The sequence below is a fragment of the Prionailurus viverrinus genome, unplaced genomic scaffold, assembly GCF_022837055.1.
Source record: "Prionailurus viverrinus isolate Anna unplaced genomic scaffold, UM_Priviv_1.0 scaffold_86, whole genome shotgun sequence".
Taxonomy (NCBI): domain Eukaryota; kingdom Metazoa; phylum Chordata; class Mammalia; order Carnivora; family Felidae; genus Prionailurus; species Prionailurus viverrinus.
Window position 1 is genome coordinate 19,833 of NW_025927648.1, and position 124,421 is coordinate 144,253.

The 124,421-nt window shown below is 55.7% G+C and overlaps 7 protein-coding genes across 17 annotated transcripts; 4 read left to right on the top strand and 3 right to left on the bottom strand.

Moving 5' to 3' along the window:
- The first annotated feature begins 21,148 nt into the window (after nucleotides 1-21,148).
- On the top strand, nucleotides 21,149-27,202 carry CCDC86 (coiled-coil domain containing 86). Its single transcript, XM_047848555.1, has 4 exons — nucleotides 21,149-21,960; nucleotides 24,745-24,874; nucleotides 26,537-26,611; nucleotides 26,806-27,202. Exons 1-4 carry the CDS (start codon nucleotides 21,200-21,202, stop codon nucleotides 26,923-26,925), a joined length of 1,086 nt encoding a protein of 361 aa, XP_047704511.1. The 5' UTR covers nucleotides 21,149-21,199; the 3' UTR covers nucleotides 26,926-27,202.
- Nucleotides 27,203-27,472: 270 nt separating this feature from the next.
- On the bottom strand, nucleotides 27,473-53,503 carry PTGDR2 (prostaglandin D2 receptor 2). 3 transcript variants are annotated; one of them, XM_047848552.1, is made up of 5 exons: nucleotides 53,452-53,503; nucleotides 51,844-52,165; nucleotides 32,189-32,297; nucleotides 31,389-31,619; nucleotides 27,473-30,109 (listed from the first exon to the last, which is right to left on the bottom strand). In XM_047848552.1, the coding sequence occupies exon 5, from the start codon at nucleotides 30,099-30,101 to the stop codon at nucleotides 28,908-28,910; it is 1,194 nt and encodes a 397-aa protein (XP_047704508.1). In that variant the 5' UTR covers nucleotides 30,102-30,109; nucleotides 31,389-31,619; nucleotides 32,189-32,297; nucleotides 51,844-52,165; nucleotides 53,452-53,503; the 3' UTR covers nucleotides 27,473-28,907. The 3 variants fall into 3 exon arrangements, with proteins under 3 accessions (XP_047704508.1, XP_047704510.1, XP_047704509.1); XM_047848554.1 differs by lacking the exon at nucleotides 31,389-31,619; XM_047848553.1 differs by lacking the exons at nucleotides 51,844-52,165; nucleotides 53,452-53,503 and having other exon boundaries at nucleotides 31,389-31,455; nucleotides 32,189-32,234.
- On the top strand, nucleotides 29,993-47,424 carry ZP1 (zona pellucida glycoprotein 1). 5 transcript variants are annotated; one of them, XM_047848545.1, is made up of 14 exons: nucleotides 32,540-32,560; nucleotides 33,210-33,325; nucleotides 36,351-39,583; nucleotides 40,847-40,968; nucleotides 41,191-41,503; nucleotides 41,669-41,812; nucleotides 42,652-42,839; nucleotides 42,919-43,016; nucleotides 44,283-44,410; nucleotides 44,493-44,682; nucleotides 44,776-44,920; nucleotides 46,000-46,081; nucleotides 46,180-46,299; nucleotides 46,522-47,424. In XM_047848545.1, exons 3-14 carry the CDS (start codon nucleotides 39,364-39,366, stop codon nucleotides 46,674-46,676), a joined length of 1,905 nt encoding a protein of 634 aa, XP_047704501.1. In that variant the 5' UTR covers nucleotides 32,540-32,560; nucleotides 33,210-33,325; nucleotides 36,351-39,363; the 3' UTR covers nucleotides 46,677-47,424. The 5 variants fall into 5 exon arrangements, with proteins under 5 accessions (XP_047704505.1, XP_047704503.1, XP_047704501.1 ...); XM_047848549.1 differs by lacking the exons at nucleotides 32,540-32,560; nucleotides 36,351-39,583 and adding an exon at nucleotides 29,993-30,136; XM_047848547.1 differs by lacking the exon at nucleotides 36,351-39,583 and having other exon boundaries at nucleotides 32,439-32,560.
- Nucleotides 53,504-56,318: 2,815 nt separating the features above from the next.
- On the bottom strand, nucleotides 56,319-66,843 carry PRPF19 (pre-mRNA processing factor 19). The gene is made up of 16 exons (XM_047848551.1): nucleotides 66,598-66,843; nucleotides 64,755-64,904; nucleotides 64,492-64,568; nucleotides 63,619-63,760; nucleotides 63,462-63,535; nucleotides 63,280-63,342; nucleotides 62,375-62,416; nucleotides 62,176-62,250; nucleotides 61,776-61,851; nucleotides 61,505-61,614; nucleotides 60,032-60,187; nucleotides 59,838-59,907; nucleotides 59,522-59,607; nucleotides 59,018-59,188; nucleotides 58,769-58,874; nucleotides 56,319-56,836 (listed from the first exon to the last, which is right to left on the bottom strand). The coding sequence occupies exons 1-16, from the start codon at nucleotides 66,614-66,616 to the stop codon at nucleotides 56,739-56,741; spliced, it is 1,515 nt and encodes a 504-aa protein (XP_047704507.1). The 5' UTR covers nucleotides 66,617-66,843; the 3' UTR covers nucleotides 56,319-56,738.
- Nucleotides 66,844-71,252: 4,409 nt separating this feature from the next.
- Nucleotides 71,253-79,493, top strand: TMEM109 (transmembrane protein 109). 2 transcript variants are annotated; one of them, XM_047848556.1, is made up of 4 exons: nucleotides 71,253-71,406; nucleotides 76,134-76,366; nucleotides 77,267-77,369; nucleotides 77,828-79,493. In XM_047848556.1, the coding sequence occupies exons 2-4, from the start codon at nucleotides 76,142-76,144 to the stop codon at nucleotides 78,217-78,219; spliced, it is 720 nt and encodes a 239-aa protein (XP_047704512.1). In that variant the 5' UTR covers nucleotides 71,253-71,406; nucleotides 76,134-76,141; the 3' UTR covers nucleotides 78,220-79,493. The 2 variants fall into 2 exon arrangements, with proteins under 2 accessions (XP_047704512.1, XP_047704514.1); XM_047848558.1 differs by having other exon boundaries at nucleotides 71,326-71,472.
- A 1,119-nt stretch (nucleotides 79,494-80,612) lies between these two features.
- On the top strand, nucleotides 80,613-92,654 carry TMEM132A (transmembrane protein 132A). 2 transcript variants are annotated; one of them, XM_047848559.1, is made up of 11 exons: nucleotides 80,613-80,841; nucleotides 83,247-83,461; nucleotides 83,685-83,903; nucleotides 84,673-85,004; nucleotides 86,290-86,439; nucleotides 87,703-87,901; nucleotides 87,987-88,130; nucleotides 89,225-89,427; nucleotides 90,131-90,410; nucleotides 90,771-90,962; nucleotides 91,374-92,654. In XM_047848559.1, the coding sequence occupies exons 1-11, from the start codon at nucleotides 80,742-80,744 to the stop codon at nucleotides 92,397-92,399; spliced, it is 3,060 nt and encodes a 1,019-aa protein (XP_047704515.1). In that variant the 5' UTR covers nucleotides 80,613-80,741; the 3' UTR covers nucleotides 92,400-92,654. The 2 variants fall into 2 exon arrangements, with proteins under 2 accessions (XP_047704515.1, XP_047704516.1); XM_047848560.1 differs by having other exon boundaries at nucleotides 80,614-80,841; nucleotides 87,706-87,901.
- On the bottom strand, nucleotides 92,576-106,153 carry SLC15A3 (solute carrier family 15 member 3). Of its 3 annotated transcripts, none has more exons than XM_047848563.1 (8): nucleotides 105,552-106,153; nucleotides 102,117-102,409; nucleotides 99,865-100,012; nucleotides 98,090-98,200; nucleotides 97,220-97,388; nucleotides 94,724-94,882; nucleotides 93,336-93,416; nucleotides 92,576-92,881 (listed from the first exon to the last, which is right to left on the bottom strand). In XM_047848563.1, exons 1-8 carry the CDS (start codon nucleotides 106,089-106,091, stop codon nucleotides 92,727-92,729), a joined length of 1,656 nt encoding a protein of 551 aa, XP_047704519.1. In that variant the 5' UTR covers nucleotides 106,092-106,153; the 3' UTR covers nucleotides 92,576-92,726. The 3 variants fall into 3 exon arrangements, with proteins under 3 accessions (XP_047704519.1, XP_047704517.1, XP_047704518.1); XM_047848561.1 differs by having other exon boundaries at nucleotides 93,336-93,491; nucleotides 105,552-106,151; XM_047848562.1 differs by having other exon boundaries at nucleotides 93,336-93,491; nucleotides 102,117-102,406; nucleotides 105,552-106,150.
- Nucleotides 106,154-124,421: the final 18,268 nt, after the last annotated feature.

Sequence of the window (124,421 nt, forward strand, 5' to 3'; positions counted from 1 at the left end):
CGCTGGCACCGCCCACAGCTCCTCCACGGTCATGGCCCCCAGAAGTGGCGAAGGAAGTCTAGGAAAATAATCGTCGCGAAAATAAAAGAGTGAAGGTGGCCATGAGCTTGGAGGAAGGAGAACCCAGGCCTGACCTTTGAGGGGCAACAGCGGTGCCCGCAGTAAGCTTGGGGAGGCAGTGAACGTGGGGCTCTGGATGCTTCCAGCAGGTGGAGGGGTGGGGATGCTGGCCTGACCAGCACCTGCCTAGGTCCAGACATGGCCCTGAGCTGATGTGAGACTGGCGAGCGATCGGCAGGCACCCATTTATATTTTTATTTTTATTATTATTTTTTTCAATATATGAAATTTATTGTCAGATTGGTTTCCATACAACACCCAGTGCTCATCCCAAAAGGAGGCACCCATCTATAAAAGGAGGCCCCCTGAGGCAGGTCTACAGGACCCAAGTGGGGACCACACTTTCAAGCCTCAGGAAGGCCCCCCTGGTCCATGCTTCCCACACATGGTTTGCGTCTAGCAGAAAAAAAGCAGCTAACACGAACGCAGCCAGACCTCATTGGTGCCGCAGAGACACGGCAGGGGCCGAGGGCCCGAGGGGTGGGTGCGTGGATGCGACCCGCAAGCTGGCCTGAGTGGAAGGATCACCCGAGGGGGTGCTCAAAGCCGGGGTTCCCGGGCGCCTCACCTGGAGATGCTGAGGCCCAAAGTGTTGGTTATTTTTAGCAGGCACCCAGCCGAGGGTGGCGGTCAAGCAAGACTGGGCCACAGGGGATGGGAGAAGGGAGAAGGTGGCAGGTTGTGGATGCGGTTGGAGCAGGGGCCCGGCAGCGGGACGGAGCGGGGCCCTTTTTGGAGCAGGGAGAGGCTGCAGGCTCGGTAAGAGAAGGAACCACGCGGCGGGAGGGGAGGAGGCGCCCAGGCTGCCGATGGAGGCCCCCACGGTCAGGGGAAGGCTCAAAGTCTCAGGCCTCCGACTCTGGGGGCCTCCCAGCTCTCCGTTCCTGAGCTCACTCGTAATTTGAGGTGTTTGGGGTTTCTGTTGTTTATTTTTAAGGTCCCCCATTTTTGCAAAGGGAGGCAGCGTGAGCCAGTGGACTGAACACAGGATGTGGGGGTCAGAAGGCATGGGTGCTAGCGTGGGCCCACCCATTTCCGTCCGTCTGACCTGTGATACAGCCCTTCACAACTGGGGGGGGGGGGGGGGGGGGATGGGTAGTAATTAAGCAGGGGCACCCACCTGAGGGAACTAGAGACGTGGTTAACTGGTTAATGAGCCGCAGAGACAGGCGTGAGCTGCGGAGTGGGTGGGGTTATTAACTAGCCTGGCAGAGCAGAAGGGGGAGGGGGAGAGGGAGGGGGAGGGGGAGGGGGAGAGGGAGGGGGAGGGGGAGAGGGAGGGGGAGAGGGAGGGGGAGGGGTGGGGGTGGGAGGGAAGCCCCGAAGCAGGAACAACTCGGGTTCCGTGGCCAGCTGTCCTGCCTCGGAGACCAGCTCCGGTCCCTATGAACGGTGTGACCCAGGCAAGCTAGTACTGTTTCCCGTGAGTGCGACGGAGATGGGGGTTACGGAATTGTGAATGCTCGTTGGTAAGCCTAAGCCTAAGGCAGGTGGTCCCAACCCGGCCCCCACCTGCTTCACCTGGTCCCTGTACCCGCCCTCCCGGCTCTCATCCTCCAGCCCCAGGCAGCACCCTCGGGATGTTTTGGCGCCCGCGTGTGTTTGTCCGGGGAATCGTCCGGTGTGCAAGGATTTAATTTACACAAACGGCATTGTGACGTCTCGCTCGGTTTCTGGCTTTAATTTCCTACTCAGCCCTGTTTAAGATGCATACGTATCGCTCTCTGCAGACAGCCAGACCTCTGCTTTTAACGGCTGCAAGTTGCACACGCGTAAACACCCATGTCTTACCAATGTCCTCTCCTGGCAATGCAGATGGAGAAACTGGGACCCGGGACATGGGGATCCGCTTGGGAATGTTTTGCCGCATCCTTGGATGACACAGGGGTGTGCCCAGGAGCTCCACGGAGAGGATGTCTGAGGCGGCAGGCTCCGAGACCCCAGCTCTAGCTCCCTCCCACGAGCTTGAGGCAGCCCGGCCCCCGGCCCAGCTGCCCTTGGAAGTCAGCGCATCAGGGGTGACAAGCCAGGAGCAACAGCCAGTGATGCCCCCTCCTCCCGAAACCCCAAGGGTGTCAAGGCAGAGCCCGGAGGAGCCTCCCCTGCAGCCTCAGACCCAGGAGACCCCCCCCCGCCGCCCTGGCAGGAAGGACCTCTTCTTCCGGGGACGGCCAGCCACCTCGGGGGTAAGTGGACCACTCAGTCCCCACAGACCCTCCTCTCTCCAAGGTAGACACGAAACAGCCACTGCCAGTCCCAGCAGCTACGGAGTGGGCAGGAATTGCAGGGCCAAGGGCATGTTCCAGCAGGAAAGTTAGAGCAGCTGGAGAACAAGACAAAACTGCAAGGCTTTCCCTGCATGGCCTCCAGCTTGGGAAAATAACAGGAAGCCTGGGGCTGCCACCGCATCCCGGAGGGTGGCTGCTTGAACCCAGAGCCAGCGGGGTGACCTGCTCCTGGGGCCACTCTGGGGTAAGCAGTCAGCTTCCCTCTGGTTCCCCTTGACTGTCCTTTGCTGATGTCCCACACCTGCAGGCCGTTCTCCCCACCAGGCCTGAGTGGGTCTTGGCCCGTGGTCAGCAAGTGTGGGCTGAGGATGTTTGTCCGGCACTGAGGTCACAGTAGCAGTTGAACCGCACGTTTGAATCCTACATCATCCGGTCACCAGCTGGGAGCTCTGAGCCTCTTTCCAGAATGGAGGCTCCCTCACCTTGTCCGTGGGCAGAGAAGGATAGAAAGAGCGGAGAGAGCCTGGGAGAAGCTACGTCTCTTGGGTGACACTCAGGGATGCAGCATGTCAAGGGCAAGGTCACGGTGCTGCTCCCGGGGTCAAAGAAGCCGAGAACAAGGTCACACCTTGGAACAAATGACCACAAATTTGGGGCAATCAGCCGAGGCAACCCAGCATTCTGGAAGGCGAGGTCGAAACCATCAGGATGCTTACACAGAATGCGGGACACAGCATGCAAGGAACACGGGCTTTGTGCTTGGGCACAGACAAGGGTGCCTGTCTCCCCGGGTTCTGACAGCTCAGTGAGTTGACGCACACAGAGTGCTTAGCACGCTCGGAGCCTGGTCCCTTGGAGGCAACCCACTTACTAACTGCTAATCTCCCGCGAAGGAGGACCGGGCTGAATCCCCAAAATGGACCTACCCCAAGGCTTCCAAGAGTTCTACAGACCAGTGGTGCCCAGCTGGGGGTGGGGGGCCCTGGGTCTGCCTCTAACTGGCTGTGTGACCCTTGGTCAGGCATTCCAGGCCTCTGTTTCCCTCACTGCCAAGTCAGGAGGTGGATGAAGAGGTTTGCCTAAGATCCCTTTTGGCAAGTGACATCCGGACAGACGTTTGCTCAGCTCCAGCCACTTAAGTGCTTGAAAGACGAAGCCCCCCCCAGAGACTACCGGGGTTTAGCTCACCCCCACCCCCACCCCACAGGCCCTGCAGATCCTTATTGGCTTTCTTCACGTCAGCTGCGGGGTTATCCTGGCTGCGGCCCCAAACCTCGTGGCGTCTCCCACCACTTACTGGCACCTGCTGGCCGGTGGACTGGTGGTAAGTACCCTGGAGATGCTGCCCGGTGGTGGCCAGAGGCAGGCTTTCTGCCGAGCCAGGGAGGGTTACGGGGACCTGGGAATCCTCCTCCCTCCTTGGGCCCTCGGGAGAGAGAGTTTGAGTCTGAAATGGGGGTAAGGATTCAGGATGCAGAGCCGTCCTGAGCTCCAGAGGAAGATCTCATTCACCCCACATCACACCCCCCCCCCCCTGCAGGGCTGGGTGCTCCCAGGTTGGGAGCTGGGCTTCTGGGTGGTCAGCCAGAGGCTGCCGTTCCCTTGCACGTGGGGTGGCGGGGGAGGGAGCAGGGGACAAGGGTCTCCTGGCCCAGTAGGTTCGGCCCAAGGAAGAAGGAAGGTGAGGTTCCTGAGGTGGGGTGGGGTGGGGGTCCCACATTTGGCACACAAGTCAAGAAATAACAGCCTCTGCGGTGGAAACCCTCCCCCTCCCCAGGATGTAGAGTCAGACACCTGATTTCTAGACCCAGATCTATCACTTGCCAGCCCTGTGACTTAGGCGGAGACAAGGGAACAATCCGCCCTGGTCTCTTCATCTTCCTATTAAGAGACTGGTCCTTCCTTAAAGTGTGATCTACAGACCAGCAGCGCTGGCCATCCCCTTGGGAGGGTGTTAGAGATGCAGAATTTCAGCCCCCCCCCCCCCCACGACCAACTGAATCAGTCTGCATTTTAACGAGTGCCTAGGCTACCTGTATGCTCATATAGTTGGAGAAGTAGTGGGCCAGGCACCTAGGAGTCTTTAGTGGTCACCTTCTAGAATTCTGTCCTACCAAGTTCTGCAGAGCCCGGTGGGAGACCTCCTGCCCTTCTCTGTAGCCATAGCCCTGTTCCTCCCTGTTAATTGGCCACATTGTGATGAGCCATAGACCTCCACCCCCAGGCTAAATCCTTCACAGATGGCAAAGTTTCCAGCGAACTTTCCAGAGCAGGGGTTTTACCGGGAGGCAGAGCCACTGGGATTCCCTGGGACCGTGAATCTTCCCGCCCCTCTCTGCAGGTCTTTATCACAGGAGCGGCCACCCTGATGGCCACGGCAAATTACACGACTCCTAGGATGAGTTTCTCAGCCACCGTCTCTACCTCCGGGTACAAGGCATCCTGGGAAAGCTCCTTGTGGGAACCTTTCCACAGGATGGCGGGGAGGGTGCAGAGGGGGCTTGGTTCTCAAAGCTGCCTGCCTGCCGTGGGACACCTGATTACCCTCCTCCCCTGTGGGGGCCTCCCGCATCTGTGCCTGTCAGTAAATGCCCCAGTCCTCCACGCCTTGCGTACAGCAGAGCCCTTCCCGCGACCGCCATGTTGCCCCTGCTGGGCCAGAACTTCAGAGGACACCACAACGATGATTTCGAATCGAGGGAAGCAAGATGATGTGTTCATCTCCGGCTGCCAGAATGTATTAGCACAGACCAGGGGTGCTTCAAACAACAGAAATTCATAGCCTCACCATTCTGGAGGCCAGAACCCCCAAATCAAGATGGCGGCAGGATCACGTTCTCTCTGAAGGCTCTGGGGGAGAATCCTTCCTTGCTTCTCCTGAGCTTCTGGGGGTTGTTGGCAGTCCCTGCCCTTCCCCCGCTTACGGCTGCAACCCTTCGCCCCCTGCCCCCTTCATCGCATGACGTACGTCTCTTTCTTTCTGATAAGGACATTAGTCATATTGGACTAAGGGTCCACCCCAATCTAGGAAGACCTCATTTTAACCTGATGATGGCTGCAAAGGCCCTATTTCCAAATGTGTCCCATTCACATCCATAGGAATTCAACCTATCTTTTTGGAGGACACAAACCCACAGCAGACGGCGGGTGGCTCTTATACTGACGCCTGCTCTGGTGGATTACCAGGGTTGATGCGTGCTGTCTGCCATGGCACAGGAAGGAGGGACCATACGTGCGTCACCTGTGCCATTGGCACCAGAGCAGTCAGGACCAGCAGCAGCTCTGGGGGTCTGTGGCCTGTGGGGTCCACGCTCAAAGCAGAAATGTCTTTCCTACCTCCGGTAATCAGCTCCTAGTTCCCCGGGGAAGGTCAACAATTCTCCCCCCGATCAAGAGCCCATGGAGGAAGCCTGTGACTCCCGAAGCGTGTGAGGCCAGCACACTCCCTTGCTGGCTGGGCCGTGACAGATGCTCTCTGATCTCCTGCGCGGGTGAAGGTCAGCACAGGGCTGAACCTGGTCAGCTTGCCGTGCGCCTGCCTCGGGATGTGTGCCTTGGTGGTGCAGCTGGCTGCCAGGAGCAGGAACCCCCGGGCGAGTGCCCCGGGCCCAAAAGGTGGAGCAAGTGGAGGGGCCAGGGAAGCAGCACCTGCCCTTTTGCACACCTTCGAACCCCGGAAACGACTCCCCGGAGCTGTCTTCTTATTCCGCACTTACCGAAGTGGGAGCCAGGGGATGCAACTGAATTGCTTTCTCAATGAGCTCGAGGTCACGTACCTACGGAGGGACTGCGGCGGAACCCGACCCCAGATCTGCCTGCTCCAGACTTACCGCTAGACCTGCTCTTTTGCTTCGAGTGGTATAAAGGATGCCTGCACGGAGCGAGAGGCTCCAGCCCGTCACCTCCTACGCAGGGCGCCCTCCAGAGAGCATACAGAGCTGGGAAGACGGTGAGGCTGAAGGTAACTGGGCTTCACCAGTGAGCGTCACCCTCTCCCGACTGGGGTCCAGGTCCGATCTGCAGGAGGACGCACAAACACATGGTGCGGTCACTACCGTGGCCCCGGATGTGACAAGAATAGGGAGCGAGGACACTGGTCGGAGTCCTTTCTGCTTACGTCCCGGGGGAAGGCCAGGAGGGGCCAGTGCCACTCTTCCCAATGGGGTCCAACACCCCACGTGGGCACGGGAGGGCGGACACACACCGTCCCGTCCACTGCCGCTCTGTCCTGACCACCTCAGCAGCCCTACTGCCCGTGACTCCAGACCTTCCCCCAAACCCCCAAGACTCCACTTCCTGCCCGTGACCTCACGTGCACCTGAATCTTCACATGGCCCCCCTCCGAGCTGTCCTTACCAGTAGAGCCCAAATTGTTCCTCCTACCTCCCACCCCGACCCTTGTTCACTGCTCCCGCCTCCCGTCTTCCTGAGTGCTGAGACCATGGTCCTCCCTCTCTCCCCTTTCACGGCCAGGCATCTCTTCCCATCTCTACCTCCTCACCTCCCACCCGCCCCCCAGCTCTCCTGTGCTCCAACGCCAAATAATCCTAGACGCTCTCCTGTGTATTTTCTTACTTGACCTCTCTATACTTTTTGCTGTGGGAAGTCTGTCTGAGTGGCTGATCTTGTGGAATTTGGAACTGGATGGCTTTAGCTCCCCCACTGTGTGGCTATGTTTTTCTGAACCTCAGTTTCACCCTCTGTGAAATGGGGCTAATAATATTACCGACCTGATAAAGGGATTAGCAGGTGCTCAACGGATGGCTGATGACTGCCACCTCCTTGGAAGCTTGTCTTCCTTTCCCCGTCCCCATACCAGTCTTCAGCCCAGTACCCAGTGCGTGCCCTCCCGGTCAGATCTGCTGGACTGACTCCCAGGACCCGAGCAGGGGTGCAGAAGGGAGGAGGGACAACAAGAACATTGGGGTGGTCGGAGGGGACAGAAGCCTCTCCCCTACACCCAATGTGCAGTGGCCAGGGTGAGCCCCACTGGTCTACACTGGGGGGCTCCTGTGCAGCGGCCAGGGTGAGCCCCTCTGGCTCCATGCTCGGGGATGCTGCTCTGGGGAGTCCCTGAGAACGGAGAAGAGGGTTGGGGAAGAAGATGTCTATAGGAGCTTAAAGGCCAGGGCCACTGTAAAACTGACAGGGGTAGGTAGAGGGGCGACAGCGTGTGGCAAGGCCAGACAGATTGGGGCAGCAGATGCGACGGGAAGAAAGGGCAGAGGGGTGACACCTCCGGGTCCTGGCTGGTGCCTGAAGCTGAGCCTGCCCTGTAGAGGCTGGTGATAAGCTCGTTGCCCTGGCCCCTCACGACCGGCCTTCCAGGGAGCAGGAAAGGGATTCTGTACCATGTCACAGAAGAAAGTGAGGCTCAGGGAGTTGACGTAACCTGGCTGAGGTCACAGCCAGCTCCGGAACCCAGATAGAACTTGTGGGCAACCTTCTTTCCAGGGGATACCGGGGCTATAAGAGGAACTCAGCCCCGAGCCCGTGGTCTGGGGGTCACGCAAGTGCTGCCTGGCCGGCAAGCGGGGAGGCCTGGGTCGCAGGGGAGCAGACACAAAAGGATCTTAAGGGATCATGGGATTGCGGGGGCTTCAGGGCGAGCTAAAGGCAACTAGCCTGGCTCTTCCTTCCTCTCCCGACTCTAGCACCTGGACCCAGGCCATGCCCATGGCTATAGCAGCACCTCCTGAAAGCCCACCTCACCAGGGGCAGGAGCCCCCAGCCACTGCGTGAGCACAAAGCACCTGCTGTTCCTGGGAGCTGAGCTCAATATGGCCTGTGAGGACTCTTCTCTGGCACCCGGCCTCTCTGAGGCTCTGTGGTCTCTCCATTCCTGTCTCTGGGGGTTTGGAACTCCCAGCTTCATAGATCAGTCCCCCAGTTGCACACACACACACACACACTCACACGCACCGTCATGGAGACAGAGCTGCTCATGGTGTCTTGGAAACATCCCCCCATGTGGCTTCTTTGTCATCAATAAAAGGTTGGCACTCAGCTGGGATCACATCCGTCTGGACGCAGTGCCTAAAGTTGCATAGCTTACCTGTGTGTGCAAGTCTGGGGACCCCGGGCATCTCATGTCCACACGGGTAGGTAGACAAGCAGGCAGGATTATCTGTCCGTTCCTCATGTGGCGACCCGATTTTGTTTCCCAAGACCCCGATGCTAAATGAGAAGCCATGAAAGGAAAATATTTTCATGAACATGAGTGGAGAAGTTACGATACTTCCATCCATTCCCACCCAAGGAAATCAGGCAACTCTCAGAAAAATGCTCAGTAAAGACAAGAATACAGGTAGCAAGCCCTGAATGTAAACACACTTATAAAAAAAAAAAAGTATAAATTGTTGCATTATCCCCACCCCCCACCCCAAGGAAGGAAAGCGTTGTAGATAGATGGCGGGTGGAGGAGGAGAAAGTCCCTCCCGAGATTTCTTCTTCAACATCTTTACCAATTTCATGTGATTATGGAAGTTTGGTGAGTCTAAAACTCTGATGGGGTAGACCAGCAGGCTGGAGATTCAGAAAGAGTTGCAGCTCCCATCTGTGCCTTCTAGCCAGAGGCAAATCAGTCTTTGTTCTGTTCAGGCCTGCAACCGATTGGACAAGGCCCACCACATCATGGAGGGCAATTTGCTTTACTCAAAGTCCACTGATTAAATGTTAATCTCTCCCCCCTCCCAAAAAAAACCACCTCCAAAGAAACATCCAGAAAAGTGTTTGACCAAATATCTGAGCACGGTGGCCCAGCCCAACTGACACACAAAATTAATCATCACAACCCCCACTTACCCCAGGCCAAGGCAACCCACCCTCTATGGTGAAACCCCAGTCGCCACGGAAGAAGCCGATAGAAGTCTCGGGAGGTATACTCTGTGCTCTCTGACAGATTTGCTGGGGAAGAATCCTTGTGGGGCAAATTCTCGTGGACAAAATGCATGTGCACCCGCTCTGGGCCAGACCCCAATGCAGGTGCTTAGGGAGGCAGGAAAGGGCCAGGCAGAGTGGTCTCCCCACCACACATCTCGACATCTAGCTCAGACCGCCAGGAAAGCCATTCCCGGCCCTCGGGGGACTCCAGAGTGGAACAGGAGTGCAGAGGAAACTATGCTAAAGCTGGCATCTGGGGAAGGAAGGGAAACTGGCCGGGCAAAGCGAAACGGGGGTCCTTCAGAAGGAGAGGAACACGTGCTGAGGACCCACAGGAGATCGCACAGTCAAATCAGAGGGTAACGTGGGAGAGGTGGAGGCTACCCCTTGCCCCAAATATTCACACCCCCGATCCTTCCAGAAAACAGACCCAGGTTTGTTCGGCTCACCTGGTTTACGTCTGAAAACAGTGCGAGGGAAAGAGCGTGTGTCTGATGTCAGGGACTCTGACAGGTCCAGTGATGCCAATGATGGCTTCCGTAAGGTTAGCGGGCGTCACTCACCAGCAACGACCGGGCGCCAGGGCCCTACCCCCGGTCTCTACACGCGTACCTCAGTCCCTCCTCCCACTATGGGACATGGGTGCCAACCTGCACCCCATTTCACACCAGAGGAAACGGAGGCTGGGTAAGGTAAAGTAACTGCTCCCCCCATCACACAGCCTGGTTGCCCACGGCTGAGACGGTCGGACTCAGCAGCCAGCTGCGCTAACGCTCCGTGTGTCGCTGATTCCAGAGGACCCGAGACCGGTGGCGAACCGGCGTGAACCAGAGGCCTCACCCTGGCAGAGAAGGTACTGTCGACCTGCTGATAGACATTCAGACGCGTGCCGCTTCCTGGTGCCCACCTCCATCAGAGGTGACAGCAGGTTGCAGAATGCACGTGCCAGTACCTGGGACGAGCAAGGTAGAGCGCCCATGTGTCCTTAGTACAGGTCTAGTTACACCTGTCTTCGTGATGTGCCACCCAGACCAAGGCTCCCATCTGGGTGATAAATTATCAGGGCACAGGAGCCCCTGAGAAAGTTGCTCTCAACCCTCAGCCCCAGAGACCTATGATGACAGGCCACCAGGAGGTGGTGTGGAATCAGGTACCGAACGTGGGCAGTCACTGAGGCAGCTGTCCCAGTGGATCGGCTCTGCTCAAGGCTGCACTCAGAAAGATATTTATTTGGGGTGCCTGGGTGGCTCAGTCGGTCGAGCATCCAACTCTTGATTTCGGCTCAGGTCGTGATCTCACAGTTTGTGGGTTCGAGCCCCACATCAGGCTCCACACTGTGCAGAGCCTGCTTGGGATTCTCTCTCTCTCTCTCTCTCTCTGCCCCTCCCCTGCTCTCTCTCAATAGTCCTGCCTGCCGTGCAGATCAGAAATACTTGGTACCCTTCAAATTAATAATCTTCCAATATTTGTGCAACGTTAACTTGGGGTGGGAAAAAATCGTTTTCCCATAGATAAAAATTGTAACGCTCTTTCTTCATGGTCCAAATGGAGTTGTATGCACCGACCAGAACTCCGGTTTATTTGGAATTGTCTTCCCTGGTTCTCCTCTCCCGCATGTAACACAAAGCTGGATGGAGCGCATCACTCAGTTGCCAACGGCAGAGTGACTTTCCGGGGGAGCAAACATGTCTCTTTCTACATAGAGTCTCCAGGGGTCGCCTGGGTGGCTCAGTGGGTTAAGCGTCCAGCTTCGGCTCAGGTCATGATCTTGCGGTTTGTGGGTTCGAGCCCTGCGTTGGGCTCTGTGCTGACAGCTCAGAGCCTGGAGCCTGCTGCAGATTCTGTGTCTCCTTCCCTCTCTGCCCCTCCCCTGCTTGCGCTCTCTCTCTCCATCTCTCTCTCTCTCTCTCTCAAAAATAAATAAACATTAAGAATTGTTTTTCAAATACAAAAATAGTCTCCACTTGTCTGCAGGTGTTCATGGTTTACTCTCTATAGTTATTCTTTTTTTTTTTAATGTTTTTTCAACGTTTATTTTTATTTTTGGGACAGAGAGAGACAGAGCATGAACGGGGGAGGGGCAGAGAGAGAGGGAGACACAGAATCGGAAACAGGCTCCAGGCTCTGAGCCATCAGCCCAGAGCCTGACGCGGGGCTCAAACTCACAGACCGCGAGATCGTGACCTGGCTGAAGTCAGACGCTTAACCGACTGCACCACCCAGGCGCCCCTAGTTATTCTGTCTGTAGTTTCTTTGCAACCAAAAACTTTTGTGGAGACATTTAAAGTCTCGCGGATGCGATCTTGGTAAACACCTCTTTGCTGTGCATTAATTGGTTTCGGAATCTGGGCTGCCTGGCAATGCCCGCCCCAACCCCCGGGGGCTGCCAGCGGGCTGGTCTCATGGCTGGACAGGCCAGTGGACACAGTAATTTGCGATGCACATCAAAAAATACCCCCCTACCCCCACTGACATGTGCCAGTGCTAGGGAGGAGAAAGCTTTCTATTTAAGGGGATTATCCACTTATGTACTTACTTATCTGTTTAAGACTATTTTGGCAAAAGGGACACGGATTTCCTTTCCACCAGCTCCATGAGGACCTACAGGTGGAAACCTGAGTCAACAGGCAGCAGATTTCTGGTAAATCCCTATGAGGTTTCAGTGTTCCTCTGAGTCAGTGCCTGGGGAAGCTGCCCGCCTGGACCTGCCTCCTCCAAGAAGTCCTCCCTGATAGCCCCTCATCCTCAGGAACCTCAGCTGGTGAAACCTGATCGGTTTTGCCCCTGGGCCTCACTTGCCTACTTGGGTTGGCTGCCTCACAGGCTTCAGCTGGTCTCAGCTAGAGGACAGCGTCCCCGTCTTTCACTGGTTTGTGCACCCGTGACATCCAGAACATGCCAGGCAGCAAAGACAGTTTGCTGGAATCGATCTCTTATGTGTTGACTGATTCTAAATCCCTCTAGAGAGTGTCCAGGAACAAAGTCCTTGAACAAACCCCTTTCGTATGCACCTAAAGACCCCCTACCACTCATCATACATTTAACAATTTTTTTTTTTTAATTTTGAGAAAAGGTTGGGACTCTTAACTATCCACTCTTAATTCTTTTATTTATTTATTTATTTTAGTTTTTTAAACGTTTATTTATTTTTGAAAGACAGAGAGAGAGCACGAGTGGGGAAAGGGCAGAGAGAGAGCAAGACAGAATCTGAAGCAGGCTCCAGGCTCCGAGCTGTCAGCACAGAGCCCGACACGGGACTCGAACCCACGAACTGGGAGATCATGACCTGAGCCAAAGTCTGGCGCTTAACTGACTGAGCCACCCAGGCGCTCCAACCCTTAATTATTTTAAATGTTCCCGATTCTCATCATTCTCTATTCTATTCTCCACTATGGTTCTCAAGAAATCCCCACCACAGTGTGAGCTGGCCGTTGTCCAGAAAATAATGGTACATTATCATAACAAGTATCCCAGGTAAAGTTAAGAAATCTCTCTTGAGAAACCATCATCCAAAATTGTGCCGGCTTGATGTGTCATCTTTATCGACTCATTCATTCAATAATTATTTATTGGGGAACTACTAAGTGCCAGGTATTAGTCTGGACTCTGGGAATACAGTAACAAACACGATAGGAAAAAAAATCCCATCCATAGGGCACCAACATGCTAGCCGGTGGGAAATAATAAACAAGTAAGCGTGTAATACATACTAATTTATTGTAACTAAAGAACAAGGAAAGCTTGCCCACCCAATCTGCTTCCAATAAAGTCATCAGGCTGATTAGGCACCATCCCTGCCAATCACATCTGCTCCAAGAGAGGGCGCAAGACGTTGCCCCTTGAGGTAGACACCTGATTGTAAGCAAATACTTTCTGTTGCAGTTACCATTGCTTCGTAACAAACAACCCCAAAACCCAGTGATGTAAAACATCCATTTGATTACGCTCATAGGTCCTGTGGTGCAGAACCTGGCATAGCGGGGAAAGTGGCCTCTGCTCCATGATTTCGGGGACCTCTGCTGGAAAGATGCAAAATCGGGAGTCACCGGACAGGTGGGGGCTAGGATGATCTGGAAGCATCTTGGTTCATGCCTGGCAGACGATGCGGTTGTCAGCTGGAACACCTTCACCGGCCTCTCCGTGCGGTTGGCGCATAGGACGATGGGGGCTTCCTCACAACATGGCAGCTGAGTTCCCAGAGTGAGCATGCCACGAGAGCCAGGCAGACGTGCATGACATTCTTACGATCTGGCCTCAGAAGTCACACACCAGGGGCGCCTGTGTGGCTCAGTCGGTTGAGCATCCGACTTCGGCTCACGTCATGATCTCACAGTCTGTGAGTTCGGGCCCCGCATCGGGGTCTGTGCTGATGGCTCAGAGCCTGGAGCCTGCTTCCGATTCTGTGTCTCCCTCTCTCTCTGCCCCTCCCCCATTCAAGCTCTGTCTCTCTCTGTCTCAAAAATTAAAAAAAATAAAAATAAAAAAAAAAGAAGTCACACACCATACTCTTTTGGCCAAAGCAATCACAAAGGTTTGGATGTAGGAGAGACGAAGGCCCCGCTACTCAAGGGAAGGGGTGTCGAAGTCACACTGGAAGAAGAGGACGTGGATAGCAGATACTGTCGCTGCCAACTTTAGAAAATGCGGTCTCCCACCCCTTCTGTCTCTAATCTCAAAAGGAAAAAAAAAAAAAAAAAAGCAGGGTATCCGAATCTGCCCAGAGCCATCTCGCAGGTAGAGGGCTAAAACCACTCGGGCAGAGAGTGATAATATCTGAGCATTGTGTGATATTTTATTTTGAACTGAAAGTAACAGAGCCTGCTCTCTATGCAAGGTGTGCAATTTCTTAATGACCTAAAATGTCTGCCTCTGGGCTTATTCTTTTTTTTTTTTTTTTTTTCAACGTTTATTTATTTTTGGGACAGAGAGAGACGGAGCATGAACGGGGGAGGGGCAGAGAGAGAGGGAGACACAGAATCGGAAACAGGCTCCAGGCTCTGAGCCATCAGCCCAGAGCCTGACGCGGGGCTCAAACTCCCGGACCGCGAGATCGTGACCTGGCTGAAGTTAGACGCTTAACCGACTGCGCCACCCAGGCGCCCCCCGGGCCTATTCTTGATGTAGGTCCAATGGCTAAAACACAAGGGCAGGGAGGTGCGGGTGAAGGCGCACACGCTTTGGGGGCAGAGCACTGTGTTCAAATCCTCTCTGTGCCTTTTGCCAGCTGCCTGTTCCTGGACAAGTTCCCTCTCTAAAAACCCGGGTGGTGGGAGCAACTTCCCGAGGGGGCTGTTGCCACACCCTCCATGCTTGGTAACCACTCTGACAGAATCTCGGTCATCTGAATTTCCAGGGGCGCCTGGGTGGCTCAGTCGGTTAAGCATCCAACTCTTGATTTCGGCTCACATCACAGTCTCAGTCGGTGGGGTCGAGCCCTACATCTGTCGGCACAGAGCCTGCTTGGAATTCTCTCCCTCTCTCTCTACCCCTCCCCCACCCATGCTTCCTCTCTCTCTCAAATAAAAACATAAAACGTTTAAAAAAAAAATAAACTTCCAGGGACATTGGTATGGTTTTGTGTATTTTCCATCCACTGCAATAAAATACCTTCTCGTAAACTGCTACAATCTTTATGTCGTGAAAATTCACCGTAAACGATACACTTTTAAAAGCTGTAAACGTCTGTAAACAAACAGACGTGTTTGTTTCTACAACGGCTGTTCCGCAGAACAAGCCTTGGGGTGGGAGATCCAGAACGAGCCTGGCGGATCCAGCGGGGGCGTCAGGACCATCTTGCACCTGGGGAGTCTGAGGTTCTGGAAGGCGCGTGAGAAGAACAAAGAAGCAAGACCGTTGGCTCGGGGGACACCTCATCTCACTAATCTGACACTGAGTGAGCCAGCTCAGTCTGATTCGGGGCTGGTCGCAGCGCACAGCTGGAGGGTGCAGAGGTGGGGAGAACTGAGATTTCCTGGCCACGGGGCCTGCAGACCCCACCTTCACACAGGGACCACCTCGCTGGTCTGTGCTTCAGGAAGGGAGCCTCATACTTTGCTCCTTGGTCACCAAGGCCAGGTGTCCAGGGGTTGCCATGGAGATGAGGACTGCCATCTTGGTTGGGGGAGGCATCCCTCCCTGGAGCAGATATCCCGCCAAGGAAAGGCCAGAGCCTAGAAAGACAAATAAAACGTTAGGGGAAATGAAAGGAGAAGAATTAGCGATCGGGAAGGAAGGGAGGGGAGGTGACTCACTGTGAAACTCTGCAGTCAGGCAGATCTCGGAACTGAGAGTCGTGGGTGGGGACATGGGAACATCTCTCCGCCAAGTTCTCCATCCCCACACAAGGATGAAGCCCCCAGCTGTCAACCCGCTGATGCGTGTCCAAGGCCTGTAGCCCTGCCTCCTAGACACAACCTTCAGGAGCAGAGATGGCTCCTGGCCAGGGCCGGGCAGCCAGATTTCGACTTAACACGTCCTGAGTTCAGGTTCTGCCACCTTCCATTTGCGCGTGGGCCGGCAGGTCACGTGACCTCTCCGCGATGCTATTTCCTCACCTGGACACTAGGGAAAATGATTCCCGCTCCGCCTTCCTCCGAGGAAAGTTTCAAGATTCGCGGGTTGAATATCTGCGCCCCCAAGACAATGCAGGCGCCCTCCCGGGAGAGGCCACAACTGCCCTGCTCGCTGCTATACACAGAGCTCCGGCCACAGAGCAAACACTCAATAAATATTTGGTGGATCACTAAATGACAAGGTGGTGGTGAGCCTGGCCCCACCCCGTCTGGGAAAGTGAAGCAGGAAAGCTCTTCCTGCACCACTGAGCTTAGAGAAATGCGGCCTCTCTGGCCTACTCCAGACCAACCGAATCACAATTTCTGGGGCCAGGGCCCAGACTGGATTTCAACACCTCCCTAGGGTTCCGACGCTCCCCGACATTTGTTTGCTGTTTGCAATGCTTTCCGGGGAGAGCTCAAGGTGGGGTACGAGCTGCCGTGGCCCCCTCCCCGGGGACTCTCCCTCCCACCTGGCACAGGTGTTCATTCCCCAGCCCACCCCCACCCCTTCTTGGACCTGCCTGGAGACAGGGGGACATGCTGTGGTGGCTGGCACAGGGAGGAGGTCTTGTCTTCTGGGGGGGCGGGGGGGGTAGGTCTGCCCCTTCCTGTTTTAGCAGAACCTGCAGCTGCCGTGGGGGATGAGGAGATAAGCTTTGAAGGTACCCAAGAACTTTGCAGAGTGGCCCCTTCCCCATCCAGTCAGCTTCTCTGTCCCCCAGCAATGCCCCGTGGGACAGCTGGGAGGCCTCACACCAAGGGCCCCAGGTGCTACTCCCCCCAACCCCCACCAACACCCTCTTCCCCGGCCCCTCTGCTGAGGTCTCTGCCCTGCTCCTCCTGAGGCCCTGAGAGTCAGTGCGAGCTTCTGGGAACACACAGGAGATGAGCGTCTGAGATAAGCACCCCTGATAAGAACTGACACCATAACCCTTGTCCTGTCGCACGTTCTCAGTAGGGTCTGATTCAAGGTTTCTAGAAGCAGCAGTTCACACACGCAAAGGGGGAAGGGAGCAGACACTGAAGGAGGGGGAGAGCTGGATCTCCAGCAGGTCAAAGCCAAATGCAGCCAGGCCAAGTGACAAAGCCCGCACCTGTCCAGGAGAGCCAATGCCTCACATCCAGGATCCAGGGGATGGCAGCTGGAATGAGACTGAGGGTCTCCGTTGATCGCTGGCCATCAGGAAGAGGATGGGGACCCAGCCACCCTGATGGGAGTCGTGGAGCAGGGAGGTGACAAATGCACTCAGCTCTCCATGGGGTAGTCAACCCTGGGGGCCTGCGGGAGCACTGGACACCACATTCTGGAAGGTTGTAGAGCACTGCTGTCTCTCCCGGAGGTTTACTGTGTTGTCTGAGGACAGCTGGAGGAGAGGGAGACATTTGGCCCGGAAGAAGACAACCCTGGGGAAACTACAGGAAAGCTGCCTTCAAATGCATGACAGACCTCTGAGTGGAAGGGCGGCCCAGCCCCGCAACACCTCCACCTGTCCTCACTCCAGCCACAGTGGGCCACGTCCCACGGCCAGCCGCCCACCCACCTCCCCCAACTAAGGAACCCCTTCCACGTCCTCAGCTCCCCCTGCCTCCACTCCTGGCTCAGCGATGGGACAGTAAGAGTGTGGGTGTGGCATCAGGAAGCCCCAAGCTCCAGTCCTATCCTTCCCTCCGTGTCACTCTCCCCAAGTGTCACCCTCTGCCAAATCACAACCCCTCCCAGCCTTGGATTTCCCTGTCAGGAAACCTGGGCGTTCACCTCCCACCTGGCTCAGGTGTCCGGTCCCAGCCCACCCCCCGCAGGGCGGCCGTGAGCTTCTCCCTTTGTTCCCTCATTTGGCAAGTGCTCGTCTGGTCCCAGCAGTCACCCGCTTGCACCGACATCCCACGGGACCGAGTAAGCACCCAGGAGAGGCCTGGCACTTGGGGACTGCCCGGTTAGTGCTGCTGGTGACCACAGGACCCGTTCCCTGGCCACCTCTGATCTCGATGCTGAGCAGAGGACCGTACAGATACGGGTCCTGACATCTGGAGATGGCCGAGTCCTCTCACTGCAGCACCTGTGGCTGGCTGGGGACCGATGGCTCAGAGGAGAACACCCGATCCATATCTCTGTGGGTGCACGGTTTTCTGCAGTCAGCAGATCTCGGGTTACATAAGTAAGGCGAATAGTGCTGATATAGCACGCTCTGCCCACTGTGCGAGGCGCACAGAGCCACAGCCGGCCCGCGGGGCAACCAGGCACCCAGCACCATGGTGCACGGACCAGGATCAGCGTGAAGAAGAGGCGAGCAAGGCAGCTAAGCATCCCAGCTCTGGAACTGTAATCCTAGCACCTCAGTGTGTAGCTGTGTGACTTCAGGCAAGCACCTTGGCCTTCCTGTGCCTCGATTTCCTTAGCCAGATAATGGGGAGATTCACTCCTTTAAAAAAAAATTTTTTTTTTAATGGTTTATTCATTTTTTGAGAGAGAGCACGAGCAGGGGAAGGTCAGAGGGAGAGAGGCAGGCACAGCATCCGAAGCAGGTTCCAGGCTCTGAGCTGTCGGCACACAGCCTAACACGGGGCTTGAACCCACAAACCACAAGATCATGACCTGAGCTGAAGTCAGACACTTAATCAACTGAGCCACCCAGGCACCCCACCCCCCCATGGAGATTTACTCTTAAGAGTTGTGGCTCTGTGGTCAGACAGCTGGTGTGGATCCCCCTCCACCACTTATTTGCTGTGTGACTTTTATAAGTGTCCCACCCTCTCTGTGCCTCAGTTTCTTTATCTCTGGGAAATGGAGTAATATCAACAGCACCTGCTTCACAGGGGTGAGGATTAAGTAGGTTTGTATAGAGCAAGCCCTTGAAAGAACGCCGGGCCCAATAATTGCTCACCCCAGTGTTTTAGGCTGGGTTCCTCCACAGCGACTCAGAGACAAGAACTTACATGCAAATAGTCTATTCAGAAAATGAGCCCAGCAGGGGCACCTGGGTGGCTCAGTCGGTTAAGCAGCTGACTGTGGGCTTCAGCTCACACATGGTCTCACGGTTTGTGGGTTTGAGCCCCACGTCGGGCTCTGCGCTGACAGTGCAGAGCCTGCTTGGGATTCTCATTCTCTCTCTCTCTCTCTCTCTCTCTCTCTCTCTCTCTCTCCACCCCCCCAAATAAATAAATAACCTTAAACAAGAACAGAAAATGACCCCAGCAACACCTATAAGGGAGTGGGAAAGCAGGGACCAGGAAAAAGCCAAAAGAGGGTGTCTCTGCAGACCACTGGGGCTCAGTCCTGCTGGGGGCCTCTGCGGAGGGTAGATGCAGGGGGTAGAACCCCTCAGCATCCTTTCCCCGCCCCCAAGGGCAAGGAGGCTGGGATGGTTGCAGTAGGAAGCAAGGGAGTCCCAGCAGTGACCACCGCATCAGGCTTCTCTGAAAACTTCAGGCCTCTCCCCTGGGCCCCTGAGCACCATTTATAATGACACTGACAAACTGAGCTCAGGAGGGAGTGGAGGGTTCTGGGCCAGAATTCACTTGATGCCTAGGTTGATGAAGGGTCTCCACGTGGATTCAAAACATGTCTGTAAAACATCTCCCTTTCTCACACCACCCTAGTAGGGATCTGACGCCACCCACTGAAGTATTTTAAGCAGGGCCTGTGGGGATCCGATCCAACTGGCATTTGTGAGTGACCCCTCCAGCTGAGGACAGGAGTTCAGGACGCAGGGAGCAGAAACTGGCCTGGAGCAGGCCTGGTCCAGTCTCCACCAGCCACCCTGGTCATGCACACTGGGCTCAATTCTGAATGGCGGGCCATTTGCCCTCCAGGCTGGAGCAAAGAATTTAAGGAACCAAGAGCCGGGGGCTAGGAGAGCTGGGTGAGGAGGGGTCCTAGCTGCTTCTGCAGTGAGAAGCTGAGCTGGGCAGGGCCACTGCAGGGCCTTCCATGGCCCGGGAACAGGAGGGTGCTGAGCCTACAGATGGAAGGGCCAGGAAGGTAAGAGGCTGACACGTGATTACCGCACGAGAGTGCAACTATTTCTGATGACATGAAGGGATGGTGGAGAAGCCTCCCTAACCTTTAGGGAGGGGGTTTCAACAGGGTGAACTCACCAGGATGCATCTTGGATGCCGTGGGGCACCAGCCAAGGGGCAACGGGTATTAAGGGATTCTCAGTCCACTTTTCCATCCTCCAGAAACCTTTGTCTGGGTTTTCCTCCTCCTCACCTCCTCCTTCATCAGCACTCAAGACACCCTGGGCCCAGTCTGACACTCACTCCCGCTCCAGTGTCAGCAGAGTGACTCAGCGGGTAGGGGCAGTGCTCAGGGCCTGGACTTCTGCTCTGCCTTCTGAGTCCCCTGAGCACCCCTGGACAGCTTCCCAGGCCCTCTCATAACCCCTCAGCTGGAGAAAGAGTGATCTGTAAAAGAAGCCAGTGGGACAGCCGGACAGGGTCCTGGGATCCCTGCGGGCCATCCCCAGGCAGTTCTAAGGAAACACTGAAGATCTGGGATACAGCTGGGCAGCTTCCAAGATGTTCGTCATCAGACTCACGCTGTGAGTGAATCAAAACTTCCTCTTGGGTCTCATGCAGCAGAAGGGAGAAGGCAGGCTCACACCCTGCAGCAAGGACCTCTGCCTTGGCTAAAAAGCAGCTCAGTGATGATCTGAGCACTGTTTCCAGAACTGGGGCTGAAGGTGCAATTGGGCCACAGGACAAAAGGTGGTGCATCTTACCAGCTCCTCAACTTCACGCATGAATGTTGAAAATGTTGAAAAGGGAGAGCCATAGATACTTAAGCACGGGATGGGAGAAGGGAAGAAAGGATTACCTTTAACATGCAACTCAAGACTTACATTTCCCGCTTCTGGGATTCGCTACAGAGCATTAACTCTGGTGGTTATGAGTACTCCGTCAGGATGATTCTCGATATACCTAAGCTCGTGCAAAATCACCCATATTACAAATGAGAAAATTGAGGCCCCGAGGGTGGGACCCCCGTCCAATTAATGGCACAGGAGTGAGTTCGCCGCAAAGTTTCCACCCAGCCTTGCCTACAGGCGCCCTGGACCTCTTCCCAATCCTCGTCTCCCCCGGGAATGGGTCACCCACCCCCTTCCCTTCTCTGCCTGCACACTCTTCTCCTCCACCCCGGGGGAGTAAGACTGCACGAAAGGCAAACGCAGCCCACGAACAAGCCATCCCCGGGGGGTAAATGCGCCAAAGCGCTTTGCGCACGCGCCTTGTAAGCCCAGCCCCCTCGGGCCGTCGATCCCGCCTCTCCGCCCAACACCGACCCGGTCTCCCCGGCAACAGCCCCTCCTGCCCCACGCTGATAGGGCGGCCCCTGACGTCATTGGACCGCGCCGGTAGCCGCAGAGACGGTCGCGGCTGCACGTGGGTGAAATTTGGAAACTTACAGGCGCCACCATGGATACACCGCTCAGGCGCAGCCGGCGGCTGGAAGGCCTAAACCCTGAGTCCCCCGACACCCCCAGCTCAGTTTTACAGGCGAGACGGGCCCTTGTGGAGTTCAGGTCGGACCCAGAAGAAACGAGGGAGCCTGGGTCACCTCGGAGTGCGCGGCAACCCGGCCTGGAGTCCCCCCGACGTCAGCCGGAGACAAGCCCGGGATCGCCTATTCTACCGCAGGGTGCAGGCTTGGGGTCCCCCCGAAGGGAGCCAGAGCCGGGCCCAGGGTCCCTCCAGCGCCAGCAAGATCCAGGCCCGGAGTCGCCCCCAATACTTCCGGAGTCGGGTCCAGAATCCCCCGGATTTCAGCCAAAGCTAAGTGGGGAGTCCGCAGAGTCCTCCCAGGCCCAAGAAGAACTGGACTCGGAGTTGGCCCTGAATAAGAAGGAGCTGGCCCCGGGGTCTCCCCGACATCAGCTGCAGCCGGGCCCAGCATCACCAGAGCCTTACCTGGGTCAGCAAGCGCCGGGTCCGGAGCCCTCGCGGCCACTACAGGAGCTGACAGCGCAGTCACCCGGCTCCCCCCGGGGTCAGCATGAGCCGAGCAAACCACCTCCGGCCGGCAAGACGGTGAGAAGCGGCCTCGGGGCAAAGAAGCGGACGAGCTCTTCAGCCCAGGCCCCAGCGTCCAAGAAGTTGAAGGAGGTGGAGGAGGTTCCTGTAATCCCTAAGGGAAAGCCCAAATCGGGGCGGGTGTGGAAGGACCGCTCCAAGAAAAGGTGAAGTTGGAGACCGCGGGGCAGGGGTGTGGTTCTCTGTGGTGTTGGGGTGCCAGTGCCGCCTGGAGACGGGCCCTGGGTTGGAGAGAGTTCACATTTTGGGGGTCTCACACAAACAGCTAATTATAATCAGAATGTGGTAAAATGCCCCGGGAACCCAGGGAGGGTGAGACCGTGCCCTGAAGGTTATGTGATGCTTTCCTCCTCAGACTACCTGTGGACCTCTCCTGTAACACCTTATTTGTGTTTTCCTTCAGCAAGCATTATCTTTGCCCTCTGCCTAGAGAGGGAAGCAGAAGCGAGTAAAGCAGCCATAACATGATAAAAAGCCGGGGGGCCTTCACCACCTTGTATCTGTTAACAGTTATTTGTCTCTGTTATAAGAAGTATTACCAAGCCCTGAGTGTATAGAATACTGCTAAGCATCTTGGTGAGGGTTGGCCAGGGCAAAGGCCTTGCAAAGAGAGGGACCGGCACGCGTCGTGGCATTTAGTCTGCACATCAGTACCGTGAAGCAGCTGGTGTTAAGATTCTGCTCGTTTTGCATATGAGGAAATCAAGGCTGTGGGGAGAAATGGGGGGGGGGAGGGGATATCCGACGCTAGGAGGTCAGGGGTGAAAGCCGAGAGACCAGTAAGGAGGCAGTTGTAGTAGAAATACAACAGGTTCAGAAGCTGCAGGCCGGGCTTGTGGATAAGAGCCAGAGGGCCGTTGAATTGATGTCTGGGGTCTTTGAGGAAGCAGCTTCGGCGGGTGGTGAGTGGGCCCAGAGACCGGCGAGGTAGCATCTGCAGCAGGAGGTATCCGAAAGGAGGCCTGCGGAGGGACGCAGTCAGCTGGGAAGGCCTGGCCGCAGCCCCACCTTCCAGACTGATGTCAAATGGCACCTGCACAGGACTCCTTGGGTGTGCCGTCTTCCTTCTCTGAAGGGTGGCGTTTATTGGGTACATACCATGCGCTAAATGCTTCTCCAGCCTTGTCTCCATTGATCATCCCACACCCTTCGGAACAGGAGCCATTCTCGTCTCCGTATAACGTGGGAAGTCGCCGAAACCCAGGCTACCTCGCCCAAGGTCACTCAAGTAGTAGGCAGTGGATTCAGGCCCTGAAACCCAGGCCGGCCTGCCTGCCTGCCTGCCTGCCTGCCTGCCTGCCTGCCTGCCTTCAACCTCCAGGTAAAGCCAGTGCTCTGGAACCGCACCGCCCCAGTAGCTAAGCCGCCGGGCACATGTGGCGATTTAAATTTAAGTGGATTAAAATTTAAGAACCCCCAAATTCCGATTCCTCCGTCACACCAACCACATTTCACGTGCTCATCTGACAGAGCGACTGGAGGCCACCTTACAGGACAACGTAAATACAGAGCATTTGCAGCATTACAGACAGTTCTGCCGGGCTGTGCTGCTCTAGAAACATGCAGCATTGTGTCCTGGAGCTCTGTGTGCATCCAAGTCCCCACTTTCCTGTCCCTTTGGGTTTCTCGCAACTGGGGTAGGGAGGAAGTCTGTGCTCAGCCCCGTCCTTTTGGCCTTAGGAAGCCAGGTCTTCAGCACCGGGTCCCTGGGGAGAGGGCGAAGGAGCAGTGTGTGTGTGTGTGTGTGTGTGTGTGTGTGTGTGTGTGTGTGTGTGTGGAGGGGCAGGGGGGTGTTCTCGGGTCAGAACTCGGCCGAAGGTGGACAGGCCTGGGGTCAAGGTCCAGGCTGTGCGTACCAGACTCCTGCGGAGCAAGAAGGTGGGGAGATGACCCAGGAGAGCAGAATTGATTGACCTTTCCCCACGGTGGGGAATGGGCTCTGCCCTGTGTGCACCACAGCCTTCAGAGGCTGGGGCGGGCCCGCTGACCTCCTGTGACCACTTGGGGTCCCATATAAGGGACCAAGAAGTGGATGAAAGTGGATGAAATTTCAGAAGTCAAGAAATGGGTAGGGGAGGCAAAAAGGCCACTAGGAGAGGATCTGCTAAGGAGAAAAGGCCCACGGGACACCCAGGAAGACTTTAGATAGTTCTAGGAGAAAGACCTATGGAAAAGGGGAGAGCATAGCTAAGTGAACCCCCATGGTCTCATCACCTGCTCAACTTTCTTTTTCTTCCTGCAGTATTTTCCAGCACATCCTAGATGGATCATTCCACGTGTACATCCTTGCAGTATGCATTCTAACAGAGACCATCCCGTTTGTCCTGTGACTGTAATGTCACTCTCACACTCAGGAACACCAGGACGTCCCCGATACCTTCTAATGCTACTGCCCCTTTTACATTCCCCCTACTGGGGAGAGAGATTCTGAAGAGTTCGTTACAGAGGCCCCTCACCACCCGCGCTGTTCTGAAACAGAACAGGCCGGCCCCGGAGGGAGGGAGCCCTATCTCCAGAAGCATTAGCACCCAAGCTGACTTTGCTTGGTGGAAGCAGCAGAACTTTACAGAAAGGCTGTGTGGTCTGGACTATGGTCATAGACAGCCTTCAGTCTTGACTGCCGTTCAGGTACAAGGTGACCTTGGGCGATGATTCAACCTCTTTGGCCTTGGTTTGCTCCTCTGTTGAATGGAGAGGACAAAAGTACCTGTCCCAGAGACCCATAATAGGGCTTAAGAAATGGCAGCCGGCATGAGTGGGGCCCATTCCTGCCCCAAGTTTCTGCAGACCCGGAGGGCTGACTGCCTGGCAAGCAGGCAGGTAGGGATGTCATTCTCCCTGGGTTCTGGGGTAGAAGGTCCAGAGCCGAGAAGAGAGTGGGCATTGGTGCCCCCCACGGACTACAAGAGTGCCCGTCATCTCCCGCACAGGTTCTCCCAGATGGTTCAGGACAAGCCCCTGCGCACATCCTGGCAGCGGAAGATGAAGGACCGGCAAGAGAGGAAGCTGGCCAAGGACTTTGCTCGGCACCTGGAGGAGGAGAAGGAGAGACGCCGGCAGGTGAGGGGCCAGCCAGCCGGGCTGAGGCTGGAGCTCAGGGGCCTGATCCGGTGACTGCTGTGATAGGCCTGGGTGGGGGAGAGGGGGACTCCCACCTGTGCCCAGAGGGAGGCAGGGCACCAGGCTAGAAGCAGAAGTGGGGTCTGGGACCCCAGGTAGGGAAGCCCAGTGGAACGTCCAGCTTTGCCCAGGGCTCCATATGACACTCGATGATGGGGAGGAGCCCGGGACAAGGCCCCCCCAGTGGCCCTCACTGATGATAGAAGCATTTGGTGAGATGGGCTTAGGGTCCTTGCTCAGGTAGAAAAGCTTCATCCCCGGAGTTGTTGCCATCGTTCTCCAAGAAGCAGCCACCATGCGTCAGCAAAGTGGATACCCCACACATTCCTCCGGCTGTCTCCCGGACGTTCTTCCCCAGGCCAGAAATGCCCTCTCAGAGGTTCCCGATCTCCGGGAAGCCCCAGGGTGGCACACACAATATGGGTCAGGGACCATCACACCAGGACTGGCATTACTGGAGGAATGTCACTTGCCTAGTGATCCCAGGGTCACGGGAGGAGTGAAGCACCTCACCCCGAGTCTGCTTACTGAGGGAAAGGGCTGAGCCAGTCATTCCGTCATCCGTCGCCTGCTTCGAGCCGCCCCAGCTTGGCCCGTGGCCGAGGCCCTGCAGATACCGAAGCGGCTGCCGTGTGCCAAGTCCTTGTCTCACTTCCTGTGTGGCCCTGACTCCCTCTTGGGCAACACAGGCCTTCTTGTCACCGCCCCTCAGGAACGCCCCTGCCCAGCCCCCAGCCCAGCCGGTCCCCTGATGGGAGCCCAAGTCTCACTTCTCCTTTCTCCCCGGGGGCCCAGGCCACCCCTGTTCCGCTGAGAGGCCAGGCGAGGCTCCTGACCATACAGCGGCCTCGGGGCCGACATCCCCTCGGGCCCCACCAGGGACAGCAGTCACCACAGCCAGAAGACACTGGACTCCCCATTCCCAATACAGACTCCAACTAGATTCATCTTTGAAGTGCTCCCAGGAGGCCGGGTACCATTCCAGGGCCGGTGCATGTACTCATTCATTTATTCCTCAGGACAATCCTATGTAACCTTCCTCACTTTGAAGATGGGGTGTTGAGGCACAGAGAGGTTAAACGAGTTGGCCAAGGTCACCCATCTGGAAGTAGCAGAGTTGAGATTTGAGCCGGGGCCAGATAGCTCGGGAGCCTCTTCTCCACAGCCTCCACCCTTCCCAGCCCCACGCCTGGACGAACCTTAGGGGAGACCCTGAGGAGGTGGGAGTGAGGGAGAGGGCCAGGCCACCCCTCTTCCCTGGCATTTGATGAGGGGCTGGTGCCAGGGGCCGTGGTGCACGTGCCCGAGTTTCCAAGTAGGGAACCACCTGTGTCTTCCCTCCCCCGACCATCCTCCTATCTAAGCCGCATAACCAGGCACCTGCCTTGTCCGCTGCAGTCAGGAACTTCCTGCCGTCGTGGGCCTCTCGTCCCACGGGCATACCTCTTCGCTGGCCCTCCCCCGGCCACACCACCAGCGACAGTCGGGCTGGGGTGAGAGGGCCTTTCCTCCTCCCTGGGAACTCAGCCAGCTCTCTGGGGCCTAAGAGACCGGGGCTGCCTCAGCTCCTTGACCCAAATCCCCATCCTCTGTGTGTTCCAGGAGAAGAAACAGCGCCGGGCCGAGAACCTGAAACGCCGCCTGGAGAATGAGCGGAGGGCAGAGGTCGTCCAAGTGGTGAGTGTTGTCTGGCTCGGGGGACCTGAACCACGGCCAGGCTGGGCGCTGTGTTCGAGAGACCTCGGCAGCCCTGCCTCACGGCCTCCACTCCTGCTGCGTATGACCCAGGCTCCCGTGGGGAGGCCTCCCTTCCCGGGGCACAGGGCAGAGACTACAACTGCACTGACGCCTTCTCCTCACCCCACCCCCAGATCCGAAACCCTGCCAAACTCAAGCGGGCAAAGAAGAAGCAGCTGCGCTCCATCGAGAAGCGGGACACGCTGCCGCTGCTGCAGAAGCAGCACCCCCAGCGGCCAGCGGCCAAGGTCTGAGTCCGGGACACGTAGAGGCCATCTGTGGCCCACCACTGTGTCAGACACCGCACTTCTCCGGCCGCTGTCACGTGCCTCTGCGGGTCTCGGCCCTGCAACTCTAGCCCCACTCCACCCCACCCCACCCCAGAGGGGCTCTGAGCCTTTGAGGACTCTGGGGCCCGGCAGAGACTAGAGGAGGGAAGAGGTTCAGCACCCCCTGCCTCCTTCCCCCTCCTTCAAGTGCCTTGCAACCAAGAAGAGTAAATTCTCTGGTTCCTCGGGGAGCTAACATCTGGAGGGTGATTCCCCAAATGTGTGTTTCTGTCTCAAGGTCATGGGTCCAACCCAGGCCAGGAGGCTGCAGTCAGGAACCAGTTCCCCTCACACCATCCCAATGGCTGCTCTGGGTCCCTCTGCAGCCCACTGACCCTGTCGCCCAGCAGACTGAGCCCAGCTCCCCTTCCTTTTCCACACTGAAAGATTAAGGCGGGGAGGTTGCAGGGAGCCAGGTTCCCCCAGCTCCCTCTCGCCTGTACCGGACGCTGCAGAAGCCCCAGAGATTGGATTCACGCCACGCAGTCTGCATCAAAGATATTTATTGAAACACTGCTGTATACTGGCTCAATTCTAGGTATTGGGGAATATAAAGGCCCCTGCCCACAAGGAGCTTTCATTCTGACGGAGAAAATCTAATAAACAAGAAAACGGCATTGTGCGTCAGGCGGCGACAAGTGAGGGGAGGCTGGCAGGGCGCATGGCGAGGTGTTAAGAGGGGTGTCTGTTCAGCCAGCTGTGCATCTACTACTACCCGTTTGCTGAGCACTTACTGTGGGCAAGGCCCAGCACCGTGGCAAACGGTAAGCTGGCCAGCCCAGTCTCCAGGACCCCAGCCAGGAGTGGCACAGGCAGCACTGGACCGAGAGCCCAAGAGGGTTTCTCTGCTCTCCCACAGACGTTTCACCCACCAGTTACTGGCAGCAACTCTGTGCCTGGCCTCGGGGCAGACCTAAGCACAGCGATCTTTGTCCTCCAGTCCATGGTGGCAGAGGAAGCACGCGGCACAGTGGATGTGCTACAAGGGAGGGACGAGCTACCCCTTATATCTGCACATTGGAAGGCACGGCTGCCCAGTGGCTGCTAGTCGGGAGGTGGGTTGCAAAGATTTGGGGATTACCAGCATTGCCCACAGGGCATCCCATGGAATACCAGGCCTATACAGGTGTCAGATTCGCAAGGAAATGTCCCGTGCTGGGGTCTCCGAGGCTGCCGTACACGTTGAAATACTAAACAATGAGAAGACCTTCAGCAAAGATGCCCGTTGCATTTGGGTTAGCCCCGGTTGACCACGACAGCCCTCGCTTTTGCTACTTTATAAGAAAAGCCTTATAGAAAAGGCCTTGCTTTTCTACCTGGGGCAGGGGAACGTGTGATGGTTCATGGTCAGCGTGCAGACCCTGCACTTGGGGCACGTGGATGAACCTCCACGTGCCTCAGTCTGATCATGGAACGTACCGTCCAGATTGTGAGATAAAGCGTCTAGCTCAGTACACGGTGGCTGAGGGACTAAAATGAAGAGGTTAGACCAGGCCAGTGCTTCCCAAACCTTTCCCCTCTGTCTTCTACCCCAACCCATCACTGGTTTCATGTGAAAACACTCCCCTCCCTCCCCCTCCCACCATCTGACAAAGTTGAGCTTCAGGGGGAGTGTGTCCTGCGTGCCTCGGGAGTCCACTGCCCAGTGGGAGAAATCTTGTGGTTTTCACTGTGTGTTGTCCCTGCGCCGACTTCGTCTCCAGGGAGCTTGCTAGAAATGCAGAATCTGGGCATCCCGCCCCGCCTGCCGCCTGCCTAGGATTCTGAGAAAGACCGAGGAGGCCCAGGAGGCCGGGCGCTGCAAAATGCAGATCCCTGGGTCGCTGCCTGACGTCGCCCTCGGGACGCTCTCGCTCGGCATCGCCGCCCTCCTTTGCCTCCCGGGCCGGCGAGCCTCGGCCGCCCTCTTACCCCGAGGTGGTGCTCAGCGCCCGGTTCAGGGGGCCGCTCTCGTCCTGGGACCGGGCCCGGGCCCTCTGCGCGGACGCCAGGCGGCCGCCGCACAGCCAGGCGAGCAGGCGCGGGGGCCCGGCGGCCGGGCGGCCGGGGGCGGGGCGGGGGCCGGAGGCGCGGCGGCGGCGGCGGCTGCTCCCCAAGCCGCCCAGCTCGCTGTCGTCCAGCAGCACGCTCTCCAGCACGCTCCGCAGCGAGCGCCGCAGCTTGCGCAGCACGTCGGGGCACGTGAGCACGTAGAGCAGCGGGTTGACCACGCTGTTGATGAAGGCCAGGCTGGTGACGAAGGGCAGGCCGCGCCACACGAGCGGCCGCAGCGTCGCGTCGGCGTGCGCGCGCGCCTCCAGCAGGCTGAACACGTGGTAGGGCCCCCAGCAGAGCGCGAAGGCCGCCACCACGGCCGCCACCAGGCGCACGAAGCGGCTGGGCCGCCGGCGGCCGCGGTGGCGCAGCTGCACGCTCACGACCGCGTGGCTGGAGGCGATGATGGCCAGCGGCACGACGAAGGCCAGCAGGAACTTGCTGACGGCCAGGGCCGCCTGGCGCGAGTTGCACGTGGCGTCGCGGTCGGGCCCCGGGTTCAGGAGCAGCACGTTGTAGTAGCACATGATGCGGCCGTCCAGCCGCGGGATGGTGTCCCGGAACAAGAAGTAGGGCACCGTGTTGAGGACGGCCAGGGCCCAGAGCACCAGGCAGACCCTGTGGGCCGCGGCCACCGTGCGGTGGTTCTGCGCCCACACGGGCCGCACCACCTGCAGGCAGCGGTCCAGGCTGATGGCGCTGAGCAGGAAGCCGCTGGCGAACATGTTGAGGAAGAAGACGGAGGAGTGCAGCTTGCAGAAGGTGGTGCCCAGCTCCCACGAGTGGCCCACGGCCAGGAAGTAAGTGAAGAAGGGCAGGGAGGCGGTGGCCAGCAGGTCGGACAGCGCCAGGTGCAGCACCCAGGTGGTGACCACGGTCTGGCGCATGCGGCAGCCCACCACGAAGAGGATGAGTCCGTTCTCCGCCAGGCCCAGCAGCGAGGCCAGCCCGTGCAGCAGCACCGACACGTGGTCCATGTAGCGGATGCTGGAGTTGCTGTGGCTTTGGATGCGGCTCATCTGCTCCAGGATGGGGCAGAGCGGCTTCAGCGTGACGTTGGCAGACATGGCCGGCTCTGCGGTGGAGAGGAGGGGGTGCTGAGGTAGGCAGAGCGAGGGCAGCAGGGGACCCCCCCTCCCCAGGGGATAGGAACCTGACCCGTGAATGGTATAGATGAGGCCACCGGGCACCAGTGACATTGAGCCAAGGCAGTCAGGTGGGGGAATAACATCCCAGCTGCACGCCCTTGGGCGAGCCATTTAACCTTCCTGGGCCTGCTTTCTCCTCTGGGACATGGGCATCTGTCATAACAAGACCTAGCTCATAGGGCTGTTGGGAGTGTTCAATGAGCTAATATACATAAACGTTTAGAGCGGAGCCTGGCACACAGGAAGCACTGCGTCAGTATTGTGACTGTTGTTAGCAGGTCCCCTAAGGTCACACGCGAGGCCAGGCCATGCAGGACTCCCAATCCCGCGGGGCCACTGGGGCACAAACAAGGCCCCACCTGAAGGACGGGGGTGAGTCAGCCGGCCTGGGGGATGGGAGTGGAAGGAAGAGGCTGTGCCTTTAAGACATGTGCCCTCCGTGTCCACAGCACCCCCAGATCTTGCCTCTCTGCAGCTTCTCTGTGCAGCCCTTTGCTCCCACAACCGTGGTGTGTGGGGTATGTTGACTTTGACCGGTGGAGCCAGCCCCTCCTCTCATAGTTGGAGAGGAAATAAGATAAGAGGAGGGAGAGAGCTAGGCATGAGAACTACCAGACTGGGGCTCTGGAGGCCCAATGGGGCTGAAAGACTGCCATCTGCCCAAGGGCGCCGGGCCACCCTCCTGCCCCAGGAAACCCATTCCTTTACTGACTCACGCATTCATTCAGCAGGTAGTGATTGAGAAACTACTCAGGTGAGCGCTGGGGAAGCCAGCCTCTGGCAGATGTGCGGACACCCCAGATGTGCACACCCACAGCTTCATCAAAACCCCAAGACTTCCTGATGTGAGGCTGGTTGAGATCCACAAGGGCAGGGGGGCAGGGGGGTGGTGGGGGAGGCTGCCGGCAGGAGGCATAGGATGGCTGGCAGGGATTGGGAATTCAGATTGTCCTGGGGCCCCACTATGCGCCAGAGATTCCAGTAGGTCCTTTACATAAGCGCTCTCTTGCTCAGGACTCTAGAAAAAGGCACTAGACCTTCACTCCATCCCATTTTACAGGCGTGGAAGCCGCGGCTCAAGCCACCCAAATAACAGACAAGCGGGGAAGCAACAGTTTAACGCTCACTGTGTTCTCTTTCCTCTACCTCTGCCGTAACCAGGAAGAGAAGGAAGCGGGGGGGGGGGGGGTGGTCTTCAGTACTCACATTTCCAGGGGTAACACTGTTGGCCGGGATGAGAAAACCCACAGTCTTCTCCAGGTAGCATGGGCCTCTGGAAGGCGAGGCCCCAAGAGATCAGACTAGACTCTTCCAAGCAGATGAGCCCCAGGATCGCAGGCAGGTCGGGGCGGGGGGAGCAGTTGGGCCCGTGCTCCCCAAGAATGCTTAGGCTTCTCAAGCTTTACAGTTTGCAGAACAATTACGCTCGCGGTGACCCTGTGAGACCCCATTTTTCGGAAGAGAAAACTGAGGTCCAGAGAAGCATAGCAACTTGCCCACCATTCCTCAGCTGCAGTGGTATAGCTGGGACTCCACCCTGCAGCCAGATGAATGCCATCCCCTCTCTGCACTGGAACATTCCCTTCAGCGCAGCAGCCTCTTGCCAGGTCTCATGGGGATGCTCAGAGAGCACAGTCCTGCTACACCCTGGGGACCCATCGGGATCAGTCTTTCTGGCTGCATGGAGTCGGCCCCCAGCCTCCCGGGAGTCTTGTGGAGCCCAGCAGCCAGGGTCCTGCTTTGGGCGGGGGTTAGGGGCAGGGAATGCAAGCTTTTAGAGTCAGTTACCCTAAGACTGCCCCTGTCATCCTCCCACCCAGACTGCTGTGAGTCTGGAAAGAGAGGCTTTTGTGCTTACCCCTGTGCCCTCTGCTTCTCTGAGCAGTGTGTCCCCTCCAGTCTTCGGGAAACCCAGCCTTCTGCCATCCTGACTTAAAACTGTGCCTTCGTGGATCCAGAGAGGGCACTAAGGCTGCCGAGCCCCTGGGCTATTATTGCTTCCTTACCTGGGCACAGAAGGAGCACAGGATTCCAGCCCCAGAGACAGCTTCTGGTGGCAGCCAGACAAGTCACCGAGTCACCGAGTCACCAGCAGGCAGAGGCAGGGGAGTGGGGCTGAGGGAGGAAATAGCTATCAGCTCCGGAGTGTGTGTGTGCGTGTGCGTGCGTGCATGCATGTGTGCGTGTGCGTGTGTGTGTGTGTGTGTGTGTGTGTGTGTGTTTAGGGGTGGGGTCTGGGGAGGCGGGGACAGCGGAGGCTGACTTGTCACACTGGTATTCCAGTAACATTTATCTCCATCAATGGGAAAGGGACGTAACTGCCGGCAGCCCGTGCTCAACCCCCTCCCTTTACACAGGAGATTTGGCAGAAGCCCCAGGTCGGTACGCGTGCCCGTGGGGGAATGGGAGTGTGCATCGGGGGCTGCATTTTCGAGCGACCGCTGTGTGGGAGAGAGGCATGAGGAAGAGGACATCTTGGGCACATGTCCACCGTCCTGGCTGCCCTCTCCTCACCCCAGAATCCTCAGGAAGGCAGGGCGCGGCAGTGGGCAGAGCGGGGCCGGGCCAGCCCTGCAGCCGCAGCTGGGAGGTGAGCCACTTCCGCTTGCCAGGCCGGGTTTGGCCATCCGTGAGCAGAGCGACAGCGTCTACCTCGAAGGCTTGGCAGCAAGGTGCCTCCGTTCACAGAGCGCCCTGCACACGGGAGGTGCTCTTAGAACTCAGTCCTTGTCCCTTCCGGGGAGGAAATGGGTAGAGGCTATAGGGCGAGGGCAATACAGCTTTTATTTAAAGTGGGCTGTGAGCTGACAGAGCTTTATAAATTTGCATTTAATTGCTCCCCAGGTCCTTGCTGACCAAGCTTCCTGGGGTGAGGAACCGTTCCTTCAAACCCAGCGTCCCAGCACGTCAGAGGGTCTCAGTAAAACATGTTTAAAACCCCAGTGTCCTCCGTATCAGGGCAAGGCACCCCCTCCCACGGGATTGAATGTACAGGAATCTTCCACTTAGACACGGGCTTAATTTCAGGGCCTGGAGCTTCACGAACTTGCTGAGAGCCTGCGATCCTGAGTGAAGAATGTATAAAATACCAGGACCGTGTGATGGGGATAATATTTCTCGCTGCAGCCCAAGGTGGCAGATCGGTAAGAGCCTTGATTATCCAAAATATGAGCGCTGGGAGGCGTCCTTTCCTGTAGGTCACAGGGGGCTTGGTCTTGGAGGCAAGTGCCTACAGCCCTCCCAAGAAAGTAGGCAGGTGCCTCCACTCTGCTTCGGGGAAAGGAGCACCCACCCCACCCCTGCCCTGCTGACCCATGAACATCCTCTAAGGTCATGCAGTGGAGGGTGGTGGGTAAGCTCAGGGACTCTGGGGCCCAACCGCCTGTGTTTGGATCCGGCACTGCCACTCCCTGGCGTGTGACTTGGGCAAGTAACTTCACGGCAGTAGAATTTTTACAAAGGACTCCTGCCCAGTCCCTTCCCCAAAGTGCAGAAGTCGATGCACAAATTGCTTTGGGGGCTAAAAAAGAATCCCCCCCTTCATCCCCCTCCCTCCCCACTGGATCTCTGCCCTCCCTTGCCCCCTTGTGCAGTGAACATCTTGCACAATCTCTCAGGGCAGCCCCGCTAAGGGGCTTCGTACCTGAAATCTTCATTCCTCAGACCTTTCCCCCAACCCTTGTTTCCAAGTGGCTCAGCTCATCTCCCAACCCTCCTCCTTGAGGACAACTTAAAAGCTGCTAAAACAAACAAAAAAGTACTCCAGATGAACAGGGCCCTAAGGCATTTTCTAAAGAAGGAGGCAGTGACGTTTGTCCCCGTGGGGCCCCTCGGCTGCACTCCCACAGTGGAGACAGACCTCTGGGAACGTATTCCCAGAGCCCGTGTGCCACCCACAGTCTCTACGTGTACGATGCTGGGGTGTGACGAGCCTCCGGCTGGTTGCAGGAACCAACAGCCTGTGTCTGCCCCTCTGAAAGCAAGCCTCGGGAGCAGAGGGGGCCTGGGGCGGGGCCTTGCTGGCTGGAAGCAGAGGACAGGAGCCTACAGCGACCAAGTGTCAAGAGCACAGGCTGGGGGCCTCAGTCAGTTAAGCGTCCAACTTCAGCTCAGGTCATGATCTTGCGATTCATAAGTTCGAGCCCCGAGTCCAGCTCTGTGCTGACGGCTCAGAGCCTGGAACCTGCTTCAGATTCTCTCTCTGCCTCTCCCCCACTCTCTCTCTCTCTCTTTCTCTCTCTGTCTCTCTCAAAAATAAACATTAAAGAAAAAATTTAAAAAAAGAAAGAGTGCCAAGGGCCCTCACGGAGAGCAGGGTCCGGAGGAGGGTGACCCAGGCCTTTGGCAAGGGCCTGAAATAAATAGCAGAGACCAGTAATGTGCAGCTGAGTGTACATCTCCCAGAGGGCTTGTTGAACCCAGGACGCTGGGCCTTACCCCAGAGCGTCCGGTCCAGCAGGTTGCATTTCCATCAGGTGCCCCGAGAGATGCCGGGGCTGCTGGTTCAGGGGGACCACAGAGATCGCTGACCCACTGGAAAGGAGAATCAGGGTCCTTGGGGTCTGGTATTAGCCGAGGGCCTTCCGTGACCTCCCTCCCTCCTGCTTCAAGGATCAGAGGAAATAATGAGCCAACTGCTCAGCTCACGGTCCCCACGGGGCAGGGATGCACAAACCAGCTGCCATTTAGTTATTTTCAGTGCCGTGTGCTTTTATCTCAGTCTCTTCCTGACTCCAGACAGATTGCATTTGCCTTTCCCACTCACATATTGGCTGAGAACCTCATTCTGGAAGCAACTGAAGGCCACACCGTAAGCGGTGAACCACAAGATCTCTGTGAAAGAAAAGTCAAGCCCTGTGTTCCAGCGACCGTCAAAGTCGGTATTGTTATTACCTGCTGTGGCTGCGTTCCCCGTTTCCAGGGCTTTCGCCGCAGACCTATTTTTTGAGGGGTCACCACCCAACCCACTACTGATAGCACTAGCTAACATTTATGGGGTACCCGCTACGTGTCAGGCACCCCGCTCGGCACTTCACATGTATCGGTCAGGAGAGGCCCCGTCCTCCCGTGGCACCCTCCTTCTGTCCCTGGCTTTCATGAGCAGGAGAGACAGGACGGAGAACTCAGTGAGCCCGTCTGGCTCACGGCACCCCAGCGAGGTTGATCTTTATCTTTTTCTTTTTTTTTTTAAGTTTATTTCTTTATTTTGAGAGAGAGAGAGAGAAAGAGAGCACAAGCAGGGAAGGGGCAGAGAGAGAAGGAGAAAGAATCCCAAGCCGGCTCCAGGCTCTGAGTGGTCAGTGCAGAACCCAACGCGGGGCTCGATCTCACAAACCGTGAGACCATGACCTGAGCCGAAACCGAGAGTTGGATGCTTAGCCGGCTGGGCCACCCAGGTGCCCCTAGGTGGATCTTATTCTTAATTCCATTTTACAGATTAAGTAAGTGAAGCCCCGTTTTAAAAAATGAAATGTAAAACGGTAAGAAGAAAATAGAATGGTAAGAAGAGATGAGCAAACTGAGGTTTAGAAAGAGGCCAAGTGGGAAGCCGAAATCCCAAGTCTGGTCACTCTGATCTGACCCTCTTTCCTCCGCAGTAAGAACAGTGGTGGCTTTTATTGCCACTGTGTTCAAGTGATGCAGGCTTTGCTCTCAACGCTGCACGTGGGTCTTTTCATTTCACCTTCACGGCCAGCCTACGAGTTAGGTAGTTATTGGCGCCATTACACAGATGAGGAAATCAAGGCAACACGGTCTCCAATGGGTGAGCAGAGGAGCTGACATCCTTCCCAGGCTGATGAGCTGTGGTGCCCGTGAGCCTTTGCAAGAATTGGAATCCTAACCAAGGGTTCAGGGCTCCCCCTCTCCAGGACAGCTTGGCACAACTTTTCTCAAAGGCATCCTTCCGCCCTTGGCCGTGAGGAAGTTCCCTTGCTCTTTTCCTGCCTTTCCAGGGCCTCGGGAGACACATTGCCTTTGTGTGCAGGGACCTTTCTGTATATCAGATTCCATCCCTACCGTAATCATTCCCGTTTCTACTTTACTGGTGGGAGCAGGTCCCTTTGCCCCTGAGCAGTGAGCACAGGACAGAATCCAGGTTCTCCGCTCCTCTGGCGGGGGTTGGGGGGGGTGGGGTTTCTCCACCACCTGAACCCTGTTTCCTCGCAGGGAGACCGCTCTGTTATGGCAGGAAAGCAGATACACGTGGAAGGAATGATGGAGCCAGGAAACCACTGCACCCGTGGGTGACTGTTTGCTAAGGAGCAAGGTGGTCACATACCCAGTCTCAAGGTGTCTCCTATGTTCAAAGAGAAACAGTAACTTGACCGCAGAGGCACCTGGCAGACCGCATCCCACCCAAGTGTTTGGATTTATATCAGCAGCGATAGGACAAACCAGTATGATGAGCCTCCTGACAGAATGCCCTGAGGACACAATGTCACTTCTAGGCTATTCCTGCTCGTTATGGGCTGAATTGTTCCCCCCGCCCCCCATTCGTATATGGAAGCCCAACCCCCCAGCACCTTGGAATGTGGCTGTATTTGGAGACAGGGCCTTTAGGGGGTGATTAAGTTAAAATAAGCCTGTGAGGGTGGGCTCTAATCCAGTCTGACTGGTGTCCTTATAAGAGGAGGAAATCTGGACCCACAGAGAGCCAAGAGAAGACCACATGAGGACACGGCGAGGAGGCAGCCATCGGCAAGCCAAGGAGAGCGGCTGCAGGAGAAACCAGACCTGCCGACACCTTGGCCTTGGACTTCCAACCTCCAGAACTGTGAGAGAATAAATTTCTATTGTTGAAGCCACCTACGTGGCTATATTTTGTTACAGCAGACCCAGCAAACTAATACACCGCCAAAAATGCAGAGCCTGAATCTAAGCAGGAGGAAACGCCAGACAAAGCCGAGGGAGGGCCATTCTGTAAAGAAACTGGCCTGTACTCCTCAAAACATCAAGGGTATGAAGAACAAAGAATCACGGACTGTGCCAGGTTGGAAAAGCCTAAAGAAGCACCATCTTGGTCTTGTATTGGATCCCAGTCGAGGAAAAACAAACTTTGCCCTTTGCTATAAAAGTCACGATTAGGACAGTTGGGGAGCTGAGTAAGGTTTGTACGTGAGACACTGGTGTTATGCCAGTGTTGATCTGGTTTGGATCATTTTCCTTGTGTTTTAGGAAGTACCGTCTGCAGTGTTTGGGGGTAAAGGAGGACCATCTGCAACCAGCTCTCAGATGAGAAGGGAGAAAGTGTGGATGTGGGTGTCTGTGTACATAACAGAAAGAGCTAAGAGGAAGAGCTAAAACAAACGTGAAGAGACACAGCGTTGAAAAATAAAGTGCAACTGAGTACGTTTTAAACGTCCCCTTGGCTTTCTGCGACCATTCATTCATGAATCCGGCAACATCCAGTCTAACAGGAAGGCGCCCTGAGGAGCATTCCAAAAAGACTTTTCTAGGCAGAAGGGAGCGAGGGCTCGTGTTCACCGGAAGCGGGGCTTGAGCTCACCTGATGTGGGACTCGAACTCACAAACCATGAGATCATGCCCTATACCGAAGTCAGATGCTTAACTGACTGAGCCACCCAGGCACCCCCTTTTGTCTTGTTTTTAACAACAGCTAACATTCAAGGAATCTACGTGAAGGGTATAGGGAGATTCTTTTCAGTAAGTCTGAAATGCTTTCAAACTAACTTTAAAGCCTTCCCTTGTCCTTCAGGAAAAACCCACCTCACCAGCCCCGCCCCCTCCAGGGGCCCAGACCAGCCTGAAGTCCACGTTTGCAGCCCTATGCCTTCATCTCCCCCAATTCCCTCTGCCTCAACACAGTACCCCCACCACCACCCCCTGTGCCCCCCACACTTCTGACCACCCCTACCCCGGCCTGGCCCATCCCTTAACCCGCTCTGTACCCTGGGTGACCCACCGAGCTTCCCCCACGGAAACTCTCGTCACGGCAGACCTCGTCACCGCCAAGCGCTAAGTCGTGACCACAGAGAACTTGTCCCGCCCGTTCTTCGTCGCCGTCCGTCTTTCTGTCCGCACTGCGAGGTTGGATTATCATCCCCAATTCACAAGCCGGAAAAGGAAGCAGAGAAAAGTGACGTGGCCCGGCTAGAAAGAAGCAGGGGCTGGGTTGGAGCCTGACTCTTAAGGACCGAGCCACCACGCGCCAGCTGCCGTGGCCCACGCTCAGCGGCATTGGCTAAGGCTGGTGGGGCCGGGCCGAGGCGCTCCCCTGACATGAGGACGGCGGTAATGAGGCTTTGGGACAGCCTGGCACGTGGGGAGCCCTGCCACCTGTGAGCCAGTCTGCTTGTGGTTAATAGACTTTACTTCTCTGAACTGCCCAGGATTTAGCACAGAGGTCCCAGGTTCCCCGCACCCAGGGCCCCGTACAGTTACCATCTCACATTGGGGCAGTACGTTTATTGGTTGATGAACCACTGTCGATCCACTGTTACGAACCTAAGTCCATTTCCTTGGCCTCTACCTAACGTCCTTGTTCTGCGCCAGGATCCCGTCCAGGAGGCCCCGTTATATTTATTGTCCGCCCTTGTTATTTTTCATTAGTAACAGCCACGGTCCCATTGATGTCCTGACCCTCAGGACAGCCCCGTGAGGGGCCACTAGTCTGTTTACCAACCTGTCTGCCCGCCATCCATCTGCACACTCTTAGGGCAGGGGCAGTGTCTCGGCCTCTGGGGCCTGCACAGCCATCCGAGGGCCCGGTTAGTAAATTAACCCAGCCTGCTGCCCGCCCCCACGGCCCCCGCAGCTCTCGGTGGCCTGGAGGTCCCAGTGCAGACAGGAGGCCCTGGAGAGCCAGACTGGGCAGGGAAGGGATGATGAGGGACTTGGAACCACCCCCTCCGCCTGCCTGCAGCCTCAACCGTACCAGAAGATTCCCTCCTCCCCACCTCCCAGCCAGGATCACTCTGCGGAGCCAGCATCAACCCCCAGCTGGAAGGCAGGAAGTCAGGGTGAGGGGCAATTTTCAGAGCACCTTCAGGGCCCAGGCCTGGGAGGGTGCCTTCTTTGACCTTCAGGGAGGGAATTTCACCAGAGCCCCTGGGGGCCAGGCTCCTCCAGGTGGGCCCCCTTTGCCCCTAGAAGTTTCCAGTCACCACCTCCCCCATATAAGGCCTGGGCGTCACCGGGCCATGAGTGGGTGGGGATCGTTATGGTGGCCGTGGTGTATTTGATGACAAGAGCCTCGGCCATGGTCTGGGATGGCTGTGTGGCATTGCTGCTGCTGCTGGTGGCCGCTCTGGGGCTGGGGCAGCGGCCGCACCCTGAGCCTGGTCTCCGGGGCCTGCGGCACAGCTCTGACTGTGGGATCAAGGGCATGCAGCTGCTGGTGTTCCCCCGGCCGGGCCAGACCATCCGCTTCAAGGTCGTAGGTGAGTGTGGCCGAACGCGGGTCCCCACCTCCCGTGCAGCAGGACGAGGAGAGGCCCCTCGGCCCCCCACTCTGTCACCACACTGGGGAGGGGGAGGAGGAGGGAGGAAGGTGAGTTGCCAGCCTCAGTTTCCCTGGTCACCCAGGGCCTCTTTTCCCACGGCGAGTGTTCACGACCATCTTGCTGAGAGGCAGGTGTTGGTTTCACTAGGGCCCAGGCTCTGCGTCGGTGACCACGGTCAGCTGATGCCCAGGCTGCTGGCCCACAGGCCCCTCTGAGGGGCAGGGCCCCAGTGGTTGTGGCCTGGTACGGAGAAAACGGGAGTGGGTTTGGAGGGGGGATTTGAATCTGCAGCTTCTCAACTTTGTGTTCTTGAACAAGTGACCTGACCTCTCTGAACCCCTGTTTCCTTAACTGTAAGACGGGAACGGTGACCCCAGCCTCGCCATGTGCCCTGAACAGGAGTTCAGGGGTCATACCCGCCCCCGAGGGGTGCCCTGGTGCTCTGGGCGGGCAAGGTGGGTGGACACCCAGCAGGTGTTCCCCCCCATGACTGCAACGGCCAGTGAACCTGGCAGACGGTTCACAAGATCCCAGTTCCAAATCCTTCTGCCCCTCATTGTGTGCAGCTGAGAAGACTCACACTGAGCGCCTCGGCCACAGAACGGGGATCCCTGACTTTACAAGAACAGGTCTAAAATCCCCAGCCCAGGGGCACCCGGGTGGCTCAGTCGGTAAAGCGACTGACTTCGGCTCAGGTCATGATCTCACGGTTCGTGGGTTCAAGCCCGGCATCGGGCTCTGTGCTGACAGCTCAGAGCCTGGAGCCTGCTTCCGATTCTGCCTCTCTCTCTCTCTCTCTCTCTCTCTCTGTGCCCCCACTCACATTCTATTTCTCTCAAGAATAAAGAAACATTAAAAAAAAACTTTTTTAAATAAATACCCAGCCTGCTGCCTGGGACTGTACTAACCTTTTCTCTTCCGAGTTTTCATTCCTGCTTGCCGTCCAGTACTGTTAATGGGGAACCACAGCGGGAAGGATCCTAAGACCAGCTGAAGCTATTCCCTTACAGATGGGCAAACTGAGACCAGAGGGGAGGGGTCTGGCCAAGAACACACCGGCAGCGAGTCGCCAAGCTAAGGCTGAAGCTGGGGTCTCCCGCTCCCGAGTGGGGTTTTCTCAGTGGTCACCAGCAGCCCCTGGCTTCACCCTTCAGCACCGCTGGCCCTCCCAAACTTCCATCCCTGTCTCCCCTGCCTCAGATGAATTTGGGAACCAATTCGAGGTCCACAACTGCTCTGTCTGCTACCACTGGGTCACCGTCAGGCCCCTGGGACCCGCTGTCTTCTCTGCTGACTACAGAGGTTGCCACGTGCTGGAGAAGGTAGGGATCGCTGCTGAGCTCGGGGCAGGCCCCACGGCTGGGAGCCAGCTTGACCTCACACAAGCCCGAGAGGGAGCTCGGGATCGCTGTGCTGGTCATGCCCGCCTGTGGGCTGGTGACCGGGGCTGGCCCACAAATCCAGCTCCCTGCCTGACGCCCTCCTCTGCCTGGGAGGCCCGGTGGCCTCACCTAGCTGCTCTCTGGTCACCTTCTCACCTGCAGGATGGGCGCTTCCACCTGAGGGTGTTCGTAGAAGCTGTGCTGCGCGACGGTCGAGTTGACGCGGCAGGAGAGGTCACCCTGATCTGTCCTAAACCTGGCCACACCTGGACTCCGGAGTCCCACCTGGCCTCACGCACAGGCTTCTCCCTGCCTACCCCTCATACCCGGCCCCTCCGCCCCACCCAGGAGCACAGCTTCACCCGTCCCACCCCTGCCCTGCTGCCCCTTAGACCTGGAGCCACCCGTCCCACCCTGACTCTGCCCCAGTGGGACATCTTAGAACACTGGGGGGTTGACGAGCCCCTTCACCCAGGTACGTAGGACTTCTCCATACGCGTACTGTGTCTGGGCCTTCTGGAGCAGCGAACTGCCTGATCGCCCTTGACTGGGCCCAGGAAGCCAGCTGCCTCTTTCCCTTGGAAGTCTCCTGCCCAGTGTGGCCCTTTCTTGTGTCCTCACCGCTCTGTCCCCTCCCCAGGGGCACCTCTGACCTGGGAGCAGTGCCAGGTGCCCTCTGGGCACATCCCCTGTGTGGTGAGAAGAGGTTCGAAGGAAGCCTGTCAGAAGGCTGGCTGCTGCTATGACAATAGCAGAGCGGTTCCCTGTTACTATGGCAACACAGGTAGGCCTTTCTACACCTGAAACCGGAAGCCATGAGGACGGGAGGGCTTCCTCCCCTGCCCCTCCCCCAACACTGCAACTGCTTCACACCTAGTCCCTAGGAGAGCCCGAGCCCCCGAATGGAGAATGGGCCACAGACGGTACCTTTAGATGAGGGGACCACAGGTCCCAGCTTGCCTGATAACCGTTGTCCCAAGGAACTAGTAGCAGTTCTAGCTTTTTTTTTTTTTTTTTTTTTTTGTAACATTTATTTATTTTTGAGAGACAGCACAAGCAGGGGAGGGGCAGAGCGAGAGGGAGACAGAATCCGAAGCAGGCTCCACGCTCCGAGCTGTCAGCACAGAGCCCGACACGGGGCTTAAACCCACGAACCATGAGATCACGACCTGAGCCGAAGTCAGACACTTAACCGACTGAGCCACCCAGGCGCCCCCCTAATAGATCTGTCTTTGCACGTACCCCTACCTTTTAGATCTAGAACATTCCAGTTTACTTTTTTAAGTTTATTTAAGTAATCGCCACAACCCAATGTGGGCCTTGAACTCCTGACTCTTAGAGTCCCATGTTCGTCCAGCTGAGCCAGACACCCCTAGGGCATCCCAGTTTAGATGACAAACTCAACAGTGCCCCTACTTTCGTAGTTTATTTCCATGCACGAGAAAATCTGGGTCTGTAAAGGGTTTGCTCAAGCTAACACAGGCACAGAGAGTAAGAGAAGCCAGGTCTCCCGACTCCCAGGGCGACACCTAAGTACCGTCTCCCAGTCCACCCCCCCACGTCTGCCGCACAGACACTAACTCTGAGGTCCTGGTCGGCCTCTTTGATCTGCCTTCGTCCTAGCAACTGTCCAGTGCTTCAGAAATGGCCATTTCGTCCTGGTGGTGTCCCAAGAAACAGCCTTGGCACATGGGATCACGCTGGCCAACATCCACGTGGCCTATGCCCCCACCAGCTGCTCCCCGACTCAGGACACGGGGTCCTTCGTGGTCTTCCAATTCCCTCTGACCCACTGTGGGACCACCGTCCAGGTAGGAGTGGGGCCATGGCCTGGTGCCCAGGACCGCCCCCCTGGGAGGGCCTCACCCAGCTGTCCTTCCTCTCCCACAGGTGGTGGGCAACCAGCTCCTCTATGAGAACCAGCTGGTGTCAGACATCGACGTCCGAATGGGGCCACAGGGCTCCATCACACGGGATGGCGCCTTCCGGTGAGGGCAGCCTTTCTTGCACAGGCTGGGCTGTGGGCTTGGGTGGGAGGGGAGCACGGGTGAGCTTAGGACGGGCTGCGGAGCCACCTGGGCTCCTGTCCATGCGGTTCCCTGCTGTGTGATCTCCGGAGAGCCCCTGGGCTCATCCCAGCCTCCCCCACCAGCCCCAGGGTCCTCAGCAGCACTTGCCTTTTTTCCTCCAAGAACTAAGCTCAGAAGCTAAGCTGCAGGCATCCTCATCGAGGCCCCTAGAAAAAGTGGAGGCCATGAGTGTGGCTGTTGCTACCTCCCCATTTCCGAGGTCACAAAGCCACAGATGAGACAGAAGATACCTGGGGGGGGGGGGGGGAACTCTTGGAGGGTGTGCTGGGGTGGAGGGAGGAGCAGAGGGTTACCTCTTGTTGAAATGGGCCCCTGCGACCTGCAGGCTCTGGTGGCAGAATGAGCCCGGGAGGCCAGGGTGGGCACCCCGAGGGAGCTGGGCTTGTCACACCTGCCCTTGAACTTATGGGGCCAATACATCTGTGCATAAAATCCTGTGCTTGGCACAGAGCGGAAGCCCAGGTGTCTTTCTCTCTACCCCACCAGCCCTGAGGGCCAGGGAAGGGTGCTGGTGTGAGGGTCCAAGTGTCTTTTGCTTTAAAATTCTAAGTGCCTCTACAGGCCAGGGGGTAGTTGGGGGTGGGGATAGATCGGCTGTGCTGTAGACCCTTGGGTTCACAAGTGGTGGGAGCTAGTCGGAACCCAGCAGGGCTCCAGGGATTCCCAGAGGAAGGGGGCCGTGAGGGGGAACAGCTGTAGCCGGTGGGAATAGGCAGGTGGTCAGACAGGGTCTGCAGCTCGAGCGCGGGCCTCGATCTCAGAAGTAAAGGGAGAGCGCCTAGGAGCTGGAGGTGAAGGTGGGTGGGGTAGGGTGGGGTCCACTTCCCTAGCAGAACACCAGGGGGCCGGACGTGGGCTCCCCACTGGGAGCGTGTGGTGTCACGTAGGCCAGAGAGAGACCCCAGTCCCCAGGGCCCACCATCTACCACTGCAAGCACAGTGGTGACACTGGGGCGCTGTGACCAGCTTGTGCTGTCCTGGGCAGGTGAGTGGGGCAGGGGGCAGAGGGCCCCCTAGCGGCTTGCTCGGTGGGGTCCGGCCACTCTGCTGGGCCGCGCGCCCTGGTTGTTGCATCCACGTAGCTGGCGGGTGGTTTACTAAGTGAGCAGGCCATGCTGACTCTGGATCTTCTCTCCACCCCGTGCTGTTGCACTTGGACTTCAGGCTTCACGTGCGCTGTACCGTCAACGCCAGTGACTTCCTGCCGCTCCGGGCATCTATCTTCCCACCCCCCTGGCCGGCCCCCGTGATCCAGTCCGGCCCCCTGCGGTTCCAGCTGCGGATCGCCACGGGTACAGTCCCCGGAGCCCTCCTCTTCCTGCCCCGCGTCCCCACGCACAGCCCTCCAAGGCTCACGAGTCCCTCGCCCTGCAGATGAGACTTTCCGCTCCTTCTACGAGGAGGGGGACTACCCCATCGTGAGGCTGCTCCGTGAGCCTGTGTCCGTGGAGGTCCGGCTCCTGGACAGGACAGACCCCGGTCTGGTCCTGCTGCTGCACCGGTGCTGGGCCACTCCCAGTGCCAGCCCCTTCCAGCAGCCTCAGTGGCCCATCCTGTCAGAGGGGTGAGTGGCAGTGGGGGCTGGGGCTGCCCTGGGGGCTCCCTCCATCCCCCTCCCTGGTCCCTCTGCAGCTTCCTTGGCCTCTTTCCTTCTCAGGTGTCCTTTCGACGGTGACAGCTACAGGACCCGAATGGTAGCCTCAGACGGGGCAGGGCTGTCCTTCCCATCACACCACCAGCGCTTCACCGTCACCACCTTCGCCCTCCTGGACCCTGGCTCCCAGAGGGCCCTCAGGGGACAGGTGAGAAGTGCCTTGGAATTCCTGCTCCCCGAATGTTCCATGGGATAAGCTGGTCCCCGAAGTCCTCTAGCACCCTGCAAGCTATGGGTCCCCGGAGGTCCCCAGACGGGGCTTCGTGGAGGGTGGTGAGCCAGGTCCTGGCCACCTCCAGACCACTCAAGAGGGAGGAAGGGAAACCCAGAGTATGGATGCCACCAACCCTAAATCTGCACCCTGTTCACGGTGTTCTAGAGTGACTTTGCTTCTGACTCTAGAAAGCGTGCGTTTCAATTCTGCTTGGAATGTTTATAATCTCTCAACTTCTCTGGGAGGTAAATGGGTCCACTTAGGGCATATTTAGGTTTTCTGCAGAATGCACAAGTGACCCCGTAGGCCCTAGGCTTCCATGGAACTTGTTCTACTGAAAGATGCTCTCACAAGACTACATACAGCCAACTCTGGATCTCGAAGCAGCCGCACGTTATTAGCCCAGGTGCAGACAGATGTCGCCGGTTAGCACTGTGAGGGTGGCTTCATTCTCCTCTTTACCTCCTGCCTCTCGGGAGCCAAGAGCCTCTCGCCTGCTGGATGAAGGCGCATCTGCTGGCTGGGCCTCCGGGGGCTGGCTCAGTTCCGCTCCGCTCCTCCGGCTTCTTCTCCTCCTCCTGGGAGCTGCCCCTGGCTTTGTTTCTGGAAGCGGCGATAGCCCGTCCCCCGGCTGCCTGGCGGAGCCCCACCTCCTCGGAGGCCAGCACTGCCGGGGGACTCTGCAGTCGGGGCCACACTGGAGAAGCTGAGGGCTGGGGCCAACTCCCGGGCCGAGCTGCCTGCCCGCAAGGAACCCGGCTGCAGACTTGGGCCACCGGGAAGGAGGGGAGGCACAGGTTCCAAATTAGGAAACAACGGTTCTGGCGCTGACCCTCAGCAGGCGAGGCCGTGGTTTTGGTCTTGGTCTACACAGCCAGACCTCAGCCCGCCTGGCGGCCGGACAGCTGGCAGCAGTGTGGACTCCGCCTAGGTCCTGGATTCTGGGTGCTTCCTAGGTCTGCCCGTGGCTCCAAGCCGGCCCCGTGCTCTTGACTGTATTCTCTTCCCACCAGGTTTACTTCTTCTGCCACTCCTCTGCCTGCTCCCCCTCGGGGCTGGAGACATGCTCGACCACATGCAGCTCTAGGCCCGCTAGTGAGTCCGGGGCGGGGCAGAGGGGTCTTCCGTCCGCAGGCCTGTTCCTGGCTTCTGGGCCAGAGACCGGCCAACGATGCCACCCCTCCCCCGCCCAGGACAGCGACGATCCTACACTCCACACGGCGAGGCCACCAGGCCGCAGAACCTCGTGAGCTCTCCAGGGCCAGTGGACTTTGAGGATTCCTCCGGGCAGGAGCCTCCGCTGGGGCCCACAGGTACCGGCAGGCGTCTTGCTGCCGGGGGACGCTCGGCCACAGTGCAGGCGGGAAAGGGTGTGACAGCACTGGGGGCAGGGAACTGAGCAAAGACAGTCCACCTGACCTGGGGGGAGGGCAGGCTCAGCTCTGCCGGGCGTCCTCACAAAGGTCTGGTGGGTGGAGACGGTCGGAGGCACCTCGCTCAGCCCTGCAAGCCTTCAAACCCCTTCTCTCCCGCAGGCTCCCCCAGGAACGCTAACCAGAGGCCTCTCCTCTGGGTGGTCCTTCTGCTGGTGGCTGTGGCCCTGGTCCTTGGGGTTGGGGTTTTCGTGGGCCTGAGCCAAGCCAAGCCCAGAAGCTCCAGGAGGGCGACAGAGGGCGACTGGGCTCAATAAAGCACCGTGTCCAGCCTGCCCAGCGGGTGTGGAAAGCTATTCGTGGCGACTAGAAAGATTTGGTCTCAGAAGCGTGTTCCTTCGTGTCAGGTCTGTCGTGTCAGAACCGTGACCTCTTCGACAAATACTTAATACGGGCCGCACCCTGGGCAGAGTCCGGCGTCTCCCAAGGCTGATTCGGGAGACTTTGCCTTTCAGCAAGGAGAGACGGCATTCCAGAGAGAACCAGATAAGCGAGGGTAGAGGAGGGTACAATCACAGCAGAGTCCGAGCCCCAGTAGGTAGGAATGGGGAGCCCCGAGGGTGAAATGGCCCGTGAAGGCCTGACCCCGTCGCCCAGACGTGGGAGTTCTGACTTTCTCACAGCATGCTGCTCAGCTCCCCGTGGGGAAGGGGCACCCAGAGCTCCTGGGGCCTTGAAGGAACTCTTCAGTCTTGCTCTGAGCCTCAGCTTCCCGCTAAAGGATGCTGGGGCCCACCAGCCTCCCTCTCCCCTCCTTCAGCACACGCCCCCCGCCAGACTAGTCCACTCCCGGGCTGATACAGCAGCCTCTTGGCCCTGATGCTGGCTGCCACAGCGAGCCTGCCCCCCCCCCCCCCAGCTCAGTACCAGCGCTGGTTGTGTGGCTGACTTTCATGTGCCCCTGTAGGACCTAGGCCTTCATCTCTGACTTGGCCACAAAGAACTTTCCAGACTGACCGGTAGATCTAGGCTGGGAAGGCGTAGCAGTTGGGAGGGATTGGGGGGTGGGGTAGGGATCAGCCTCTGGTGACAGGAGAGAATAATCTGATAGGTGGGTCCAAACTTGACTTTCGATCTTTTTTCTAAAGGCCTTGGTGGGGCATGAGCTGTGACAGGGAACCACACAAGTGAGGCCGAGGGCCTTGACACTAGGCAGGGGCTCCTCCTTTCTGGCCCACTCCACCTTCTCGGTCTGGGGATACTGGTCAAATAGAGGGGCTCCAAAATCAAGCTGCTTTGTTACAACCCCAGTTCTGTCTCTTACTAGCTGTAATACTGAGTTACTGAACTTTTGGGAGCCTGTTTCCGCCTCTGGAAAATGGGGGTGATCCCCATCCCCACAGGGGTGTTAGGTAAATTAACAGAAGAATCCCTCAAGGAGCACATGACAACATTTACTGAACGCCATAAACTACTAGAATTGTTCTTCTCTGCCCCAAGCTTCACGCTTTGCTTAAACTCTGAAGACCAGTTTATAGCCCAGAGGAGGAGGGGCTGGGGAAAAGGCTCGCTGGGGGTGGCAGCATGGATCTTCGGACCCGAGTGTTCTAGACACTTGCCGTGGGAGTTAGCCAAGGAACTTCCCTTGTCTGGGGCTGCCTTCCCGCTGTGACCAGGGATGGCCAGTGCTGTCCGACCTCCTGGCCTGTACTCGGGGCCAGGGTGAAATTATGAGGATTCGTAGCTTTGGTGTTGGGTGAAGGAGCCAGACTGACTTGGTCTGAAGGGGTCAAGGTTCTGGTTCTTCCATCCAGGACCGACTCTTCTTTCTTACCACGGCCTTCATCATCCAGGCTCACATAGGCATTTCAAATGACACAGAAGGGTGGTTCTATGAATTGCATCGATGCTGTGCTTAACCACGATTCTGTAGATCCCACATGGAATCACATTATGTAACTTTAAGGGTGTCGTGTGTGTTTTCTTACCACAAAGGTAGACCTCTTGAATTATTCCCTATTTTAATAGCTGCCGCCTCTTCCATATCGCCGTTAAACTGATACATTTGATCTCCTTTGGGTAGAATTCAAATCTATGAATGCGAACCCTTGTTATCTAAGCATGTGATTCTTTGTATACAGTTCTCTCAGAAGTTCTCAGAACTGCTGGATCAAAAGCTGTGCGCCTTCTGTCAGGCTCTGGGGGAACACACGGGGTGCCAGTAGCCTGCCCCCCCACCCGCACCCCACTCCCCCTTGCTACCCCAGATCAGTATCGTTCTAAAGCTTTGCCACCCGCGCTGCCTAAGGCAGATAGCGTTGCTGGCCTAAAATGTAACTCTTTGGGGGCGCCCGGGTGGCTCAGTCGGTTAAGAGTCCCACTCTCGATTTCAGCTCAGGTCATGATCTCCTGGGCATGAGATCGAGTCCATACTAGGTGTGGAGCCTGCTTGAGATTCTCTTCCTCTTCTGCCCCTTCTCTCTGATACATATTAAATTTTTTTAATAAAATGTACCTCTTTGATTAGAGGACAAGCATCTTTATAGCCTTGGGGTCTTATGAACTTTCTCTTTGTGTCTCTGCCCTCCTGAACTTCTCTCCCTGTCTGCAGAGAGCTTCCCCAAGTCAGGGGGCAGGCAGGGTCTCCATCTTCTTTCCCACCAAGTCTGCCCCTGCTCCCTTCCTCGGTGCAGTTCTTCTGTCTTGCTGTTCGAGAGGATTATGCAGCTGTCGTTTTTCCCTCCTATTTGTATCTTCGAATGTGGCCAGAACCTCATTACCCTATGTAATCACGAAAGGATCCATTTGCTCTCTGGATGTCCCAACGTGGCGCTTGAGGTGTTTCTCACCCACTGTCAAGTGTATGCAGGTGTGGGGATTTTGACAACTTTGGCAATCGGTACTTGTCCGCGGAGTTTGTCAACACTCCTGTGTCCAAGGGCTCCGTTGACAGGAGCGGACGTACGTGAGCAGTGAGGGTCGCTGCGGCACGAGGTTCCCTTGCTTTCCCCAGAGAGGGGCAATCTCGGCTTTGGCTTTCGCAGATCTCAAAACCCCGTCCAAATTCTGCCCAACGTAGAACTTCTTTCCTCCCCTAAACCACCTCTGAGCCGGAGCAGGAACTCGAGCCTTGACAACAGTTGGGTCAGACCTGATGGGGTTGATAACAAACCACTTGTGCTGACCTGTGGCAGGAAGCAGAGCGGCTCAGGGGCCTCTCAGGTTCTCTCTTCCTGCCCTTTTAGGGAGGGGGTAAGGGCTAGGGCTGGAGCTGGGTGATGATCCCCGGGCTCCCTCATGCTTCCACGTTGGCAGAGAGCAAAGCCACGTGCTCTACCTTAAAGGGGGACGACACCTCTCAGCCTGTCGCCTCGACTTCAGCAACCTCTGACTCCCTGAAGAGTGGCCGCGTGCCCAGGCATTTCTGTAAGAGCTTTTCCTAGAAAAGTGCCACTTCTGTCCCAGCAGCAGGAAGACTAGATGCCCGATCAACCTTCGGAAGGAAACCACTAAACTGTCAGATGATATGCACATCTGTTAAAAACCTGTTTACATCATCGCAAACAGGAGACGGGGGAAAACATGCACATAGGCCAAAAATAAAAGCAAAAACTCTGAGAAGTAAAACCAACTTCTATTCTGGGGTTTCTGCAGAACCCTGGAGACCTTGATGTTCTGTTTTAGCAAGTCCAGGGGAGCAGAGGTCAAGCCCAGAGCCTGCCAAATGTGGGACATCTCGAGCTGGGCCTCCTATGGAAGCTGGGACTGGAGAGGGCTTCATCCTCAATGCAAGACTGAAGGAGAAATGAACCCCTTGCACAGACGGGGGCAGCAAGGGGCCTTGCCTATTTTCAACTCCGTGCTGGATAGACACAAACAACAAAAAGCACTCCCCCGAGAGTGACAATTCCGTCTTCTCTAGGGTGTGCAGGCCAAGTTCTTAGACGAGGGTAGGGGTCTAGGGAATGCTCAAAGTTTCAGTTGAAAAAAAGCTCAATGGCTAAATTTAATTTGAAGTGATCCCCGGGCTTCAGGCAAGAGCAAATAAATGCAAATCCTGTCGGGGGGTGGGGGGCCCGCAGAATGTGGTTTCAGCCAGTCTCAAAGAATTCTCATAATAACTTCCAAACTCATGAGATACTATAGAGTGAAAAGATAAGGCACACACTGGGAAGATAGTTAACACCTTGACAAAATGATCAAACACAGAATGTGTGTGTGTGTGTGTGTGTGTGTGTGTGGGCCTGGACGTGGATGAAAAGAGGCTCCACCCCATCAGTAATCACGGATGTGAAAATTAAACTTCAAGGTACTATCACACACCCACGAGACTAGCAAAATTTAAAAATCAGAAAACACGAAGGGGTGGTGAAGGGTATGAAGGCTCGAACACTCCTCCACATGGTTAATGAGAGTGCAGACTGATAATGCTGTGTGGCTAAAGGGCTCGTGGTTACCTATGGTGCCATCTATACCCGTCCCCTCCTAGGTTCACTAATAGCCTAGGAAAGACCCTTGCGACAGAATGTTCACAGAAACATTGTTTGTGATAGGCAAATTGGAAACAACACGTGTCAGGCGTCAACAGGAGGCCGCAGCAACGCACTGTGGGTGTGAACCTATGACCGAGTCCCACAGTGAACGAGAGGGTTTATCTGTTCGGGTTTATCACTCGCAGGCTGGCCTCCCTGAAAAGGGAACTGTCCTCTTACAAGGCTCCGTAGTCCGGCCACTGCCAAGTGCCTAAGGCGCCGATCAATTACAAAGCTTGGACCCCAGCCCCCTGACGAGGCGCTTTTCTGAGGATGAAGGTGGCACTCATCAGGTAACTCCCGCCACGCAGGCTGGCCACCACGGCCAGCTGCAAGAACAGTGTGGACCCTAGATCCGCGACTGTATCGGGGCAGGGTCGGTGCAGCCCCCCAGACGGTGAGCTTGCAGGTTAGGGCTGGAACAGGTTAGGGTTCTGCTGCGTCATGGCTCCTATGTCCCCTCCCCTGGTGACCGTGGCAGAACTGAGCCTCGTGACCATGCAGCTGAAATGCACCACAGCCCCACGTGGGCACCTCCCGCGCACAGGGCACTGCCCCGCAAGGGGCAGCTGGGTGCTGGATACAAGGGTGTCTAGCTAGTATTCTTTAAACTGAAAAGGTATGTTTGAGGCCCTTTTGAGCCAATGTTTCACCATAAGCAATTTCAAAAATGTCAAAGGTCTGTTCCCATGGCTGCAAACCTCCCGGTGAGATCTTCGACTTCAGGCTGCTGGTTGAGACTCCAGTCTGCTGGGCATTTCTCCAGGATTCTCATCGCCCGGCTGTCCACACCGTCTGCTCTCCCCTCCCGGCTCCTCCGTGGGCCTGCTCCCCCGCCCCTCCTCACTTCAGCCAGGCGGTGGGCAGCCGAGTCCTCTCCTTCACCGGCCACCCCCACTCTGCTCCTCTGCTCTGTGTCCCAAACCTGCCTGTCACCTCTCCTCAGACCTACCTGACTTGTGGAACGGCCACGACCCCTCCTCCATGTCTGCGCCTCTCAGAACTCGTCTCGTGGCCGTGGTCATCCGCATGCTGCCACCTCCCCGACTGGCCTATGTCCCGGTCACTCTGTGTCTCCAGAGCCTTAATCTTTGTGACACAGCCGTCAAGCGTCAGGGGCCACCGCGACCCCGAGAGAGTCACTGGATGCCAGCGCAGACAGAAGCAGGGAAAACAGCAGCCAACAACGTGTGCTCTCCACATGCGTTCGCGCCATTAACCCTCGGCCACCCTCTGAAGCGGGCACCCGTTGGCCAGGTTTTCAGATGCGGAAACTGAGACACGGACATGGACACAGGCACAGAAACCTGATGAGCCAGGATCCGAACCGGGTTGGACCCCAGAGCCCACACTTAACCACGACTCTGCACTCCTAGAAAACCGGAGCGGGCTGTCAGCTCCCGGTGCCTGTCTTCACAGATGACAGGGTAGTCAGCTCGGTCTCTGCAGCCGGATGGCTTCAAGTCCCAGCTCCATGACTCGCTGGGCGGCCTGAGGCCCAGGCACCCCGAGAGCTTGTTTCCGTCTGTACAACGCGGGTAACAGCACCTGCCCGGCACAGTTGTCCTCTGGTGCCGAGCTGCCCCGGTGCCGCTGTTGCCGGAGAGACTAACGTAACCACAGTGCCCCCAGGTGGCCGCCCTGGCCAGCGCCCCAAGGCCAAGCAACCTCCAAGGGCGGAGGAACATGGGGTGTGGACACACTTGGTCCCCAGGCACGAGCCCAGGCGTGGCTTGCCGAGGGGCCAAAGTTCATGCTGGCTGCAGTGAGCGCCGATTACACCACAGACCATTTCCCTTCAGACACCTGGACTAACGACTCCTCGATCCTGAACACAAAACTCAGGAGCCTGACAACACGAGTCCAGAAGAGGTGAGCCCTCTTAGAATCCACCAGAACCCAACCCCCCCCCGGCTGAGAACTATTGCCAGAAGGTTCACCTACAAGGCGGCTGAGCCCACAATGGAGAGAGAACGGCGGAGGGTGGGGGGTGGGGGGGCAACTCTCCATCCCATTTTGGCCGAAATAACCAAGTCTGCCATCCCCTTGCTTCTGTGTCCTAGGAGAGTCAGAGCCTGGGCTCTGGACTGAGCCCCCCGAGTTGAGTCCGCCTGTCACTGAGCAGCAACGTGACGTACAGGAAAGGGGGCGTGCCAGCGGTGAGCACACGGCCCCACCCTTGGAACGAAAATCTAGTTGAGAAAGACAAACGCACGGACACCCGCGAGATCACAGAGCCGTGCTAGAGCCGGGCACCGTGGCCCGGTGAGGTCGCTCCCCTGCGGGGCTTCCTGGAGCGAGCCCATCTCTGGGGAGGGACCCCGGAGAAGAGCACGCAGGGCGGGAGGGCGGAGGTAGCTGGCGGAGGAGTAACGGGGGCAGTACCAGCAGTGGCGTGGGAGTCGCAGTGCCGGGCAAGCGGTCAGGCAGTGGGGACAGCGCCCCCACTTGGGAATACAAGCGTTACGGGGACCCTTGAACAATGCAGCGGTTAGGGTACCAGCCCCCGGGGAGTTGAACATCCGTGTGTAAGTCTGACTTCCGGGGTTTAACTACTCACAGCCTATCGAGCGGAAGCCTCACGGTAACACCGAAGCTGACGCAGACGCGTCTTCATCATAGCTTATCGCAAATGCACACGTCCACGTATTGTATACCTTCCTCTGACAATGAAGTCAGCCATGGAAAACGGTACACGGAAGATTGTAAGAGAAAATACGCGTAGGGCACCGCACTGTGTTTACCGAAAAGAAGTCTGCGTGTGAATGCACCTGCACCATTGGGGTCGTTAAGCTAGTAGTAAACTAGGAGGAGGACGACGACGAGTGGGGGCAGGGGTGGCAGAAGCAAAGGCAGGAGAAGCAACGGCGATAGAACTGGCGGCGGCGGCAGAAGTGGGACGAGTATCAGCCGCAGGAGCTGGAATGGTAGGAGTGCTGACAGGAGCAAAAGTGGTGGCAGTGGCAGAAATGGTGGCCGCAGGTGGCAGGAGCAGTGGGGGTGGTAGGAGGGTAGGAGCACTACAGGTAGCCGGAGGAGGAGGAGGGGAGCAGGAGGAGGGGAGCAGGAGGGAGAGGGAAGCAGGAGGAGGGGGAGGGGAGCAGGAGGAGGATGGAAGAAGCTGTAGGAGGAGGGGAGCAGGAGGAGGGGAGAAGCAGGAGGAGGGGAGAAGCAGGAGGAGGGGAGAAGCAGGAGGAGGAAGGGAGCAGGAGGAGGAGCAGGAGGAGGGGAGAAGCAGGAGGAGGGGAGAAGCAGGAGGAGGAAGGGAGCAGGAGGAGGAGCAGGAGGAGGGGAGAAGCAGGAGGAGGGACAGCAGCAGGAGGAGGGACAGGAGCAGGAGTGGTCACAGTTGAAGCGGCAGCACCAGACACCACATACGCAGTACGTATCCCGTGCACCCCCATCCGACGATCTTTCGTCCGTCCTAACTCACTTAAGCCTTACAACATCCCTAATAAGTACAGTATCCCCAGCTTATGAAGAAACCGGATCAGAGAGAAGTTAGCAATATGCCCAAGGGTCGCACCCTAGTGAGGGCAGGGCTGGGATTCGGCGCTCTCACCTCGTCCCCTGGACCCCAAAGGAAGAGGCCTGAAGCCGCAGGGGGATGCAGGGCAGCTGCTCAGATGGCGGGTGGCTAAGGGCGAGGCTGCTTCAAGAATAAAATGAGACAAAGTAAGTACGGCGTCCAGCACTCACTTGATACAAGTAGACAGGCTGGCAGGAAGGAACATCTCAGGACTTAAAACCCAAACGCGAGGCTCCCCGAGGCCAGGACAGCAGGGGTTAAGGCCCGGTTTTAGGGCAGTGGTCCGGAACTGACTGGGGCTGGGGGGACTGCAGTCCCTCAGAGATCCTTCGAGGTGTATTCCCAGCCCCACCCTGCTGAGAACTGCACCCGAGCACGGACATAACACATGCTTCATACCATCGGAGCACGGCCAGTGTCCCCCTCCTAACCCAGGGATCCTCCAAGAACCTGTGTCTTCATCTCTGAAACAGTTTTCCTGGAAACAAAGCCGACCTAACCCCGCATATTAATATCTGGCCAGAAACCAACAGATGGCGCAGTGCTGGGCTAGCACGGTGGTCAAGCTCAGGCCCAGGATGCCCCCTGCCTTCCACCCATCCCCGCCTTCAACACTGCTGCTCTAACACCTGCAAACCACAGCTCTACCCCTCCTCCTTTCGAGGTCTGTCCCGCCTCAGGAGAAGGGCTCGATGCTTCTTAACAAGGGGTAGAATCCCACCCTCTTCAAACCCAAGATTGGAGTTACTTTGGCTAACGTTGCAAAACCTCTAGGTGTTCTGAGCGCCGCCTCCTCTCTCCCCTCCTGGGAGTCTCCGGTAAGAACTAACCCAAGAGGCTGTGCGCTCGAAGATGCCCACAGCTGCGCTGTGTGCGAACTACAGCTGTGGTGCATTCTCCAAAGGGGGGGTTCCGTGGACAATCATACACACACACACACACACACACACACACACACACACACACATATGCTGTCCAAGTCAGATGAGCAAGCTGGGTTAAAAAGTTAAAGGGTTTCTTTTCTTGCAGTTTTCAAAGGTTTTATTGGCCAAGAAGCATCGGGACCCTCCAAAGGAGAAAACAACATGCCCCAACTTTCTCGAACAGGGAACAGGGGCCCAGCAAAACACACATGGAGCTCTTGGGTGGCATCGACATGGACCCTGTGCTTCGACCCAGGCCCCCCGCCCCAGAACATACCCTCATCTACAGCCACGGACCCCCTTTCTCACCTCGTATTCCCTTACTGGCTCCCATCAGGTCACGGGACGGCTCTCATCCAGGGTCCAGAAGACCTCTGTGGGCCACCCCGGGTCACACACCCTGGCCTCCCTCCTGCCCCTCCCCGGGCCTTGTTCACTCCCCCTGGGAAACCTGGCCTCCCGGCAGCACCCTTCCCCCGCTTTTAGGTCCTAAGCAAGAAGACTGTAAGCTTCTTTATCATGCGAGAGAGGCCACCCAACCTTCAGAGGCAAGAATCCTACTCTCACCCCCTACAGCAGCCTTCACCTTCACTATCTGATCTTCCATGTTTATTTATGCTCTGGAGGTCTCCCCTGGAATCAGCTCTACTTCAAACATTCAAAAGCCAGAGCTTGGAATGTCTGATTTAAGCCAGCCTGGGACAGGTTTCACAGCCCCCACAGTGGAGGGAGTCCTTCCTGGATGCTCACAGTTCCTCACCAGCAAGAAAAGGCTGTTTCTCCCTCCCTTCTGGGCTGCTGTGGAAGCCAGTCCCACAAAGAAAAGATGTGGCGGTGCCAGTGACAGGAGATCCTCTGAAACCCAAGGTCAAGGCCTGCAGGGGCATGAAAGAATCCTTCTGGCAAACGTGCTTCCTCCCCCTGACCGTCCCGGCTTAAGGCTCCTTTTATAGACACACACAGGAAGGTGCTAGGTTTATTGTTTTCTTTTTTTAATGAAACTAAATCACTGCTTACAAAAACCTGCAAGAGCCCTCATGCCCATCCCTTCACACGTCCCTTGGCTCAGCCTCTCCCCATCTCCCAGGAACTGGAACACTCCATGAACGCCATGAGGGGAGAGGCCCTGGGCTCCGACCCGAGCCTTCAGAGAGTGACAGTTCTACCTCCCATGATCCTTCCTGTCAGGCCTGGAGGTTGCATGGATGAGGGTGGTCCCCGCCGCCGTGACTCTCAGGTCACCACCCGGACCAGAGTGAAATGATGTGAATGTCCCGCCCCAGAGATTCCCCCCCCCTCCCCCGCTAGTCTCTCCCCTTCCTCCCCCCACCCCCCACCCTAATTCTACCCCTCTACTGAGATGAGGCCCAGCTCCCAGATCAGAAGGGCCAGGGCCTACAGGCTGTAGAACTTGAGGCTCCTGTCCATGCCCGTTGAAGCGATGAACTTGGCGTGGTGCCCAAAGGCCACCCCTGTGGTCAGGCCGCTATGCTCTGAGGAGAGAGACGAGAGGCAAAGGTGAGAAGGCTTCTCCCCCTCGGGTCTGCGTGCGGATCCTGATGCTCTACTCCCAGTCTGTCCAGCCCTCCCTGGGTCAGTGCTCGCTACTTCCCAGTGGACTCACGCTGCCGAGAGCAGGGCGCTAGTCCAGCCTGCATGACATCCATCCCCAGGGCCTTACTCGGCGCCTGGCACACAGCGACAACTCAGGTTTTTGTTGTGGGGTGAGTGAACAGAGGAACGTCACTCCTCCTTGCCTGAGCTTTTGGGGCAACTGCAATTCTGCGCAGTTCGAGTCCTAGAACTGACTGGGAGCCGGCAGAGGGCGCGACAGACCAAGCAGACATGGTCTTGTTCTTCCACTTCTCACCACCTTATTTTTAAAAATTGGGCTGAGTTTTCAGTTCGCTTTAAAACCTCAGTCCTCAGCTGACTCGTATTTATTTATAGCATATATTTAGTTCCAACTCCTTGCTTATGTTATGATCGGAACCGTCCGTTAGCTTGTCCTAGCTCAGGGGGTTCCGACTTAGGAAGCCTGGGCCCCCGGCACAGGGCAGGGCTGTAGCAAGGGCAGAAGGGGCTGAGTGACGTGCCTTGCTGGATTGGGGTAGTTCAGGAGCATCAGAGCAAACTCCTTGAAGGCTTAGGACAACGCCTGGAGCCCCCACTACAGAGCCCAGGCTGTGCTTCCGGCCCACCGCTGCACCCCGCTCAACTCCGAAACACCGGAGCCCAACGAAGGGTTCCAGTTAGGCCTGGCCACCCCCGGAACACACACACCGAGCCGGGCTCAGGAGAACACGGGGGTGGGAGAAGCATCTTGGGTCTTGCCCACAACGTGCTAATGAGGATGAGAATTTCATCAACAAAGACAGCTAACAGCTGCCATTCACTCAGCACCCAAGTGTGCAGCAGGCACTCTGTCACCACGCAAGCCATTTCTGTGTCACCAGCTGGCACCATCTGCAAAGCAGCGCCAATGTGACCATTTTAAAAAATGAAAAAGCTACGGCTCTCAAAGAGGACGTCACGTGCCCAGGGCCACGCAACTATCAGGAGGTTAGTAGCCCTACTATCCGCAGTCTCAGCATTTTATGCTTTTCTTCTCTGACATTTACAATCGCAATTAAGTAGGGGCGCCTGGGTGGCCTCAGTCGGTTGAAGTGTCCACTCCTGACTTCGGATCAGGTCATGATCTCACAGTGGTGGGATCCAGCCCCGTGTCGGACTCCGTGCTAAGCGTGGAGCCTGCGAAGGATCCTCTCTCCTCGCGCTCTGCCCCTCCCCCGCTTGCACCCCCACAAGCGCTCTCTCCCCCAAAATAAATGAACTTCAGAAACCAATTGCAATCAAGTAATTATTTGTGAACTCATCCCACATCTACCCTCCTAAACTGACTGGAAATTCCATTAGTGCAAAGCCCGGATCTTAGTCACTGCTCCAATCCCACAGAAGACAAAGACACAATGCTGAACAATGGCAAATCCAAAACAGCCGTACCAAACACGGTTCTAATTATTTATGCACGTGTGTACGTGTGTGAGTACACAGCTATTTCATCTGTTTATACGTTTATGTGCATAAACGTGACTTCATACATATATATCTATATATATATAAAAACTCAGCTAAACCTCACACACTCACCGCACTGAGTATGCCCTATTATCGTTCCCCAGAGAGACTAAGTAACTTGTCCAACGACGCACAGCTTGCAGGGGTAGAGCCAGCCTTTAAAGCCCAGCAGTCTGACTCCTGAGTGCAGTTTCTTAGCCACTAAACTTATCGCCTCAGGAAGGGATTAAAAGCTGCCTAGGCAAACTCAGGCCTACTCCCTGGAAATTCCTAACCTCGTGGTATTTACCCTCTTCCTTCTGGGCCAGGACACTCGGAGACCTCAGGATCCCAGAGTCAGACCCTACCTGTGAAATGAAGGATCTCTGTCCACTGTTTACAGATGTAGATCTGGACGTCTGTGCCCCCAAGGGCCAGGTAGGTACCACTCTGATCGAAGATCAGTGACTTCACCTGCCAGAACCAGGAGAGAGGTCACACGAGAACAGAAATTATGGGACGATTAGGGATGCGCAGAAGCAGTTTAGACTGATTCACTGAAGAATCAACAAGTGAGGAGAGGCAACCGACAGAGCTGGGGAAGGGAGGGGGCGCACCTCAAAATTGTTATCCAGCTGCAGTGTCTTAAAGTTCTTAAGTTTGCGCAGATCCCAGAGCTTCACAGAGGAGTCATCAGCCGCCGTAGCCAGATAATAGCCATTCTCTGAGAAGGCAATGCTGGTGATGGGGCCCGAGTGGCCAGGGAAGTTGGCCACGTTGGTGCGCTCCTACAGGTGGAGGACGAGTGGTACAACGTCACCCACTGGTCACGACCCGGAGAAAATGGGGAGCTCGCCAGATGCCTACCTCTGAGCCATCCTCCACCGTCCTTTAGGGAAGGACAACTAACAGGAATCGCAGAGGTAGATGGCCCAGCCCAAGACCCCGGGCCACATCCATCACATCACACACAGGCGCGCGCGCGCACACACACACACGCACGCACAGCCACCGTGTCTCTGCCCTTGGGACACCCAAGGGCCGGGTGCCACTGGCACTTATCACACCGCATAGTCACGAGCGCACACCCTGGGCCTCAGATGGAGGCTGCCATGTCCCACCTTCAAGTCCCAGATCTTGATCTGCGAGTCCATGGTGCCTGTTCCGAAGATGAGTCCATCAGGGTGGAACTGTGCACAGGTGAGAGCTGTGGGGGAGGGACAGGGAGCTGTGGTCAGAGCCCACGGGAGAGGCCGGCACAGCAAAAGGGGCCTCTCTTCACATTGTTCACCGTGCCCGGTACAACGCCTGGCACCCGGCCGGCACTGGTGGTAAATAAATCTTAAGAACAAAGAAGCAAATGATTAAGTAAAACACATAAATAAATGATAAGCAGCCAAAGGACAGACAGAGCCCAGCGCCTCTATGACAACTTACAGCAGCCAGAGGTCTCATCTGTCACCTTGGTGAGCACACGCCCTGTCTGGATGTCAGAGAAGGCCCAGTACTGAAAAAATAGAGACAGCGAGCCAGTAAGAAAGTGGGTGCCCAACAGGAAGGTGTTCCCTCCTCCCCGGATGTTCAAGCTTGGAGACCAGCAGGCCTCTGCAGGGTATGGGCTGGGACCGCACCTGGTCATCGGAGGAGCTCAGGAGATAGTCCCCAGTGGCATGGAGGCTGAGGCCCGTCACTGCGCTCTCATGGGCCCGAACAACCTGCACACAAGAGGCATTCGGGACCGACCAGATCCTGATAGTAGCATCTGGGGAGGCAGAAAACACCAGCTCCTAAAAGGAAAACCAAGAGGCAAAATATCAGAGGCAGAAGAGATCGACCCCAACAGTCTTACAACAGGGGGGTGGGGATGGCCATGAGCCCAACAACTGCTTCTCTTTCAGGCCTGTCCTGCCCAGAACCATCCACCCAACTGGTGATGCGTGAGAGCCAATGGTAAACGCCATTTAAAATGGTAACTCAAACAGCACTGGCCTAGAAGAGAAGGCTTCACTGTCTAGTGGTGAGAAGGGTAACTGTAGCAGAGAGCAATCTCCCACGCCCTGTTTCTAGTACCAGAGAGAGAAAGGTGACCGGTGCAACTGAGGAACTGAGTTTTTTTTATTTTAGTTTATTTCACTCTGTTCAAATAGACACATGTAGCTAGCTAATGGCTACGGTCAGGAACCGCGTACTTCTGAACAGCAGAGGGTGTGTGAGGGTCTGCAAGGGCCTATTTTGCTGCGTCACAGACTCCAGGATTTCAGGAGCAAGTTAATCCTCAGAAGGATTTGGGTCAGAGAGAGAACTTCCACCGTGTACATGCACCAATTATTTGGGTTACGACATTAAACACTATAAGGTAAAAACAACTACCATCTTTCATCGACACGATTTCCTAAGAGAAACAACTTATCAACACCTGGCCGCAGGAAAGGAGTGCCTCCCATTTTAAAAACATTTAGTTTTATGAAAAATCCACAGTATTCACCTATTTCTAATTTCCTTAAGGGACAGGGAAGAGGCTAATTGGGAAGCACAGACCCAGCCACAATCCTACAGTCTTAGACCCAAACCGTCCCAGACCTAAAGACTCCAATCCCACAATGTCACTAATCTGGTCTGAAGGCTGCCTGTACCCTCTAAACCAGCAACTCCATCAATTTTAGCCCGCACCATGTTCAACGGTTGATGTCAAGGTCCCCCCGACCCCACAGGACCATGGGAATGTGGACGCACCTGTCCTTCCCAGATACGTTAAGATTTTGCTCAGCTTTGTTTTCCATAGTTTGTACTACAAACGCTACAGGACTTTCTTCCTTTTCCTAACACGCCACGTGCCTATGAGTCTGCTTGTTCCAGCTCTCATTCCCTCCCTTTCCCTGGGCTGAAGGCCACTGCTTCAGGGGCTTCTGCACGGAGGACAGGGCGACCCACGGCTGTAAACAAAGGCCTTGAAGGGCCCACTCTGGAGGCTCAGTGCTCCTCCTCGGGCCCACTTCACTTCGCAAGGACACGGCACGGCGCTGGGTGACTGGGTCTGCAACCCTAAACCACCGAAACCAGGGCGCAGGAATGAGGGACCCAGGGTGACTGGCAGGACCCTTTACCTGGGAAGGGTGGAACACCACACTGGTGACTTTCTTGGTATGGCCTTTGAGGGTGGCCAGGATTTGCTCAGAACTCTTGTCGAAGACGACAACATTTTTATCCGCCCCTCCTGGAAAGGACCCAAACGAGATCCAACAGTGAGTCATGCCCACCCGCACCCCTCGGCTGAAGACGGTACTTTTGCAACCCCAGGCCCATGCAGAGGACAGGAGCGTGCCCCTATCCTGCCACCCGCCCCGCCTCGGCCCGCGGGGCCAGACCGGCTCTCACCAGTGAGGATCTTGTTGGTGTCGGCAGGGCAGAGGTCCAGGGCGAGGATCCCAGGAATGCTGGCACTGTGCAAGCCCTGAGCGGAGGGCGCGACACCAAACCAAGTCACGGCCGAACCGAGGCCGGCCACGATGCCACGCAACGCCCCCACTTCCACCCCGGGCCCAGGGGAACAAGAGTGACTTCTGTTCCTTATCGGCTGCGCTTGGCCTTCTGCCTGGAGGCGGCACGTCCCTCGCCGCACTACTGGGAAAGCCAGCCCCGGGCAAGAAGACAAGCCCTGGGACGCAGTGGCCGGGGCCCCCAGGCAGCTCTACAGCCCCCCCGCCCCCCCACGCTGGCCCGCCCACCCCAGCAACAGCTGCAGCGCCTCCCAGTTAGCGGGGACCTGGCCACTCACCACGTGGGATGCCACCTGCCGGTATTTGCTCAGCTCCTCCGGCTTCACCAGCTCCTCAGGCACAGTCTTCCCTCTCTGAGAAAAAGGAAAAGCACCCCCGACAAAAGCAGCAGTGAGTGCAGGATTCGGCGAGCCCCCTTTCCCCTGAGGCGCCAGCCGCCTCCACCGGCCAGCCCTCTCCTGGCTCCGGAGGACTCACCTTCTTACGCTCCGTGGTCAGCACGGTGGCCTTGTCTTGGAGCTGGGGAAGAGAGGGGAACAGGCGCAACGTGAGACCAAGCACTCTGCCAGGCCAGCGGCACGCCGCACGCCGGTCACATCTAGGCCTTCACAAGTGGCACCCACACCTGCGATCTGCCGAGTTCTGTGCTAAAGGCTCACGTGCATTATTTCCGCTTACTCCCCCACCCCAACCTGATGAGGGGGTGCGATGACCTTACTTCACACAGGAGGACACTGAGCCTCAGGGGAGTGAGGTCACTTGCCCAAGGCCTCAGAGGGGACAAATGGCTGAGTGAGCACCTGAGCCAGCAGTACAGGGCTCCCAGACCCAGTTCACACGTGTGTACCAGGAGGTTGCAAGCTGAGCAGGGAAAGTGCTCGGACAAGACACAAACGAGCAGCTCCGACAAAAGGAGAGGCCGTGAGTACGACAGAGGCGCTGGCCCTGGAATCGGGCCCGCTCGGCCTCTTGGGAGCCTGCCTTTGAATCCGAGCCTCAGGTTCTCCATCTGTCCTGTCTCCCTCGAAAACGTGTAACAAAGCGTTCTACGACCTGAAAGAACCCCGATAACAGTAAGAGCTCCAAGCTGCACTACCAGTAACTACAATCTTGTAAATTCCATGAGCCTAGAAAATAGACACCGTTTACTCTCGGTCTGGAAGGGAAACGGGACATGGAGTCGGTTGAGTCGGCCCAAGGTCCTGGGCTTGTCAGCGGTGACCTCAGAGCACGAACGCAGGCAGTGAGGGCCGAGCCCGCGCTCAGCACCACTCTGCCGAGCCGCACACGGAGCGGTGTTTCTAGTCACACCGCACTCAAGGCGGACGGCAGGGGGGACCGAGAGCTGACCCATCCCCACCAAGTGACCTCCAGCAACTCACCTTCTGGATAATCTCGGGGGTCATTCCCACCAGCTCGCCCAAATCCATCGGCTCGCCTGCACCCTGAAGACAAGAGAGGTAGAGGTGAGGAGGGCACAGAACGCCAAAGACTCCTGCAGGAGAGCGGCGTGAGACCCCACACACCAGGGGCTGCTGACGGGCGGGGAGGGATGGACACTCACCGCGACACTCGGCTGCGAGCTCGGCACGGCCTGGGGCACGATGAGACCGGCCTGGGGTTTCAGGGTAGCCAGAGCTGGGAGAGAAGAACATGTTAGAAACGGGGGATTACAAAGCAGGACCGGCCCAGAGGGGGGAGTGGCGGGGCGGAGGCTGCACCTTCTCGGGCAGCAGTAACTTCCTTGGTGAGACGGGCAATGACACGGCAGGCGGCGTCGTGCTGGTAGAGCGCGTGGGACAGCTCCTGGCGGGTCGTCTGCAGCTGCTGGCGCAGAGTGAAGCTGTGCAGCATGACTGCATCCTGGGGGGAGGGACACGCCACCGTGAGGGGTGGGGAGGGTCAGGGAGCACCCAGCAGGAGAGGCCAGGTTAGGAGGACACGGCCTCCTCCTTCCACGGCCGGGACCGTGCGTGCGCTGGCAGCCGCTCCGGAGCTCCCGCCCCACGCCAACACGGGGCGCCGAGAGGAGTGGCAGCCGGCTCTCTCCCACCCCCGTCTCCACTGATTTACTGGCAAATCTCAGTGCCACGCGGCCGCCCCCCACCCAGTGTCGGGGTAATAACGCCACTGCCGACATTTAGGACTGCCCTCATTGTGTCGGGTGCCGTGCAAGACGGTTGCTCAAGACGTATTCATTCCTTCATCTTGCAGAGCACCTACTAAGTACCAGGTGCTGCTCCTGGCGCTGCGGATACACCCACAAATGAGACAAGTCCGTGATGTCACGAGGGTGACACTCTAACCTTATTCTAATTCTCCCCAAACCCGGAGAGATCGGCCCAAGTTCTTGTCACGGTCAGGAAACCCAGCACTCACATCGGAGCGAGGTGCCCAAGGACACGTGGCAAGTGAGCAAGGGAGCTAAACCGGGACCCCGGACCTGTGTGACTTCGACAACCGGCCACCGCCTCCTCCATGATCGTCCTGCCCCTCCAAACAAAACACGAGGCTCCGTCCTTCCCACCCGAGTCCTAGTGCCGTGGTCCACCCTCCTCAAGTAGGGAGCCGTCGGTTCCCTTCCAGGGACTCACCCACTCATCCTGCAAGGCTTTCAGGATGGCTGGGATGCTGGTGGCGGAGGGAGGCTTGGGCCGGATGGGGTGAGCAACTGCCAAGAGAGGGAGAGCGGATGCGAAGAACCGTAAGGCGGGGACAATTCCTCTCCCCGTCCCCCACCTTCCCCTTCAGCCTGCGTGAACAGAGCACTATCTCCCTCTCTGGGGGCCGGCGCCACCTCCCACCCTGTCAAGCTTGGAGTTACAACAGCCCTGGACAGAGGCCAGCCGCCGGGCACCTTTGATGTCGATGAGCTGCTCCTCGGACAGGGGCTGGTTGTTGATGGGGTCTGTGCCATTCTCCGCAATATACTTCTCAATGAGCCGCCGCTCATAAACATGATTAGAGACAGGGGACACGCATGGGTGCTCGGGCACTTCGTTGGAGACTGTGGAGAAAAGGCAGGCAGTGAGCTTGGGGTGGTGAAAGGGACCTTGGGACAAGGGGATGCCTCACAGGCTACTGGCCCCAACAAAACATGTCCCCACACTGAACAGAAAGCAGGACGTGACAACCAGTTTTGTAGCGCCCCCGTATCTGTACGGCTACATGACTAGCTTCTCCATCGCTCTCCTGACAGGCAGTCAACAAATGATTCTGCGCGACTACGATGTGTCACGCACCTACAGAGCAGTCGATAATCCCCACCCATCTCCGTTTGGAACAAAGATGCTTCGGCACCCATTATGCTCTATGACACAGATACAGACGGCCACTCAAATCTCTACCTAGAGCCTCGGTGGATTAATAGACAAAGAAATCACACAGCAACGTGACAAGCGTTATAACAAGAAGAAACATTTACGTGGTGTTTATCAGGTGCCACGCATGACTGTAAACACTTTCCGTTGATTAACTCATCCTCACAACCCCCAACAGAGGTATCATTTACATGCCGGCCCCAGTAGACGATGCACCCCTTGAGGATAGGGATTATGGCTGGTCTCTGACTTCCAGTACAATGCAGATGCCCAGCAGGCACCCAGTAAACATCTCGTGTAAACATCTAAACGAAGGATGGTGCTGGGAATGGGGGTGGGGGGTGGGGGGTGGGGGGGGAACCTTCCGCAAGACTGAGAGGGGACAACCAGCGAGAAAACACTCTGCAAGCTGCAATTTCTTCAATATGAAAGATTCCTTTTTCTAGCCCTCATTTCCCTTCCTCCCTGTTTTTGGATTAATGGAGGGGTTCCGAGAAGAGCAGGGCGGGGAGGAGGGGGGGGCGGCTGGAGAGCTGGAAGCAAACAGAGAAAGGGATGATCTCGTAACCTGACGGAACAATGAGAATGCAAAACCGATGCGCGCCGCATTAAAATACCAAAAGGAAAGGCTGCGCAAGGCATGAAAAAGGCATGGATTCAGGGGGCAGAGAAACTAGCCCCACCGCCCATGCGACACTCTCCTTGAGCCTTGCATCCTCATCTGTAAAACCCGGATCGTCACATCTGTTCTGGAGAATTCTTGTGAGAATAAAATGAGATCACAGACTTGGAAGCGGGGCGTAGACCAAAAGGCTTTATAAATGTGCGCTGTGTTTGGTGGCCGTGCAGCCTGAGGCTGGGAGCCAGGGGCCTGGATTCCAGCCCTGTCACTGCCTCCAACTCACTGTGTGACCTTCGCAAACTGCAGAATCTCTGACTACCCGCGCGGGACCTGCGGCGTCAGCCCGTGCAAATGAATGCCCTCTTTCTACAGATGAGGAAACTGAGGCCCAGAGCCTGCGCCAGATCACAAAGCCAATCGGGAAGGGAGGTCCTGCACAAGCCCGATTCCTACACCACAGCTGTCTCCCTGCACCAAGCTCCCTCCATCCAGGCCTCAGTTCACTGCGTAAACGAGGTGGCTGGCCTCAGTGACGTCTGCGACAATAAACTTGAGGCGTTATGTAAACTGTGAAGCGCTGCGCAAATGCACCCCACGCTGAGGAGGAGGAGGACCCCCGCGCTGACAAGCCGCCGCCCTGCCCCCCGGGAGCCCTGCTGTCGCCTCCGCCCCGACCCCGGCACCGCAGCGGGCCGCAGCTCCTCCCGCTCCGCGCTCCGGCCCCCTGCGACCCGCGATCGGCCGCAGCCGACACTCACTCGAGCAGATCAGGGACATGGCGCCGTCGCTGCGCTCCGAGGCGCCTGGCACCGGGCTCCGGGATTCGCTTCTGCGCCGCCGCGGGCCGCTTCCGGTCCCCCGCTGCTTCCGGGACGCTCCGCGGCTGGCGGGGAGCGGCCCCGCCGAGCGATGCTCGCGTAGAGCTTCACGTGGGGCTGCGGCCGGTCGCGCGCCTCAGCCTCCAGCACCTAACGGAAACTGCCCTTTCCCACAATGCAGCCGGGCAGGAAAGGGCCCGCCAGGGAATACTCGGCCATTTCCGGACAGGCTCGGCTCCTTCCGTAAAGCGCTCCCGGGGGCGGACACGAAGTCGGAACTACACTTCCCACAATGCAGTGGGAATTTAAAGCCAATGCGAGGAACGAGGTTTTGTCGAGACCGGCGCTGCGCTGGTCCGTGGGACCGTGGTCTCGCAAACTTCTTAGCGTATGAGGATTTCCTGACGAACTTGTTAAAATGCATATTCCCGGGGTCTGCCTTAGACAGTATGTATTTTCAGGGCGTACTCCACGTGATTCTGAGGCAGGTGTATCTAGGACTGCCCTTTGAAAGTCACTGCTAGGTGACCGGGGAAGAAAGCGCGGATACAGAGGGATAGAGAAACTAGCACTGGCTAAGAAATGGTTCTGGTCCTGCCCCTACTACCAATTCGCGCTGTGATCTTGGGCAAGTCATCACCTTTTCGGCCCCTTTCCTGCACGACTTAGCTAGGCTGGAAGAGCTCAGATCTGTCGGTTCTAAGTGGATACCTGTAAGATAAGATTAAGGAATCATGTACAGAACACGTGGTGTGGACTATAAGGGATCCAGACAAAGCAGGACAGACGGGTGTGATCAGTGAAGTCTTCTTGGCTGAAGAGGTGTGAATGAGCTGGATTTTGACAGGTGGGCAATATTCAGATAGAAGAGAGCAGAGGGCATCCCAAGAGGAGGAAGAGCACGCACACAGGCTTGGAGAGAAGCACGGCTGCAGGTATATAGGGCAGTAAGGCATAGTGGTCAAGAGCATGGACTCTGAAGCCAGCCTGTGGGTGCTCTAATCCCAGCTCACCCAGCTAGCAAACTGTATGACATTCTCTCCTTAATTTCCTCATCTGTAAAATAACAAAGGTTGAACGAACTCACAGTGTTGTTGTGAGGAGTTAATATTAAAAAGTGCTTTGTACTTTGACACATAATAAGTACGATACACGCGTTCATGTTTGTTATCATTATCCCTGAAGCCAAGCAAGATCGTCCAAACCACTATTATCTCTCCCTTGCAGCAGTAAAATAGCAGCCTAATTGGTCTTGTTTCCAGCCTAGCCTCCTTCTAATCCACTTTTTATAGAACAGCCAGTGATCCCCTTTCCATGAAAAATCTATTTCTGCTATTCCTCAGGCTTTTCATTCATTCAACAAATATTGATTGGGTGCCTCTGTGCCAGACTCTGCTCTGGTAACTGGAGACACAAATGGTGATGGCGAACAAGGTTTCTGCTGTCTTGGAGCTTACGTTCTTTGGGGGAGGGGGGTGGCATAGGCAATCAACTCTAAGAAGAAAATTCCAGAGAGTGGTAAGGGCCAAGAATAACACAAATCAGAGAAAGACGGATGGGAAGTGGTGTGGATGGGAGAGATGGGCTGCATTACGAGGGGTATTCAGGGAGGGCATGTCTGAGGAGGTGACATTTTTGCTGAGACCTGAATGAGGGAGAGTATTCCTGGCAGAGAAAACTGGCCCCCAGGTCCTGTACCATCTAGCCCCTACTGACCTCCACCACCTGATCTTCTCTCCAGCTTCCCTTTCAAGTCCTCAAACTTACTCCCTCTGGCTGGTTTCACTACTTGTGCCTGGCACACCTCCTTCCTCTCTCCTCCCCTCCTATTGCCTCCAAAGGAAACTTCAATCTCATTTTAAATGGCACTTCCTCTGGAGCCTTTTTCTTGACCCTTGACTCAAGTTCAGTCCCCCACAGTACCCTGTAATTCTCCAAGCTATTCTGGTAGCTATAATCACTTACTTATATCATTGTTTACAAGTATCTGTTTGATATCTGTGTTCTCCACTAGACGGCAAGTGCTGTGATATCAGGAACCGTCATTGTTCTGGTCACCGTTGTTCCTCAGAGTCTAACACAGCCCCTGACACACAGCAGGAACTTCATAACTGTCCTTGGTTGAATGACAGGCTGCCCGTCAAGCCAAGCATCCTGCATCTTTGGATGTGGTAGGAAATAAAATGGATCCTTTCAGGCAGGGCCTTGAACCAGAGGCAGTTAGACTTGGGGCTGGCAGCTGACCAGCAGCTGACCTGGTCACTTCCAAAAGATTCCTCTGGAAGACACTTACTGGACGGGTTGGAGGAGGACAGACTGGAGAAAGAGAGAGCCAGTAATGATCCTTACTGAGTGCCTACCGTGTGCCAGGAAGGCACACTACTAGGTCTTAGAGATACCACTGTGAGCAGAGGCAGAGCTATCCCTATATTGGAGAACTTACGGCTATAGCTGAAGAATGGAGAAAACAGGGAATCCTTTCAAGCCTTGTGAATTTCAAAGGCTAGAAAGGATATAGGGAAATTGATTTTGGAGTAAATATTACAGATAAGAACTTGATCCCAGATTCCTCCCCACTCCCCCCAATCTCCACCTCCCACAAAGGAGGTAAAGATCCCCTAGGCAGGGAAGGAAGACATAGAAAAAAAAAAAAAGAAAGAAAGAAAGAAAGAAAGAAAGAAAGAAAGAAAGAAAAGAAGCGGGGGGGATATATACATAGCTGTAGGTGGATCCTGGAGAAAGGAACTCTATACATCCTAGGCCATGGCTGTTGCTACTTGGGAATTAAAGGGACATATTGGCCAACAACCCAGAAAAGCTCCATTTCCCAGGTAGATGTAGTGGCAGCCTGTGTGGAAAAGTAACAGAAGAGCAGGTAAGACAATGCAGTTAACGGACAGTGAGGATTAGATGACTGCCCCTACCCTCCGCCCCCACACTTTGGCCCCATGTGAATTTTCCAGTGTGTACACTCTGAAGACTAAGGGTGGGAAGAACTGAGATTATTTCTTCTTCTTTTTTTATGTTTATTATTTTTGAGAGAGAGAGGGAGACAGAGTGCGTGTTGGGGAGGAACACAGACACAAAGAGACCCCGAACCCAAAGCAGGCTCCATGCTCTGAGCTGTCAGCACAGAGCCCAATGCGGGGCTTGAACTCACCAACCTGAAGTAGGACGCTTAACTGACTGAGCCACCCAGGCACCTGTCTGAGATTATTTCTACTGCTCAGATAGAAAAGGTTTGAAAAGAAAGTGATTTGTCATGGAGGGCGGCGGGGGGGGGGGGGGGGGAGTTACATTTTTTAAATGTTTATTTTTGAGAGAGAGAGAGAGAGAGAGAGAGAGCGAGCCGGGTAGGAGCAGAGAGAGAGGGAGAGAATCTAAAGCAGGCTCCACGCTCTGAGGTGTCAGCACAGAGCTGACATGGGGCTCAAACCCCTGAACTGCAAGATCGTGACCTGAGCCGAAGTTGGACACTTAACCAACTGAGCCACCCAGGTGCCCCAAAATGTTACATTTCTTGCACAGGAGTCTGGGAGATTGGCAGTCCTTACAGATCAGAAACATCTCACAAGCAAATGTAAAATTGCAACTGTTAGAAAAGCTACAAGGTGAGGCCCAGGGTGCTGATAGAGCCTGTTCTGGAAGAGACCCTTAGCTGATGCAGGGAGTAATGAGGGTCCAGAGGAAGATGGCTGCAGCTGAGAAACATCCAAAGGAAAGAAACAACTGGAGGAGAGGACAGGCTGGTTGCTGCTGAGTTGTGTAGTGTGCGAAGACAGAATTGGAAGACTGATTCAGGGAGGACATGAAAAGAGTTCTGTTTTAGAGTGTTGAGTTTCAGGAAGTGTTTTAACACCGAAGGGGAGGTTACCTATGGCAGCCAGTGTCAGAGAGGCAACTTGGGTGGGTGTTTTTTGGGTTTTTTTTTCAATGTTGGCTCTTGGTACTTCATGGTTATCTCCACACCCCACTGTGAAGTGAAATGGTATTTTAGGACCTTCTAAGACTGGATAGTAAAGTTGAAACAGCTGAGGTCAAGAGGGATGAAGAAAAAAAGTGCCTAGAATCACAAACCAGCCAAGGGATCACTCACAATCTTGCTTTTGTGTGTGTGGAAATGGGGTCTGGAAGTTGGCTCCTTTCCTTCTCTATAACTGAATGAACATTCGAGAGCCATCAGCAGGGTTCGGGTGCATAATTGCTCTCAGAGGGGGCGGACGCATCTTTCCAGATCCCCTAATACCTTTTTCCTTTGTGCCTTTTTAGCGCGAAAGTTCCTCAAAAAGACCAGGTGCCTCTTGGTTAGAACTACATTTCCCACAATGCCCGGGAGGTACTGGGTAGCTTGAAACTACGTGGACCGAAATGCTGAGGGCTTGAAGAGACGGCCCGGCTTCGACTCCGAATTTCAAAGATTCAGTTTACTTACTGCACAGCTCAGATATAGCCGCTTCTTCCCCCTTTCCTGCCAGAAACTTCCGTTCCCAGCTCGAACTTCTGATCCCACTCTTTTTTGGTGGGAACGCTCGGTGGGGGTGGACAGTGGGGGGGAGAAACGTGATCAAGAGGGTAGGGCGCATGCGCCCACGGCACGGTGTTTGGGCGGGGAGGGGGACCGGCAGGTCCCCGGGCTCCTCCCGCCTTGCGCGTGCGCAGACGATAAACCAACGCCCCGGAGTTGAGGCGCGGGTTTGGTGGCGCGTTTTAGCGAAGTCGCACGTGAAGGGCAGTAGTGGCCGGAGCCCGGTGAGTGCCAGTCGAGACCGGGGCTCGGGGACAGAACGCGGGACGGGGAGGCGGCAGCCGCTGCAGGTGGGAGCAGGGCGGAGTCGCGAGGCCTGGCGGACACGGGTGGGGAGGGGTCCGACGGCCCCCAGCGGGGGAAACAAACGGGGGATCCGAATCCTCGTTGCTATGCAACAGGGGGCGTCGTTACTAGGTAACAGGGGAGGCACGCGTTTCCGGGGTGAAGAGGGTTCGGAGCGCGGCTCAGAGGTCCGGCAGGGGCGGGGCGGCTGTCAGGCTGGGGTAGGAGGCTAGCGCTGAGCCGGTCGCCCCCGCCCCACGGCCCAGCTTCCCGCGGCCTCGCTTTGAGCCCCTTGGGGTATCCCGAGCCCCTTGGGGTACCTCGAACCCCTGGGCCGCGCCGCGTCCCTTGCCAGCGACGCCACCCAGCAGGGCTTGGCAGGGGACTTGCTGTTCGAAATAGCACATGCGACTGACACCCTGTCTGGGGGGAGGCTGGGCCCTGGGGAGGAAGCTGCCCCTTTGCCCGTCGCCCTGCCCCCAAACAGTTGCTGGGCAGCAGCTGCCAGGGGTTTAGCGGGGGCTGCCCCCACCTGCCGGGACGCTGACTTCATTTTCCTCAGTGGCAGCTTCGCCCCGTCAAGGAGCTTCCTTTCGACGCAGCTGTGCTGCTCCGGCGGCCGCTGCGTATTTGGATCAACTTTAAAATAAGCCTCTTCTCCCCGCTTCTCCCTTGCTACCTTGGCGAGTTTCTAATAATTCATTTAACAAGCATCCATTAGTCATCGTTCTGCGCTAGGCACTGGGGATTCCAAAAAAAGTGAAGTTCAACCCGAGGCGCGGGAAGTCTAATGGGGAGGCCGGCCTGTAAACCTGCTGAATTATGCTACAATGTAATGAGCGGTGTATTGGCAGTTTGTGAACGGCAACATTCCTACTGACGCTTAAGGTTTAGAAAGTTCTTGCAGAAACACGTAATAATTCTTAAGCCTGCTTAACCCCATTTGACACTGAGGAGACTGAAACTCAGGTTAAGTCATAGGCATAAGGCGGTGGCTTCTAGTTTGTGGCAGAATGGAGCCTGGGAGGGAAGTCTAGGTTCCTACGCGCACTGCCACACTTTAGAGACTTCGCCTAGAATAGACTTTTTCCTTTGCTGCTGATCATTTCTGGCAGCTGTCTGGTTATGCATCAGAAATCCTCAAGGGTCTCTACAAACAAAATCCTGAGCCCCTATTTGGGAGCGTCTAAGATGGCCCCGATTGGGACAGACATCCTTGCTTGAACAGGCTCCACAGACTTTTCTGCTGGGCGACCAGAGCCGAGAACCACTGCTCCACTGGGGCAGCTCTGAGCAATGATGGGGGAAATCAGGGCCAGCAGAGGGCACTAAGTCAGCTGCCCCTCCTGCCACGTAGTGATTCATGGTGGGAAAGGAAGCTATCCCGAGGAAGGAGCCTTGGCAGGGGGTGTATGGACTGCCCCACCCTGCCCTCTTGGCAAACCACAGCTAAACATATAGTGCCTTCTCACTACCATAGTTAAGTGGAGCAGTTTCCCCAGCTGAGCCGGGTTCTCTTGGCCCTGCCCGAGCCATCTTCCAGGTACCTGGACAGAAGTGGCAGGGCTGGCCCCAATCTTTTGCTGTCCTCATACCTCTTGGTACAAAACCATGTGCCGCAGGTGGGTCAGCTCCTGGCGGGACTCCGCATCTCCTCTCACTTTGAGCTCATTCATACTTGGTGGAACTCTTAAGTGCCTTCAGAGCCCTGTGTTTCTGAGGCAGCACAGGGGTTGGAACAAGCAGAAGGGCGAGATTTAGATCCTGGGTTCCGGAGGCAAGTCTCACCCAGTTCAGCCGTGCGAGCTTGAACAACTCCCCTGACCTCTCTAAGCCATAGTTTTCTGAGTAAAATGTAGAATAGCAGTACCTCGTAAGATTGTTGGAAGAGTTCAGTGAGATAGCGAAGTAACCGGCATTTTGTAAATTATAAAGCACCACACACGTGCAAGAAATAAATGTCTATGCTTAACATCATTCACATACACGCTGAACTGGGGCAGATGGCTGCTTGTATGTGTGAATATGAACACACATACACACACACACACACAATTTGTTGAGTGCCACTATTGGAGGCCAGACACTGCAGGAGGTGAATATGTTTAAGACCTACTTCCTCTCAGAGCTCAAGGCTGCTCCGGCTCTTGACTGCCATGGTTTCTCTTTATGAAAAGTATTTGGTTGGGCCGCAGTGAGGAGGTGTGATGACAGTGAGTCTGGTTCTTGCTGCACAGAAAGAACCTGGGAGAAATGAGAAGGGATCCTGTTAAATAAAACAATTTGAAGAAACGGACCAGCCAGTGATCTTCAGTCTCATCTGCAAAGGGCACCCTCTAGAATCCTGTTAGATTTGGTTTCTGGTGCACTTCGGAAGGTCAGCTGGGGAGCCAGTGATGGCCTCACTGTGGAGGGTTTATTCCAAGGTCCCCCAGCTCCTGTTGACTGAGGCAGATGTCTGCTTGAAAGTCGAGGCTGGCACAGAATGCAGGAGGCCGCCATGGGGGGGAGCAGCTCACATCACCCTGACCTTCTAGAACCGAGGAGACGACATCTGATCCCTCCTGGTGGAGGTCCTTGGATATAGGATCCAACCTAAGATAGCAACCCTGCTCTTTAAGTCCCCAGTGTGGTTATGACCCAGATAGCTCAGGAACTGACCTGTGCTTCCCTCCTGTCTGACCACTGGCAGGCAGGAACCATCTGGTTCTTGATTTCTGCCAAAGAGGGGAGAAGAGTAAAAGCCTTCCCAGCCTGAGGCCGCTCCACATGAATGCATGTTTTTGCAGCCCTGCTTGATTCCACAGACCTCAAGAGGAACTCAGGGCAGGTGTTTCTGGGCCAGAAAGTGCCCCGGATAGGATATTTTTATAACTCTTTCTTGGACTCTTCTCCTTTCTACAAAGTAAGAATCCCTCTCCACCCTGATGGCTCTGATTTCTGGGTAACTCCCAGAGTGATCTGGTAACCTGCAAAAACTTCAAACGCCTGGCTGCTCCTACATCAGGGGCATGGCTTAGCCTCTGATCATTGGGTCTGAATCATGGAAAACTCCCTGGAGCTACAGGTTCATTTCTGACCCTGGGAGAGAACAGGGGATTTGCTGGTGCTGTTTGACATGTCTCAAGCACAGTGGTAAACAGCGAACATTTTTTTTGGCTGGTCCACACCTGCTTCAATGAATCTGTGCTTGTTGGGTCTTAACTTGCCTGTGGCATCATATTACAGATGAGCTCAGAGTACAAAACACAAAGTGGGTAAGTGAATTGTCACCAGGAGTCATTCACGGAGATGATTGCTAGATGCCAAGTTTATTTTAGCCCATGAATAATCTATTGTGTGACTCTCCAAATCCCTTTTTTTTTTTTTTTTTGAGTGAGCGAGCGAGTACTCTTGAGTGAGCAGGTGAGAGGCAGAGGGAGAGGGAGAGAGAGAATCTTAGGCAGGCTCCATGCCCAGCACGGAGCCCAACTCGGGATCTATCTCACAACTGTGAGATCATGACCTGAGCCGAAATCAAGAGTCAGACGCTTAACTGACTGAGCCATCCAGGCGCCCCCTAAATCACTTTTGAAACTGACTTCAGAGATGATACGGCAGGGCAGTATGTGTGAGGGGTCTGATATCGGACGCACCTGGGTTCAAATCCTGGCTCCCCCCCCCCCCCCCTTATTGCTTATCCTACCTCAGTTTCTTCTTCAGTAAAATGGAGAACAGTAACAATGCCTACCTGATGGTGGCGATTGTATGAGATAGGGGGCACATGGTTAGCTTTTTATTAATAATATCTTTCCCTAAAGGCTGTGCTCTAACCCTTTGCCTACATTGGGGGCTGGGGAGTTGATTGAGGTCATTCTGTGTCAGTGGGTCTCAGCTCAGCACAGCGAAATTACCCGGGGAGCTTTTGCAGGTTCAAGCCTAAACCACTCCCAGACAGTGACACCAGAAAGTCTGAACTTGGGACAGAGGCATCAATAGTTTGTGAAGCTCCCCGGTGGCTCCAAAGAGCAGCCACAGTTGAGATCCACGGTGTTAACCTTCTCTCCCAAATAAGTGTGCGATTTGGAAGCAGAAGCCTGGCTTCAAACCCTGACCTTTCTACTTAGCCCAGTGACCTGGGGCAGTGCCTAACCCCTGAGTCTGTTTCTTCTCATCTGTTACCAGTAGGAGGTTAATACCACCTCCTGTGATGGTCCTGCAGGGCAGGAGGCATATATGCAGTTTTCTCTTGCTTGAGCACATACCTGAGCACTTCTCTCTACATCTTTACATGGCAGGAATCTTATTTGTGTGCTATTTCCTAAGTTGTTTTTTATGTCTGCTTGATCTTAAGTAGATGATAACCTCCCTGGGGTCAAAGCCTTATATTTGTTTTATGCCCGTAACACCTAAGACCCAGAGACGGGCCTTGAGATTTTTAGAACTGGAACAATCCTAGATCTAGTCTCCCTTAAGGCGTTGGAGAATACTTGCCGGTTAACGAACAAACGTGCAAGTGGTAAAGAATGTGAAAGAGGAACCAGTGAATCAAAAGGTCATGCTCAGCTGAAGTTAAAAGGCCCACTTCTGCCTTTCTCGGCTAACAGGGTGGGGGTAGAGGAGGGCATTCGGGGGGTGTCCGTGCCCGTTCTGGCGCTCCGCTCACCCTGTGCTGCTCTCCCAACAGACCCAGCCATGGCAGGCCCACCGCGGGGCAAGCATGTGTTCAAAGTCATCCTGACGGTCCTGGTGGCCCTCATCCTCCTCCACTCGGCATCATCCCAGTCCCACGCAGACTTCGTGCCACCAGGCCAGCAGAAGAGGGAGGCCCCGGTTGATCTCTTGAGCCAGATAGGTCGATCTGTGCGGGGAACGCTGGAGGCCTGGCTCGGGCCAGAGACCATTCACCTGGTTTCAGAGGTAAGGAAGGTGCTTCCTGCTGTGACTACACACACCGAAGAAAGACAAAGGAGGAGACGTTCATGGCCACCCCGTCTTGGGTCCACATCCTCTCTGTGTCATAATCCCTGCTGCAGAGAGCCCCACATTGTACAAGATGCAGCCAGAGAGTTCCCGCTTTTTCGCACTCCCATTGTTCGATTCCTACCCTAGGGCCTGTAGCTCTCCTGAAATTTCCCTTATTCCTGCCCTCTCTTGTCAGAAAGACGAGGAAACGGGCCAGTCCTTATAAACCCATGTCACTGGATGATGACAGAGTCTGACTTTGGTCTAAATCTGACCTAAAGTCTTAAATTGGCAAAATGTCAAGACCTGAAAATTCCTTCCCCTCTAGAGGTAGAGGTAGGCCTGACTCAGGGGCTTAAGACAGAGCTGTCTTTGCCAGCTAATGACATCCTAGGTGTGGCATCACATGCTTTTGATAGGTCATTCTAAACACTTGAGATGATCATTTATAAAATCCATAATCTAGTAGACCTGAGGGACTCCTCCTTCGTTGAAACATCCTAGCCCTTCACAGATGTTGCTTCCACGACTTCATGATTCCGTGGGAGGACCCCAGTTCTACAGGGTGACAACTATAGAGATTTGATGACCACCCCTCCCCTCCATACACACACACATTCACCTACTACCATCACCAAAATATTCTAGCAAATCGGTTGAATTAGGGCCCAGATGTCCTGAGTTCCAGTTTTGGAAGGAGACACAGCCTGCTGTCCAGGCTTGGTTCGCAAACCTCTGGCTGAGAAGGAGGTGAGGGACGTTCCCTCCTGGCCTTGCCTGCGCAGTGGTTGGAGGCTTAAAGGAGAAGGGCATGATTGATTATAAGCTTATCTCCTTGCCCTGCTCTTTCCACAGACCTTGTCTCAGGTGATGTGGGCCATCTCATCAGCCATCTCGGTGGCCTTCTTCGCGCTGTCTGGGATTGCTGCGCAGCTGCTGAATGCCTTGGGGCTAGATGGTGAGTGGCAGAGTACTGGTTCGGTCCCCTGGAGCTTAGCCTGTCACCTCCTATTTGTGGGAGCTTATCTTTTCAGGGCGCAGACTTTTCCCCAGGTGCTTAACCCCTGCCAGGTGTCGCCAGAGGCAAACATAAGAGCAGGCTAACGGTTGCCCCTACTTACCAGGTGTTTGCTTCCTGTCTGGCTAAGCCATAGTGTCTCATTTAATTGTTACCCGCGGCCCAGAGCACCACTCCCATTTTGCAGATGAACCGGGTTTCAGGCGAGGGAAGTAATCTGCCCCCAGCCAGCAGGAACAGGAGCTGACTGACATTCAAGCTCCTACCTTTGTGACCCTGTGGGGAAGGATTTTTCCTTTGCAGGGAGTTTTAGCTCCTTTTTTGGTTCTCCCCCCCGCCCCCCACCCCGTGCCCTCACCACTCCAGATTGGCTGATTCTGTGGTTCTCCCTCTTCCAGGAGATCACCTCACCCAGGGCCTGAAGCTCAGCCCCAGCCAGGTCCAGACCTTCCTGCTGTGGGGGGCAGGGGCCCTAGTTGTCTATTGGCTTCTGTCCCTGCTCCTTGGCTTGGTGTTGGCCTTGCTGGGGCGGATCCTGTGGGGCCTGAAGCTTGTCCTCTTCCTGGCCGGCTTTGTGGCCCTGGTGAGGTCAGTGCCCGACCCTTCCACCCGGGCCTTGCTCCTCCTGGCCTTGCTGACCCTCTACGCCTTGCTGAGCCGGCTCACTGGCACCCGGGCCTCAGGGGCCCAACTGGAGGCCAAGGTTCGAGGCCTGGAGCGCCAGGTGGAGGAGCTGCGCTGGCGACAGAGGCGGGCGGCCAAGGGGCCCCGGGGTGTGGAGGAGGAGTGAGGGGGCGCCGGGACAAGGCCTTCTGCGTCGTCCTCGTCACACCAAAGAGCTGCACTGCTTCTGGATCGCACAGCCCTCCTTCCAGTACCCTGCCCCTTTCCTGCCCCGTCTCTGAACTGTCAGAACCTTCCTGTCTTCACCGGACCCCCCACCCCCGGCTGAGAAAGAGGAAGACCATTCCCCACGCGGGTCCCCGGGGGCCCTGCCTTCTGAGGTTCTCTGTCTGGGATTGGGTTCTCTGTCTGTCTCTTAACGCTCTTGCTGCTCCCAGCCTGCCTCAGTCGGGGCAGGTTGGAACGGCCTCCCCGTGGCTTGTGCGTCTGCTCTCAGTGAACATCACTGCCCCTGGTCTCCTGTGACTCAGCTGGCTCCCCTCCGCTGCTGCCTTGCCTTCCTCCTGATGCTCTCCTAGCTCCTCCTTTGCCAAGTCCCCAGGCTTCCTTCCTCGTGTGTCTCCTTCCGGCCCTGCGCTCCACCCAAACCACAATCCCTCCAGGCATGCTCTTCATTGCCTAGCTCTGGGGAAGAGGCAGGGCATGTGGGACCTGAGGGGAAGGCAAGGGGGAAGTTCCCACCCGGGGCTGGGAGCAAGGATGTACATGGAGTCTGTTCTAAGTGCCTTAATCCGAGCCAGCAGGGCCCTTTGCCTGCCCGCCACTGTACTGTATGTAGGAAAGTGCACTGTGGCTGCTTTGTGTCAAGAAGAGAGTTTTCCCTCTCAGATTCTTGATTCCCCTTCAGCCAAAGCAAAAGGTGACTGCTTCATAGGCCTGTGCCTGCAAGTTGGACCCTGCGGTGGCCATCAGATCCCCTGTGGGGATTTCAGAGACACTGGAGGAGAAAGGAGGACTCACCTGTCTGCACAGCTCCAGACGGTTCTCCACCCCTCCCTCTCCCTCCACTCCTGCCACTAAGGACTTGCCGATCAGGGTCCACCCTGGTGGCCCCGGAGGCGTGCGGAGCAGACACACTAGAGCCGCACATCGGGGCCTCTTCCCTTCACAAGCTCTGAGAGGGGCAGCGTGAGCCTGCTACCCGAGCCCTCTCCTCCAGGGCTCTCATTCTTCCTCTCTGAGGTTCCGGGGGAGGTGGGTGTCCTCCGCCAGGCCCAGCACGTGATGTGAAGAATGAATTAAACTCCCAGTTCTTAACTGTTAAGGTTTGATGTGGAATCACCGCTGCAGTGAGATATATTTTTATCAGCGCTTGGTTGGTTTTAAATAAAATGCACGCTATTTTATTATCTTGTTCCATATAAAATGTATTTACTCAAAGTCTGGATTGCTTTCATTACTCCCTCGGGCTAAATCCATTCCTGTAGAGCCCCTCCATGTTCTTGACTTGTCCCTGCAGGGGCAGTGTGAAGCTGGTAGAGAAGGAGGGAGGGGAGGGGGGCAAAACAGAATTGTTAGTACTGGGTACCCTTCCCTCGTGGACCATTCCTTCCTGAGGAAGGCATGCGCCCTTTGCAAAACTTCCAGGAACTGACCAACCGCGTGGATGTGGGGGAGGGCCATGAAGATACCCCTTCCCCCACTGAGTGTAAGAATAGGAAAGGCTGGTGGGCTGGCAGCCAGGAGATTTGCCTGTCCTCCCTCCTCCCCTCATCAGATAGGATTTTCCTGCACTATGGTTCTCAACCTGGCCTATGTTAGATCAGTTGTTTTGTAGAGGGTTACAGGCATGTCGTTTCTGCCCCCCCCCCCCCCCCCCCCCCCCCAGTTTCTTAAACTGCCCGGGAGATGCTAATGTGCAGCCAGGTGCTCTGGTCTGGACCTCTCCTAACTGCCTGGCAGGCAAGGCTGGGCCAGGAGGCCAGGACCTGGGAGGAAGGACTTCCCTCAGGAGCAGAGGGGCCCTCGCCCTTCCTGAGGCCCACAGACCCCTCCCAGAGCTGGGGCTAGGCAGGAAACTCCAGCTGTCCGCCCCTGAGAACTTCTTCCACAGGAGTGGTCCAGGGCTCTAGCAGCGAAGGCCCAGGTGATGGTCACCTGGGCCTTGTTGGCCCCTCTCTCCCCCTTTCCACCCTTGCAGCTCAGTTCCGCACATCCCTGAATTCCTGATTCAGGTGTGGATGCCTCTACAGGTGAGTTGCTTGTGGGGCGGGCGTGAAGCAGAGGAAGTGGCCGTTTCCCCCACGGGCAGGAGCTTCCGAGAGGGAGCGACCCGAACGCCTCGAGTCCCTCTCGGTAGCGGCGGGTCAGCCCCTGTGGCTCCGTCCCCCAGGGAAGCGGCCTTCTCCCCGACCTGGTGCACGGGGGCGCTCGGGGCTTGGGGATCCGTAGGGCACTAGGACCCGGCGGGGCGGAGGGGCAGCCCATGTGCCGCGCTCGCTCCCTCCCACCCTGCTGCTCCAGCTCCCGCTCCATTGTCTGGGAGCTGCGGCCGCGGGCGGGCGGCCGGGCGGGCGGCGGCGGGGACCCAGCCGGCCGGGTCGGGGCGGCGCGGAGCGGGCGCGGGAGATGCCGGGCGGGCGGGGGCCACCTGAGCCGCCCGCCTAGTCCCCGCCCTCCACGGGACGGATGTGCGCCGGGATGGCGGGGCGCGCGGCAGCTGCTCCCCGGGGGCCCGGCGGCCCCTGGCTCTGCCTCCTGGTGGCCCTGGCCCTGGACGTCGTGAGAGGTCAGCGGGAGGGGAGGGGCGGGGCGAGGGGCGGCCGGGGCCGGACTGGAGGGATGCGGCGAGCCCGGAGCTGCGGGTTCCCGGACTGAGCCCCGAGCGGGGTCGCCCCACTTTGTGCCCTGAGGGCTGGAGGTCTCACCCCCAGGATCTTGCCCCCCAGCCGCGCTCCTCTGTGGCTTCCCGCACTCGCGGAACCCGGCAACTCTTCCTGACCCGGGATCGGCCGGGCCCCGGGCGCTCACCGCCAGCCCTCCCACCCCCGCCGGGTCCCCGCACCTTCCGCGAGCTCCCCTGCCGCCCGGGCTTTTAACCCGGCTGCCCCTGACCCAGGCGCGCCGGCTCCCTAATCTGCGGTGCCCACGGCTGCACCCCAGTGGCTCCTACCCTCCTCCCCCCGCCACCAACCCAGCCCCCACGGGAACGGGGAGCAGCCCCTATGCCTGGGACCTGCGAGGTGCGCAGCCGCCCTCCCCTTGCCCCAAAGAGCAAGCTGACCTTGGAGTCTCCAGGGATTGCCCCATCCGTGCCTTCCTGAATCCTGCGGCGATCCCTATCACTGGAGGAAGGAGCAGCGACTCTCCTGTGCCCGGGGTTGGGGGGGGGGGGGGCGGTCAGACTGCCCTTGGCAGGGCTGTGGCTGCTAGGTGGATGACACCACAGAAGAGTGGGGGGTGGGGGAGGGATAGTGAGGCATTCTCTACCCCCCTCACCCTCCCCGTGAGAGCTGAGCTCTGGGTGCTGGAAGTCCGTGGGTGTCAGGCCACATAGCATCTTATAATTATCCTGGCAGTGAAATAGGAGGAGGACCGGAGGTCAGGGGCTGCCCCCCCCCCCCCCCCCCCGGGAAGCCCTAGTCACTTACCTGTTACACTTGGGGGCAGGACGGCTGGAGCCTCTCAGACACACGCTCCTTGGTGGGGAGGGTCTTGAGAGAGGTTGAAACCATCTTTCAAGCCCAGGATGGGGCACCGAGGAAGCTGGCTCCAGGGCTGCTTTCAGCCACCTGCTCCCCTCCCCAGGGGACCCAGCAGGAGCCCTAATAACCCCTTCTAAGAGATGAGGAAGGCCTTGTCACATCCATTATTCAGTAGCAATAACCCCTCTCCCCCCAGACAGCACTCTGCACTTTACAAAGCCCTCCCCTCTTCACGGTGTCACTAAATGCTCATTCTACAGGTGAGGAAACTCAGGCTCTGAGATGTTAAATGATGGACCCAAGCTTCATGGAGTCAGAATTAAGATGTACATGCAGTCCTCCAGGCTCCCAGAGCATCATCTCCAGGGAGAGCTGCCCAGCTTGGGGGATTCTGGAATGAGTAGAACAAGTCCCCCTGTGAATAGACAGGAAGACAACTAACTCAGATGAGGCGACTAGCCGGGGAAAGACTGAGGGTACTGGTGAGAGGTCCCGCAATCAAGAAGGGCCTTCCTTAAAGGAGGAGGAAACATTCACCCCGGACTCTAAGGGAGGAGGGAGAGACCCACAGTCCAGGGAGCGCAGCCGGCAGTGGTCACCCTTGCAAGCAGCACAGGGAGCGGAGGTGAGGTATCCCTCTGGGTGTAATGCCTGAGCTCTGACTCCCGGCAACACCTGTCTCCAGCCGGGTGACCCCAGGCAAGTCCCTCGACCTCAGCCTCATCTTCCACACCGGTAACGTGAAAATAATAGTGACAGGGCTTGGGTCTCAGAGTTAGTACACAAACTGAAGAGTTAATATACGTAAAACGTTTTAAATAGTAGTCTGCATGTAGTTAGCGTTCAAAAATATTTATTCTTATTGGGGCTGACTAATAGTCGGTACAAACCCAATATGGTCTCCGGGGTCCTTTGCCCCTCTAGTCATTGAATATTTTGACTCTCTCCCCAGGCTCATGGGCCCCCTCCCCCCCCCCCCATCCCACTTTTGCACTCCAGTACCCAGTACTGGGTACAGAGGCAACCCTTGCAGGGTTGCCATGGTGATGATGGAGGGGAAGGCTGGGTGGATGCCCAGACAAGTCTGGCCAAGGACTCGGGGACAGACAGCATCTCTGCTTCTACAAAGCCCACCTTGTCGCCACCTTTTACTGCGCAGGCCCTGTCTAGGGAGAACTGTACCCTACAGATGCCTCGATATCAGAGGCAAGTAGGTAAGAGGGCAGGAATGAGGGCGAAATGCTGAGAAGGTTCTGCTCAAGGGAGGAAGGTCTGAGTCTATGGAAGGTAGAAGGAGGAATGGTTTGGAAGCTGGCATCCTGTCTGGGATATACCTTCAAATCCTGGCCCTGTCACGTGCTACCTGTGTGAGGCTCTTTGAGCCCCCAGTTTCCTCATCTGTGAAATGGGACAACTGTGCCCCAGAACGGAGCTCAGTTCAGCCCTGGCAGCTCTGGAGCTGTCACCATCCCTATCCCTTCTTCCTCAGTGGACTGTGAACAGGACCCCTTGGATCCTGTCTACCTGCCTGCGGCCCTAGAGCTCCTTGATGCCCCTGAGCACTTCCGGGTGCAGCAGGTGGACCGCTATCCACCTGCCAACTCCTCTCTGGGCTCCAGATCTGAGACCTTCCTGCTCCTGCAGCCGTGGCCCAGGGCCCAGCCACTTCTCCGGGCCTCCTACCCGCCCTTTGAGACGCAGCAGGTAAGGAGACGGCACCAGGGACTCCCCGGCTAAAAGGATTCAGAGCTGAGGGCTGCTGTATGTGGCTCCGGAGTCCCCCCAGCCCCAGCTGTGCTCCCCATCATCCAGAGGCCTGCAAATGCCCTCTCCTGCCAAGCTGGGGCTGGAGGCCTGGCATCCCATCTTTCCAGATCTTGCTTCCCTCAACCCCCTGCTTTGTCGAACACCCTTATTCTCCCTCCAGGTGGTCCCTCCACGGGTCACTGAGCCCCACCAACGGCCAGTGCCGTGGGATGTGCGGGCTGTGTCAGTGGAAGCGGCTGTGACTCCAGCAGAGCCCCACGCCCGCGTCCTCTTCCACCTCAAAGGGCAGGATTGGCCGCCGGGGCCTGGCAGCCTGCCCTGTGCCCGGCTCCACGCCATTCACCCTGCAGGCACTGCTCACCGAGCCTGCCACTTCCAGGTGAGTGGGCGGGCCCTGCCTAAGCTGGCCCGGCCTGCTGTGCCGACCAGAGGACAGCCCTGGGGTAGGGAAGAGAGGGCTTACCACCCCCGGGTGGTGTGGGAGTCACAGACCACCTGACTCCCTTCCTGCTCCCCTAGCTTTCATGGGGACCCTTTGAGAGGGTGGTTTAGGGACCCTTAAGGAAGTCAGTCCGTTGGTGGTGCCTTTGGGCAAGTAACTTAATTTTCTTGGGACTCAGCTTCCCCACCTATAAAATGGAGTAATAACGATGCCTACCTCGTGTGGAGCTGGAATAAAGAATGAATGAAATGAACGCAAGAATAGCTTTTAGCCCAGCGCCAGCGCCTGGCACAGTGTGATCACCCAGCAAGTGTTCACACTGTTGTTAATATCACTTTTATAATGGCAACTTCCACTGTTTTGGGGGTCTAGCACAGGGATCCACTGGAAAGAGGTATTTTGAGGGCTTTGGGATTCTTAGAAGGCTGGGGTGTAGTCAGGGTGGTCCCAGGGCGTAATTAGGGGGGAGGCATTGGGATTGGCTCGCTTTGGAATGAGGCTGTTCCCACAGGCAGAAGCGTGGCTCTTGGATGAGTTCCGAGACCGGGCCCCAGTCACGTGACTGGTTGGCTGTGTCACTGTGGCCGCTGCTGGTCCTGCAGCAGGAGGACCCCTCCAGCTCTGCATCTCCTATCGTGGATGCTGGGACTCGCCCCCCCCCCCCCCGCCCCCGCCATGCCAACCGTTGGCTGTTGTGTGTTTGCAGCCATCCCTAGGCGCCTGCGTGGTGGAGCTGGAGTTTCCCTCCCACTGGTTCTCCCAGGGCTCCAGCACGCGGGCCGAGCTGGCCTACACGCTGGAGCCCGCAGCTGAGGGCTCTGGGGGCTGTGGCCCCGGTGGGGAGGAGGACGCCAGGGAGCAGGCTCTTCCGGTGGGCAGCGTGGAGCTGCGCCCCGCGGACCCCCCGCGGTACCAGGAGGTGCCCCTGGATGAGGCGGTGACTCTGCGGGTGCCCGACGTGCCCGTGCGGCCCGGCCAGCTCTTCAGTGCCACCCTCCTGCTCCGGCACAACTTCACAGCCAGTGTCCTGACCCTGCGGTGAGAACGGGGCTCCTGGGGTGGGCTGGAGGCAGGGGCACCTTCTCCTTCTGGGGTCCTTACTGGAACCTTTGATCTCTGCAAACACGAGCCCACCAAAACCCCTCCAGGCCAAGAGCCGTGACTGTCCTGGCAGCAGGCAGGACCCAGCAGTGGGCACAGCCCTGAACTTAGAGTCAGAATAAGAAGTTCCCCTTCCCCTGTCACCTCCTTGAGACTCCTTGTCCAGTGGGGCTGATGTTGCCTTCTTCACAGGGCAGCTGTGAGGGCTTTAGGGAGGGAAAACAGGAGACGACTTGGAAACTGGAAAGTGCGGTGCCTGGGGGTGGTTAACGCTCTAATGGGATGTTTGCCCCAGTCACATTCATCTGCATGTTCTCCTGCCTGCCCCTCACCTTTGGACAGAGCCTGCTCCTCCCCCACAGAAAGGCTCTCCTTTTTGTGTCCTCTTCTACAGGAAGTTCCCCAAAGTAGCCCCCCCACCCCAATTCCACTGATGAGGATTTGCAGAGTATGACGTGCCTCTCTCTCATATTTGGGTTTGTGTGTGTCCTGTCCCTGTGCGTCTCCCAAGTGCCTGTCCCGTCCCCGTCTGTCACACTGTCCTGTGCTCACTTGCACACTCGTTAGATCTTTCGTAGACACTTAAAAAATATGCAAGCCCTGTGTCTCCACTCTGGAGCTACAGAGAGTAGCAAGGCCTGGTCCCCACCTGGCACTAAGGGGACCAACGGGTAGGGAAGGGAGCTGTACGGCATGCGCTGGGGAATATGCTCTGGTGGAGGCACAAGGCGCGGTGGGGGCCTGCATTAGGGGCGGAGCAAGGGAGAAATCCATCCTGCCCCCAGAAGAGCTTCCTAAAGGAAACTCTTCGAGTTGCTGGAGGCTTGAAGAACGAGCAGAGGCAGAAGGCTGAACGCACCGCCTGAGCAAAGACTCGGGCATAAATGGGCTGTGCGTGGGGGAAGAACTTTCGGTGTAGCCGGGGCAGGGTGACAGAGATGTTACAGGCCAAGACGAAACCAGAGCAGATCCTGGAGGGCCTCGATGCCGGGATTAGACTTGACGCTGGGGGCAGCGGGTCTTTGGGTGCCGGGGAGAGCTGTGTGGCATGACGCGCATCGAGATGGGGTCCTTGTGGATGGGAGGATGGTGAGCAGGAGGTTCCGACGGGAGTCAGGGAGGCCAGACAGGAGGCCGGTGCCTGGAGCCCCTTGAGTTGCTCCTCGTTCGGTCCATAGTCTGGCACCCGCCTCGACACACTGGGCCTGCGTCCTCTCCCCAGGATCAAGGTGAAGAAGGGGCTGCACGTGACGGCTGCCCGCCCCGCCCAGCCCAGCCTGTGGACTGCCAAGCTGGACCGCTTCAGGGCCTCCAAGCACCACACGACTCTCATCACCTGCCACCGTGCCGGGCCCACGGGGCCAGACTCCAGGTGGGCAACTCCCTCCCCGGAGGAGCAGGGGAAGGAGTGAGCGGGTTTCTGGGGCCCAAGGGAAGGGGGCTGCCACGCCGCCTCCGTAGCCCCACGGGAGCAAGCACAGAACAGACTCCTTCAAGGAAGCAGCACAAAGCAGACAGTCATTCGTCGAGCTCCTACGTATCCGTGTCTAGCTGCTCCTACCTGCAGGGAGTGTCCGTGAGTCTTAGTCACGTGATGCCAGCCTATCCCGGCCCCTCACAGCCCCTACCCTGCCTCCCGCAACCACCAAGTGGGGCCCTTTTTCTGGGCCATTGATAGTTCCAAAAAAGCTCAGCTGTGGTTAACATGATCTCTGATTTACTCTCTGAGTCTGGGCCGAGGCCGTCAGCATGGTAACGCCTGTGTGAGTCCTGGTTCTGACACTTTTGGATGAATAATCACGAGCAAGCCAGTTCACTTCCCCCTTTACCGCCCCCCACCCAAGCCTCAGGTTCCTCACCTGCAAAATGGGGCTAATAATGCATCCCTCAGGGTTTGTGAACATGAAATAAGATCCTCTATGGCAAGCATCCAGCAAGTGGTTTTTTTGTTTGTTTTTTTAATATCTTCTTTATTTTTGAGAGAGCACACGCTGGGAGGGGCAGAGAGAGAGGGGAAGAGAGGATCTGAAGTGGGCACTGCGCGGACAGCAGAGAGCCCCACGCAGGGCTCAAGGTCACGAACCGTGAGATCATGACCCGAGCCGAAGTCAGGCGCTCAACCGACCGAGCCACCCAGGCGCCCCAGCAAGTGTTTGATCAAAGGAAGCTGTGAGGGTTATTATTCAGGGGGTCGAGTGCCGATCCTGGGGCTTCGAAGTGACTCTTCCTGCTTGGTAGAAATTGACACAGGTGCTGTTGCCACCTGAATGGCCATGGAAAGCAGAAGTCTGAGTGGAGAGGGCCTAGGAAGGCAGGAGAGCAAGCAAGCTTTCCAGGGGGGTGGTGAAGTGATTATACGGACCTTCCAGAAGCCAAGAGCATGTAAGAGCTTGGGCCCTGGAGCCAGGATGCTTGAGTTTAATCCCAGCCCTGCCGCCTTTCACTCTGTGACTTTGGGCAAGTTCTAGAACTTCTGTACTTAAGTTTTCTCATCTGTAAATCGGGGATTGTCTTAGGACCCACCTCATGAACATAGCAAGTGCTTACAATAGCGTGTGGCCACTAGCAAGCACTCAGTCTCTCTCTCTCTCTCTCTCTCTCTCTCTCTCTCTCTCTCTCTCTCTCTTCTGGCCAGCAGTCCCCTTGAACTATCCGAGTTCCTGTCGGTGGACTTTCTGGTGGAGAATGGCACTAGTGGGGGTGTGGCGGTCACTCGCCCTGTCACATGGCAGCTGGAGTACCCAGGCCAGGCCCCCGAAGCAGAGAAGGACAAAATGGTGTGGGAGATCCTGGTGTCGGAGCGGGACATAAGAGCCCTTGTCCCCCTGGCCAAGGTAAGGAGTCCCCCACCTGTGCTTGGCCAGGCCCGGGGCCAAGTGAGGCAAAGAGGCTGGGGCTAAGCTCCTCCCGCACCCCCAGGCTGAGGAGCTGGTGAACACGGCTCCGTTGACCGGAGAGCCGCAGCGTGTGCCCGTGCGCCTCGTCACTGTGGACGGTGGGGGTGCCCTGGTGGAGGTGACCGAGCACATCGGCTGCGAGTCGGCCAACACACAGGTCCTGCAGGTGAGTGGCACACGCCAGCCCCGTGTGAGTGTGCCCAGTGATGGACCTACGCCTTCCCCACTCAGGTCCCCGAGAGAAGTTTCTTACTGACACCAGAAACCTCAGCGGGGGAACCCCAGATTCAACTTCTTTTGTTCCCACCGCCTCTGTGCACAGTCAGGTGGGAGCTATGTAACCCCAGCAGCCCCAGCTTAGGCACCTTCACGTTCATTACTGCACTGACAGATGAACTGAGCTGGGAGAGCTCAGAGCACTTTGGGGGCGCCTGGCTGGCTCAGTCAGTAGAACACACGACTCTCGATCCCAGGTTTGTGAATTTTAGCTGCGTTTGATGTAAAGCCCACTTAAAAGAGTATATACCTTGAGATCAACAGACTTTAGTTTGAAAGCCATGTTTGTTATCAGTTAGCTGTGTGATCGGTTAGCTGTGTGATCGTGGACAAGTCTCTTAACCTCTCTGAGCCTCGGTTTTCTAAGCTTTAAAACGGGAATATGTTATTCTGTTGCAAGAATTAAAAGCATCAGTGATGATTATTAGAGCCTGGTAACGATCCATGAGGTAAAAAGACAAAAAGGGGAGGGTGACTTTCCACACTTTGAAGTTCAAAGAGGAGAAGCCCAGAGCCCGTGTTTCCTAACTCCTTGCTGCCTGCCTGGAAGAGGCGTCTTGCCATTTATGACGCCGCTTTGCCCCTGTGCGCGGTTCCTTCCTGAGGGCTCTGGGGTGGGTAGGTCTGGCCTGGCTCTCTGCCTTCCTTCCTGTGGTGGGTTGCCAGGTGGCTCTAGCAGGAAAGCCAGAGGCACTAATGAGGAGCCAAATCTGTGGGCTCCAATGCTCCTCGGCCAGGAGAAAGACTTTGTTATACGCGGATAGCCAGTTTCCCCAGCTGAACCCCCCGGGGTGAACTTGGGGGATGGCTGGTTCCTCCAGAGCGGATCTTGACTGCATGGCGAAATCTTCGTAATCTTAAAACATGCCAGTGACATGCATCGCGAATTTCAGCCCTGCCCCTTCTCACGGCGAGGGGTCAGGGCAGCCCTCTCTGGTCCACACCTGTCTTCCACGGCTTAGCCCAGCTCCTGCCCTCCCGTAGGTGTCCGAGACCTGCGACGCTGTGTTTGTGGCTGGCAAAGAGAGCCAAGGCGCTCGCGGGGTGCGGGTGGACTTCTGGTGGCGCCGGCTGCGGGCCTCGCTGCGGCTGACAGTATGGGCCCCGCTGCTGCCCCTGCGCATCGAGCTCACTGACACCACCCTGGAGCAGGTCCGAGGCTGGAGGGTCCCCGGCCCAGCCGAAGGGTGAGTGGAGGCCTTGGCGAAGTCGCTCTGGGACCGAGAGGGGTTGCAGGGAATGTGGCCTTGGTCCCACGCACCGAGGCGGGGGGTCTAAAAAACTACCCGGTTGCTTCCGGTTCCTCCTACCCACCCGCCTTTCACCACCCAGCCTCTGACCACTTCATTTGTAGTTGCAGACCTCCACCCTCCCTGCCTCCCTCTCCCCCTTCCACGCCTCACTTCTCTGAAGTATTTATCACTTTCTAATGACTGTAGAACCTTGTTCATCTGTTTGCGGTCTGTCCACCCCCTTCACGCTCCTCCCCGCGACTGTTAAGACTTGAAGGCAAAGGTTTTTGTCTAGCCCGTTCACTGTTGTGTCCTCAAAGCCTGAGATGGCCCCTAGCTCGGTGAATACTGAGAGTCCCGCCAGAGCCAAAGGTGAGGCTCCTCCTCGCCTCCCCAGGAGCCAAGAGTTCCAGTTAGGAGCAAGAGGGCAAGAGTGGCTTGATGGACAGGCACAGGCACCAGTTAGGAACGGGGTTGTGGCGCCTCGCCAGCGGGTAGAAGTGTGGCTGTGCTCGAAGAATGGTGCCACCAGTGAGTGTGTGTGTGTGTGTGTGTGTGTGTGTCTCTCTCGCTCTCGCTCTCCAGTGGGCGGGGCCCTCAGAGGCTGGGGGCGGAGCCCGAGCTGACGCCCCGCCCCCGGGCCCTCCCCTCCCTACAGGGTGCCAGAGCCCGACGCTCCCGCGGTTGCAGAGGAGGCGGAGCGGCGCGCCCGAGGCTGCCGCCTGCAGTACCAGCGCGCAGGCGTGCGCTTCCTTGTCCCCTTTGCTGCCCATCCGCTGGACGGCGGCCGCCGCCTCACCCACCTGCTCGGCCCCGATTGGCTGCTGGACGTGTCCCACCTCGTGGCGCCGCACGCGCGCGTGCAGGACCCGCGTGTAGCCTCACTAGAGGGCGGACGCGTCCTGGTGGGCCGGGAGCCCGGTGTCACCTCCATCGAGGTGAGCAGACCCCCTGGCGAGGGTGGAGGTGGTCCCGGGAGTGTTCGTGGGCAGGTATGAGCCCAGTGGGATTGGGGGCTGGGGGAGAATAGGGTGGCCCTGTAATGGGGGATATCCTCCAAGAATGAAGGGCTGGGGGTGGGTATGTGGGGGCCAGGTCTTGGAGGAGGAGGATACTGTCCCTGGGCATGGGATTGGGGTCCAGGTATGTATAGGGCATATGGGGTGCAAAGGGTGGGGAGAAGCAGCCCGTGCAGATGCTGGGCCCAGGGCGGAGGGCCCAGGGAGGACCCTCCCGTTGACTCAGACCTGTCCGTATACCTACCACCCCCCCAACTTGTAGCTCCCTCTCACCCTCAGGTGCGTTCCCCACTGTCTGACTCCATCCTGGGGGAGCAGGCACTGGCCGTGACGGATGACAAGGTCTCGGTGCTGGAGCTGCGGGTGCAGCCGGTGATGGGCATCTCACTGGCCCTGAGCCGAGGCACTGCCCACCCCGGGGAGGTCACAGCCACGTGCTGGGCACAGTCAGCCTTTCCCGCCCCAAAGCAGGTGACAGCTGGGGGTCAGGGGGATGAGGTCAACATCTCCAGATGGGGGCTAATGACAGGGAGGTGGGAGGTACCTGGACCCCTCACCTTAGCATTTTCAGAATGAGGTCTGACTGCCCTATAAGCCAGTGAGCTCTCTGCAGCTGGAGGTGACCAAGCAGTGGCTGGCTGGAGTGTGGCAGTGGGAGGTTGATTAGATGGCTCTGAGGACCCTCCCGATGACTCAGACCCCAGGGCTGAGTGGCAGACAGGTGATTGACGCACGTCCCCTCTCTCCCTGTGTTTTGTCCATTTGCCTGTGTCTGTTTTCTCTCTGATCTCTCCTCCGTGTGGCCTGTCTCTGTGGGAGTGGTCTCTGTGTGCATGCGTGCGTGCCCTCGCATGTCTCTGCCTGTGTCCGTGTGCCCCACAGGAGGTGGCCCTCTCCCTTTGGCTGTCCTTCTCTGACCGCACCCTGGCCCCCGCTGAGCTCTACGACCACCATGACCTGGGACTGTCTGTCTCAGCTGAGGAGCCCGGTGCCATCCTGCCAGCCGAGGAGCGGGGCGCCCTGCTCGGGGTGGTGGTGAGTGGGGCGGGTGCCGAGGGGCTGCCCCTGCACGTGGCTCTGCACCCGCCGGAGCCCTGCCGCCGGGGCCGCCACCGTGTGCCGCTGGCCTCCGGCACCGCCTGGCTGGGGCTGCCCCCTGCTCCCACCCTGGCCCCCGCCCTCCCATCCAGCCCTGCCCGGAGCTTTCCAGCCACGGAGGCCAGCACGGGCCGTAAACGATGGGAGGCGGGCGGTGTTGGGGACAGGGGGGGCGTGAGGGGCAAGTTTGAGCCGGCAGAGGAGGAGGCCGGAGGGGAGGAGGAGGAGGAGGAAGCGGAGGAGATGGTCCCCGCCCCTCAGCGGGTCACCGACCTAGAGCTGGGCATGTACGCTCTGCTGGGCATCTTCTGTCTGGCCATCCTCATCTTCCTGGTCAACGGTGTGGTCTTCGTGCTGCGCTACCAGCGCAAGGAGCCCCCCGACGCCGCCACCGACCCCGCCTCCCCCCAGCCCCACAACTGGGTCTGGCTGGGCACCGACCAGGAGGAACTGAGCCGCCAGCTGGACCGGCAGTCCCCCGGCCTGCCCAAGGGGGAGGGGGGCTGCCCCTGCGAGAGTGGGGGAGGAGGGGAGGCCCTGACCCTGGCCCAGGCCCCCGCCGGGGCCACCGCCGGCTCCTCGAGCACCCTGGCCCGGAAGGAAGCCGGGGGGCGGCGGAAGCGCGTGGAGTTTGTGACGTTTGCGCCAGCCCCCCCAGCCCAGCCGCCTGAGGAGCCCGTGGGGGCTCCTGCCGTGCAGTCCATCCTGGTGGCCGGCGAGGAGGACATCCGCTGGGTATGTGAGGACATGGGACTGAAGGACCCCGAGGAGCTGCGCAGCTACATGGAGAGGATCCGGGGCAGCTCCTGACCCCTCCCCGCCTGCCCGGCCTACCCGGCCTGCCCGGCCCAGCACCATCGGCCGCCAGCCCCGGCAGCCTCCTGCCCACCCTCTGGTGCTCGCTGATCCAAGTCCCCCGCCTGGTCACTCGAATGGACTCCCACCCAGGCCCCCTCTGCCCTGCCCCCCCCCATCATGGACCATGCTCGTGAGGAAGGGCTTATGCCCCTTATTTATGGGAACCATTTCATCCTAATGTCGGGTACAGAATAAACTCAAGGAACCCCCACCTGGGACTGCTGCTGTCTGTGTCCTGGGGAGAGAAGCGAGGGGTCGGCGGGGAGGGGGGCGGTGTGCTCAGCCCCTATCCCTGCTGGGACAGCTTTGAGAGACGTGGCCCTGAGCTGCCCTCTCGTAGCGACCAGCGATCCAGATAAACAGGAGGGCCGTGGCGGCTTGAATGCTGGCCAGGAGGAAAAAGTAGAGGTCCATTCGGCAATTGTTGATGTTCCCTGGGGAAAAGGAGGGGTTGGCATTTGGGTTGAGTCGGGCAGGGCTCCCCTGGGACTGGCCGCTGAGAAGGTGTGGGCAGTGGGCTGGCAGACAGCCCTCTAGCATCTGGCCTGTTTCCTGTGGCTTCTGTAACTCCCTGGTCGCCAGCTATTCTTTACGGGGCTTCAAACACCAACACCACAGGGAAAGGTGGCCCTTCAGCCAGAATGACAGACTTCCAGATGCAGGAAGGAGCCTTGGAGGCCTGCTGAGTACACGGGTTCCTTTTTGACAGTTAGGGAAACTGAGGCCCAACGTGGGGAAGCCACATTGTGGGCGACTGGCCAAGTCTGGGCTAGAACCCGGTTCTCCCGAGTCTAGCCTGCGAATTTTCATTCTGCCCGGGGTCAAGGCACTTAGCAGCTGCCACGACCCTTCTGAGCCTCCCACCCCCAGGGAGGGCCCCACACTCACCGAAGTCCTTGGGGCAGTACAGCCAGCCCCCTGGCAGTGACAGGAGTGCCACGAGGCTGGAGCCCAAGAGTGAGCCCACTCCTGACAGGCAGAAGAAGATGCCCATGATGGCACCCTGCATGGAGCGAGGAGCCTCCGAGTAGGCAAACTCCAGGCCTGCAGAGTTGGGGGGGTGGGATCAGGCCGGTGCAGAGGCAGAGACGGGGTCCGAGGCCCCTGGCCCACACTCAACAAGCCCCACCCTGGCCTCCCTGGCAGGACCGCCCACTACGTGGCTAGGACGACACCCATGCACCACCGACCCCTTGCCTCCGCCCTGCACTTCTCTTCCCCTCCACCTGGACGCCCCCACATTGCTCTGTCTCCCCTCCTCCTCTTCCCTCTGCCCTGGACCAAACTGCGGACGCGGTTATTTCCTGCCCAGCCTCTGCAAACGCCTCTTAAACTCCCCTGCCTCCTGCCTTCCTCCTCACACACTCAGATGGGTCTAAAACACGTCTAATGGGATCCTTTCCCTGCCAAAGTCTCCTACACTGGGGGGGGTGTGTGAGACTATGGCCCCCAGGAGAAACTTCAACATCCAGGTTTGGCCCTGCACCTGCCAGCCTTCCGGACACTCCCCACAAAGCTCAGCTCTTTGCCAATGCTGTTCCTCTGCCTGTGACCTCCTTCCTGCCACCTGCTGAGTCCTGCCCCCGCTGCCCACCTGCCTCCTCCCCACCTCGTCCCCGGGCTTTCCCAACACCCTAGAGTCCCTTCCACAGTCCTCCACTGGGTTTACCGTCTGGGTGATGCCTCCCAATTCTGAGTCCCCCCGAGCCTAGCCCTGGCCGGCAGCTGAGTAAGCTGCTCCCTGGCTGAGTGAAGAGCCCATGCCCACCCTACGGCTCTGGCTCACAGCCCGGCCGGGGAGACAAACACGTGCTGCCTTTCTGACAACGCAGCACCCCATGTGCCGGGACAGACATTGGCAACAGGAGGAGAGAACGACTCCCTCTGCCCGGGGGCCTCGGAAAAGGCCATACGGAGAAACTGGCATTTAGGCTCAGAAGGGAAGGGGAAATTGTTGTTCACTGTGAACCTGAGGCAGAGGGAACAGCACATGCGCAGACCCGGGGGATGAGGAACACGGCACCAGGGACTGTGTGGGAAGTCCTTACGGGAGAGTCTTAATCCCCTCCAAATCTGCAGTGCCCATCATGGTGCCCAGCACAAACCAGATGCTGGGAAGTCCCCACTGGGTGAAGGCAGCCCCACTTAGGGAACCTGGCCTTCCTCCACCCGCACGAACCCGAGAAGCTGTGGCCGTGAGGCCGCTGACTTGGCTCGAGGCGGCACCAGGCAGAGCCCATCACTGGTGCAAGAGCAGGGGGAGGGGTCCAGCGTACCTGGGATACTGGCAAAAATCTCACTGATCCCGATGAGCAGGTACTGAGGGACCTGCCACCAGATGGACAGAGGTGCTGCATAGTACACATTCTTCCCGATCTGCTGGGACACCGTCTCGTTCCGATGGATGTACTGTAAACGCTCCATCTCTAGGCCTCCTGGAGTTGGGGGAAGGGGGGGACTGGAGTCAGGCCCACTGTGGGCAGCTTAGCCCATGGCAGAGCTTGGCATGTAGTAGGTATTCACTAGGTAGCCGAAGACTGAGCAGCAGGTAAGGAAGAGAATACTGGCCCGGGGGTAGGGTGGAGGTCCCAGATCTGAGTTTCAACCCTTTGATTTTTGCCTTGGCTGCTAGGAAGCTCAGATGAGGTTTTGTAGTCATTCACAGGGACAACTTGCAATAATTGAGAGCCTGTTATGTGCTAGGCATAATCCAGTGAAGAAATGAGCAGAAGTCATGAATAGACACTTTTCTAAAGAAGACATCCAGATGGCCAACAGGCACATGAAATGATGCTCAACATCACTCCTCATCGGGGAAATACAAATCAAAACCACACTGAGATATCACCTCACCCTGATCGGAGTGGCTAAAATGAACAAATCAGGAGACTATAGATGCTGGCGAGGATGTGGAGAAATGGGAACCCTCTTGCCCTGTTGGTGGGAATGCAAACTGGTGCAGCCACTCTGGAAAACAGTGTGGAGGTTCCTCAAAAAATTAAAAATAGATCCACCCTATGACCCAGCAATAGCACTGCTAGGAATTTACCTGAGGGATAGAGGAGCGCTGATGCATAGGGGCACTTGTACCCCAACGTTTATAGCAGCACTCTCAACAATAGCCAATTCATGGAAAGAGCCTAAAAGTCCATCAACTGACAAATGGATAAAGAAGTTGGGGTTTATATATACAATGGTATACTACTTGGCAATGAGAAAGAGTGAAATCTGGCCTTTTGTAGCAACATGGATGGAACTGGAGAGTATTATGCTAAGTGAAATAAGTCAGGCAGAGAAAGACAGATACCATATGTTTTCACTCATATGTGGATCCTGAGAAACTCAACAGAAGACCCCGGGGTGAGGAGAACGGGGGGAAAAAAAAGTTACAGAGAGGGAAGGAGGCAAAGCATAAGAGACGCTTAAATACTGAGAATAAACTGAGGGTTGATGGGGGGTGGGAGGGCGGGGAGGGTGGGTGATGGGCATTGAGGAGGGCACCTGTTGGGATGAGCCCTGGGTGTTGTATGGAAACCAATTTGACAATAAATTTCATATTAAAAAAATAATATGCAGTCTTGCATATGAGATAAAATAAAATTAATTGAAAAATAAAATTTTAAAAAATGAGGTTAAGCACCCAGCCCACAGTTACACAGCTAATGAGTAGTTGGGGCTGGATTTGAGAGCCCCGGTGTGTCTGATTTCGCTGCTGGCCCTGTTTCCGTGCGACCACACGACTCGTGTCCACTTGCAGGATCAAGTGTTACAGAATGGTTTTCTAACCTGGCTTGCAAAGCTTCCTTTTCTCTCCTTCCCCTTCTCTGCTTAGGAGGCAGCTGTGCTGTAGTGGAACGAATGCTGGATGTGGTGTTGGGCGACTCAGGTTCCAATCCTGGCCCTGCCACGCTGGCTAGCTGTGTGACCTTGGGCAAACCACGTAAGCTCTCTGAGACCCAGTGCTCACGTGCAAGGAGTGAGAACAAAATTCCCGGGGTTGCTTTGAGGATGAAACGGGACAGGGTGCATTAAAGCACGGAACCAAAAAGAAACGTGGTTTGGTTTTCATCCTTGTTAACACGATACTGTTTATCCAGCTTGAATTCCCCCCTGCCTCCTACCTGTGATCCAGGCACAGTACTGGGGGTTTTACAGGCTTTTTTGAATCCCCAGAACACTCCTGCTAGACTACATTCCGTGAGGGCGGAGCCCCGGTCCTGCACCAGGGCTGAATCCCCATTGTATCCCCATCGAAAAGATGGCACTCACAGACGCTAAGTAACTTCAGAACCATTCAGTTTCTAATTGAAGAGGACTCAGGTTTGTGCAGTAGCACAAAAGGCTTCTTGACCATTTTATAAATGGCTGCAAATCCTTTAGAACTGGAGGAAAGAAGAGAATAAATGATAAATTCTTTCTTTTTTTTTTTAAGTGGCTGAGTGTCTGCAACATTCATCGAGCCCATTGACTGGGTGTCCATGGGCACCAAATGAAAAAGAAAGAAAGAACCCTGGCTTTAGGGAGCCTACATCCCACTGAACACCTTATTCCCTCTCTTGGCGTGAGTTTCTTCACTAGTCAGGACGAGGGGAGGCTGGACTGGAGGAGGAGGGTCCCCTTCAGCTCACACCCTCTGGGAAGCCAAGATGGCATCCGTGGCAGGAAGGTGTTCTTGGCCCCAGGCCCACGGCTCCAGCATTAGCCCGAAATGGAGCCAGCCTCCCCCGACCCCAGACAAAGGCCAGCTTCCCTCCCGGAGTCCCTCCACTCACCTGCCACAACCACGGAGGCGAAACCAAAGAACATCCCCAGTGCCATCTTCTGCAAGGCCGAGGGCAACAGCTTGCAACGCAGCAGTAAAGGGTCGAGCAAATGATCCTTCACGGGCACCAGGATCAGCACCACCACGACGTTGGCCAAGAGGAGCCAGGCTTCCGGGATCTGGGCAAGAGGGAGCCAAGCAAGGCAGGCTAGCAGAGCAGAAAGGGCTCTGGGCCGGAGTTGGGAGAATTGGCCTCCAGACTGTCCCTGGGTGGGCCAGGGTCGGCCCTCTCCCCTCTCTGAAATGCACATTCCTCAGCCGTGGAAGTCGCTGATGGGGTTAGACCAGGGAGGGCAGATGGGTTCCTCTAAGTCTACCAATGGGGAGCGGCTGCCGGGTACATTCTTGGGCCCAGCATGAAAACATGTCAAGGTTCATCAGTGATGTCTTCCCTGGGCCGGGAACAAAGGTATAGCGGCCAATGTCATTTAGCTGCCAGCTCCTAGGACCTTTGATGAGTCTTTGAGATGCCAAGGAACTGGTTTGGAAAGTCCCAGTAGAAGGCAGATATCTGGGCATCCGGGGGTCCCGGAGAGTGAGGGGACTCAGGATAGAACTGAGGGTCCCTGGCGCGTCTATCTGAGGGCCTGGTGGAGACGGGTGGGAGCAAAGCCGGCCTGAATTCTTCCGAGCAGTTGAGCATCTTGGCAGGATGCCTGGGCTGGGGCACAGCTTTACCCATCCCCCAGGCGCTTTTCCCATTCCCTGAGGACCCCCTGCCCCCTGGGTGTGGAAGCTGCTTCGTTTCCTTCTCTTCTCAGAGGAGGAGGCACCCAGCGGGGCCTGAAGTGGGGGGCTGGACGCCCACGCGGTCTCTTACCTTGTAGCTGCTGCCCTCGGCTCTCAGAGCCACGGAACTGTTGGACGGGTACTCAGGGAAAATGTTCGGGATGTGGAGGTGAAGACCTTGCAGGACATACGTGGACTGCATCTGCCAAGAGAGGTGGAGGCTTCACCTTCAGGCCGGGAGACTCCCAGCTCCCAGAGGGCCATTCTGCAGCCGAGCTCCCCGCGGTCCCCTCCCCCAGCCTGGGTTGGGGGGAGGGGAGCGGGGGGCTGACCTCCCTCCCCTCCTTCCTCCTCGGGGAGCCAGGCCCCGTAAGGGAGCTTCCTGCCTTCCTGCGCTCTGCTCCCAGGCCTGTGCGTTGCGTGTGCAGCCTTGTCCCAGAGCCTGGGCACAGCTGGTCCGACTCACATTTGTGTCTCCAGGGCCTGGCACAGAGCGGGCGTGGATAAGTGGTTGTTGACATAGGGAAGATAATGACATGGCTGTCCCCATGGGGAGCTCGCATTTGACACCGAGGCCAGACTGAGTCCCACAGGCTGACACAGCACAGACGCCGCATAGGCACGAACCCACCAGAATGTCACTGGACACAGGTGCAGGAGCAGGCTCCCGGGGGGCCCCACTGCCCACTGATACCCACAGGTATCACCCCTTTGGTTGCTGTATAACACAGGGGAGTCCGGGACAATCCCACAGGAGGGGCTGGGGAGGGCACTTGGGTCGCTCAGGACCGCAGCTATTTACCTGGTGGATGTGGGATGTCAATATTCTGACAACCAGTATGACTGACAGCCACGGGCACCTGCACCCCATGTCCTGTCCCATCATGGACACCTTGTCTGTGCCACCCCCAAGTAGCAGGCTGGCCCTGCACAGCCCCCATCTTCTGTAACTCGAAACAAGCTTCTTACAAAGGGGACATGGAAGGCGATGACCTTGTGGTCTGGAGGGTAGAGGCTGGGGTAGGCTGCTGTCCACCCTGTGCGCACACACACGCACACACACACACACACACACACACACACACACTGCTAACCTTCCCCTCAGGAAATGGTGGGGAGTAGCAGCTCTCTATCCTGGCTGAGTACCAGCATCAGTTTCTTATTCTAGAGACTTCCCCCAGCGATTCTCTTTCAGGGGTCTGGGGTAGGACATGGAATCCGTTTTTTTAAAGCTCTGCAGGTGGTCGTGAGACCACTAGGGTGGGGGATCACTGCTGCCATGTATTCAACCTTCACCCCTAGCTGGCCGTGAGGCATTGAGCAACGGGCACACCTTCTCTGGGCCTCAGATGCCACGGCCGAGAATCTGAATGCTGTAGCGCTGTTACAGCCTCGAAGCCACCTGTTTCACACATGAGGCCCAGACAGATGGGGTGACATTCACGTCATGGGGCCTCAGACCTGTCTCTAGAGTTCCTCATGCTATTAATTATCAGGATGGTGGGCCCGGGTCGGTGGGGGGGGGGCGGGGGGGGCACCTGGGCGGTTCAGTCGGTTGAGCATCTGACTTCGGCTCAGGTCATGATCTCGTGGTTTTTGAGTTCGAGCCCCATATCAGGTTTTCTGCTGTCAGCACAGAGCCCACTTCAGATCCTCTGTCCCCACCTCTCTCTCTGCCTCTCTCTCTCTCTCTCTCTCTCAAAAATAAACATTTAACAATTATTAAGATGGCTTTGTGCCAGGCCCCACGTAGCCCCAGTTCACTCTGTGAATCCCTGACCCCCTTTTCACATGCTCAGTGAGAGCCGAGCCCAGTCGGGGGACTGGGGAGCCAGTGTCGCCAGGACAAAAGGTCAGGACGCTCACCTGGAAGTACACCATCCAGTAGGGCACCAGGGTCACCATGACGGGCAAGATCTTCACCAGAACCTGGAAGTTGGCCATGTCCTCTTGCGGGGTGGGGCCAGGCTGGGGAGACCTCTGCGCAGGCAGCGTCTGGGTGCCTTGAGAGTCTCTGTGGGGCCACGGCAGCAAATAAAATAGCAGCCGTCATCACCACCACCACGGCCATCACTAGCCCCTAATTTAATCTTGCTCCCCTCTCACCAGTGACCATAGCCATCACCTCCAAAATGACCCATCTCCTCCCTCCTCCAGGACCACCACCTTCTCCATCCTCACCATCCTCACCGCTGCCAACATCCTCACCATTCTCGTCGTTAGGGAGGCGATCGCCCCCCAGAGCCAGCCTCCCGCAGTGTTCACTACACTCCCAGTCACCGTCCTCCCTATTACCTCCTCTCTCGCCCAGGTGGCTGATCAAGACCCATCCCACCCGAGCCGTGGCTCCGTGGTCCCGGAGAAAGTAGACCAGTGACTGTGGCGAGCAGACTCTTGGGGGATTTTTGGCTCGCAGCATCAGTTTTCAATGGGAAGCAGGGAAGTCCCTGTCCAAGCCTGACTCAGAGAGGCTGGTCCAGGTTTGATACACCCCCCGAAACCCCCTGCTTGCTGTCTCCAAGTCCAGACTCCTCCACAGACAACATTACAGCCCTCTCCCTACTGGATGAGGAGGGAGGGAGCAGAGAGGTAGGGGTGCAAGGGAAGTGATCGGGGAAACAGGATAGATCAACCACTGCTATGACCTTTACCCTTTGCCGCATCCTTTGAAAATTAAAACTTTTCCGGGGCGCCTGGGTGGCGCAGTCGGTTAAGTGTCCGACTTCGGCCAGGTCACGATCTCACAGTCCATGAGTTCGAGCCCCGCGTCGGGCTCTGGGCTGATGGCTCAGAGCCTGGAGCCTGTTTCCGATTCTGTGTCTCCCTCTCTCTCTGCCCCTCCCCCGTTCATGCTCTGTCTCTCTCTGTCCCAAAAATAAATAAACGTTGAAAAAAAAAAAAAAAAAGAAAATTAAAACTTTTCCTTAATGCTTATTTATTTTGGGGGGGGAGGGGCAAAGAGAGAGGGAGACAGAGAACCCGAAGCCAGGTCAGGCTCTGAGCTGTCAGCACAGAGCCTGACACGGGACTCGAACCCACGAACCACAAGATCTGAGCCTTTGAGATGCCAAAAGGGATAACACCAGTGTGGTCATTTCCAAAGGAGGGCCACCATCACCTTCTCCCCTCCCAGTATGTGATGACACTCTTCCACTAATGGGTGATTAGTTCCCCTGCCCTTGAATCTGGGCCAGCCGTGTGGCTGTGCTGACCAAAGGAATGAGCAGAAGTGATGCTCTGGGGTTTCAAGCCTCCTGAAGGACCAACAGCTTCTGCTTCCTTCCCTTTGGAACATTCTCTCTTGGAAAGCTCCCTCCTCTGGCAACCCAGACACCTTGTTGTGGCAAGCTCCAGCCACAGGCGTGAGGCCACATGTCTGTGCTGACACCTCAGAGCCTGGAGCCTGCTTCGGAGTCTGTGCCTCCCTCTCTCTCTCTGTCCCTCCCCCACTTTCTAAAATAAATAAAAAGTTAATTTTTTTTTTTTTTTAATTTTAAAACAAAACCCCGCAGCAATGCACCGGCTTGGAAAAACATGTTCCGCACCTTTCCCACCTCGATCCTACCCACAGGATCTGTAACTGGCTCCAAGGCCTCCAAGTTGGCTTGGCGAAAGCAGCCAATTAACTTAGGAAGGAGAAGAGCAAAAGGAAGGCATTGTGCATTTGCAAGATCAAGAACCATCCTCCCTGGGATGCCGGCTAGTGGAGTAGGAGCAAGTTTGGCTGATTTCTTAGACGTTCTTATACCTAATGTCAGGGTGGTGTTGTATCCCAAGAGCCTTTGCCGGTACCATCCCCGTCATCACCGCCTCCACTGCCACGGTCGGTCGCCATTGATTCGCTAACACACACCGCCATCTCAACCTTCACAGGCACCGTCACCGTCAGGACCATTAACATCCTCTCACTTTCTACAGTTCACCCACAGCAGTATCACCATCCACCACCTTGACCTCCATCACAGCGGGCAGCTCTGGTCCCCGGAGAGCAGGTTGTCATAAAGGGCTACCGCGGGAGGTGGAGCGGAATGTTCTTCCAACTGGACTGCGCCTCCCCAGGAGGAACACCGCCCTTCCCCAGGCTCCGTGGCCCCCTTCGCCACGAGCCCTCTCCTCACCTGGTGGAGTGTCGGTGCCACAGCCGGGGACAGCAGTTTTGGAGAGCAAGTTTAAGCACGGAGGACACTTGGCTGCCTGCGGGGGGCTTGGTGACGAAGATGGGGGTGGCAAAGAGGAAGATGAAGAAGGCCAGGCCCACGCAGCCCACGGTGATGCCGTAGCCCAGCAGGAAGTTGACGTTCTGTTGGATAAAGGCCACCACCAGCAGCGACAGCACGGCACCCACGTTGATACTCCAATAAAGCCAGTTGAAGAAGCGGCGACTGGCATGGCGGCCAAGATCCATCACCTGCTGGGCGGGCGTGAGGGTAAGGGCCCAGGAGGTCCAGGGGCACCCCGCCACGATGTGCCTGCGCCCCCTTTCCCACAGAGGCACTTCCTGGGTCAGTGGGTGAACATTCCAGCACTTTCCTACTGCCGGATCACTAAATAGACACTCAATAAATATTTATGCATTGAATGAATAAACCTTTCCCTTGGGAGTCACTTGTTAATGACCAGGACATTTGGCACAGCTGTTTTTTCATGCTCACGGCTCACGGCGCCTTTTTATGTTCACCAAGTAGTGCACACAACAGATGTCTGATGCCACTTTGCTCGTTTCCGGTTGATTTCTCCCTTTGTCTTTGACTAAACAACCTTTATGCGCATCACCTTTATAATCGGAAGAAGGCCAACAAAGATCAGGTCTGTTCCGCATTATTAAATATGATGTACATGTCTTACTGAAAGAACAGTTAAAAGTCTAATTGAGAATCTCCTCTGTAACTTGGAGATGCAGAGTTTTCTATTCTGGCCCATCCCTTCCCCTCGACTTGCTCCCTCTGATATACGGGCAGTCAAACAAGGTTGGCATATCAGCGAAAACAGAGGTGGGCTTGGACACAGCCCCAAGAGAGGGTTCTGGCCTGGTGAGAAAAAAAAAAACCAAAAAAAAAAAAAAAAAAAAAAAACCCAGGCCCCCCAGCAAGGGCAGAAGGACTGAAAATCTTTACCCAGGATTTGGATCAATCTGCAACAGTCAGGCCCCAGGCCCCCTTCCGGTCTGCTGGCTCGGGTCAGCTGCACTGACTGATCCCACCTCTCCCAGACCCCGGTCCCAGTTCTGACTCTGTAGATCTGGGGCAGGGACCAGGCGTCTGCATTTCTAAAAGGCAGTGAGGACTAGAGGTCAGTTCTCTAGGTGATTCTGTGCACATTACACCCGTCGCCCTTTCAACAAACCGCCACATCTCAAAACCCAAAAAAAAGCTCTCCTTTTTGTCAAGCTTTACTTTCTGTAACTGCGTGGGGGGAAAAAGTAGGTATTTTGTTCCTTTTCCAAATATAAAATTAGAGTCCATAGGGATGCATCCCCTCGGAGGTTCTGAGGGGTCCTCTCGGCAACGGAGAAGGAGGGGCTTGTCCACTCAACGAGAATTTTTGCTGTCGACTTTCAAGCAGAAAATTAAATAAGTCCTATTACGTGCAGCCACTTCCATTTAGTCATTGGAAGTAAATGAATATGACAATTGCAACTCTAATGGGAAGACCAGCAGCCCATTCAGGATATAAATGAGCTCTCCCAAAATGAGCACTTTGTCAAGAATGATGGATGGCCCTTTCTGAAATCAGCAAGGGTGTTCAAACCGCAGCTCCTGGGTATGGCTGTCTGCCAGACGGTGCCAACTTCTCCCACCCACACATCCTTCATCTGACCGCCCCCCTAAATTCTGCAGCGGCCCCTTACCGCTCCGATGTACCTACTCCTGTTACCCCCATCCACTCTCCACCGCAGCCAGAGACACTTTTAAAGAACTCAAATCCAGTGAGGTCCACCCCTGCCTGAAACCATTTCAGTGTTCGGACCCCAGGGGGCAGCCTTCCAGTCTGGCTTTGCCCCACCCAAAGGCCAAGCTCAGAAAACAGGAGAATGTGCGAGAGCAGTTATCACTGTTGATGTCACTGGAGTTCTGCCACCAGGTGGAGGGAGAGACAGGGGGCACTGGATGGCTGAGGCTCTCTGGAGGTCAGTGAGGTCAAGGGCACAGATTAAGGGCCCCTGGCGGTATACCGGATGTCACTGAAAGAATACAACGAAGGGAAGAAGAGGGATTCCTATTGGTCGAAGTTGGGGATCTCCTAGTCTGAAGGCAGGTCGACAGCATCCAAGGAATGGACAGGCTGCCCAGGGGGCACTGAGTTCCCCGTCACCAAAGAATCCAAACAGGCCGGATGAGGAAGTCCTTGGCAAGGACACTGGAATTGTGGATGCCAGCTGGATGCAATGATTCTTTTTAAAATGTCACCCTTTATGGTGGTGAATACATACAACGAAAGAACATTTGAAAAACAGACACAATGAGGGAAAAGTACAATTAGCCCAGTGGCCTGATCACTGCTACAGTTTTTTTTCCTGTTTCCCGTTTTAGCTGATTCCTGGTCTTTTTTCCTATGGAAGGGCTGGAAGGCTGCCCTCCGGGCTATAATCACATTCTGCATGCAGTTCTGCCTCGATTTGGCTCACTAACACCATAGCTGGTTGTTTTAATCATATTACATATTACTTAAAATTATTGTCTAACATCCTACTGAGGAAAGCTATGAAAACATAGCCACGTGGTTAGGCATTTACTCATTTGTTTAGTAAATATTTACTGAATTTCTCCTATGTGCCATGCTCTGTCCAAAAGCATACAGAGAAACACTCATCAGTTAAAATATTTGCCCCAATGCTCCTGGGTAGTGAGTAGCAGAGCTGGGATCTGGACAAACTGGCTTGAACCAACCTTTGCACTGCTGGTCAGATAGAGGCTTTCTCCTTCCCTAACCACCCCCCCATAACACATAAAGATGGGGCTCATGGGGGCGCCTGGGTGGCTCAGTCTGTTAAGCCTCCCACGCTTGGTTTCTGTTCAGGTCATGAGCTCACAGCTTCATAGGTTCGAGCCCCATAACGGAGGCTGCGCTGACAGCACAGAGCCTGCTTGGGATTCTCTCTCTCCCTCTCTCTCTCTCTGCCCTTCCCCCCCCCCCTCAAAATAAATAAATAAACTTAAAAAAAATATGGGGCTCATGGTGGGGCCTGAAGTCCAGCTTCCCACGCTTTGATCTGCTCTCTGTGTGACCTTGGACAGGTGGATCAATATCCCCAAACCTGTGTCCTCACCTGTAAAATGGTCACAATAATACCACCTACCTCCGGGATAGTTAAGAGAATTAAAGGAGTTACAACAGTGAAGGTGGCTCCTCGAGAAAAGCAACTACCCGCTACGGCCATCGTGGCCATCGTGACTGTTAGAGTTGGCTCCCCCCACCCCTCTTCTTTCGAATAAGGAAACCGGGCGCAGAGTGGGGAAGTGGTTTGCCCGAGGTCGCCCCTGGCTCCCGGTCTCAGCCCCCACGAACCCCGCGGGCCCCGCGCGTCGCCTGGGCCTCCGCCCGCCGCCACTCACCTGGTCGGCCCCGAAGGAGGTGAGGTTGCTCCGGATGGAGCTGGCGGCCAGGGCGAGCAGCAGCAGCCCCGAGTAGAGCGTGGGCGCGCAGTACGGGGTGGGCGAGGCGCGCGGGCAGTCCGGCGACGGGCAGGCGGGCCCCAGCGACGACTCGGGCACCTCCCCGCAGAAGGAGCGGCGGCCGTCGAGGAAGGCGGTGGCGGGCAGCAGGCTGGAGGCGGACAGGTAGAGCAGCAGGCTGAGCGCGATGGCGCGGTGGCGGCCCAGGTAGGCGTCGGCCAGCCAGCCGCCCACGGGCGCCAGCAGGTAGGACGCGCCCAGGAAGACGAGCGCCGCGCGGGACGCCTGCTGCCCGTCCCAGTGGAAGCGGGCGCTGTTGAGGTAGAGCACGAGGTTGGCCGAGACGCCGAAGAAGGCGGCGCGCTCCAGCGCCTCCACCAGCAGCACCGCGGCCGCGGCCGTCCGCCGCCACCGTCGGGGCCCCCGCGGCCTGCGCGCCAGCAGCGGCCGGCGCTCCTCCCGGGCGCGCGGCGCGGGCATCCTCCACCTGCGGCCCCCGAACGGGCGGCCCTCCCTTCTCACCCGCTGTGGCTCACCCCCTCTCCCCCTCTGTCTCCCTGACCCCCTCTGCCTGGTTTTCCCCTTGCGGCCTCTGCGGCTACCCGGTCTCTACCTCCCCGTCCCTGACCCTCAACTCTCCCCCTGTCCCCTCCACCCACCCCTGACTCTCCCTCCTTCCTCCCGCGGCTCTTTTTCCCCCTCCTCTCGACCCCTCAGGCCCCCCTGCCGATCCCTTTTCGCCCCACTTTTCCGCCCCTCCCCCTCCTTTCCTGTGGGTCTCCCAGTCGTCGCCCCGTCTGAATTGTCTCCCTTCCCCTTGACACCTGGCGTGTCCTCTGGGGGAGGGGGCCCTCTCACAGGGCTCGCTCTGCCCCCACCGGCCTTGCTGTCTCCTCCACCTCCTCCTTGCCCCCTCCCCCGCTCCTGCCTCCCCTCCTCCTTGGCCCCCTCTGGCTCTGGCTCCCTGCTCCGCTGCCAGCCGCCTCCGACCAGCTTTGTGCTTCTTGAGAAATTCTGGGCTCTCCTCGCTTCCCCTTTCTTTGGCCAGGCTGGGTCACATGGTGCTGTGGGGTGCTTGGGCGAAATGAAAGCCTGGGTCACAGGGTCTCTGCCGGCCTGGCTTTCTAAAAACCTCCCTCCTTCCCCAGACTACTCTTCCCACCCGCACCTCGGGAGCCCGGGAGCCCGGAGGACTCTTTTCCATCTTTCACTTTCGCTTCTTCCCTGGAACCCACTTTGGCTGCATCCTCTTTCAATCACTATCCAGAGCTGCAGTGAGGGAACTACCAAGGCCATTTGCATCATGTGGTCCCCACCCCCGCCCCCGCCCACTTTACAGATGCAGAGGCCGAGGCCCAGAGGGAGGACCTGTAGGCAGGGAGGGTGGGGATTACCGGCTCCTGCTAACTGAACCAAGGGTGAACCACTGTAGGGGCTGGTGAGTGACAGGGGAAGCTCTCCGAATGCAATTCAGATTGTGTAACTGCCATCGGGAGGAAGGAAGCGGGGACACCTTCAGGAAGCATGTGGTGCCACAGAGGCCCCACGAGTGAGTCGAGATTTAGAGTGGTCTGGACCTCAGACCAAATCCAAACCGGGCCTCAGCACGGCCTGCTCAGAGCCCTGCGATGCACTGGGATTAAGAGCTGGCCCTCAGGTGCAGCCTAGAAACCCAGAGAGTTCTCACTCCTGCCCTCCTCCAATCTCACAACAGCCCCGGGGACCTTCTTTCCATTCCCCCCAACTGCTGAGCTCTGCTTTCTGCCAGAACTGCTCTCCCTCCGGAGCTCTGCATGGCTGGCCTCTTCTCTTTATTCGGATTTCAGCTGAAATGTCTCCTCTTCATAGAGACCTTCCTGAAGGTCCTAAGTAGTTGCCTGCTGGATCCCCAGCACCCTCCATCTGTCACACCGTCTTGTTTTCCTGTCTTCAGAGCACAGAATTCTTGTTCCATTACTGGTTTATTGTCTTCCCCAATAGAGTAGAAGTTCCATTCGGTCAAGGACATTGTCTTTTTTTTTTTTTTAAGAATTAATTAAAAAAAAATTTTTTTAAATGTTCGTTCATTTTTGAGAGAGACAGAGAGCATGAGTGGGTGAGGGGCAGAGAGAGAAGAGAGGAAGACACAGAACTTGAAGCAGGCTCCAGGCTCCAAGCTGTCAGCACCGAGCCCGACACGGGCCTCGAACCCACACACCACGAGATCATGACCCGAGCCGAAGTCCGACGCTTAACGGACTGAGCCACCCAGGCGCCCTGGATGCTTCCAAGTTTGGGCCATTATGAATAAAGGTGTTTTGAGCGTCTTTGAGCAGGTTTTCACGTGGATGTCATTTTTCAACTCCTTTGGGTAAATCCCAAAGAGCGCGATTGCTGGATCATACGGTAAGAGTATGCAGAGTCGTGCGAGAAACTTGCCAAACTGTCTTCGAAAGCGGCTGTGCCGTTTTGCATTCTCCCCGGGGATGATGGGGAGCTCCTGTTGCTCCCAGTTCTTGCTGGCGTTTGGGATTGCCAGTGTTCTGGATTTTGGCCATTTTAATGGGCGTGTAGTGGCATCTCATTGTTGCTTTGATTTGCACTTCCCTGATGACAGGATCTGAAGCGCCTTTTCCTGTGCTTGCTGGCTTGCTTCCTTTTTATTTTTTTTAAAAGACTATTCATTTATTTTGAGAGAGACAGAGACAGCGTGAGTTGGGAGGGGCAGAGAGAGGGGGAGAGAGGGAGAGAGAAAGAGAGAGAATCCCAAGCAGGCTTCGCACTGTCAGCGCAGAGCCTGACATGGGGCTCAAACTCTCGAAACCATGAGATCGTGACCTGAGCTGAAACCAAGAGTTGGACACTGAACCAGCTGAACCCCCCCCCCCACCCCCAGGCGCCTCTCATATGCTTATTTCTGATCTGTTTCTCTTTGGCAAATGTCTGTTAAGGTCCTTGAATTTTTTTTTTTAATCAGGTTGCTTGTTTTCTCATTGTTGAGTTTTAAGAGTTGTTGGTATATTTTGGACAACAGTCCTGCATCAGATGTGTCTTTTGCAAATATTTCCCCCCACACTGTGATTGTCGTCTAATTCTCTTGACGTGGTCTTGCACAGAGCGGAAGCTGTTGGTTTGATGAAATCCAGCTTATCAATGATTTATTCTGTGGATTGCATCTTTGGCGTTACATCTAAAAAGTCATCACCATACTCGAGGTCATGCAGGCTTTCTCCTGTTATCTTCCGGGAATGTCATAGTCTTGTGTTTTACATTTAAGCCTATGATCCATTTTGAGTTAATTTTTGTGAAGTATGTAAAGTCTGTGTCTGGACTCATTTTTTAAATGTTTATTATTTATCTCGAGAGAGACAGAGAGAGGGAGAGAGAGAATTCCAAGTAGACTCCCCACTATCGGCACAGAGCCCGACGCGGGACTCGAACTCACAAATCGTGAGATCATGACGCGAGCTGAAATCAAGAGTCGGCCACTTAACCTCCTGAGCTTGCCTAGTCTTTCACTGTTTTATTCCCCGTGAGTGTCTAGTGTTTGGCCCCTAGTAGGTGCTCAATAAACACTGGTTGAACGGAGGAATGGAAAGAGGCTCCCAAGCCAAGATTTGTAAGAATAGCATCAGAAAGGCTGAAAGCCAAAGTAAACAGCTGTAGACGGCCACTGAAGACTGGGTTCTTAAGCTTCCTATCAGACGACAAGCCACGCTGGGAAGGATGGACAAGTCCACGCAGGGTAGGGTGTGATGCAGGGCAGCAGAGAAAAGACAGTGCTCTCCACCCGGGATTCTCTTTCAGCCCCTCGGTCAGGGACAGGTGCTTTGGATGGGGCGGCCAGACCCCGGGGTCTCCTAGCCTCTTCCCGAGGCTCCAGTGAAGCTGCCTCTGCCTCTATGTGGAGGAAGCTTGGGATCGTCAGGGTGTGATGAGAAAGCGCACGTCACATCAGACTCAGCTGTGACCTTTCTTGGCAAGGTCACTAGGGTGGCGGATCTGACAAACACCAACCCAGGGGGCTGAGCTTTGCAGACGAGAGTACTGATCTGCTGTCAGTGACCTTCAGGCACTGGAGGATGAAGGGCAAGTCCCCCGCAAGCAATGTGGCCAGTGGAGAAGAGCCAAGAGAAGGAAGCATCAAAGAAGAGACAGGTGAAGTTTCTTCCTTTCTGTCCAGTCCCTGCTCCCGAGGTGCCTGGGGGCCAGGAACTGGGGAGTGGGGTTGGGGTGACTAGAGAAGGTCCCGGGACCTGCTTACTTAGGGAGACCGTGGGGACAAATTGCTTCTTGCAGGCAGAGGAAGCAGCATTCTGAACAGAGACGTGACTGTCACCTGAACACGGGTTAAACATCGATCACCCGTGTTTAAGGGAGCTGGAGAGTAGACTTACAGTACCGAGGAGACCCAGAGCTGGCGGCCCATGACCATGACCCACAGAGGCAGCTGGGTCCAGAGAGAATTTGGCCACACGGCGTGAAGTTTTTGTCTTTGTTTCCATTATTGTTTTTTCATTCAAAACGTTTTTAAAAATTATTTATCTCCTGGGGCTCCTGGGTGGCTCAGTCGGTTAAGCATCGGACTCCGGCTCAGGTCATGATCTCACAGTCCATGGGTTCGAGGCCTGCATCAGGCTCTGTGCAGACAGCTCGGAGCCTGGAGCCTGCTTCGGATTCTGTGTCTCCCTCTTTCTGCGCCCCTCCCCTGCTCATGCTCTGTCTCACTCTGTCTCTCAAAAATAAATAAATGCTCAAAAAATTTTTTGAAAAAATAAAATAATTTTAATTATCTCCTTTAAACATTAAGAAATGTTCGTGTGGGGGATCCTGGGTGGCTCAGCCGGTTGAGGGTCCAACTGCAGCTCAAGTCATGATCTCATGGTTCGTGAGTTCGAGCCCCGCATAGGCTCTTTGCTGTCAGCTCAGAGCCTGCTTCAGATTCTCTGTACCCCACCCCCCGTTCACTGCCCCTTCCCTGCTCTCTCTCTCTCAAAAATAAATAAACATTAAAAAAAAAAAAAAAAAGAAATGTTCATGTGAAAATCTAGATTTCCAGCTACTTTTGAAATCGGGGCGGTGGCAGGGGGTCTGGGAACTCTGGGCTGGCACCCTTACATGGAGCCAAGCGGCAGCTGCCCCGTCTAATAGGACACGTGCTGAAGTGGCCCTGTAGACGCCTCCTTCAGAGCTGGTGAAATGAGTCTTTTCACCTACACATTTGCTACCGCTGAGTTTGAGAAACGCAAGGGCTGTCCTGGGAGCGAGCTAGGGACGTCTGCTGGCAGTGGCTTCTCCTCCATCCTCCGGACAGCACCCTGCAGGGCCGGCGAGAGGTGCCAGGCTGTGGGAAGTCCCTACCTAACCCCTCAAGCCCCCAGCCTCACCTTCTAAATTACTTGTCACCGGGCAGTGACACCTAGATCTCGCTCCTAGTTTCCAGGTACCGTTTCTCAGTAACGCCCCAGGGCCGTCCTGTCACATGGCCCACAGACCGCAGGGTCTCTGTCAACAGTGTACAGGTACAGCCTCTCCCTGCAAGTTCGTTAAGGATGGCCAGGGCGTGGCCCCTGAAGTGGCACCGGCTGATCTCCCAGGTCTACCCAAGTCCTGCCTCGAACATGCGGGACAACGTGGGTTTGTCTTATACGTGGCCAACCTACTCCCTGTACTTGTAGGGGTTCCTGGGCTTGGAGATAGGGGGAAACCACGACATAGAGCCGCTTGGACGAAAGCTATGACAGCCATGGAGTGGAAAGGGACCTAGCAGAGGGAGGGACAAGGACAGCCCGGGGCAACCCCGCACCGCTGTGCAGGTGGCCATCCGCGGCAGTCTTCTGTGCCAAGGGCGGCAAGTCCGGGCACATGCTGGTGTGTGCGGGTGGCCGGGAACTGCACATCCAGGTGGCTGAAATGTCCGTGCTGGACCCCCGTTCTTGAGGAGGCGGGCAGCCCCACACGCAGTGCCCTTCCTCGGCCGTGTTGTTGCAGGACACGGCTGTTCTATTTCATTCCAGGGAAGCCGGGTGCCTTTAAAGGCGAGGAACAGAGCAGACACCTTTCCAAGCCCATGAGGCCAGAATGAATGAGCAGGGCACTCCCAGGGCCCCAGCAGAATGTGGGACATGACTGTGGACAGGCCGCAGGGGGAGATGGCAGTGGGGACATGTTCCCATATTGCCTTCCCTGCCCCCTTAGCAGCCAGGAGTGAGAACATCCGCAGACTGGGGATGGCCGTGGGGTGGTAATGTGCCACCAGCGATCGTTGTTACGTTACGTTATTATTTCCTTTTACTAAATGCCCACGCCCACCAACCTTTTAGAAAAATGGCTGGCCGGCATGCCTGCCGCTGTTCCAGAATCCCCGAGGGTCCTGCCCCCAAGTCATTGGTCTTGCCTGGCAACTGTCTCTCGTGTCCACCCACTTCTGTCCCATCCAGGAAGCCATCCTGCCCTGCCTGGACCACCGCAGCAGCACCTTTCAGTGCACGGACCACTGAGGACAGAGTGCTTGAAACCCTGCGGTGGGAGGGGGGGTCCCCCGTTGTCCAAACTCCTCAGTCCCCTCCCCTGCCAGTCCCTGAGCCTCATCCCTGGCATCTCCCTCTCTGTACCTCCCGCTCCCATGAGGCCGCGCGGCCGCTGTCAGCTTCCAGTCCTGTCTGTCATCTGGAACTTGTCACAGACTGCTCCCCCAGCCTATTGCCTCCCACGACTAACGAATCCTGCTCCCCCAGGACTTGACTGAGCTGTCACCTCTTCTGAGAAGTCTCCCCCGGTTTCCCATGTTCAGGTTAGCCCCCAGAGTCCCCTGCAGGGACTCATGTCACAAAGGCCTTGCTTACTTAGCTATTTCTCCCACTGGACCAGTACCGTCTGAGGACAGGGGTTGTGTCTTCATCTCTGTGTCCCAGGGCCTGCCACCGTGCTGGGCGTAGAGTAGGTCTACCCTCCCCAAGGGGATCCACCCTGGGGCTGGACGCCCGAGAAAAGGCCTTGTCTTGACCTCTCGGGAGCTAAGTGATCTTCATCGAGTCCCTTAACCTCTTCGGTTTCTTTATCTGCAAAATGGAGAATGAAAATACTTAACCGTACAGGTTTTTCTTCGAGTATCCAAATGAGATAACCCAGCCCGGCGGCTGGCATATCGTAAGAGCTCAGGAAATGTCTGCACCTTAATGAACTAATAAATAAATAAAAACAAATGTGTAGAGATCGTTTACTATGTGCTGAGTGCTGTTCACGGGGCTGAGGAGACAACAGGGAGCCAAATGGAGACAGTGGGGATGCTCCAGTGCTGGGGGAGACAGACAGGGAGCAAGCAAAGAGAAGGGAGTCAGATAGAACGGGGTGCATTTAATGTCACATGTAACAAAGGCTGCAGTGAAACATAAAGTTGCAGCAAGACACAGGGATGACAGTGGAGGCTTCTTAGACGGGGTAGAAAATAATAAAAATTTATTATAAAGTCTTTTCTCAACCTTGCCACTATTGACGCTTTGGACCAGATGCTTCTTTGTTGCGGGGCCTGTCCTGTGCATTGGGGGGTAGTTAGCAGCATCGCTGGCCTCTGTCAACAAGATGCTAGCTGTCCTCCTCCCCCTCAGTTGTAACAATCGAACTGTCTCCGGACATTACCAAACGTCCCCTGGTTGAGAACTGCCAATATGCAAATGTCTGTGGTTAAAGGGTATGGCGGGCTGATGGGTGGCCCCCCCAAATGTGCCCACATCCTAATCCCTGGAATCTATGAATATTGTCTGATATGACAAAAGATGTCATCAAATTAAGGATCTTGAGAGGGGGTGCTTATCCTGGGTTATCCCGGTGGCCCTAAATGCCATCGACAAGTGTCCTCGTAAGAGCAGGGCGGAGGGAGGTGAGACAGGGCCACGCAGAAGAGAAGGCACTGGGAAGACAGAGGCTGAGAGTGGGCTGATGTGGCCACAAATCCAGGAAAGCCAAGGAGCTCCTGCCACCATGAGACAAGGAGGGGACAAGGGACAGACTTTGTCTTTTGGTTTTTGTTTTTAATGTTTCTATTTACTTTTGAAAGAGAGACAGAGACAGAGTACAAGCGGGGAGGGGCAGAGAGAGGGAGACACAGGATCCGAAGCAGGCTCCAGGCTCTAAGCTGTCATCACAGAGTCCGATGCAGGGCTTGAACCCACGAATGCCGAGATCAGAGATCATGATCTGAGCCAAGTCGGACATTTAACTAACTGAGCCACCCAGGCACCTAAGGGACAGACTTTGTGAGGGCCTCTGGAGGGAGTGTGTCCCTACCAACGTCTTGATGTCAGACTCCTGGCCTCCTGAACCGTGAGAGCATACATTTCTGTTGTGTGTCACCTGATTTGTGGTCCTTTGTTAACAGCAGCCCCAGGAAACGAAAACAGAGGACATACATCATCAGTGAGTGTTTCTCAACATCGAATGTTCTAATCTAAGGTTCAAGTTGCCACATGGAGAATTTATGAAAGGGGTTGCTGATGTTGGATGAGGGTGATCTCATTTGCAGGTCACCCGAAGCCGGAAAAATTAGTAAAAACTTTGGCCACTGGACTCCAGACCCCAGAACCCACTGTCCACGGGGCAGTGGACAGATCTGAAGGTCAGGCTGTCTTCATGGGACACTGCATGTCCCATGGACACTTTCCACCCATGTGGAAAGGGCCAGGATGACGTGGCTTAGCTAGCAGGACAAAAAAAAAAAAAAAAACAAAAAAAAAAACCTTGGGGATTTCATCAACAGATTCAGGATGAGTCAACATTTTTGGAGCTACGGTGTAACAGTGGCTGTCAAGGTGATGAGATTATAGGGCTTTGTTTTCTTTTCCTAAATTTCCTGGGTTCCTCTAATGTAGTTCTGAGGCTTTCTTTGATTGTGACACAAAGGTCAAATTCGGTATCACCTCTGCTCCAGGTTGGGTTCAGCAGAATATTGGGTCCAGTAGGTTCCACACTTAAAGATTCAATGGGGAGCGACCAGGAGGAGGAAGGGGCTTGAAATCCTGCCCACGGGAGAGAAGAGACAACGGGGCGGAATGTCCCGGTTGCCGAATGTCCACAAGGCTGCCCCTCAAAGAAGGCTGACGTGTCTGGAGCAATGCTTTAGCAAAGAGCTAGGATTTCATGGTGATAGGTTTCAGCTCTGAGCACCGTGGCCCTTTCCTTAGAACCAGCAGTTTACAAAGTCAGGTCCATGGACGCCCCTATGGGTCCCCGAGGCCACTGCCGGGATCTAGAGGGTCAAAACGATTCTCATACTAACATTAAGACAACATTCGCTTCTTTACTGTCATAATCTGCCTCGTACAAAAGCCTTGATGGCTATAACTGCAGTGGCATAAAGTTGTCCTAGAAGTCACGGAATTCTCCAACCCCGTGCTCAGAGGACAAGCGGGAGACGCATTGCTAGCTTTACTTAAGAATGTCCTCAACGAAGCAGCTAAAATTACTAACGTTATCAAATCGCAACTCTTGCGTGCACAATTTTTTAGTATTCTGGGTGACAAGAGGAGAATATATAAAGCCCTACTGCTGAATCCCACGGTGCAGTGGCCACTACTGGGAAGAGTCTCGTGTCATCTGATTTGCCAGTGAGCTGGCTGGGTCGTCGTTTTTTGGGGGTTTTTTTGTTGTTTTTTTTTTTTGTTTTTTTGTTTTTTTGTGTTTTTTTTGTCATGGAATGCCATCTTTACTTGAAAACTCTGGTTATTCAGACTGGAGAATTTGGCAGATAATTTTTTGAAACTGAGCAAAGGAAGCCTGTCACTTCCAAAAAACACAAATGGCAGTATTTGCTGCCAGTCGTGAATTTGGAGCTCTCAAGTGAAATCTCGAATTTGAGAGAAACTCTTATCTACCACTGCGCTCTTGACAGCTTCGCACTACTTAAAGTTTTCTGAGGAGATCAGAGACGACATTAACGAAGGCGACTTTTTCCTATCATATAATGCCACATGTCAACATTTGGAAGATCTGCATAACTTTTGTGAGCCAGCATGCTCCAGAATGATCGATGCATGTTATTACACAAACATGCATGCATGAAAGATCCGTTCAAAGTGCCAGGTAGGTCAATGGATTTTAATTTAACAGCGGATTAAAGTTCATCAACACAGTTTTAGATCCAGCTAACCTTTAGAAAACATCACTCGTCAAACTTTGTTGCAGTATCGGCGAAGGATATCTAAGTTATCTTTAAAAGGTATAAAAATATTTTTTAAAAATAAAAGATATAAAAATACTCCTTCTTTTTCCAACTGCGTATTATGAGGCCAGATTTTTTTTTCCATATACAGTGTGCTTCGACCAAAACAACACATTTCAACAGACTGAATGAAAAAGCTGATATGAGAGTCCAAACATCTTCTATAAAGTCAGACATTAAAGAGATTTCAAAACATGTGGAATGCTACTCTCCCCCCCCCCAATTTTTTTTGGTTTGGAATATATGGTAATTTTTCATTGAAAGTGTTATTTACATTGACATGTGATGAGCTCATTGTTGATACTTTTAAATGACTTAAATAAATGCTTAGAATTTGTCAGTTTAATTTCTTTTTTTTTTTAATGTTTATTTATTTCTGAGACAGAGAGAGACAGAGCATGAGTGAGGGAGGGGCAGAGAGAGAGGGAGACACAGAATCAGAAGCAGGCTCCAGGCTCTGAGCTGTCAGCACAGAGCCCGACGCGGGGCTCGAACTCACAAACCATGAGATCACGACCTGAGCTGAAGTCGGTCTCTCAACCAACTGAGCCACCCAGGCACCCCTATCAGTTTAATTTCTAATACGGTAAGTATCAATAGATACAACCCACGTAAACAAAAGTTCTTTGGGTCTTTGATAATTTTTAAGAATATAGAGGAGGCTGGAAGGGGCGCCTGGGTGGATCAGTCAGTTAACTGTCTGACTCTTGATTTTTGGCTCAGGTCATGATCTCACGGTTTGTGAGATTGAGCCCAGTGTTGGGCTCTGTGCTGACAGCGCGGAGCCCGCTTGGGATTCTCTCTCTCCCTCCCTCTCTTCCCTTCTCCCACCTCTCTTTCTCAAAAATAAATAAATAAACAAACAAACATTTAAAAAAAAATTGGAGGTGCCTGGATGGCTCAGTCTGTTAAGCATCTGATTCTTGATCTCAGCTCAGGTTATGATCTCAGGGTCCTGAATTCAACCCCCTTATTGGGTTTCATGCTGGGCATGAAGCCCACTTAAAAAAAAAAACCATAAAGGAGACTTGAGACCAACAAGGTTGAGAACTGTTGCCCCCTGTGTGCTAAAAGGTGGGAGACACGCCTTCCCCCAAAGATTCAGGTGGCTGCCATATTGGGCAAGATTTTAGGTGTCCAAAGGTCTGGGGCATGCCGGGACACTGCCTCTATGGCAAAGACCAAGACTTTGCACCTGCAGCCCCTCCCACCAAGAACAGGGCCCAGTATGCAGTGGGCCTTTTGGGAACTTGGAACAGAGACAATCCTTGGCAATTCTGTTCCCACCCGTTTATCATGTGACATGAGAGGCTGCCGGTTTTGAGTGGGGTCCAGAGCAAAAGAAGACTTTGTGGCAGTTACAGGCAGTGGCACAGGCTGCTGTGCCCCGCCCTGGCCCCCGGCTGTGAGACCCGGACAGTCCAGTCATGCCAGAGACACCAAGATGTATACGGATGCCGTGTGTAGTCTCTGGAAGGCTGTAAAGGGGGAGACCTTGCAACACAAGCCTCTAGAGCCCCGGAGAAAAGAGGTCTGACTCCTGCAGCAGAGAACCACTTGTCATCTGAAAACCATCTCCTAGGGGCGTCTGGGTGGCACAGTCGGTTAAGCATCTGACTCTTGACTTAGAATCAGGTCATGATCTCATGGTTCGTGGGTTCAAGCCCCGTGTCAGGTTCTGCATTGACAGTGCAAAGCTTCCTTGGGGTTCTCTCTCTCCCTCTCTCTCTGCCCTCCCCCTGCAGAATAAATAAACTTAAAAAAGAAAACAACAAAAAACCATCTCCTGCTGGGCTACCAGGCCCTGATAGAGACTTGTGTCTGATGATGGGTGGCCAGTGACGAGGCGACCTAAGTGCTGGTCATCAGCTGGAGACTGTAAGATCTGTGGGGCGGGCAGCAGGGATTCACTGCACGCAACAGCTTCAGGCCCAAACAGGCCCAGAAGGTGCAATGATGTTCCAAGAACAGATGGCCCCGACCTCTGTGGCATCCGTGTTTCTCTTTGAACTCATACCTCTGGCCTGTATGGAGCTGCCATTGATGGAAGAGAAAAAGCTCAGCCCTGGTTCACGAACGGGACAGCAGAGTAGGCCATTAGTGAGCAGAAATGGGAATCTTGCCGGTGGGCAGAGATATGAAAGTACCTTTGGTCATCCGCTGCCTGTGGAAGGAAGTGGCTGAAGGCATGGGTGTGCATGAACCCCTGGGCAGGGCCTGTGGACAGGTCTGGGGGAGCGGGCGCCCTTGTCTTACATGAATGCCCAGCACAGAAGGTCTACCCAAAGGAGGCTCCAGCAATCCGGTGGGCGTGATGCCTTTTCCCGGAGGTGTTAGCCAGCTTCTCTGCTTCTGTCCTTCAGCGCTGGTGCATTGGGAGGCAGGAATGGGGGCTGGACCTGGGGCGGACTGTTCTGAGAATCATCACGGAAGTCTGACATCCAGTACCACTCGCTGTAGTGGGGCCAACCCAATGGTGCGCCATTTTATTGACTTTCCTTCTTCTCCTTTGTCATCCCTCCACGTTCCTCTCTGTTCCCTGGGATCACATTCCCTAATAACCCATCTGCAACCAAGGCTCATCTGAGGGGGGGCGGGCGGGCAGGCTAAGCCCCTATTTACAACTGTAACCCCTTCCTGGCTCTCCTAGTCCCCCTGATTCAGCTCGACTTCTTTTCTCCATATAATTGACTTATTTGCTATGTCCGTTGTCTATAATGGGACTCTCCCACCAAGAACAGCAATGTTTGCCCGTTTCGCTCAATGCTGTGTCCCCAGTACCCAGAACACACGACATCTGTGCTGAATGCGTGACCAAGTGATGTGGGTTACTATGTGTACATTTAAGGACCGGATGTATAGATTGTGGTACAGAACGCTGGGCCTCAGGAAAGACGAGGACTGGCCATGGACCTGCTTCGGGGATTGTCTCAGGACTCCGGAGACTGAGGAGGGGGCTTGACTTGAGCTGGGGCAGGACTGGTCCAAATTCAGAGCCCCATAGAGCCAGAGCCTTCCTGGCAGAGATGCTGTGTCTCAGCCAAAGCATTCATGCTTAGACCACTCCCCCCCCCCACCCCCTCCATCGCAACAAGGTTGACCTGTCCAAGGCTAAGAGCTCAGGGTCTTGGGTTGGACAGACCTGAGTCGGGAGCCTAGCTCTACACCACTCCTTAACGGCGGGTCCTTGAGCAAACTGCCTAACTTCAGTTTCCTGATCTGCACAGGTGTATTAAGGACAGTACCCGTTTCATTGTGCTCCTGCGAGAACCGGGGTGTGTGTGGTGGGGGGTCCCATGTGAAACACTGGACACAAGACGATGAGCTCACTAAGTGCCCGTCAGCATGAGGCTTCCCCCCCTGCGCCACATGGCGGGGATGAAGTTTGAGGGCCTCTCTTCCTTCGGGCCAGAAAGGCAGACTTACTTCCCTCAATAATATTTCTTATTCTACTTTGCTGGGCCAAGGTCAGGAGAGAGACACAGTGTGGTTGGAAGATGCCAGGGGCACTAGGTGTCCCTGCAAATGGAGTTCAAAGGGTCTTGGCTCCAGGGTGCCTGGCCCGCTCTGTCAGTAGAGCACGTGACTCTTGATCCCGGGGGCCGTAAGTTTGAGCCCCATGTTGGGCATGGAGTTTACTTTAAATCAATACATCAATAAATCAATACATAAAATCTTAAAAAAAAACAAAAAAAGGTCTTGGCTCCAAGAGTTATAAATAAAAATGAGCTCATTGAGTTGGGTATCCAGCTGGGTTCATTTTCTAGGGTTCTGTTCAGAGCTTCACGTCCGTGACACGTTCCTGAGGTACGTCACATCAATTCCCAAGGATGCTCCCACCACGACGTCCTGCCTCAACTTACCCCATGCCCTCTGCCAGGAAACCTGCCATCCTTCTGTTCGTCCTGCTTGTCTTATTTCGTTTCTTTTCCTTCCCTTTCCTGCACGTCTTTCTATCAGGCTCTTCAAGTCATTCCATGCTATTGTTCCGCTGGCTTAACATGCACGTTTAATTGAACAAAATCAAAAGCTAGTCGATGTTTTATGGGTCTGCCACATAACAGATCTTTCCAACTCTGAGCACTCCTTCCTCGTTCATGCCATTATCTTCCGGTTCTCTGTTTTTATCTTGTGTTTCCTAACCCCACAAATTAGACGTTATTGTAATTGTTACATACCACCCATGCTTATTTAATTTGCCTCCGTGTTGACATATTTCTTTCCTCACCATTCTTACTTGAAACATATATTTTCCTTCTCGGATTCTTTTCTTTTCTTTTTTTTTAATTAAAATTTAAAAAAAATTTTAATGTTTATTTTTGAGAGAGCAGGAGAAGGGGAGGAGCAGAGAGAGAGGGAGACACAGAATCCGAAGCAGGCTCCAGGTTCTGAGCTGTCAGCACAGAGCCGGAGGCGGGGCTCAAACTCCCAAACCGCGAGATCATGTTTGAGGTGAAGTCGGATGCTTAACTGAGCCACCCAGGCACCCCTTGGACTATTCTCCTTGTTCTTGAAGATTGTCCTTTAAAATGTCCCTAGCTGGGGGTCTGTTAGTTGTAAATGCCCTCAGTGTTTATCTGAAAATGATTCTGTTCAGCCTCATTTTTGTTTGAGTCTGTAGCAAAGCCATTTTGGTTTTGTTTTTTTTTTAATTGAGGCATAATCGATCTACATCATATTGGTTTCAGGTGTCCAAGGTAATGATCTGATGCTTGTATACACTGCAAAATGATCACCACAATAAGCCCTATCGCCATCTGCCACCATCACAAGCTACAAAAAAAAACTTTTGTGTTTTCCTTGAGATGAGAGTGTCCAAGATCCACCCTCCCGGCAACCTTCAAGCCTGCACCACGACACCCCTGCCATGGTCGCCCTGCTGCACACATCCCGATGACCCGTTTGGTCCACACCTGGAGTCTGTACCTCCTGACCCCTTCATGCATTTGTGCACCTGCAACTGCATCCCCTAGCAACCACCGCTCTGTTCTCTGCATCCATGAGTTTTGCTTTGTTGGTTCGGTGTTTGGATTCCACACATAAGTGAGATCATGCGGTATCTGTCTTTCCCTGTCTGACTTATTCCACTCAGCATAATACCCTCGAGGTCCATTCGTTGTTGTTGCAAATGGCAAGATCTCATTCTTTCGTATGGTCGAGTAATATTCCATGGCCTATACGTAGTTTTTATTTTTGAGGGGGGTCTAGCGGGGGAGGGACAGAGAGAGAGGGAGAGACTGATGTTCGGAAGCAGGCTCCACTCTGACAGCAGAGAGCCTGATGCGAGGCTCGGACTCACAAACTGTGAGATCATGACCTGAGTTGAAGTAGGGTGCTTGACAGACTGAGCCACCCAGGGACCCCTATCCCGTTGTGACTTTAATTTGCATCTCCCTGATGACTGGTGATGTTGGCATCTTTTCATGTGCCTGTCGTTCGTTCGAATGTCTTCTTTGGAAACATATCTATTCACATACCCTGCCCATTTTTTTATCAGATTTTTTTTTTTTTTTGGCTATTGAGTTGTATGAGTTCTTTACATATTTTGGATATTAACCCATCAGATAGATATATGATCTGCAAATCTATTCTCCATTCAATCTCCTTCTTGAAACATAGTCAAAATCGACTGTTATTTTCTTAGAACTTCGAGATGTCATTCCATTGTCTTCTGGCTCCCATTGTTACCATGAAAAAGTTAGTGGTAAATCTACTTTGTAGTTCATCTTTCTAGATTAACAATTTTGTTACCAGAAGTAATTGGTGTAGATTGATTGATTGATGTGTGTATGAAAACATTTTCATTCTTTTAAAATTCTTTTTCCTCCTGGCTTTAATGAGAGAGATTTATTTTTATTTAACAGCTGGGGGTTGGAAGGAGCTTCTGGGATCGGAGGGCTATGTATTTCATCGATTCTGAATTCGAGCCATTCACCTTGTTCCGTCCTCTACGTTAACTTCTTTTTTAAAAATTTTTTAATGTTTATTATTTATTTATTTTTTTTAAATTTTTTATTTTTTCAACGTTTATTTATTTTTGGGACAGAGAGAGACAGAGCATGAAGGGGGAGGGGCAGAGAGAGAGGGAGACACAGAATCGGAAACAGGCTCCAGGCTCTGAGCCATCAGCCCAGAGCCTGACACGGGGCTCGAACTCACGGACCGTGAGATCGTGACCTGGCTGAAGTCGGACGCCCAACCGACTGCGCCACCCAGGCGCCCCAATGTTTATTTATTTTTGAGAGAGAGAGAGAGCGTGAGCAGGGGAGGAGGAGAGAGAGAGGGAGATACAGAATCCAAAGCAGGCTCCAGGCTCCAAGCTGTCACCACAGAGCCTGATGTGGGGTTCGAACTCACGAGCCGTGAGATCATGACTTGAGCCGAAATCGGACACTCAACCAAGCTACCCAGGTGCCCCTGTGTTCTTAACTTCTGTTTCATAATTTCCTTTTTTGTCTCTCTGGGTGGCATTCTCAGTAAGTTCTTCAGGTCTACTGTCCAGCTCACTTGTTCTCTCTTCAGCTATGTTAATCTGCTAGTTAATCTGCCCATTACATTGCTAGTTTTGAAGGTTACATTTTTCATTTATTGTATTTTTTTTTTTCTCCAAATCTTCCTGGTCACTTAGTGTCTTATCCATAGTCCTTTGTTCCTTCTCTATAGCCTCAATGATCGACTTTATTTTTCTTTAAGTATATGAAACAACCCTATTTGATATTATGTATACCATAATTCCAGCAGCTAAAGTGTTTGAAGGTCTGAGTTTACTGCTTCCTGCTTTGTGCAATTCTCACCTCAAGGGCCTTGTTGTGATGCTTACTTTTAGATGTCAGTTTGACCGATTCATAGGGTGCCCAGATATCTGGCTGACCATTATTCTGGGTGTGTTTGTGAGGGTGTTTCTAGATGAGATTAGCATTTGAATCAGTGCGCTGAGTAAAGCAGATTGCCCTCCCCACTGCGGGTTGGCTTTATTCACTGAGGGCTTGAATAGAACAGGAAGGGATAATAGAGAATTGTCTCTCTCTGCCTGTCTTCAGATTAGGATGCCAGTGTTCCCCTGCCTTTCAGCTCAGGCTCCAACCGGAACTCATACCAATGGCTCTCCTGGGTCTTGGGCCTTTGGACTTAGACTGGAATGGTACCACCAGCTCTCCTGAGTTTCCAGTTTTCCAGCTGAGATCTTGGGGCTTAGTTTCCAAAATCACTTGAGACAATTCCTTATAATAAATCTCATATAAATTCCATTAATTCTATTTCTCTGGAAAACCATGACTAATACACTTGTGTCCTATGTTTTATGTCTTCTCCCCTCCCCTCCCCTCCCCTCCCCTCCCCTCCCCTCCCCTCCCTTCTCCCTTCCCTTCCTTTCTCTTTTCTTCTCTCTCAGACTCATTGCAGGCAACCTTGTGGTTAGGAACATTCAGGGTTAGCATTTCTTTTTCTTCCACTCAGAAGTCAGTGCTGAGCCAAGCACATTCTATGTCGGATCCTTTTGAGAGGTTTCTCTTTCCTGTTCCTCCACAGTGGGTGTTGTTTTTCATTGTTTTGCTTTAGGTGGGAGATTTCTGATTTTGCTTTTCATTTGCTCAGGCGTTAGGTTTTGTCCCATTAAACTGAAGTTCTTGGCCACCTGGGGTCAGCGGGTACCTCAGGGCACCCTCTGCTTCTGTCGTCAATCATGTCTTCGGATTTGTGCTTTCTTGTCCTGTTGGTCTATCCTTACTTTCTTACCACCTCACCTTTGCATTTCTAAAGGCGTTTAAAAATAGTTCTTGCAACAGGAGAACTTTCAGCATATGCTGGTTACCATATTATCAGAAAGGGAAGTCTAGCCTCTCCTCCAGCCCGTTCGGACGTGTCTCTCTTAGGACACTACTCATCAGCAGGAGACCTCTCCTGTGTTCATCTCACCCTGGCCTGTGGTTTGGTCCTCTGGGCTTGTGAACTCTGTTCTCCTTGAAAGCAGGGGTCTGCTTTCTTGCGTTCACCTTCCACAGAGTTCCCCACACCAAAGTCTCCCTAAGTGTCCGTTAAAGGGAAGTGAACCCAGGAGGTAGAGGTCCCATCCCCTGCCTGTGCTACCAGTGACCCTCCACAAGAGGGCAGCGTCAGCTGGTGCCAGGGCCCTGTCCACCCCACAGGTCTGGGCCGGGTTTACAGTGGAGGGGCCTGGCTCCCCATCGCTCCCATACTGGCAACATCAGAGGCGCCTTTGGACCGGGATCCAGTGGAGAAATCCTCCCCATTCCACAGACGGGGAAATGAAGTCAAGCAGGGAGCGGGGGGAAGCGTCAGGCCAGGCCAGGTAAATCTGAGATGAGGTCACACGGGGAAGGGCCAAAATAAAACCAGTGTCTTCCGGACTCAGTTTCTTCAAGGGCTCTGTTTATACAACCAAATTAAATTGTCCATTCCTTCCTTCACTCAGCATTTATTCAGCGCCTACAGTATGCCCTGCAGGGAGTGCCCCACAGGGAGGGCAGTGGTGAATGAAACACACAGGTCCCTGCTTCCTTCCTACAGCGTTCACCATAGACCAACTGAACAACTCAGCACCTCCCAGCAGTCCTGGCCCTTTGCTCCTGCTGTTCCTTCTGGCCCTTCCAGACACT

What these genes read in the sequence shown, in the direction of transcription:
- CCDC86 (XM_047848555.1), top strand. Translation starts at nt 21,200, where the DNA reads ATGGATACACCGCTCAGGCGCAGCCGGCGGCTGGAAGGCCTAAACCCT. An exon ending in AGAAGGAGAGACGCCGGCAG is followed by an intron (nt 24,875 to 26,536) that starts GTGAGGGGCCAG and finishes TGTGTGTTCCAG; the next exon opens with GAGAAGAAACAGCGCCGGGC. An exon ending in GGGCAGAGGTCGTCCAAGTG is followed by an intron (nt 26,612 to 26,805) that starts GTGAGTGTTGTC and finishes CCCCACCCCCAG; the next exon opens with ATCCGAAACCCTGCCAAACT.
- PTGDR2 (XM_047848554.1), bottom strand. Translation starts at nt 30,101, where the DNA reads ATGTCTGCCAACGTCACGCTGAAGCCGCTCTGCCCCATCCTGGAGCAG.
- ZP1 (XM_047848545.1), top strand. Translation starts at nt 39,364, where the DNA reads ATGGTGGCCGTGGTGTATTTGATGACAAGAGCCTCGGCCATGGTCTGG. An exon ending in TGACGAGCCCCTTCACCCAG is followed by an intron (nt 41,504 to 41,668) that starts GTACGTAGGACT and finishes TCCCCTCCCCAG; the next exon opens with GGGCACCTCTGACCTGGGAG. An exon ending in ATGCAGCTCTAGGCCCGCTA is followed by an intron (nt 46,082 to 46,179) that starts GTGAGTCCGGGG and finishes TCCCCCGCCCAG; the next exon opens with GACAGCGACGATCCTACACT.
- PRPF19 (XM_047848551.1), bottom strand. An exon ending in CCCCCGAGATTATCCAGAAG is followed by an intron (nt 62,417 to 63,279) that starts GTGAGTTGCTGG and finishes TCTCTTCCCCAG; the next exon opens with CTCCAAGACAAGGCCACCGT. An exon ending in TGACCACGGAGCGTAAGAAG is followed by an intron (nt 62,251 to 62,374) that starts GTGAGTCCTCCG and finishes CCTTTTTCTCAG; the next exon opens with AGAGGGAAGACTGTGCCTGA.
- TMEM109 (XM_047848556.1), top strand. Translation starts at nt 76,142, where the DNA reads ATGGCAGGCCCACCGCGGGGCAAGCATGTGTTCAAAGTCATCCTGACG. An exon ending in CCATTCACCTGGTTTCAGAG is followed by an intron (nt 76,367 to 77,266) that starts GTAAGGAAGGTG and finishes CTCTTTCCACAG; the next exon opens with ACCTTGTCTCAGGTGATGTG. An exon ending in GAATGCCTTGGGGCTAGATG is followed by an intron (nt 77,370 to 77,827) that starts GTGAGTGGCAGA and finishes TCCCTCTTCCAG; the next exon opens with GAGATCACCTCACCCAGGGC.
- TMEM132A (XM_047848559.1), top strand. Translation starts at nt 80,742, where the DNA reads ATGTGCGCCGGGATGGCGGGGCGCGCGGCAGCTGCTCCCCGGGGGCCC. An exon ending in ACCGAGCCTGCCACTTCCAG is followed by an intron (nt 83,904 to 84,672) that starts GTGAGTGGGCGG and finishes GTGTGTTTGCAG; the next exon opens with CCATCCCTAGGCGCCTGCGT. An exon ending in GCCAGTGTCCTGACCCTGCG is followed by an intron (nt 85,005 to 86,289) that starts GTGAGAACGGGG and finishes TCCTCTCCCCAG; the next exon opens with GATCAAGGTGAAGAAGGGGC.
- SLC15A3 (XM_047848561.1), bottom strand. Translation starts at nt 106,091, where the DNA reads ATGCCCGCGCCGCGCGCCCGGGAGGAGCGCCGGCCGCTGCTGGCGCGC. An exon ending in TGGCACCGACACTCCACCAG is followed by an intron (nt 100,013 to 102,116) that starts GTGAGGAGAGGG and finishes GTGGCCCCACAG; the next exon opens with AGACTCTCAAGGCACCCAGA. An exon ending in GATTTTTGCCAGTATCCCAG is followed by an intron (nt 93,492 to 94,723) that starts GTACGCTGGACC and finishes CCAACTCTGCAG; the next exon opens with GCCTGGAGTTTGCCTACTCG.